Source organism: Ovis canadensis, chromosome 12 (assembly GCF_042477335.2).
Source record: "Ovis canadensis isolate MfBH-ARS-UI-01 breed Bighorn chromosome 12, ARS-UI_OviCan_v2, whole genome shotgun sequence".
Classification (NCBI taxonomy): Eukaryota; Metazoa; Chordata; class Mammalia; order Artiodactyla; family Bovidae; genus Ovis; species Ovis canadensis.
In genome coordinates this window covers 67,271,145-67,415,323 of record NC_091256.1, presented here as the reverse complement: position 1 = coordinate 67,415,323, position 144,179 = coordinate 67,271,145, and the positions used below count along the sequence as shown (strand labels likewise).

The window sequence follows — 144,179 nt, the reverse complement described above, 5'->3', positions numbered from 1 at the left end:
GTCCATTGGATCCCCAGAAAAGAATCCTGGGGTGGGTAACCATTTCCTTCTCCAGGGTGCATGTCAGTACATGGTAGGAACCAGAATAGTAGAAACACATTCCTAAGCATAAACCAAGAAACCAGGATTGGTAAGAGATGAGGCTGGAGACCTAAAGAGAGTCATATCATGAAGCACTTCAAAGCCAAGTTAATAAGCTTGGGACATAGATGACAGGGAGATATTTCAAGGTTATATGCAAAAGGATGATGGTGCTATTCACTCAGGAACTCAATAAAATTCTTTAGAATTAATATAGGCAATGTGCCAACTGTTGGGCAAATGGCTCTGCAGCCACAGTTATGGTCCAGCAGGGAGGTCAGTGGGCAGCTATAGCACAGGAAGGAGTGGAGTACAATCCAAGTCGGATCACCTCCCAGGCAGGATGGAGGATGGGTGGGAGGGAGACACACAGGAAGCAGTGAAAGGTCAGCTGGAGGACTCATATTCCGATTTAGGCATGAGATGATGGATTATTGAGCCCGGGGAAGGAACAGTGTTCCCAGAGATGGCCGACACCCATATGTCGTGATCATAAAAGGTAGAGCTTATCTAGAGTCTTCACTCCTCTTCCAGGGCTTCATCTCACACCTGCTCTCTGGAAATGGATGTGTGCTACCCTTGCAGGCTGCCAGAACCTTCCTGGGCACCCAGCATGTAGATAAATCTTGAAAATTCAATTTGGTTGCATCCTGGGAGTTTCACATGCTGATTCTCTGGGACCACACACTGAGACACTTTGCAAGAAAATTTAACAGAAAACAGATGGCAAATGTCGTGGGGCCTCACACAACAGAGAAGGCAAGGGAGTAAACCAAGAAACAAAGCACTGGAGCCAGAGTTCCTAGAGCAGACGAAGTGGCCACCTCCCCTCTGCTCCATCACTGAGAGCAATGGGGGGGTGCTGGCCTCCTGCAGGAGCAACCCCGGTCTCTGTGGCCCAGTGGATGGGCTGGTACTTAGACTGATGGGTGAACTGTCCCATATCTCTTCCTTCTGTTCCTTCACTCTGAATATTCTTTGAGCTCATTACAACAGCTCAGAATGAACACCCTAAATTTAGATCCAAACTATTTCATGTTTCCAAGGGAACTGTAAATTACTTTGTGAATGTATATACAACACAGCCAGCAAAATCTGCTTGATGAAGCCCTCTCTTACATTCAGTGTCTTATGGCACCTCATAAATTGTTGCCCTGTCCGGGATCTTGGACAGCTGACAGCCTCAGACAGATTGCCTTTGCTTCTCCATGAGGCATTTCTCCAGGACACTCAGCTGTGGGTACAAGGGACTCAAGCCTTCAGCTGCTGCAGCTCCGCACTCCACACTCCTTGAAATCCTACACTGTGCCCATGAAGGGTTTGTTGGATGGAGCACTGAGCCAGGGACGCTCCATTCCCTGTGATGAGTCATCTAACTCAAGAATGACCAGACTGCTCCTCAAAGCCTCCTGTCCTACCTGATAGTGAAGACAGAGGGTCAATGACCCAGGAAGAGATAATGGAGTATGGGAAACAGTTTTTGGTGAGGTTAGTGGATCAGCCATAGGACAGAGACTGGAAATAACACTGGCTTAAACAACTTAAAAATGTATTTCTCCCTCACGTAAAAAGTCCAGAGACATTCAGTCCAAGGCTGGTATAGTAGACACACAGCGCCATCACGAATCCAGACTCCTTCTATCTTTTCTCTATGCTTCTTACAGTGTAGATTCTATCCTCAAGTTCATTGCATGGTCCAAAATGATTCCAGGAGCTCCAGCCATTATGTCCATGCTCCAATCAATGGGGGGAGGAGTGTGAAAGGGCAAGAAGGCTGCAGCTCTCAGTGGGTCAGCTTCCTGTGGGCAACTTTCCCAGAATCCCCCACATAACACTCTGCTTATGTCTCACCACCCTACCTGGTTACCTGGCCACTCTAGCAGGAAAGACTGGGAAATGTAGGCTTTTGGTTGGATGCAATATGGCCCCATGTAATATCATGTTTTTCACTAAAAGACGGTAATGAAAACTGGGTGGAGCCCAGCAGTCTCGGTGGCAGTTAGGTTATAATCATATGAGGAAGAGAGGACCCTAGCTCTTTGTATAATACCGTGGAACCTAAAATCCCATCAGATAGTCAACAGAGAGAACAAATCCTAGAATAATGGAAGGATCGAGAGAAGAGGAAGGAAAGAATGATCAAGGAGAGAAGGAAAAGAAAGGAAGAAGAAAGAATAAGGAAGGAAGGAAGGAGAGAGAGAAACAGGGAGGGAGAGAAGAAAAAAGAAACCTGAAAATAAGAAAAAGGGAGAAGGAGAGAGGGTTAAAGGAAGGAGAGAGAAGGCAAAATGTAACCCAGTTGTTTCATGAGCCTCCATTTGCCACTTTTAGGAATGACTTTTACTACCAGGGAAGTTTTGGCTTCCTATTTCACAATGCTACAGTCTCTTCTATGCCCTCCTAGGAACAGGGCTCCCCACTTCTGCTTGTAACCACAGATGTTACAGCTCCTTTTCCTGCAATGCCTAGAAAATGGGGGCAGACAGGTTCCTCTATTTCTGGGCTGCCCTTGAGTGTGAAGTTCAAGTGTTAGTTACTGAGTCATGTCCAACCATTTGCAATCCTATGGACTGTAGCCCACCAGGCTCCTCTGTCCATGGGATTCTCCAGGCAAAAAATACTGGAGTGGGTAGCCATTCCCTCCTCCAGGTGATCTTTCAGACCCCAGGATGGAATCTTCGGGCAGAGGCAGGCAGGTTCTTTACTACTAGCTCCACCTGGGAAGCCCCACATAGTTGATAATACCTGTTAAATAAATATATGCTGCTGCTGCTAAGTCAGTTCAATCATGTCCAACTCTGTGCAACCCCATAGTCAGAAGCCCACCAGGCTCCCCCGTCCCTGGGATTCTCCAGGCAAGAACACTGGAGTGGGTTGCCATTTCCTTCTCCAGCGCATGAAAGTGAAAAGTGAAAGGGAAGTCACTCAGTCGTGTCCAACTCTTAGCGACCCCATGGACTGCAGCCCACCAGGCTCCTCCATCCATGGGATTTTCCAGGCAAGAGTACTGGAGTGGGGTGCCATTGCCTTCTCCAAATAAATATATGAGAACATGTCTACTTTCTCAGCTCCATGTAGCTGTGACACACACTTTACATTTTTTTCCAAAGAACTAGTTAATATGAAAAACTTTCTTGGAAAGGGTTCAGGTTCCAATTTTTTCTTCCAACTGATTCATTCCTCCCTACATGTCCATTTGGTACAGCCCCCAAGTGAAAAGGCAGTTTTGAGGATGTCCGAGGCTGAATGTCATACAGATGATTATGTAAAAATGCAGGCTGCTCCCCAGGCTCTGTTGGGAGATGTGAAAGATTCCATTCCTGGAATAGGTACTCATATGAGGAAAGGAGGATGATGAGGTCAAATATCTCCGCCAGTTCATTCCTACAAATGAACGTGCAAAACAGGATGCCCACATTGGGCCCAAGAGGGACTCCAAAATACTTGGAGTAGCACCAAAACAAAACTTTCCTTCTCTTCATTGAAAAAAAAAAAAAAATGCTTTTTACTCCAAAGTATGAAAGAACTCTCGCAGTAAAAATTTTCCTTTAAATAATGAGATTTCACTGGGTCCTCTTCTCTGTTGCTTTTGTTGCTGTTTAGTCGCTAAGTTGTGTCCGACCCTTTGGGACCCCATAGGCTGTAGCCTGCCAGGTTCCTCTGCCCATGATATTTCATAGTAGATAAACAACTCTCATGTAAGAGGCTTCCTTGGTGACTCAGATGGTAAAGAATTTGCCTGCAGTGCGGGAGACCCAGGCTCAATCCCTGGTTGGGAAGATCCCCTGGAGGAGGGCATGGCAACCCATTCCAGTATTCTGGCCTGGAGAATCCCCATGGACAGAGGAGCCTGGGGGGCTCGCAGTCCACAGAGTCGCAGAGTCAGACACGACTGAGTGACCAACACTTTCACTTTCATGACTACCATTATTTGGGTTGTTCGTTAACTTCGCAGCCTCTGTTCAGAGCCAGATTTAAACAAAGTTGGCTGAGAAGTTCGTGTCTCAGTAGAATTAGTTGTTTGACCCACACATCAAGGGTTTTAGTAATGTTTGTGTTGCTGAAGTGTTGAAGCTACTTTCCTCATCACCAAATGATGACTGACCCAGGGCTAGAAAGCAGGTTTTATCTCACATGCAGTTTCCACCCTTCTTATAGAGTTGCATGAAGGGCTGAGTCGAGAAGGTTAGCAGGAGAGAGCTTCATGATCATTAGCAATGTCTCCATGAGGGGAAATGGCAGAAGTAATGGCATACATGGCACTTATTTGCTGAACCTGGGTGCCAGGCTCTTGGATGACCAACCTGTGCCTTCATGAAGATGAAACTGCAATGGAGAGGACCCCATTCCTCCAGTGACAACCTCTCTCTCAACCAGCGATATCATACAACAGTCTCATTCCACATTCTACAACATAGCCACATCCTACCAGGTTTCTCCAGTTCCAACCTGTGCTCTAAGTACTTGAGACGTATTTTACAAAGAGTATCCCTGTATATTAATCCCAGAAGATGCTATTAAAAGAAGGGCTTTAGATCTGACATTTGGGAAATGCTGCATGCTAAATATAGCTAACATTTTCATTGAGGAGTTATTGAGCATCCATCATGTCACAAATTTTGCTCTAAGAGCTTTGCATGTATCAGTTAAGTTAATTCTCACAGTGATCTTTTCATGATGCCCATTCTACAGATGAGGAAAACTGAGGCAAGAGAGGTCACACAACCAGAGGAACCAAATTTCCATCTGGCAATCCAAATCTAGAATACATTCATTTAACCATCACATCATGCTGTCTCCAATTTCTATATCTATCTTTATAATGTGTATCTTTACACATGTACTGTAAATCTATGCCTATCTTCATGACTCACAAATCACATTAGCATATTAAAGGCTCTTAAAATTTCTTCTGTAAAGAAATCTATTTAACTGTTTAATTAAGTGATTTCTAAAGTAAGCTGACACAAGAAGCCCCCAACAGATACATTTCCCCCCTCTTTGCTTAGCCTCCCTGAGCCTTGGTTTGCTCATATATCAAGTGAAGCTGATAATAATGATTTCAGTTTCCAGGGTGGCTGTGAAAATTAAATCAGATGGTGTAGTTGTGAGTGTTCATCTTAAAGGCTCATATCAACATCAGCTGGAGATGCTGTCATCATCAACAATAATTAACTTCGTTGGATCTGAAGCCTAGTCTTCCAGCTTACACCAGATCTCTCAGCCAGGTCTCCACCCGAGTCATGCCCAGAGTAGGAGATGCTGGTCAATAGCAGACTTACAGGGAAAAAAAAAAAAAGCCCCCAGTACAGAAAGAGTTCAAAGAAAGGCCACTAGCGACAAAGCAGGGTCAATCCCTAGGCAAATCACCCTCTGGCTCTGAGGAAGACAGCCCCTCACCAAAACCACTTAGATGTTGAGACCTTGGTTTACAGTTGATACACAGTAACTGTTCAATGACAGTTTGGTGAATTCAGCCAACTTCTACATCTTAAGGTTTACTTAGGAGGTAGAATAATGTTCCCCTTACCTTCTCCTTGAATGTTCCCCCAAAGCTACAGAAAAGATAGGCTTTCTAATAGCAAATCCAGACACCAACTCCAAGTCCATTTTGCTATATCTCTTGGTGCTGGAGCAGAGGTGCCAAGAAAATGCAGCTTCAGAAAGATAAACATGTTGCCAGGATCTCACACACCTGTAGAAACACCAGGATAAGCCCTTGATTCTTCCTCCCTGAAGTATCCTCTCAGTTCAGTTCAGTTCAGTTCAGTTGCTCAGTCATGTCCGACTCTTTGTGACCCCATGAATCGCAGCACGCCAGGCCTCCCTGTCCATCACCATCTCCCGGAGTTCACTCAGACTCACCTCCATCGAGTCAGTGATGCCATCCAGCCATCTCATCCTCTGTCGTCCCCTTCTCCTCCTGCCCCCAATCCCTCCCAGCATCAGAGTCTTTTCAAATGAGTCAACTCTTCGCATGAGGCGGTCAAAGTACTGGAGTTTCAGCTTTAGCATCATTCCTTCCAAAGAAATCCCAGGCTTGATCTCCTTCAGAATGGACTGGTTGGATCTCCTTGCAGTCCAAGGGACTCTCAAGAGTCTTCTCCAACACCACAGTTCAAAAGCATCAATTCTTTGGCGCTCAGCCTTCTTCACAGTCCAACTCTCATATCCATACATGACCACAGGAAAAACCATAGCCTTGACTAGACGGACCTTAGTCAGCAAAGTAACGTCTCTGCTTTTGAATATGCTATCTAGGTTGATCATAACTTTTCTTCCAAGGAGTAAGTGCCTTTTAATTTCATGGCTACAGTCACCATCTGCAGTGATTTTGGAGCCCCCCAAAATAAATTCTGACACTGTTTCCACTGTTTCCCTATCTATTTCCCATGAAGTATCCTCTAAACTTGGCCAAAAGGGGAGTCACCGGCCCCATATGACTCCTTATTGAGCACTTGTTGAGATGTGCCTAGTCTAATCTGAGACATGCTGTGAGCATAAAATACCTACTAAGATTTCAAAAGCTTGGTATAAAAAAGGAAAATAGCTCATTCATCATTTTAAATATTGATTACATGTTGAAATCATAATATTTTAGCTATATAAACATATGATTAAAATTAATTTTGCCTGTTTATCTTTACCTTTTTAGTGTGGCTAACTAGAAAATTTTAAATTACATACAACACTTGTACTAGTGACTTGCCTTATACCATTATTGGACAGTGCTGCTCTAAAGCAATAATTTCAAAATTGTGGGTTGTGATGTATTAATAGAGTATGAAACCAGTTTAGTGGGTTACAACCTATTCTTCTTTAATGAAGGAGGATAGCATATATATTCTATAACAGAATGGATGGAAACATAGTCAAAATAGAAGTATTGTTTTGTGAAATTTGATTTCAGTTCTAGGATTTACATATGATATATTGAGTTATAAGGTTAGAAATATTTTCTTTTACTGCCAACAGAGTAAAAAAGTGTTTCAGCACCCCTTTTCTGAATTGCCCATGATGAGACAGTACTTCCTCAGGTCAAAATGTTCCAGTGTAAAAACAAAGGCTATACAATTTGTATCCAACCAGGGAGATTCCGAGATGAGTCAGGTCAGCGCTACAGCTTTCAAGTTCTGCACGTGGAAACCTGGCGGCCTCTCTTGATGCTGTCGTAAAGCTAGAGAAGGGCACCCACACTGTTCTTTAACCATCTCTGTGAGTCATGTAAGTATACAGAGCCCCGAGGAGAAAGCAGCTAAGTGCTGCCCTGCGACTCCAAGGGCTCCTGGGGTCCAGGCAGATGAAGGCAGGAGGCAAACAGCATCCAAGGCCCCCGAGGAGCAGGAAGCAATGCCCACTCAAAGGCGAATTAGACCTCGTGTTACTAATTTATCCAGCGAGGTCTGCTCTTTCCTTCATCCCATCCCTGCATGACGGGGGAGGTTTCCTCTCCAGGCTTGTCAGGGCATCCAAAACACAAAGACCTCTTCCCTCCAGGTAATTAAATCAGAAAATGCAACCCCCTGCACTTTCCATAGGCTGGGCCTCCGTCATCTCAGCCGGCTCCCTAGGCAGCACTCTCTGGGGGGTCAAAGACCAGCACCAGGTTGATTGAAGACCCCACCACAGCTCAGTGATGAGCTGCGGTTGGAACAACCTCACTGGTGGCTGTCCTGACCTCACCCCAGTGCTGCAAAGCCATAGAAACCTTGTAAGCTGTAGCTGCTTGCATCATAACAGCTGCTTGACCCCAACTCTGCTCCAAGAGTCCGAGGGGTCCCGTGCTCCCAGGCCCCAGTCCATGGGGGTGCTGATGAAAAGCTTATCTGCAAATTCACAGGCAGTGGCTGTGGGCAGTGTATAAGGAGAAAAGATGCAGACACATCCAGCTGCCACTGTCTGCTCTTTATCCTGCCCAGTGATTGTCACCAAAGGCTATTCTCACAGCCAATCAGGACCCTGCTTCCAGAACTGACATCACAGGTTCTCTGTTCTTCTGTTCTGTTCTCTGTTCTTCTCCAAAGCTCTCTCTGAGCACACTTCCGTCTTGGCTAGCGGCTTCTGTCTTCCGCTCGAACTTGGCCACTGGCCCTCCCTAGCTCCCTCCGATGGTGGGAGTGGTGCTGGGTGGCACATGGGAGCCCAAGGACTTCATGACTTCATCCCCACCCAATCATGCCTGCTTTGTGCTCCCAGCGTGCCCACCCCTGCTGAAATTTTTCCAGGGCTTCAGGCCCACCTGCCGTGAGCTCTACTGTTCAGATTGGGCAGAAATCAGTGTCGGGAGTGGGCTGACCCTGATCTTTCTCAAGACTCTCAAAGAAACTTGGTTCATCACTCTAATCAGGACCGAAACGCAATGTCCCTCACAACAGCCATGCATTCAGACACACACGTTACTGAGAAGTGTGCAGAGGAAGCTAGTCACCCCATCAACACTTGCCCAGTCTTCCAGTAGACAGAGAAACGTGCTATGTGCCGGGGAGGAGGAAAAAGCACAGTAGTTGCCCCCTGGATGAGATCTGCTCAGTCCCCCCACTGCCTGGCCATGCCTGGCACGTGCCTTACCTGCATGACCCTGCTGCTTGGCAGCTGATATGGACCCTGGTCAGCCTTAGAACTACCTTCTGGGCCTGCCTGAACTGTCACCAGGGGGTGCATCCCTAAAGATAGCAAGCCCAAGACATATTGGCTTAAAGTGTCTATTCAAATAGTATGCAATTTCAATTATATAAATACATGCAGAGAAAAAATTAGGGAAAAATACTCTAAAAATACTAGTGACTTTTACTGGGTGAAGTTATTAAAAATTCAACTTTATTATCTGTTCTGATTAGTTTATAATGAATATGCAATTTTCTTTTAATCAGAAAAAAAAATTTTTTAATAGAGACTCGTTGCTTAGCTTAAGGCCATCAGTGTGGGTATTGTAACTGCCAAGGCTTATGGTGTTTGGCTGGCATATACCCCACTTTAGCCCTGTGACACCTAGAATGTGCAACCTAGTTCTGTTGATGCATCTCCTCTCCTTTAGTTTCTGGTTCTAGTGGCTTTGATCCAACTCTGTGACTTTCAGTTGACCCTGGCTGTGTCCTGGATAGACCACGTTGTCTCCCCAGGCTTGTCCATCTCAAGACAGCCCAATCTTGGCCTCGGTCCCCAAAGTTGGCCTCCCAGGCCTCGTGTCTGGTTGCTGTAACCGAGTGAATAGCTTCTGACCTCTGGCGTCCCTCTGGTTTCTTAAAGTCCAGTTTCAGGGATGAAATTTAGCCCAGGAATAGCCATGGAATCATTCAGGAATCCTTGTAATTCCTAAGCAATTGAGTTCTCTTTTTACATCCTAATTAAGCCCCCTCTGGAGAGCAGACCGTTCCCTGGAGGTTGCTGATCATCTTCATGAAGTGATGGTCCTTCTCTGTACTTGTGGCTCAAGAAGATGCACCATGCATGCTGCCATGGGATTTATCACTCGCTGCCACCTGAGCATCCTCGGTTCCACTCAATCCAACAATGACTAATTGAGCACTTGGTGAGGACCCACCATCCTGCTCATGCCCCTTCTAAATGCTGGGGCTGAGGGACAACTGAGGAGGAAACACAATTCCATGGCTGTAGGTCAATAATGAATCTCTGGTCCATGCAGAAATGGAGACCGTGTGGTTTTTTATTTGTTGTATGTTATTGATGCTAACAGCTTCCCACTGTTTACTTCAGAGTTGATACAATATCCCCTCCAACCCAGAACACAATTTTTTTAAAATTGAAGTATAGTTGAGTTACAATGTTGTGTTAATTTCTGCTGTATAGTAAAGTGAGTCAGATACATTCTTTTGTGATTCACATACATTCTTTTTCATATTCTTTTCCATTATGGTTTATCACAGGATATTGAATATAATTTCCTGTGCTATATAGTAGGACCTGGTTATTTATCCCTTATATATATAATAGTTTGCATCTGCTAATGCCAAACTCCCAATCCATCCCTCCCCCGCTTCTCTTCCCCCTTGGCAGCCACAGGTGTGTTCCCCATGTAGCACACAATCCTTGTGTGTGTGCTAAGTCACTTCAGTTGTGTCTGACTCTTTGCAACCCTATGAACTGTAGCCCACCAGACTCCTCTGTCCATGGGATTTTCCAGGCAAGAATCCTGGAGTGGGTTGCCATTCCCCTCTCCAGGGGATCTTCCTGACCCAGGGACTGAACCCACGTCTCCTGTGGCTCCTGCATTGCAGGTGGATTCTTTACCACTGAGCTACGGGGGAGGCCAGCACACAATTCTTAAACCCCTCTAAAAAGCTCAGCTGCTGCTGCTAAGTTGCTTCAGTCGTGTCCGACTTTCTCCAGGCAAGAACACTGGAGTGGGTTGCCATTCCCTTCTCCAATGCATGAAAGTGAAAAGTGAAAGGGAAGTCACTCAGTGGTGCTCGACTCTTAGCGACCCCATGGACTGCAGCCCACCAGGCTCCTCCATCCATGGGATTTTCCAGGCAAGAGTACTGGAGTGGGGTGCCATTGCCTTCTCCAAGAGCTCTACCTAAAAGAAGATTCATTTGGATGGAGCAGTATTTTCACATTGACTTGATTCTTACTTTAAATAATTCCCACTTTACAGATAAGAACACAGAGACTGAGAGCAATCACATGGCTTGCTCAAGCTCAGAAAGCCAGTAAATGAAAATGCAGGAAAGTCAGAGAGATGTTGTCTTCAAGGCAGCTCCTCCCCCCGACTTAGGCCATGACCCCTCTCTAAAGGTGGCCCTCTGGAGAGGACCGTCTATGATCCGACTCACTGCCAACAACCTTTATCAAGTCCAACGGCAAAGAAGGCCACACAGCACTCCTGCACTTCTGAGAAGAATCAAGTAAATCCATGAGAAGGTGTTAGGGCCTGAGTAATCAGAGAAACCAGCCTTTCAGTGAAGACGGACAAGTGGCAGGTAAAGACAATTAGGGGGTGTGAATGGTCTGACAGGCACCAAGGTCAATAATAAGAAACACTGTGACAGGCAGCAGTAATCAAAATAAGGGGAAGCCCTACAGTCCTGAAGCTATCAGCGAGGGAGCCTGGAAGGGGTGGGCAGCACATTTCTTACCTGAACAATAAACTGCTGATGGCCAGCAGCACAATGTGTCCTTCGGGGTCACCGCACACACTCCCAGGAGCAGTTCTTCTGGCTGACACTGCAGAGAGGAACATTTTAGAAACTTTGGCAGCAGGAAAAACCAGATTGTAGGGACATGCAGACACCTGAGTGGGTAAGGATGGCTGGAACCACATCACGTGTTTGTGTATATAGGCATTTAGAGAGAGAAAGAATCTATTAGACTCCAGGAATCACGCTATATGCTGGGACCAAAGAGAACTAGTTTATAGACCTGCCCTCCAGGGACCCTGTGCTGGCTGGCGGCAGGAAGCAGGGGCAGGGAGGGGAACAACTTTGTGATAAGTATAACAATAAGTTCTGCCTGAGCTCAGAAAGGGAGATTAATTGTCACAAATTCCCTCTCATGCAAAGGCTTCCAGACCCACTGGATACATCCCTCGACAAAAAAAAAAAAAAAATTGAATCTTGGTGCCCTTTTTAAAATGCTTTGTGATTTTTGACAAGTCACTTTAAACTCTCTCTGACTCAGTTTCCTCATCTGTAAAATGCGGACAACCATGGTAGTTTGTATGGTTGTTGTGAGGGTTAAGGGAGTTAATATGTAATGCCCTTGGATGAATACCTGGCATATGTCTGAAATATGTAGGTGGCAGTCAGAGAAAGCCTTCCCTTTCTTTTCATAACAGTCCTGCCCATGTATCACAGTGCAGTTGAAGGCACACATCCTGGGTTGATGTTGTGCATTTTTATGTAAAGGTGAGGGTAGTGAGGATTTTCCCTTCCTAACCAAAAGCAGCTGGTTTGGACAAACCCAGCCACCAGTCCCACATCCTCAGTCTTCAAAGAAAAGTCCAGAAAGGCAATAAATATCCATCATTGATTTGAATACTGTGGACCCATCATGTTGATCAAAAGTTTGGAAAAGTCCAGAAAGACAATACCTATTAATGATTTAAATACTGTGGACTCATAGTGTTGATCAAAAGTTTGGATCATTCTAGACACATTTATGGGTCTAGACTAATGAAGATATAATATTACAGAATGGTAGAAAGGCATGCCAATGCCTACGTCATAATTATCTTCACACACAGGAATGAAGCATAGAAAACCCTCAGAGCTGGCTTAGGAAACACTGCGCCAATGCTGGGCTTCCCATTGAATCAGGCTGGCGTTTGGCTCTGCAGGGGGATCTCTTTCACAATGACTTTCTTGCAGGATGCCTGTGTGATAATGCAAACTAGGATCAAAGGGATACGTTTTTCCCATCACAAACTCCAGAGAATGGATCCATTTTTGAGTTGTCACTAGGGAATCTGAGAGCCTCTCATGGTATAGTCCTCCAGCCCTCAAGTAGGAGAGTGGTTGAGTAAATCCAGAGAGAAACAGGTTTCCTCTGCCCCAACCAGTGTGGGCTCCTTCACTCACTCTCTTCTCACCCTTGGCTGCCAGGCCCACCCTGCCCCCAGCCATGCAGCTAAAAATCAATGGCAACCCACCTCCCACCCCAAGACCCCTACTCAAGGCAGCTGCTCATTAAAGCACCTATAAATGGCCAAAGAGTCAAAAAGGTATAAGGCCGGAACTATTTTTTAATTCAGAGAATATATTCTCTCTAAGGAATAAATAAACCCGTGACTTTATTATTATTATTAATCAGCCTGCCAAAGCAGGAGATGCAGGAGACATGGGTCCTATCCTTGGGTCAGGAAGAACCCCTGGAGGAGGGCATGGCAACCCACTCCAGGGTTCTTGCCTGGAAAATCCCCATGGACAGAGGAGCCTGGCGGGCCACGGTGTCACAGAGAGTCGGACACGACTGAGTGACTGAACACGCATGCGCGCAATATCACTATACGTTTCTAGTTTCCCCATCGGGAAAACAAACCCAAGAAGATGGGAGTCGAATTTCTTTTCACACTGTAAAGTTGTCAGAGATAAATTTGTCAAGTTTTCCTCAGAAAATGAAATTTCTTAATATCAGCCTTATGGCAGGTTATTCATAGGAATAAGCCTTAGTTTTCTCATCTGTAACATGGGACAACATAGCCACCTTACATACTTATAAAATTCATAGAGCGATCAACTGAAAGCATCGTTTGATGCTTATGAAAGCATCTTGAAAACTGTAATGAGCTCCGCAGATGCCAGGTGTTCTATTCTGACTCATTGTATTGCTTTTCAACAGAGGAAAGGTAGAAAGATCAGCGTGAGAAAAAAAATGTTGAAACCTTTTACAGGCAATGAATCTTATTCTCTGCTACAGTATGAAGCCACACTGAACCATGTCCACTGTTAGGTTAGTTGAAGGCTGTTGTTAAAATGAAAATGTCACTGTTATTTATGGTTTAAGGCCTATGTGTTTCCAAATAGCTTTCTAGAAGGTATTAATTTATTGCCAACACTGTATCTTGTGTTACTCTGGCATTTGACTACTGAGGGAATGAGGCGCAGAGGACAGGTAAGTTTTAAGCAGGTTTGGAGCCAGAAGGAAATGCCTGGGGTAAATAGCCCTTCCCAGGAAGGCAGGACTCTGTGGGGACCTAGAGAGATGAGCACTGGATAACCACAGGTCACTCAGTGAGGACCTTATACCCAGACCATCTGGGATTAGTAGAAGCTGAACTGTTAGCCTCCATAAGTCCCCAAAGAGGTGAGTGAACTTGGCAAAGAGGTTACCAGAACCTGGAAAGAGAGTCAGTCCCAGAGAGAAGGTCACCTTGAGAGATACAATGCCCTTCAGCTGAGGGACATGGTCAGCAGGTGACCTCCAGAAACGGCAATCCACTCCAGTATTCTTGCCTGGAGAATCCCATGGACAGAGGAGCCTGGCAGGCTACAGTCCACAGGGTCACAAAGAATCAGACACAACTGAAGTGATTTAGGATGCATGCATGCACACCCTCCCAGGGAGGAAGTCAGGACCACACTCCCTGTACCCTGAGCTGAAGTGAGGGCTCCCTACTGGGGAGCCTCTTTAGCTGAATGGGAAGCCGTCTAGGAAGAAAGATCAGATCCAGGAAGAGAACAGTGGAAAGATGATCTGGAGGGGCAAACGAGAGAATGCCAGAATTATGTATGCAGGAAAGGGAGGCAGGCCTAGGCATGTGCACAGAGGCTGGAGGGAAAGGGGAGTTGAACTGGGGAAGGAGAACTCCCATTAAAGAGAAAAGGAGACCATGCGCAAATTATTTCTATCATCAACCCCACCAGGGGCATTCTGCATCTTCTTATGAGGTTTTTCTGTACCTTAAGTGGATCACACATGGACTTTGTTGCTGTTGTTTAGTCGATAAGTCCTATCTGACTCTTTTGTGACCCTATGGCTGGCAGCCTGCCAGGCTCCTCTGTCCATGGGATTTTCCTGGCAAGAATAACTGGAGTGGGTTGCTGTTTCCTTCTGCAGGGATCTTCCAGACCCAGAGATTGAACCTGTGTCTCCTGTATTGGTAAATGGATTCTTTACCACTGAGCCACCACGGAAGTCCATACACAGACTTTGGGAACCCACAAAACTGTACTTTGCTTACCAAAGCCTGGCTATACTCAGAGCCAACTCCATGCCGTCTGCATTCTTAATTTGTCAGAAAGGCAGCTGCTTGGAGCTAAATGCTCAATTCTTATCTTTATTCAAATTGAAAACATTTTAAAAGTCCAATATCTTGCAATGCATATCCTGGATTTAGCAGTTAATAAAACAACGTGTGAATCCCATTGGCATCCCCTTTTAACCGTAATAAACAAAGATGATGCTAACTTAATGGAGAGCAAAATGCATTTTGTCAAGACAAGAATGAGAGAAAAGGAATTTAAGAAATTATGTACCCTGAAAGAGCACTCTCTAAAGTAATGAGCAAGGCTAATCCGGGCCTCACCAACTAAATAGCTGCAAAATAAGATAAACGACAAGCCAAAAAAAATCTTTTTTGAGTTTTTCAGATTAGAATTCATCTCTGGAGCCAATTGCAACTGAAGAGGTGAAAGGATTTCTTTAATCATGTCATGCACTGCTTAAAAAACACTGAGGCTCAACCAGCCCACAGAATACCGAGGAAATATCTTAAGATGCCAATCCAGGCTCTGTGACATCTTCTTAGTCCCCTCAACTCTGAACATACACAAACACTCCCTATACCACCACCCTACCATGCCCTCTTCTTCTGCCCTTGCCCCTGGCTTATGCTTTCAAAATCTTTCTAATTCTTCAAGACCCAGCTAAAAGGATGCCTTTTCCATTGAGATTTCTCTAGAGTCTTTCAGTTGAAATGGTTCCTTCTGCTGGGCTCCCAGAAGTATTTCTTCATATCTCAGATATGGTGCTTATCATGGTTTGCTATTTATTCTTGTTATATAAATACCTTCATCCTAGTTACACAGGAAATTACCTGAAGTTTCTCTAACTCACCCCTGACGTCTTAGATGAAACCTAGCCCAGTTCCTGGCATGCAATCAGTGTGCAACTGAATTTAATTAAGCAGGTTGTGCTCCATATACTGGTACCCTCAGAGTTTCCTTGAATTTCAGTTAGAAAATGTTATTTCATCCACTAGAAGACAGAATTCACCCGTGTGTAGTCTTTGGGTCAGAATGGTGCTTTTTCATGGTCGAAAATACATAAATTGCACACTAAAAGTAAGTAACTCCTTCAGACCTCTAGAGCTAAACTTTCATAAGCTACCACCTTCAACACACATGTCATCCGGATAAATTAATGGATATCTAACATTTAAGCAATACTCAGTTCCTGATAAAAGGATCAGTTCCAGTGTAGTTCTGTCATATAATTGGAAACAGCATGATTTGATATTTGAATCTGTCATTAGGTATTTTTTGAGGAGATGAATTATCTGGTCTTTTGGATGTGGGTGAGTATAACTTCTCCAGGTAACTACTCCTAAGATCCGCTTGCTTCTAAGTGGTTTCAACGTCCAAGCAATCAAACAAACAACTCTTACATTTATAATTATAATTCTTACAAACAGCTCATGACACTTCAGTTCAGTCGCTCAGTCGTGTCCAACTCCTTGCAACCCTATGGACTGCAGTACACCAGGGTCCCTGTCCATCACCAACTCTCAGAGCTTGCTCAAACTCATGTCCATCGAGTCAGTGATGCCCTCCAACTATCTCATCTTTTGTCGTCCCCTTCTCCTCCTGCCTTCAATCTTTCCTATCATCAGAGTCTTTTCAAATGAGTCAGCTCTTCACGTCAGGTGGCAAGTATTGCAGTTTCAGCTTCAGCATCAGCGCTTCCAATGAATATTCAGGACTTATTTCCTTTAGGATTTACTGGTTGGATCTCCTTGCAGTATTCGTTGGCGCTCAGCTTTCTTTATAGCCCAACTCTCACATCCATACATGACTACTGGAAAAATCATAGCTTTGACCAGATGGACCTTTGTTGGCAAAGTAATGTCTCCGCTTTTGAATATGCTGTCCAGGTTGGTCATAGCTTTTCTTCCAAAGAGCAAGCATCTTTTAATTTCATGGCTTCAGTCACCATCTGCAGTGTTTTTGGAGACCCCAAAAATAAAGTCTGCACTGTTTCCACTGTTTCACTATCTATTTGCCATGAAGTGATGGGACTGGATGCCATGATCTTAGTTTTCTGAATGTTGAGTTTTAAGCCAACTTTTTCACTCTTCTCTTTCACTTTCATCAAGAGGCTCTTTAGTTCTTCTTCACTTTCTGCCATAAGGGTGGTGTCACCTGTGTATCTGAGGTTATGGACATTTCTCCCAGCATTCTTGACACTTAAAAGCATCTAAACAAACAACCCAATCAACAAATGGGCAGAAGACCTAAACAGACATTTCTCCAAAGAAGACATACAAATGGCCAAGAGGTACACGAATAGATGTTCGACATGACTAATTATTGAAGAAATGCAATTCAAAACTACAATGAGATATCACCTCACATCAGCCAGAATGGCTAGTGTCAAAAAATTCACAAACAATAAATGCTGGAGAAGGTGTGAAGAGAAGGGAACCACCCAACACTGTTGGTGGGAATGTGAATTGGTACAGCTACCATGGAGAACAGTACGGAGGTTCCTTAAAAAACTAAACATAGAGTTACCATGTGATCCAGCAATTCCACTGCTGGGCATATATCCAGAGAAAAACACGATCTGAAAGGAAAGGGCATATATCCAGAGAAAAACATGATCTGAAAGGAAACAGGCACCCCAGTGTTCACTGCAGCACTGTTTACAACAGCCAAGACGTGGAAGCAACCTAAATGTCCATCAACAGAGGAGTGGATAAAGAAGATGTGGTATGTATACACAATGGAATATTACTCAGCCATTAAAAAGAAAGAAATAATGCCATTTGCAGCAACATGGTTGGACCTAGAGAGTGTCGTATTGAGTGAAGTAAGTCAGACAGAGAAGAAAAATATTGCATGACATCCCTTATACGTGGGATCTAAAAAGAAAGGATACAAATGAACTTACAAAAGAGACTCATAGACTTAGAGGACGAACTTATGGTTGCCGGGGAGGAAGGTTGGGAAGAAGGGGTAGGGAGGGAGTTTTGGATGGACGTGCACACACTGCTATATTTACAATGGATAACCAATAAGGATCCACAGTATAGCACATGGAACTCTGCTCAATGTTATATGGCAGCCTGGATGGGAGGGGAGTTCAGGGGAGAAAGGATACATGTATATGTGTGGCTGAATCCCCTCACTGTTCACCTGTGAAACTATCACAACATTGTTGATTGGCTATACCCTAATACAAAATAAAAAGTTGAATAGGGAAAAACAAATATTCTGAACCCACATTCGTATATTAGCCTGGCCCTGAATTGACCACCTGAATATCCAGCCCTGGAATCATTGCTGAGACATGGGACATGCACGCTCCCTTATTCTCAGGCACACACAGAACATGGAGGGATTATTGTATACGTTTTCAAAATATAGTTTTAATTGATTTTAAACCTTCATGCAGACTGAAGATAGTCCCTTCAGAGGCAGAACTTCCTTGCATTTAGCCTTGAGACTTCAGTCAACTTGTGCTGTGCCCTTTGCCCCCTTCCCCCTCACTCCCCAGAGCTCTTATCCACCTTTCCACACCACCCTTCTGTGCAGCCTGGGACACTACCTCTCCAGAAAGTCTTTTTCTGGTCACCTCTCCCACACTGTGGGGAGCATATATTAACCTTCAAGTGGCCGACAGTACCAATGAACAGCCTTGCCTTGTCCTTCAGTTTCACATGTATAAGCCTAGTCTCCTCAACTAGATTATAAACCCCATGAGGCCAGAGACTACTTTTCATATTCTAAACCAATTTCTCCATCTGTTTTAAGGGGTGTCGTGGGCAAAAAAAAAAATAGCATCGGTTTGGGCTGCAGTCTGAGTGGTCATCTTTCTTAGATGAGACTTTGCTTTGCAGTTTTATTAAATGGAAAGAAGAGAAAGATGAAAAGCAGGATGATGACTGTTCAAGAAGAATAATTGATCAGCAAATGGTGACATGCTGTTCTCCTAGCTCGAGAAACACAGATGAAAAATAGATATTAATGATAGCAAAAGGTCAGGCTCTTGGAAGAATTTCCAAACCAAAATGGTGGAGATTAAATGGGAATTCATTATTTATATCCTACCTATTTCCAAAGGACAAAGGTGGCTGGGGGAGGGAGGCTGTGGCCTCTATGACAGAACTGAGAGTCTGGAAATGTGACTCAGCATTTAACTCAGCTCTAACTCACTGTGTGTAACTGGGCAAATCACTCCCATACTTTGAGCTGGTCTATAAAACTGGAATAATCCTATTGCTTGTTTTGAGGATTAAATGGGATACTATATTTTACATACACACACACACACACACACACACACACACGCTCAGTTGTGTCTGTCTCTTTGCGACCCCATGGACTGTAGCCCACCAGGGTCCTCTGTCCACGGGATTTTCCAGGTGAGAATACTGTACTGGGTTGCCATTTCCTTCTCCAGGGGATCTTCCTGACCCAGGGATCAAACCCTCGACCCCTGTATCTCCTGCATTGGCAGGTGGATTCTTTATGACTGAGCCACATGGGAAGCCATATATATATGTAGATGTGTGTGTGTGTGTGTGTGTGTGTATACACACATGTACATGCATGCTAAGTCACTTCAGTCATGTCTGACTCCTTGTGATCCTACGGACTGTAGCCCATCAGGCTCCTCTGTCTGTGGAATTTTCCAGGCAAGAATACTGGAGTGGGTTGCCTTGCCCTTCTCCATATATATATATATATATATGTGTGTGTGTATGTGTATGGCAACCCACTCCAGTATTCTTGCCTGGAAAATCCCATGGATGGAGGAGCCTGGTAGGCTACAGTCCATGGGGCTGCAAAGAGTCGGACACGACTGAGTGAATTCAGTCACTTCACTCATATATATAACTATGTATGTCCATGGTTTCATATATATATGTATGTATGTATGTAGTTGAATGTTTTACAGATGCTTAGAATTCTCTGGGATCTATAAAAATTGAATAAATTTTTACCTAAATGGGATCTCTATTTACCAAAAATCATGGGAAAACCTGAAAGGCATACCATCAGCCTTAGCTGCTCCCAAAAGGAAACAGGTGCTCCCCCAGCGGTAAAACTTGCCCAGCCTTGCCCCTTGTATTGTAAAGCAGGGATTCAAATCAGGATGGCCTCACATTCGCTTCCGGTCGGTGGACTTTGTCACTGTCTTGCTGGATATTCAGGACCCCACTTCCCAGATGAAGAAGGAACCACTCTGAGAGGCCAGGTCACTTGGAATGATCACAGATGGTACAAGACAAAGCTGAGGACAAGACCAGAAGCCAAATTTCTCGATCCAGCAGTGCTTTTCTCTATCCCCTAGGGACACACACACACAAATATGCTGGACTGAACACTTGTGCCAGAAAACGAATGTGGCTGTATCAATTCTGAACCAAAGACCCATCCTGCAGACCCCTCGAGGGGGTCCATGAGGGAACGCGGGTCAGGAGCCAGGGTGGGGCGGCCAGTCCTGGTGGGAGACGACACCCAAGCCCTGCCTTGCATCTGTCCTTCCTGACAGCTCCGGGCCAGCCACAGAGTCCTGTCTGCAGGGAGGTTTCTGCCCTCAGGTTCTTTTCAGAAACCTGACAAGCCCAATAAAGGCCCGGTGCTGATGGAGACGAGCGGGCCCCGGTCCTCCCAGCAGCCCTGACGCTTCCTCCACTGACACAATGGGGCCGGCTGTAATCACATTACACCCTCGTCTTTCATAATTACCCTCTTTCTCCAAGTGACAGAGCATCCCAAAGGCAGGCAGGGAACTATTTTTAAACTAATTCTAACTAACTGAAAAAAAAAAAAAGAGCACAAAAAAGACTGTCATTTTTTTCACAGATATGGTTCTGGTTTATAAATCACTCCCAGGGACTAACGTTGGTGGAAGCTAGAAAATCTAGACAGCACTGGCCGCCAATCCCCAGATCACCTCTCCTTACCTGCCCAACAACCTACACGCTCCTATTTTTCCTGAAGTTCCTCAACCTGAGTTTGTCCCTTTTACTCCCTCTGTGGTTCTAGGAGGAAATAAAACTGAAAAAAACTCAAAGGCATAGCTTCCACGTGAGTGACTTGTGGCTTTTTCTCTCCCTCGTCATCACCTCCTCCACCTTCCTCCTACCCCACATCCCACCTTCTTGAGACCAGTTTTCTTTTCCTCTGAACCTGGGTTAAGGTGATGGCTCCCAGAATATTTTTCTATAACAGTAGCAAAGTTCTTCAATGTGAAGAAGTAAAGCTGGGAGACGGCACTGGAGGAGGTCAAGGGAAAGAAAAGCTACTTAAGAAAAATTTTAGCTAGGACAAGAGTTGGCCAAGCCTGGGTGACCCAAGCTCTCCCCACATGCCACCCAGAGAGGAGGGCACACCCCAGTAACATGGTATCCCCTAGGCCTGGAGGCCCATCCAGGACCATGTCGCCTCTTACACATGACCTAGAAACACCTCTGGTGCTCCATGATAATTATACTGATAAGGAGGCTGGAGTGGAGGAAATAAATCAATGGCATCACATGGATTTCTTGGGTATGGGGCTATGGAATAGCTGCAATACTTGCTTGCACTCTCATTTGGAGAGTCATTAGCTACCTGTCTTGCTCACAAGTGTTAGTGCATCTTCGAACCCCAAATGTATTATTTTGTCCCTCAGGTTGACGTTTTCTCCCGCTACCTAACGTAGAACTTTCTCTGCTCCTCTCCAGCCTGGCGCTCTGCTATTTCGTCTTCTCCATCTTCTCTGCTTTCCCCCTCTTCCCCTCCCCCCCACTCCCCCCACTTCATCCTCTGACCGGTTTTGCTTCTATCCTGGAGTCTTACAGCTGTAGTGGGATGACTCACCTGAGAGATAGGAAGAGAGTGAGGGAGCCCCTGAGGGGCTCTGCTGGTCGCCTCCAGTCTCCTCAGCTGCTTGTGGTGACAGAGATTCTTCATCTAGCTTAGAGGTACAGCCACCACCTCACACCAAAACCAGACCACAGGTCTCAGAACAGGCAGGACCCCTCTAAGTGATACCAACACATGGAACGTGGCATTCTTGGATATGCCACAGGATTCGACCAGGCCTTCCTCGTAGGAAGGTAGTTGCAAAAATCTGCCCAGCAGCATCGCTAAGGAGTGCCATGGAAAGAGACCACGTGCAGAACAGTCAACGTTCCTTGTGCTCCAGAGGAAATGGAGAGGAAGGTAGAGAAGGAAGTCAGAAAGGGAAGCTTTCAGGGACACAAGAAAGGAAAGCCACTTTGAAATAATTATTAAGTGAAATGAGCTTAGCAAAACTAAGGGCACATTTATTAAGTAGGCATTATATAAGCATAAGCTTCATTCCCCTCCAGCCTCCAGCAGGCTTCAGATGAAATGAGAAAAAGCGAAGCCTCCCATTCCATCCATCCCACCCCCTCTCTCTGCCTGCCCTCAGAAAGCTTTCTCAGTCAAATGCAAATGGAGACACAAGGTAGAAGCAGAGAGGTCCTCAGGGTAGTTAACAATAGCTTGTGACTGAGCAGGCTGGGGACAAGCCAGAGAGAGCTCAGAGAAGTGAGTAAAGCCGGAAGGGGCCAGGGCAAGCCCTGGGTTTCTGTAACTGCTGGCTGGTGGGAACTGTCCTGGGAAAGGGTAAGTGTAAAAAATGTCTCCCGACCCCCCTAGGATCAGGTTTACTGGCTTAGCTAGCACTGCTCTTGATTCTCTGAGACACTATGGAGGCTGGGCACTTTGAAATAAAGAGCCAGCAGACAAGCTTTCCCTCCAGGGGGAGAAGCTAAAGCAATTTCTGAGGGTAGTAGCCTGGACTGGGTGGAGAAAACATTAAGCGAAAAGTCATCGCTGTCAGTAAGTCCTAAATCTGATCCTGGGAGAAGAGAGTGTTGATTTGTAAGATCTCTCAGTCTTTTCATGAGAGTGCTATGCAGCCGCTAATTAAAGCTGCCTGAAAAAAAACAGCAGCTAAGAGTACAAACCGTGGTCAGCAAGATCTGGGTTCAGCCTTGGCTCCTGTGCTCATTAGCTGTGAAATCTTGGTCACATTCTTTGGCCTTTCCTGAAGCTCATTTTCCTCGTCTCCAATAATGGAACTTGAAAGAGGACCTACCACCATGCTGAAATCAATACAGAGCCCTGCTCTGCAACCTGTTTAAAGCGGGTCTGACGATGGATGCCCCCTTCGGATTGGCTGTTGCCTGAGCCATGGGCTCTGTGCTCAGTTGTGTCTGACTCTCTGCAACCCCTTGCACTGTAGCCTGTCAGGATCCTCTGCCCATGGAATTTTCCAGGCAAGATTGCTGGAGTGTGTTGCTGTTTCCTACTCCAGGGGATCTTCCTGACCCAGGGATCAAACCCTCATCTTTTGCATCTCCTGAATTGGCAGGTGGATTCTTTACCCCTAGCACCACCTGGGAAACCTGAGCCATACCAGTTGCTAAATAACTCCTAAATGTCACTCCTCTCAGCATATAGGGTTGTTGTAAGGAATGAAAGACATAATATAAGGACAATGATTAATCTGGTGCCTGGTAAATGCTCAGTTCATTACTGGTATATATTATGGGTTAAATAAGATAATGTTGCAGTTCTGACCCCGGTATCTCAGAAGGTGACCTTAGTTAGAAATAGGGTCATTGGGGATGTAATTAGTTAGGATGAGGTTATACTGGAGTGATGAGCCCCAGTCCAAGATGAATGATGTCCTTGAAAGAAGATGGCCCCATGGCGACACAGAGATGCAGGCAGAGAGCAAAGTGAAGATGGAGGCAGAGACTGGAATGATGTATCTTCTAGCTGAGGAATGCCAAGCACTGCCTGCCATCACCAGAAGCTAGGAGAGAGGCATGCAAATACAGTATTATCATGGGTAGACTCCTCAAAGGACCAGGAATTCATAAAACATCAGGAAACAGAAGTCTTTAACGTTCATTTTAGTTCAATATCTCATGTGATGCTTGAAAACTCATCTTCAGCATTCTCACTGAGCAGTCTTGGGGCTTGTATTTGAAAACCTCCAGTGACCAGGGACTCACTCTCTCTCCTGACAACCCAATAGCTCCAAGTATTAGAAAAATTGTTCTTTACATGGAGCCAAAATCTGTTTCCTTGTAGATTCTCCCATCTGGGAGAAATTACCTCCCTTGGACCTTTTGCTTTGTAAAAGCCCAATGCTGAAGCATTTAACAGCCCTTCAAATATTTGCGTTCCTTGAATAAGTCATATTTGTGCACTTATCAGTTTCAGCAAATGCAATTTCTTTTGTCTATAATGAATTTCTGTCTTCCCTACCTAAAAAGTCAGCTATTAAATTCCAGTTCCATATTATCATCTGATAGACCAAGTTATGCTGTAGGGAAAAGTCATACCAAAATCTGTGCCTCAAACACCAAAGGTTTATTTCTCTCTTATGCAAGGAACATCCACTGTACCTAGCCAGGACACCCTTTATCATAGTCATTCAGACTGAGAAAGCAGTCACCATCCTGAACATTGCCAGTCACCGTCAATGCAAAGAAAGCTCTAGAGGGTAGTGCTCAATCGCTTAGTCATGTCCGACCCTTTGTGATGATCCCATGGACTATAGCTGACAAGGCTCCTCTGTTCATGTGATTTCCCTGGCAAGAATACTAGAGTGGGTTGTCATTCCCTTCTCTAGGAGATCTTCACGACCCAGGGATTGAACCCAAGCATCTGTGTCTCCTGCACTGATGGTGGATTCTTTACCACCGAGCCACCTGGGAAGCCACCAGTCAGCGATTAATGACCCCCTGCCAAAGAAGTGATCCCCATGAGTTCCTCTCACAACCATTGGCCAGTACTAGTGACATGGCCTCACCTTACCCACTGCTAAGTCACTTCAGTTGTGTCCGACTCTTTGAGACCCCATGGCCTGCAGCCCACCAGGCTCCTCTGCCCATGGGACTTTCCAGGCAACAGTACCGGAGTGGGGTGCCATTGCCTTCTCCCACCTTACCAACAGGGGGCGGGAAAACAGTCCTGGAAGGAGTAGTCCTACCACGTGTCTGGAAAGGCAGGCCAGAAATACTTGGCAACTGTCACTGCCTGTTACCCACCACCCTCGGCTCAGCTTCCCCCTGCGCCCCAGGCAAAGTTGCTGTGTCACCTCCAGCCTTCTCAGGGGCATTTTGTGTGTTTGTTGGTCATGATAACGATCACACTGCCTTGGCATTATATTTTCTTGTCTTTCCATCTCTTTCATGAGGCCGATTGTTTCTCAAAGATAAGGACTAGGTCATCAGAAACACTTGGTATGCGGATGCACTTGAGAACAACGACCATCTATATCCCCACAGTAAGAGGCCAGGTCCTTACGATCGTTCACAAGGCCTTTCTGGTCTGGCCCCCACTCCTTCTCTGACCTCACCCCCCTAGCTGCTCCCTCATTCACTGGCCTCCAGTTTCGCTGTCACTCAGACTCACCAGGCCGGCTCCTGCATCAGAGCCCTCCTCTTTGATGTTCCCTGTGCCTGGAATGCTCTTCCTCAGCCGTCTGCTAAGCTCATTACTCGCTTCCTTCAGGTCTCTGCTGAGCGGTCACCTCCCGGGACAGCCTTCCCTGGCCAGGCGCCATAAGATAGCCATGTGACTCTACTGCCTTGGTGCCTCCTCTGCCCCCTTCTCTCGTCTTTTCCTCCCCTGCAGTTACCACTTGCTGACACAGCACACACAAATGAATGTTACATCATCATGTATTAAAGTATCATATAATATGCACTGTATCATATATTACATATGATATACAATATAACTGTGGGTATTTATGTGTTGTTTGCCCTCCCCCTGCCACTCCTTCCCCTACACACACACTTAAATATAACTTCTATGAATGAAGAACCAGCGCAACAGGAGGTACTCAATAAATATCTGTCAAAGGAATGAATGATAAGAGAACAATATCTCCAGAGCTATCACTTTCCTGGACAATAATGCTAAACTCCTCCCTCTCCTATGTCAGGATTTTAGTACCTTCAGCAACCTCACCACCCAGAAGTTATCAAAAGTGAGTGCAGGACAGAACAAAACATCCCTGTACTTGGCCTCGTCTGGGCTTCTCAGGAGGCTAAGTGGTAAAGACTCTACCTGCCAAGCAGGAGATGCAACTTCGATCCCTGGGTTGGTAAGATCCCCTGGAGAAGGAAATGGCAACCCACTCCAGTGTTCTTACCTGGAAAATCCCGTGAACAAAGGAGCCTGGCGGGCTACAGTCCATAGAATGGCAAAAGAATCAGACAGAACTTAGTGGCTAAACAACAGCAACAGCCTAGTCTATCTGTGCTTAGTCACTGAGTCATGTTGGACTCTTTGCAACCCTTTGGACTGCAGGCTCCCAGGCTCCTCTGTCCTTGGGATTTTTCAGGCAAGAATACCGGAGTGGGTTGCCATCTTCCTCCTCCAGGGGATCTTCCCCACCCAGGGATAGAACCCGGTTCTCGTGTCTCCCGCACTGCAAGCGAATTCTTTACCCACCTAGGTATCAAGGAAGTCCCATAGTCTGTATTGCAATTAATGAAGCCTGACTCTGTAAATCAACTATACCTCAATAAGTAAGTAAATAAATATATACACAAGTAAATAAATAAATAAACAAAGCCTGAGTCTAAATAAGGTTTTGGAAGTAACAAAAAATCACACTGTTGACTAATTCATTGTCAGTTTGGTTATTGACGAAAGCCTCGTGTTTTTCACAGTTAAAGCTATACTTTTCTCTCTACATATAATTTTGTAGTTGTTGCTTTAGACTTAGGTGTGGCACCTAACGTTTTTCCCTTTTAATTTTCCTGTCACAGATCTTCCTTTTCATTTCTTTCACTTACTTATTAAGTGTCTGCTCTGTGCAAAAAGCTATGGTAAGTGCTATGGGTGTTACACGATAATCTTAGAATTCTTAGGAAAAAAAGCTGTTTGGCAATATCAACATGGATCAGACAGTCCAACTCTAGTTTAGCAAATGAGGTAGCTAAAACTCTTAGCCTTAAGTGTATATGTAAGTTAAATGACTTTTATCAGAAGCTTTCAATGATATATGGGCGGATGCCACTCCAAGGATGTAATGCCTAGAGCATCTGAAAATGGGAATCCTAGTCATGCCTCAGATAGAAGGGCTTGGAAAGAGCTTCGAGTCATGAGGGCACTTTGGTTCAGACATGTCACTCCATCTATCCTTAAGGTTAACTCACCTCATCTGATGTAACCAGGGGACAGCCACCTCTCCCATCATTCCAGGAACCTCACACTTCTTTGAACCAGGGCATTGTAAGGTTGAACTTTTTGCTGTCAAATGATGGAGGGGATTTCTCACATGTTCCAGTGATTTCAAGGGAGTCCTTGGATAGGGGAAGAACCAGGCAGTCTGGCTCTAGAGTCTGGAATCATAATAGCTCTACTCTGCTCTGCTTCCTCTTCATATTGGAAATGAAGATTTTAGTCTAATATGTAACATAGAAAATGTAATACTGGAAATGGTTTTCATAATAGTCACTAATACAGATTACTCTGAACAAAATCAACCCTCAGAAATTGTCCAGTTGAACCCAAATTGAAGAGAATAGTGAATAACTTGAGGATAATGCAAAGATATCAAATGAGTTGGAGAATGATTCAGCCTTTTGCTCACCGGGCATTTACTCACTAATTCACCTGTTTATCCATCATTCCACCCACTTATTCATTCAACAACCAGGGCATTAAGCACTCTTGCTGCCCTACACACGTATTAAATACTGTGGATAAAATGTGCGTTGCGTGCTCACTCAGTCATGTGACCCCATGGACTGCAGCCCGCCAGACTCCTCTGTCCATGGGATTCTCCAGGCAAGAGTACTGGAGTGGATTGCCATTTCCTTCTCCAGGAGATCTTTCTGACCCAGGGATCAAACCACGTCTCCTGTGTCTCCTGCATTGGCAGATGGATTGTTTATCCACTGAGTCACCTGGGAAGCCTGTGGATAAGATGTAGTCTGACCTAAACTGACTTAGCAGTTTGGGTCCAGTGGGAGGAGGGAGGAGGTGGGGCTGGCAGGGACAGAAGCAAAGGAAACTCATGGTCTAGTGTGGCAAATGCTCTCAGAGAGGGTTTATAAGGAGTCGGGGATGAACTTAGCCAGTGCTGGGGATGCTCCTTAGCCTCCTAATGGAACAGGAATAAAAAGGTGAAAGCGGAATGCTTCATAGAGGAAGAAACACTGGCTCCAGTCCTAGCAAAACTTTCTAATCTCAATATTGTCGGGAAGATCCCAGAACTAACACAATTTCCATCAGAGACTAGAGAAAACTGAACATTCTTTTCAGGAAAAGCACTAGAGCATAGCCATTAAGAACACAGGTTTTGGAGTCAGATCTGCATTCAAATCTTAAGCTTCCTAGGCAGAACTCACTCCAAACTTCACTCTATCTTGTAATAGATAGAGACAATCATAACATTCGATCATAAGGTTGTTCTGAGGGTCAAGTAAGATCCCATGTGAGGTGAACAGCGCAGTCTGTGTGCAGTACGTATTCAGTTGATGTTAGCTGTCATTCATTGCCTTCTTCCCAAACTCATATATATTTTTTCACTCTGCTCCTTTGTCCTGAATCTTCTTAGCTCTAACGTTACCTTTAGAACCAAAGTCTGTAAGCCTCTTTTCTCTGTTACACAGGGAGTACAAAAGAAATATAATTTCTGTAAAACTGATTTGCATTGTAGTAAATTTATCATGCTTCCTGGTTCTTGGTGACTAGGTAACCAGCAGAGGAGCTAATTCATTATTTTAGCAATTCAAACAGAACCTCGGAAGAAAGGCACCCTGTGGTCACAAAGCACTGGGATTGTACTAATGAGAAGATTAAAAGAAAGTTCAGCTTACACAGTTCCAGATAATCACAAATGTACCCAAGGATTATTAACAACCACAATTACCTGGAACTATATTATCTGCCTGCTTGGTTATTCTAAAGTCAACTTGTATTTGAGTTTATAAGTTATTTTGCAGTGGCTGGTGGGGCCCCACCCTAATACACATCTAGGGAAATATGAGGGTATGCCTAAGTCTTCATGGTACCCAGCATCCTAATTCTCACCCAGGAGTGAAATGAAGCTCTAAGTTCTCCTATCCACAGAGCCCCTGTCCCGAGTCCTTGAGGGTCCTCTTTGTTGGAACCACCTGCCCAGTGAGGGGCCAGACTCATGCATTCTAGATAAACCTTTCGGAAAATTAAAATGCCTTTCTGCAGAAGCAGTGTCCATTCTCAGGGACTTCTCTAGAGGACAAAAAGCCCTGGGTTTCAGGACCCTGGTAGTCACTTCCCAAACATCCCCTTAAAAAGCTTCACTGCTATCCTTTAGTTTTGTAGGACTGTGTACTGCACTGTGCCCAGGTGCAGGTCTCAGAGGCCATCTCGTTCATCCCCTGGTTTCTCTTGCATATTCCATGCTTTCTGCTGCAGGCTAGTCTTGAACCCGGAGCTCTACTGAGAGGATGGGGGCAGACGGGGAGACAGTGGTCTTGAAGAACGTGCTCATTGGCGTCAACCTGATCCTTCTGGGCTCCTTGCTCAAGCCCTCGGAGTGTCAGCTGGAGGTCACCATGGAAAGGGTCCAGAGACCAGCAGTGGAGGAGGAAGGAGGCACTGCCAGCTACAACGCATCCAGCAAGGAGCAGCCGGTGGTCTTCAACCACGTGTACAACATCAATGTGCCCCTGGACAGCCTCTGCTCCTCAGGGCTGGAGGCCTCGGCCGAGCATGAAGTGAGCACCGAAGACGAGGTGCTGACGGAGTACACGGGCCAGACCTCAGACCACGAGAGCCAGGTCACCTTCACGCACAGGATCAACCTCCCCAAGAAGGCCTGCCCGTGTGCCAGCTCGGCCCAGGTGCTACAGGAGCTGCTGAGCCGAATTGAGATGCTGGAGAGGGAGGTGTCAGTGCTGCGGGACCAATGCACCAGCAACTGCTGCCCAGAGAGTGCAGCCACAGGTAGAGTTCTGGAGCTTACAGCCAGTCTCCGCAGGGGAGGGAGGGTGCTGAGCAGACGTGGAGCGGGAATCTGGGTGATTACACCAGTGCCTGAGAAATCCAGCACCTCTTCACACAGAGGAGGAAAAAAAAACAAAAAAAGTGCCCTGGTCTGCAGCTCTCTGTTAATACACCTCTAAGATCTAAGTGTGGTCCTTTCCCAGGGGATTTGGCATAGGGACTCTCTACAGTGCTTAGCCCGTCTGAAATACATTAACCTAATTTGGGGGTGATGAGTCAGGGAATGGTACATCGGTTCAGCACAGCAACTGCTGTGGTGAGCAGGGAATTTGATGTCTGTCTTCATTCAGCTTTGGTTTTCACAGGCTGTTGAATTGATATCTATCCATATTAACCAGAGGGACTAGAGAATACAGGCGTTCTGTTCACTGCGTCTCAGCCTTTCTCCCGCCTGAGAAAATTACAGTCATTAAAACCTCAGAGGACCTGGCCCCATCTTCTCTGGCAAGCTAGAAGTTTCAGCCTCTGCCCCCTCCACCAAAACACGTGGCTGTGCGTGCACGTGTGCGCACACCCACCCACAGAGCTTCTTACAAGCCTCTCCCCAATCAAAGGCTGAGTCTCCGAAACTTGGATATCTAGCCTCACCCACATGCTAACTACTAACACTTATGAATGACTCTTTTGACTTCTCTGGGAGAAGTCAGCTCATCTTCAGGGCCAGACTTCCTAACTTCATGTCCTGTCTCTGCTATTTGCAAGCCTGTGACTTGAACAAGTTGCTTAACCCATGCGTTCCTTTCCCCCTCGACAGACTAGAACAACAAGGAGTTATTAAATATAAAAACCTCCACTCAGATGAAAGCCCGGCCTCTAGTAGGCACTTCATATTCAGTAGCTATTATCAGCAGATCCCCAGTGAACAGAAAGTGTGCCCCCTTTTGTGCCCAGCATCTCTTACCCAAAACAGTACCTTCTACCCATTCGATTCAGTCTGTAATGAGAAAAGGACTGGGTCTTACTACCTTGGGTTCAGGCTCCTACCTCTCTAGGGTCTAATATCTCAAGCCTTGCCCAAGGATGAAAGAGGTGTCAGGAATGGCATTTTAATAGGAAGAAATGGCCCACATGTCCAGAGAGATGTCCAACACATTCATTCTGAGACACCAAGACTGGGTATAGTCTTTGAGAAGAGAAATATTTCTTGGGTTTTCTCATCTCTTCCTCTTTATAACCAAAACTATAAACAATCTGAAACTGAGAGGACAAAGTCAAGGTGTTCAAACTCTCCTTCCTCAGTGAGTTCACCTTTTCAGTCGAGTTGGGGAATATAGGAAAGACACAGGTGTCCATGGACATGGGTCTTCAATGCCTGGGAAGCTGGTAGCTTCTGTAAGTGGACTTTTTTTTTTTTTTTAATCAGCTTCCCACCAGGTTCCCTGGGAAGATGTGAAAAGATCTATAAGGAAGATCTATGTTAATCAATGTCAGTATAGTATCCTTTCGGGCCATGGTGGGAGGGGGTGCATGCAGTGGCAAAATTAAACAAGGACATAACTTACTTGACTTCCTATCCCCAAGGCCAAGTGCTGAGAAGGATGCCAAGCAAGTACTGCTATGGTGTTCATTTAATAAGTTTGTTTGATTCGTGCTGGACAGGTAAATTAACCACTCTAGTTATTGCATGATAAAGCCTAGGGCAGGAGATACGCATAGAATGCTAAAAAGATCACAGCAAACAGTCACCAAATGAGACAAGTTCTGGGAAACCTTTGAAGTGACCCTGGAGCTGAGCTGTGAAGGATGAGCAGTTAGTTAGATGGCAGGGAGGAGAGGAATAGGATGCATCTGCAGCGCATGTGATCTTGACCTGCCTCACAGGCCTGATTCTCAGCCTCCATCCCCTCGGTCCCCTTCAGGCCCCAGCACCAGCACCTGGGCGTGTTGGTCAGGGACTGCCCCCAGGCTCTGAGAACCTCCTTGACCTGTCCAGGGTAGAGAACAGATGAGCCTGAGCATTGACACCCTCCAGGGACAGCCCTTCATCCCAGGTAAGGTGTGGCTTGCTCTGTGGCCAGAAGACTCTGCAGGACTGAACCCAAGTCACCCTCCCTGGGACTTTGCCTGATAATATTCTTGGCTTGAGCTCCTCCCTCCCTGGTCTCCCCTTCTCCCCAACCAGTTTTTTCCTGGGAGCACCTCCCAATTAGTCACTAGGGAATCCAAGCCAAGACACATTGCAGGTGAGCTCCCAAAGGACAAGAGACCCAATCTCACTCGTCCTTACCCTCAACCCTATGCCAGACACACACAACCCACATTAGGTAAAAAGATTCATGAAGCTGTTGACGTGCCAAGCTAGCTTGAGCTTCTCTCTCAGCAACACAAATCTGGTCAGTGAGTCAGCCGAGGTCTTGGCCTGCCCCCCTCCCCATACCCCACTGCCAGGAGGTTCCACAGCTGCCCTTTGACCTTCTCCTTGGCCATTCCAGGACAACTGGACTATATCCCTCACTGCAGTGGCCATGGCAACTTCAGCCTGGAGTCCTGTGGCTGCATCTGCGATCAAGGCTGGTTTGGCAAGAACTGCTCGGAGCCCTACTGCCCCCTGGGCTGCTCCAGTCGGGGCGTGTGTGTGGACGGCCAGTGCATCTGTGACAGCGAGTACAGCGGGGATGACTGCTCGGAGCTCCGGTGCCCGACGGACTGCAGCTCCCGGGGGCTGTGTGTGAATGGGGAGTGTGTCTGCGAAGAGGCCTACACGGGCGAGGACTGCAGTGAGCTGAGGTGCCCCGGGGACTGTTCAGGGAAGGGGACCTGTGCCAACGGTACCTGCCTGTGCCAGGAGGGCTACATCGGTGAGGACTGCAGCCAGCGGCGGTGTCCAAATGCCTGCAGCGGCCGAGGACACTGCCAGGAGGGGCTGTGCCTCTGTGAAGAGGGCTACCAGGGCCCTGACTGCTCAGCAGGTAGGCAGGGGGGCTCTGTGGGGCCATTGGCAAGGGCGGTCCAGCCAGCTAGCTGGAGGCGGGAAGAGAGATAGGAGGGAAAATGAATTTAGGCCAAAGAATTGCCAAATGGGTCGTGCTCCTCTGCTTTCCAAGAGAGGTGATGTCTTAAGTTGATCACAATTGACAACACGGGTTTAAGGGGAGAAGAGTGGAAACCAGAAAAGGTCCAAGCTTGGGATGAAAGTTGAATCTTACCCTGAGGCTGGAACAAAGTCAATGGTAACAATGGAGACAGCATTTCACTGTCCTTGAGATGGAAGAAAGCAGAGTCAAAGGACCCCTTAGCCACGGGACCCCTCTCTAACTCAGCAGACTTCCCAGAGCTCCACCCTCTCTGAAATATTCCCCCTTCCCATTGCCATATTCTGAGGACATTCCTTTCACAACGCTAGTGCATGAGATGGGGCATAGTCTGTGATAATCAGACTCACTGGGCACTCTGGTTATTTTGGGAGCTTCCATATGGCAAAGTGTTATTAATTTATGAAATGATCTAGAATCCACATGGATGAAAGTATTCATAGGCAAGGAATTACATGTAAACAGGAATAAATTACTAAAGACCTCCATTAAGCAAGAACTCACAGTCTAACTAAAATGCTATGATTCAGTTTGTTCCAGAGGACATCAACCCCTCATGTGTCTGCATCATGAAAACCAACACAAGGGTGATGTCCCGAAAGAAGGCCCCAAGTCCATCAGTGAGAACATACCAATATTTCATTGGAGATCCTTTTCTTTTGCCTAAAATCAGATTATTTTCATTATCTCAGTGACTGCTCGTCATCTTCTAAATCAGTGACTGTCGCTGATAAATTTGTATTTTAAACAATACAGATTAAGTGATTGATCTTCAGCCTTCTCATTCATAGTACAATCTGTAACAGTCAGCTCAGAGGGCTCATTGAGAAGATTTAAAATAAAAAATAACAAGAAACAAACATTATTAAATCTTCTGATGAGTTGGTTCTAGGAATTTTTCTGATTAGATTTCTGACCTCAGTTTAAGGGGGAGATTCTGGGAGGCCAGGTCTTTTATTCTTGAGCATCAGGAGTGATTCCCACCTAAGTCCCAGAGCAGTCAGACAAGTCTTCTGCATCTGCAATTTAAATTTCTTTTGAAACATGAATGCAACAAGGTAAAGGAAAAAAAAAAAAAACAATTCACTGCTTAGGAAAAAAATGTTTCTCCATTTTTTCCATAGTCAATGGTTTCACGTAGCCTCCTACTTTTGTTTACTGAATATCTTTCTGAAAATATAGTCATTATACCAATCATTCAGAAGCAAAATTTAAGCAGAAATTAAGCTGCATCATTTACAGACCCAAGGTCACTAAGTAATTGCTGGAAAGGGGAAGTTGAAGCATGATCCCAGTTCTCACTCACAGGACAAGGCTCTATGAGGCCCCATCAGAGGATGCTAAAGGTTATTTTGGGCCCTTCTCTATGTGTGGCTACTGTATAGTTCACATTCTTCTTAATAAAATTGATCTCTGTTGGGTTGTACATACCTGTCATGTTCTTCCTGACCCTCCTTTTCCACAGGGATGGGTTCATTTGCAAATAGAACCTTAATCTGATCCAGAGTACAAACTGAGCTGGAGATGACCCTTCTGGTCATGTGAAGAAGACTCAGCAGCTGCTAGCATAACTACAACTAGGCTGAACTCAATCCATGAGCCACATGTTACCTCCAACTCATTACCTCTGTGCTGTTTGATTGAGGAAGGCTTTTGGACAACCAGATAAATTACTTTATAGGTTCCCAAAGCACGTGAAGAGGGACAGTTGCATAATTTCCCTCTGTTTCTATAGCAACCATGGAGCCACCACTCATTGCTGGAGGTGCCGCTTTCAATGCTTGTCTTTTAAACCAAATGCCATGGGTCTCTTCCAGAGAAGTATCTAGGTCATTATCTAAAGTGCTACTTCGCCTGCTCTTGGTGAGAAGGCTCGAGGAGAGGGGCTGTTTACCGGCTGTTTGACATTTCTGGCCAGATGCACACACTCCAGCATTACTATTTGTCTCACCAACAGCAGGAAGGAGAGGAGAGAGGAGACTGGGGAAGGTGAAACTGGGGAGAGCCACAACACACTCCCTGACTTTCCTTTCTCGCTGGCAAGGGTATGGAGAATGGAGGCCCACTGTGTAGACTTCATTCTGAGGTCCCTTAGGCTGCTAGAGCTTGAATGCAATTGAATAGAGTTGACAAGACCACTCTATTTGACTCCCAGCCTTGATCTTTCTCACAGTGGGCCATGAGACCAGATCTCAACCTTTCCGCCTCTATTCTCTGGCTGGGTAAAGATAATAGAACAACAACCAAAAAAAGAATATGAACACTTAAACCAGGCCTTAGAAAGAAGCTACTCAGGGCTTCTCAATTTACAAACTGAAAAAGCAGCAGCCCTGGGAGACAGGAAGATTTTTCCTGAGCCAGACAGCTAATTAATGGCAGGACAAGAATAAGAACCCTGGTCTCCTACCAACTTCTAGCACTCTTTAATCCTCCCTAGGATGCTAAGTAGAGTGGAATTGGAAAATAAAAATGATAAAAGCCATATGCATAAAGAAGTAGTCTTTTGATATGAAAGCTGAGCTCTGTCAGGTGATAAAAAAAATATTAAGTGTTGGAGACTGGATAGGGGTGCTCGTCCAACCATTTCTCCACATGTGCCCCCAGTGAAGGAGGTTAGTGTGGGAGGTGGCCAGTGAACTGGTCACAAGTCCCTGTGAAGAAGCTCCAGAGTTGGGGCTTGAAACAATCCAGAAAGCCATTCCTTGGACTTTGGTCAGACGTGCAGAGATTCATCACCATCAGCCTCTGCGTTGGCCAGCACTGCTGCCAGTCCGAACTTTGGCACCCAACCTCACTCGCTCCTCTGAGCAAGACACTTCATGGAACTAATTCCAACTGCTCTCACCGCATATATGCAAAATTGATGCCAGATCTAAAAAGTAAACAGCATGGTATCTTTGCAGATAAGCAACTCCAGTTCCTAAAGCTACAGTTAATTCTTTTTAACTGCCTGCTCATCCACAAGTTTCCAAGTTGGAGCCCCAAAGAAAGCAAGACTAAGAATACTTTGTGGTTTCCCTGGTGGTCCAGTGGTTAAGAATCTGCCTGCCAATGCAGGGGATACAGGTGTGATCCCTGCTCTGGGAAGATTTCATATGCCACGGGGCAACAAAGCCAGTGTGCCACAACTACTGAAGTGCCTAGAGCCCAAGCTCTGCAACAAGGGAAGCCACCGCAATGAGAAGCCTGCACACTGCAACAGAGAGTAGCCCCAGTCCACAGCAACTAGAGAAAGCCTTCATGCAGCAAAGAAGACCCAAGGCAGCCAAAAATTATTAAATAAAATACTTTGCATCAGCCCCACTAAATTCCTTGAATCAAGGCATATGACTCTCTTATAGTTTGCTTTCTAGTTCAATATCATTTAATTTTTATAAGAATTATTGACACCCATTGTATACAGCGTCTGCTAAATTATAGGGTGAGCGGTGATGGTCTCTTCTGCTGAGCCACTGCTCTCAAGAATGCTTCTTCCACCATGGACATTACTGCTTCTTTCTCATCAGACGTGAAGGTTGTTTTTCCCACCACCCAGGCTCAGGTCTCAAGATTAAAAATCTGCCAAGCTAAGTTGTCAAGATGAGAAAATCCTTCTGCAGTCTTTTTAACTTTAAAAATCATCAAATGTGCTGCTTGGATCATTCTCTATTGTCATGATTAGCTTTATTTTCTGGAGAAAGGAACAAAAAATGAAATCACCGACTTGTTCTGAATGCCTAAGAATTATTGGTGACGAAATTTGGAATGGCCATTTCTGTCATGACAGGAGGAGTCCCACATTGGAAACTTGGAATTAATGTGTTGAATCACGAAAGGCAGGCACTAGAGACTCCTTCTTAAAAGAGGTTTCTGACCACTAGGATAAGCACCAGTCTGGAATTTCCATCCTAAAAGACAGTCTGAATTATTTGCTGGTGCAGTTTATTTTTGAGGCTCTGTACAAATGAAAGGAAGCATCTGGCACAATCCATAGCCCATCCTACACATCGTAGGGGGAAGAACATCCAGGGTAGAAGAGTGTAGACTGAGGGTGGAAGACCTCCGCTTGATGATCAGTTCAGCTACGACCCAACTCCCTTACTTCTGGCAAGTCCTTTTGCCCGGGTCTGTTTCTCCATTTGTAAACTTGAAATAATTGTATCTTCCCAATCTACCTCATAGAGCTGCTATTAAACAATTTTTTAAAAAAAAAATTCTAGTTAGATGGTGTTTCATAGACCGAGATGCTATGCAAATGTAAGTTGTATTGCACCCTGGCTTAGCATTTCTAAAATCATTGCACCTGGGTTCAAATCCTAGCTTCTGTATTCGTTGATTGGGTGACCTAGTTTTCTTCTCTGTAAAACAGGGGTAAAAATAATACTGATCCCATAGTGTTGGTGAGAGGATGAGATGAGAAAATCCATGTCAGAATGTCTAGCCTAGTGCTTGGTGCATAATAAATAATTAATATAACCATACAAGATACTATTGATTCTATATAACAACTGTTCCTTCTTTGGTCCAAGAGTCATTCGGTATGCATTATACAGGCTAACCCAAAGATCTTAGTGGAATTCAAAGCTCTAATTATGTCAGTTAGAAATGATAAGCTTACAAGTTACTTGAAACTTTATTTAAATTTCATTTACATACATCTCGCTATATAAATTGTTTAAAATAAGATTAATTTTGTTTGTTTGGGTCAATATATGACTTCTTAAATCACAGGAAGTTCTGCTATCTAGACTGTTTCAAATCATGAACAGTTCCTGAAGCAAATGCCTAATACTGCAAATATATGTTCCTAGTGCCCATCATATGAGTCTATTTCTGCCTCTGATGAGGATTTGAGGTTGAGCACCATAAAGAGAGCAGGCCCTTCCCACTCACATGGCCCCGTGACTAGCAGTCCTCAGTCCTTTGCTTGTGTAAAGGGGAAAGAGTGAGAATTCTTAGAAAATTCAACACCAACACTTAAGCTAAACGAAGCCTCCACTACACATAAATTTATAAGTTAATTATGACTATTTAAATACTGGCCTGATCTTTGATTTCATCTACAGACAGGTCCAATTACAGGCACACTGGTATTAACTTCCTAATTGGTCTTAAAGTTTCAATTATTTAATACCCCCACTACCACTGAATCTTCACTTCCCAAGGGAACCATACACGAAAGGCTACTGAATAGTCTTTGAGAAGTAGAACAGGAATGCTCCTTTGTCATCATCCCCTATATCAAGGTTAATAAAAATTTGTGTAACACAAGTTACATTTCCAGAGTAATCTGATATAATCATTTATTATTTGGTTATCTGATAACCAAAAATATTAGCCAATGTATGCTGTTAAATATCTAACAACTAGCTCTCTGAGGGAAAAAGTAACAAGCCCCACTTTGTAGCATTCGCCAGCTCCCATGGTATAAATACTCCCTCCATAGCCAGTTTCAAACTACCAGCGTGAAGTCACTAAACACTGAGTTGGATACAGCTGTGCACTATAACACAATCAAATAGTACTGGGTTGGCCAAAAAATTAATTTGGGTTGTCCACCCAGTGTATGGAAACCCGAACGAACTTTTTGGCCACATATTTCTTCCCCAGTGGCTCAGTGGTAAAGAACCCGCCTGTAATGCAGGAGACATGGGTTCTATCCCTGGGTTAGGACGATCTCCTGGAGGAGGAAACGGCAACCTGTTCCAGTATTGTTGCCTGGAAGTTCCATGGGTAGAGGAGCCTGGTTGGCTACAGTCTATGGGATCGCAAAGAGTCGGACACAACTTAGCAACTGAGCAGGCATGCACTATTTCTACCAAAGAGATACAACACAGGTAAATTGCCTTAAGGGCACAGATAATAGTAAAATGTAGTGAAGTCATTTGCCAGTGATGAGTCTGGAGTATTTATCACTTTTGTTCTTAAGATAATTATCTAATTCTAAGTTTAGACAATTTCATCTTTCACAATGACTATTAAAAAACGTCTTGCAAAATTTGACAACTAACTTTTCCAAGCCAGTAGGAGCAGGCTCCAGCCCACTGCTAACTCAGGGCCCTATAGAGATGAGAGTACTGAGCACAGAAAAGACAAGAACCTGCCTGCCAAGGGACTTCCCGATCACTCCATGTCAGTGGGCTAAGCACACAGACAGGGCATGTGGGGTGAGAGGTGAGGAAGGAAGTTGAGTCCAGCATGGGGAAGGCAGACCTCTGAGCTCATGCTATCTGTGTATTGCCTCCTGGTAGTTGCCCCTCCAGAGGACTTGCGAGTGGCTGGTATCAGCGACAGGTCCATTGAGCTGGAATGGGACGGGCCGATGGCAGTGACGGAATATGTGATCTCTTACCAGCCGACGGCCCTGGGGGGCCTCCAGCTCCAGCAGCGGGTGCCTGGAGATTGGAGTGGCGTCACCATCTCAGAGCTGGAGCCAGGTCTCACCTACAACATCAGCGTCTACGCTGTCATTAGCAACATCCTCAGCCTTCCCATCACTGCCAAGGTGGCCACCCGTACGTACCATTTCCCCCTCCTGCTTCATTTTTCTTTTCTCCTACATAAGATCATGGGCATTCATGATGGTAGTGTCTTTTCTTAATTCTTCAGGGATGCCTGCAGTTATCATTGCTCTCAAAGGGAAGGGCTTCCGACGTGACCCACTTAGGAAAGGGCACATCATTAAAAAGACACTTCCAAAAGAGCAGAGTTTCCAAATCCCAGACAGCCTCTATCTATTATAGAGCCAAAAGGACAAAAAGTACTGTAATGGTTGAGTTTGGACTTGTTATAAGCTTAGTCTGATTAGAAGTCAAGTAAGTATGAGACTTACACAGACTTTGAATCTAGTTAGAGATTCAAAACCAGCAGATATGAAATAGGACATATAATAAGCAAGTGCTAAATGGTATATCACAGATGGCAAGTGTATAGCACAGTGGGAAAAAAAGCTTATTTAAAACCACAACTGAAAACACCCACTTCTCCTCAGAGAGAAGTGGCATTATGTCTTTGTAATCTTTTGTTTAGTAAAATACCCTGATGGTCCATTTCAATTATAAACATTGAATCTCCAAAGCATCATTTAGGAAGAGTCAATGGGCAAAGAGAGACAGAGAGCATGCTAAACCCTTTTTTATGAGAAATGGAAGATTCTCTTTTATTTATAACAGAGAAACTGCTATAGGTATGTATCTATATTTTGCATGCTTATTTAAGAACAGAAACGTTTTAAAAGATTGCATACCAACTATTAACATTAATTACATCAAAGAGCAGAATAAGAAAGAGATGGGAAGGGGCTGTTATTTAGTTTCCTTTATATACCTCGGAATTCTTCAATTGTCTTTCCAACCCCACTTCTCCAGCTCTCAAACGCCAGCTGGGCATTGTACAATTCAATTCAACTCAATATCTATCCACCTGGAGTTAGCATCAGATCCGACAAGCTAAAAATCTGTCTCTCAGGGCTGCTTCCTCATCGGTTTTCAGCCACGAGTCCCAGGTTGTCACAGGTCTTCTGAATAGCCAGCTCTACATTTAAGGGGTTCCCACAACCCCTCCTTAATTTTGGTAATTCCTTAGAACTCACAGAGCTCAAGAAAGCACTTTGCTCTCTATAACCAATTTCTTAGAAAGGATGCAAGTCAAGAACAGCCAAATGGAAGATACACATAGGGCAAAGTATGGTGTGTAGGGTTTCCATGTTCTCTCTGCACAGTAACTCTCATTAACTCCATGTGCTCACCAACCCAGAAGCTCTCGGAACCCCATTGCTTAGGGCCTTTATGGAGGTTTCATTATGCAGGCATGATTGGTAAAACCCCTAGCCATTGGTGATTAACTCAAGTCAGCCCCTTTCCCCTCACTGGAGGTGGGGGGCAGGAGTTCCAACCCTCTCCTTAAATCACTCCTGGGTTTTTCTTCAAACCAGCTATCTAGGAGGCCCAGGCTACCAGTTATCTCATTATCATACAAAAGATACTCTTTTCCCTCTGGGGATTCCTAGGGTTTTAGGAGCTGTTGTGTCAGGACAAAGACTAAAAACTTACTTTTTTTAAATTACATCACACAGAGGTTTTAGTAGTGGCAGGAAACCAGAACAAGATGTGACCATGAAGTATCAGCCCCTGGGTTGGTAAATGAGACTTATCACCAAATATGGGATGAGCGATCCAAGCCCATTTGGTGTAGGTCTCAACTGACAAGATGGTATTTGGGTAACAAATGCCAAGAAAGTTCAGAATAAGAGGTTGAAGTAGGAAGGTGGTGCTGATGGTTAAGAACCCGCCTGTCTATGCAGGAGACATAAGAGATGGGGGCTGGATCCCTGGGTCAGGAAGATCCCCTGGAGGAGCTCATGGCAACTCACTCCAGTATTCTTGCCTGGGAAATCCCATGGGCGAGACTCCTGGAGGGCTACAGTCCACAGGGTCGAAAAGAGTCAGACACGACTGAAGCGACTGAGCACACTCACAAAGGAGGAGGAGTTCGCTTGGAAGGCTTCGTGGAGGCCAGGGTCTTGAGCTGTGCTGCAAGCATAGGCAGGCAGAGGCGAAAGGATTTAAGAAGTCATTTTGTCCCCTTGATTCTCAGGTGACAAAGATCCTGTTAGAATATTGGACTCCCCCCTCTGAATGCTGACTTTTTTTTTAATATGCCTATAATTACCTCTGTTTATATCTGACCTTTTTTTTTTTTTCTTCAATTCCTCTGGTGCCTGAGAACCAGTTTAAAATATCTGCAGTGATCGTGTAGAGAGGCAGGTCACCATCTGCTGCTTTCCCCACCTTGCTCTGGGATGAGTCACCACAGCGAGAGCCTGGCCCGACTCCCAGGCCTCTCTGCTCTGATCCACGTGCACCACGCGCTGTGGTGAGGTTTCCACCTCCCGTGGTGTTTATTCTGCCAATTCAGGGCATCCCCTCGGGCAAGCTCCCAGGTGACAAGGACAGGATCATGTAAACTCACCCGACACACCTTCAAGCGGGTGCAGGAGCCACCCTGCCTCTCACCAAGAAGCCTGAGGAAGCTTCCAAACAGGAAGGATGAGGATCTGTCCGTCTTCCAATGGGAAGGTCCCAGGAGAGGCGCAGCTAAAATGGGATCAGGCTCCCTGGAGAAGTGAGAAAAGCCGTGCTGTCGTATTTCAGGGCTGGTAATTGGAGCTCCATTAGGACCAGTCTACTTCCACCTGTGCGTGCATGTGTGCGTTTCGGGGCGGGAGGGGTGGGAGGGTGTGGGGAGTGGAAAGCCAGGGAATTAGGAGAGGAACTAAAGACAAGATTGAGGTGAAGGTGAGTGAGGGGGAGAGGGAAGAGAGAACCAAGCAACCGCTGGAGAAAGAAACGCAGCAACTCATGGAGCGAAAGCAGAAACTCCAGTATCTGTTACTGTCCCTTATTTACACCTTTGCTTGGCTTGGCTACACATTTTGCTATACAAAATGGAAATTTCAGGCCATCCTAGAGGTGGTGATTTGAGCTAAACAAGATATTCTTAGTGCACATCATGTGATGGAGAAAAGCGTTCCAGTCTCTGTTCTGAAGTTGGCTTGCTCCACGCCTTTCGCTAATTCTCTCTGTGCCCTCTTCTCCTGGGTGTGAGAAGGAACAGTGACATTAACCTTCACACTGCCTCTCGGAAACCCTTAAAGCCTCCAAAGACGGCGTTTGGTTTCTCTGAAAAAGGCATTATGTTAAATGCCAAGACTCAACACCTTAGCAAGGAAAGGGAAGTGTGACTTTTGGATTTTAACATCAACCTATTATGGAATAGAAAGCATAAAAAGTATTTATTAGGTGCTCGCTGGGTTCATTCCTCTGCTCGCTCACACTGAGCGCCAGCACCACAGTGGCCTGGGCCCACCGCTTGCCTGGAACCCAGCGCGTCTGTATTGAGGTTGGGATAGCCCATCACACGCCACGGCATCCATGGCGTGGAGGGAGCCCAGGTAATGCTCTCTGCCCCTGCCAGGGCTCACCATGACACCGTCACCCACATTGCTGTGTTCCAGATCTCTCCACGCCTCAAGGGCTCCGATTCAAGACGATCACAGAGACCACCGTGGAGGTGCAGTGGGAACCCTTCTCATTCTCCTTCGATGGGTGGGAGATCAGCTTCATTCCAAAGGTAACCCCCACCTGTCAGATGGCCACACCCTCGACTTAGGATTGGGGCAGCAAAAAAGCCACCCCCTCCACACACACACACACACAATCTCTGTCTCTCTCTCCATGCCATTAAGGACATAAAGGGGCACTTGGCGGGCTCCAGAGCATTTCTTTCACAAAGGCGTGGTAATGGCTGATTAACAAGAATGGCCCCAAGCCTGGTACCCAGGCCCTGGATGACAGGAGAAAGAGGGAGCAGCCACGGCCCAGCGCTCTGCTCAAACAGCTTTAGGTTTTTAGCAAGCTGCGACTTCAGTGGTCTGAAAACCTAGACTTTCAAAAAGTTGGGGCTTCTCTTTAGGACACAAGGAAAGCTAAAGCCAATCAGTCTCAACCCACAGCTTCATTCTGTGCAGGCAGAGGCCCCAAAAGTCAGCCTACGTGGTTTCAGGCTCTGAAACTCAGAGATGTAGCACAAAAACACCATGCATAGCCTATTCACTGAGAAAAATTTTCGTTAAACATGTTGCGCTGAAAAGGATCTTAAGATTTCTTTCCATTCATCAAAGTGGTATTTTATTTTATTAATCTGAAAATTAACTTTTCTAAGTTGCCAGAGGTGCCTGACTAGTTCTAATGTTCTAGGAGTTATTAATGCCACTGATGTTTTCCCTAACTCTATCACTCATGAGGGCATATATATATATATATATACACACACATACATACATATACATAAAATGTTTAATCGCATTCCTTTCCTTTGTCTTCATCTTTCAATATCAAAGAGCATTTTTTCAAATCATTCATCAGACTTAATGGCAGATGACACATTTTTGGCTAATATGATTTTACCATTCCTTTTACTTCAAAATTCTTAGAGGCATGAATTGTTGAAACTATGAAAGACTTTCAGATTCACAGAGAATGACCCTTCATTTTATATCTAGTTTGTTTAGTTTATAGAGAATAAGACTCAGTGAACTTAAATGATATCAGACAGCTGGTTGGTGGCAGGCTTAAAACAAGAACCTGGTCTCCACGTCTTATTCCAGGGCTCTGTCCCCTGAACTGGACAGGATACCTCCTTCTCTTGTGGGGATATAGTCATGACATGCCAAGCTAACTACATCTAAGCAGATATTCTATATATGTAGTTTCTTATACGTTTTATCTGCATTAAAATGGTCAAAGAGGTATGGTGGGCGATTGGATTCATGACAGAGCAGAAAGAATCACGCCATTCTGCTGCTCAAGCAAGACAAAACAATGCCAGGATTGCCTGTTTTACATCCAATATGTAAATTCCAAATGAGAGTGGGGCTAGCCAGGGCATACCTAGGTCAATATACAGCCACATACAATAACTGTATGATCTGTAGGTTGAGGCTAGTGGGAGGCACTTGTCACATTGATTTATAAGAGTATGGATATAAAATACATATAGGGCACTCCAGGTGACATGAACAGAGACCAAAGATGATAAGAAAAGGACTGTGCCACAAAAATTAGCCCTCTTGTCACCTCCACTTCCAGAGACACAAAGAGAAAATGTATAAGAATAGGCCAACAGACAGACAGGTGGGCAGAGAGACGCTAAGCCCTGGACCCAACGTCATGTTGATCTTTTTCACTTCCTCTTTCTTCTCTCCTTTGTGTTATTCTTTGTTCTACCCTTTTCCTCTTCTTTGTACTCCATGGTTGGGTCACTGGTTCCTAACTCATCTGGGTAAAAGGGAAACAAGACAATGACAGATTTGAAGCCAGGGTAACACTATGAGAAACTCCAGACACAGCAAAATAATAGCTCCAGCTCATTAAAAAACTGGGAACGTCTTCGCATGAAATATGTTGTTGTGTACATAAAGATGTTTACACACACACACACACAACTAGACTCTTCTAAATAGCCAAAGGCATGCTCACCACGATAAATGCCAAAAAGAAACCTGATAGATGGTAAGCATCAAACATTTCATTTTTGGCAAAAATATCTACATCACCTCAAGACTAATTTTTATTGGCAAACTCAGTAGAAGCAGGCGAAGCCAAAGAAATGTTCTTGAAAATTGGTTCTCCCTTTGCCAAATCCTCATAGAGTGGTGGCATTCTTCTTGAGCCTGCTGGGAGCCATTCCTGGCCCCAGACACTCAGCTGTCAGCCTGGAGGGCAGAGAAGTATTCCTCATCTTTAACTCACAATCAGGGTCCCATCCTTTCCCCTCCTATTGATTTCCTCTTCTGGTTTCTCTGCTTCTCCCTTCCTTCCACCCACCAGAACAATGAAGGAGGGGTGATTGCCCAGCTCCCCAGTGATGTCACATCCTTCAACCAGACGGGACTAAAGCCTGGGGAGGAATACATTGTCAATGTGGTGGCTTTGAAAGAGCAAGCCCGGAGCCCCCCTACCTCGGCCAGCGTCTCCACTGGTGAGTGCCTCCAACCTTTCTCCCTCTGACAACCCAAGGTTCACTCAGGAAGAACTGCAGACTCAATCAAGAGAGACAAAGGGATGCTAGGACTTCTCCCACAGCTGAGATTAATTTTGGTGCCTGGAGATGGAGCTTACTCCACCAGATGCTTAGGTGAACATCTTCCTTATTCTTGCAAACCCAGAAACTCAGGAGAGTATTCTATGAGAAATTCTTTGTTCAGATCTCCAGTGTGTCTGTATTCTGATCTTACTCATTAAGATACTTCATTTGTCAGCCCCTATTATCTTGAGCTTTGGAACCAGCAAGAGCTAATACACTCTTGCTTGTTGTGAGGCGTGCAGAAAGTCCTAAGACCCTTCCCAAACCTCGATTCATTTGACAATGAGGAATGATAATACTTTCTTCAAAGAAATGACATGAGGATTAAATCAGATAAAGCACACAAAGTGATTAGCACTGAGTTGATGACAGTGTGTATACATATACTCAGAGAACACCTTTCGAAGTGACAGAGTAGGAGCAAACACATCATTCCAAACCAGTAAGTGTGGGTTGGGTCACTGTTCAAGGTGACAACTTAAGTAGATTATTATTTCATCTCCACAGTTCCTCTCATGCAAGATCATTATATTTCTATGTTTGAGTCATTAACTGTATCACATTTTACTTTATTGTTTCCTTAGCTAACAAAGGATGTTCAACCTCAAAGCTGTAAATTAACAAATATAATGCGTGTGTGTGCCCTCAACCAAGGATTTCTCAAAAGTTATAAATAGCTTCTGGTATCACTTTTGGTTCTCATTCTATTGATAGAGGAGCTGAGACTCAAAGGTTAAGCAACACTCCCTGTAACAGAGACTGCGTTAGGTGAATATTGGGAGAGCTTTATTTTTTTATAAACAGAAACTGACACCTAAGAAAACCAGTCATGAGTCCAGGGTGAAGGCCAGGTTGGCCAGAAAAGGGAACCACAACACTATATAATGAGCCCATGTTTATGGATTAGTGATTCATACTTTGTTAACTGGATCCAAACTAAACAGCCTCAGGTGCTGAGGTTTGTGCTCAGTCAAGAAAACATTGGTTTAAAACTATTGTGGCACCAGATTATGCTTCATTAGAGCCCCAGGGTTCCGTGACAGCTCCTCAAGGCAAGGAGGAAGTAGAGATCCCAGCCTCTTATTACTCCCACTCCCTGTCCCTGCCACCTTCCCACCAAGGCAGTTAGTTCCACTTTCATCTCTTTTATATTTTATACAATCATTTAAGATTTTCTTCTTTTAAAAAGAAGAATATGACCCCCTTCCTCCCCAAAAGGCTTTAAAACCACTGTACTAATCCAAATATCTTTTAGAAGAAACTATAGCCATAAAGTTAAACATGCTCTGTAGGACTCTCTCCAGTGGCCAGAGTTTTCCCCCAGTCTTGCTTCCCAAGGTTACGCTGGACCCTGAAGAGTTGGTTAGGTAATTGTTCATTCTCCTCTTCTGATTTGGAACGTTTCAGGGTCCCTTAATCATTTCTGAGACTTGATACCAAGAAAGTATTAGCAGAAAACAAAAAGCTAGAAGAAGACGGTACATAAGAGCGCAGAGAAGCACATCACAGATGTAGGATGCTTTTCTTCCAAAATACTGACACTTAGAAAAGACAGACTGCTTTAGGCTTCTACTTACACCACATTTTGACAAAATTGGCAGTCTTTTTTTTTAATTTGGAATTTTCTTAATATTAAAATGAAAAGCTCCTGATCTTGTCATCTGTGGTAAAGCCAGGCCAAAATTTTTTTTTTTCAATTAGGAAAATATGTCCTAGTTCATATTTTGGGATTGTGTACAGAATCACAAAGAAATGGAAAGAAAAATATTTATTCCAGTTCACCTTTTGAGGAGAATATGTGTTTGTTTAAAAATTAGGGCCTAAATTGAAAGCAAGCTGATACCTCCTTGACCGGAATGGGACACGGCTACCCAGCGGCCAACTGAAGGGCCGAATCCAAGGGTGGCTGCAGAAAAGATGGTTGGCTCCCAGCCCCGTCTGCTGTTTTTAAGAAACGATTGTTTACTTATTTCCTTCTGCTAAGGTCTGATCCACACCAACCCTCTCCTGCAAAGCTCTGAGTCCTCGTCTGCCACACAAACTGGCTTCTTCCAGTCGGGCCATTTTGGGAATTCAAATTACAAGACCTCCTGCAGCCAGAGGCCTTGGTGCTTCACAATGACACTCTAATATGAGCAATCATTATGACTAGGATTGGGAGATTTAAAGAGCTGATGGAAAAAGCCTGACATGGTCATTAGAGTTTTTGTGACTTTTTTTTTTTTTTTCAAGAAGCTCCAGTTCATTGAAATGCTTCCTTTTCTTTCTTATGACTATTGAGAATCATCTCTTTATTTCATTTACTCAGCACCCATGTACTGAGTGTCTACTATGTTTCAGGTATTATACTTATTCAGCTGCTCAGAGAACATCTCCCCCATCTCATTATTAAATTAAATAAAATAAAAAAGCCCAAGTTATCTAAAACCATGAAATACAGCATGCAAGAAAGAAAACATCTGGATGGGTTCTGTTAGATCTCATCACTACTCCAAATATGAAAAACAGAACATTTTAACTCCAAAACAGGTGGCACCAAAGCCAAATGATCTGGTGATTTTTATTTTGGCTGGTGCCAGACCCCAAATCCCAAGCTGTTTAATAGAGAGCAGGACTAGGCTAGACCCTCAAAGAGGGTGGGGTGCCCAGGGAAAGGTCCAACTCAGAAAGACTGAGAGGCTCAAAGTCAGGCTGAGACAGTCCTGAGGGGGACACTCCATCCTGGAGATAATCGAGATTGTGATCCTGTGTGGATTGTTTAAAAAAAAAACAATCTTAGTCAAGACACACTGGTAATATAGAAGAAAAATGGTCATAAAGTAGCTGAAGAAAAAAGAGAATTTACTGGAAGGACACAGAGTATCTCATGGAACCCCAGGGCCTGAAATGCATCTGAGTCTCACAGAAGACTTGAACCAGGAAATGGAAAGTCAAGAATCAAGTTATTCTCTGTATCTTTCTAGAAGTGCCACATGGTCACTCATTTCTGCTTCTCTCTCTTATTTTGCACCTAAAATTCTGCACCCAGTTCCAGTGTGTGTGTGTTTGAGGGAGGGATCTCCCACACCAAGCAATTCTCTGTTTACCAGCTACGTATCCTACCATTCAACTCAGTTCTGACACCATCTGCCATCTGAGAGCATCAGACTCCACAGGTTGAAGGTTCACTCCTTTAAGACCATCCTCCACTTCAGATGCCAATCACAAACCCAGGTGTTGTCATCTGTCCTTCTGACTGACCGCCTACAGATTAGAGGTTCTACCAACCCTCTCTCTGGGTTTCATCAATTTGCTAGAGCAGCTCACTGAACTCGGGAAACCCATGTTCTCACCAAATTACTGGTTTATCACAAAGGATATTTAAGGACACAAATCAACAGCCATATGAAGAGATACACAGGAGAGGTCCTGAACAAAGGAGCTTCTGCCCCCATGGAACTGGGGTCCTGTCATAGCGGCACATGGAAGCATTCTGGTTCCCTAAACTGGGAGCTCTCCGAACCCAATCCTTTCAGGGTTTTATGGAAGCTTCATTACTTGAGCACGAGTGATGGACTGACCAGATGTCAGGAGTGAGACTGAAAGTTCCAACCCTCTAATCACCTAGTTGGGTCCCTTGACAACAAGCTTCAAACCTTGATTCATTAACATAACAAGAGACAGACAACTTTTTTACAGAGAGGAAAAGGAAATTGGTGTGTGTGTGTTTTTAATAGGGAAAGCTTGATCATGTTTCTTTCTTTCTTTTTTTTAACTGGAGGATAATTGCTTTATAATGTAGTGCTGGTTTCTGCCATACAAAAATGGGAATCAGTCATAACTATATATATATCCCGTCCCTCTTGCACCTCCCTCCTAGCTCCTCTAGGTCATCACAGAGCACCAGCCTGGGCTCCCTGTGCTATCCAGCTGCTTCCCAGGGGCTGTCTGTTTTACACATGGCAGTGTATATATGTCAATGCTACCCTCTCAATTTGCCCCACCCTTTCACCCCTGCTGTGTCCACAAGTCCATTCAACAAGAGACAACTTTACCACTTTGATCACTTAGAAAACAGCAAGGATTTTAGGAGCTCTGTAATAAGGGAAGACCATATATGTATTTACTATAAATCACATTTTCCCCTTTGCCTTCTTCCCTCCCCCTTCCTCTCTGTCTCTCCCTCCCTCTCTTTCCCCCTTTTCTCTCTCTCTCTTTCCCTCTCTCTCCCTCCCTGCTCCATCCAGATCAGATGTTTTCTATTTATGTGTGAGGATGGTAGAGAATGGCCACACTAGTCCTGGCTCACCAACTATTCAGAGAGCCAGAGCCTGTGGTTCCAGTTCCTAATCCTTGAAGAATATTAATATTAACATTAATCAGCCCCAGCTAGAAGGGTGTCATTCGTAATAAATAAAAACATGGAAGCAGAGTCAGCTCTTTCTAGAAGATAATGAGTAATTAAAAGAGGGCATGTTAGCCATGTCGACATGCCATGAGGAACTGAGAACACCATTTTCTACCCTACTCACTAAGGCCTTTCTAGTTCCCTTCTACATTCTCTCACCTTGCCCCACCTCCACCATCATTTAATTCAATACGAACAGGACCCTAAGTGGATATCAGAACCATGGATGGTGGGCCCCCTAGGAAATCAACCAGTTTTTTTGAGATAAGGCCATCGCACAGTGGTTTCCCCTGGCTGCTCGGTGCCGGGGCCAGGACTCGTGAGGGGGCACGTGCTGTATATCCGGAAGCCCAGAAGGACTGGGTGTGACACAGTGCCCTCTGGCTCAGGAATATGCAAGAACCAGTGGGGAAAAAATAGCCCACTAGAGGCTGTTCCAAGATTGATATCTTTTTTTTTTTTTTTAAACAGAAGAGCAAGTTTCCCCAGAAGGCATATTTCATATACACAAATATAAATGTCTGTTGGTTTTTTGAGCATCTTAGCAACTGGTTGACTGAGCTGTTGGTATGGCTGAGCAGGGACATCTTTTGGATATTCATGATGCCCTCACTGGCAACCAAGTTTGAAGTCTCAGATGTTTAGACAGGACTGCTAATTCATAGATCTTTCCTTGGGGCTCAAAGAAGGTGAAGGCTGGACAGCTGGGCACACACCAAGAAGCACAGTTCTCTGTCCTTTGTCTCATAAACTCCTGACAGAGCAGGGCTGGCCCTCTCAAGCCATTAAGTGCCTTTCCTCCACCCAAACTGGGAAGTGCCAGCCCTCAAAAAAATCACAGCCTCAGGGGACCTGAGATCCAGTGTCCTTTCACCCATTGCAAAACCATGTGTCCCCAGGAAAGAGATTCCATCTCATTGTCTCATTATCCCCATCTGTAAAATGGGATAACAATACCCATCCTCTCTCTAACAGACCAGGCTAATGTAAGGAGGAAAGGAAAGGAAAGAGCTTACTAAAGCCAAAGGCTCACTTCTCAAACCTTTTTTTTTCTATCGGCTCTTCCTCATTTAGTCATTGATGGGCCCACGCATATCCTAGTTCGAGATGTCTCTGACACCGTGGCCTTCGTGGAGTGGACCCCACCTCGAGCCAAAGTCGATTTCATTCTCTTGAAGTACGGCCTGGTAGGCGGGGAAGGTGGGAAGACCACCTTCCGGCTGCAGCCTCCCCTGAGCCAGTACTCGGTGCAGGCCCTGCGGCCAGGCTCCCGATACGAGGTGTGGGTCAGCGCAGTGCGCGGAACCAACGAGAGCGAGGCCACCGCCACCCAGTTCACAACAGGTGAGGCTGCGAGTGGGGGCGGGCCTTGGGAGGGGAGAGGGCGCTGCGCCAGCGGTATCGTCGGGGCATGGGCGGGGCATCCAGGGAGAGAGATGATGTGTGTGCCTGCATCCACAAATATCACGTGCACTGCCAGAGGGAAGGGAGAGGTTTCCGGGCGTCCCGGTGAGGTTGCATCACAGGCCGGAGGAGCACCGGCCACATGTGGATGGGAGAGCTGGGTTCCTGTCTTGCTTCTGCTGCCAGCCAGGTCTGTGACATAACTCTTCCCCTCGGGTCTCACATCTCTCCTTTATAAAATGAAACGTTTGTCCTGAAGTCACTGACACATCCCCATTGCTAACCAAAAGGGAAAATTTGTGAGAGTTCAGTGACCCTTCCTGGTGACACTTTATGCTATTTGCTGGAAACAGTGGTAATGATTCCATAGATCCAGCACCATGGTGCACCTTGGAGTTGTGCAAAGCCCATCCGTGTCGAAGCAGGCCTGCCTGAGAATGCTTTACTCATCCTTGTGAGCACTTGCAAGAAGGCTAACATAGACCTGGCTCCCACAGAGGGCAGGCTAAATGAAGCCCATGTCAGTGCCTCCTGCCCAGCTGGGATGACCGGCCACCCACTTCCCAAGGCTGTCAGGACTTTTAAAGAGCCTTAGGAAAGGCCAGACCTCATGACCTGCTTGCTCCCTGGCTCTCTTGGAGCCCATCCGGCTGGCCAGCTAGTGGACAAGTAGGTCAGGCACATGCAGATGCAGGCTCGCCAGTGCTCTTCCTGGATCAGCGGGGGCTGAGATCCAAGAGTGAGTCTCTATCTAATCCAGACTCTGTGTCTCAGCCTATCTGCCCTCTGGAGGTCACAGGTCAAGGAATGTCTCTTCCAGCTTCCAAGGTGGCACAGCGATCAAAGGGAACCGCAGGCATCTGTAAGATCTAAAACCAGCATCTTCCATCAGAATGAAGTAGGAGAATCACTAATTCAAGCATCCCACATTAAGTGGTGGCCTAAGAGCCTGTTACAGGATGGGGCAAGTCAGCCAAGGGGCTCCCGGGAGGCTCCATTACCCTCTGCTTGTGTTTAAAATCAGCTGATAAATACAGCCAAGAGTAAGACAGATGGAGGCCAAAATATCCCCTAGATTAAAACAGGTAGCTTAGTGTTACGGTCGAATGGGCTTGCCAACTGATAGCCCCTGTGAGTCTGAGCAAGACCCCCGCGTGGTAGAAGTTGGGGGCTACTGAGGTTAGGGCTTATAGCACAGAGGAACAAGCAGAGGCTGATCCCCACGGGCAGAGGGCTCCCTTGAGAGGGGAAACAGAAGGGTCATGCCCAGTCTCACTACAAAACTCACCATTGAGGCGAGTCCATCTTCCCCATGGAAGAAAAAGGCTGGGAATCTTGTAAGAGCTTTCCCTCCACCTCAAAGGAAACATTGGGTTAGGGAGAAGATTTCCCTATTGAAGAGACCAAGTGTGAACACTGAGGAAACGGAGAAGACAGTTGATTCTGAAAGAGACCCTCTCATGCTTTCTCTCCTGCCCCTGTGCTAGACTCCACCCCAGCAGGGGTCCCTGGTCTGATTTTCTACTGAACACATGTTGGGTTCCCCAGTGACTGTGTATTTTTAGAACAAAAGAACTACATTCTGCCCATTTCTCTTGCCTTCTTTTCCCTCACTCAGCCAAAGCTGCTCGGAGCCTCACACAAGGTCCCTTCCTGGTGAATTCAAGGTCAGTCCTGCCCACCCCCAACCTTAGCACCCCCACAGCAAGGCCTGCTCAGGTGGTGGGACCTCCTGAGAGCCACAAGTCCTGCATTCTTTTTCAATTTCGAGATAGTTTTTGTGTGAAAAGTGGTTTCTTTGTGGCTGTGCTCAGATAAGGAGTTTGAAGAGGCTGAAAAGGAGACGAGAGCTTTCAGGCGGAAGCACGAAAAGGGAATTCTTGATGTTTAGGTTGACGAGATAGAAGCGGGACTGGCTGGTGGCCCAGGAAAATTTCAATCAAGACAATTACATCCTGCCTTCTAGAGGCCCCGACTCCCCACCATGCGTTTCCGTTCTTGGCGTGATTCTGTTTCTGGTTGCTTGGTGCATGGGCAGCTGTTAGATGCCTGCTTTCTGCACGCAGCAGCAGCCTGTACCTGCAACCTGCCCTGCCCTGCTCGAGGGGGTGGGGGGTGAGGGGGCCATGGGGGCGGGGAGCTGTGGACAGATTTGCTCACCAGCTCTCAGGGCCCAGAGTTGACAGGTGCTGTGCTGAATGATGAGATGGTGCCTGGACCCTCACAGCAGGGCCCTCAGTCATTTTAGAACTCCGCTTAAATTCAAATTAGCCAAAGTGCTTTTCCAGGTGATGGCTTCGACACTAGGAGCGCACTAATTGCACAGGCAATTAAAACAGAGATTTGCTTCCCGAGTGGTGAGCAGGGTATCTGCCTGGGTCTTATTGCCGCTCGGAAAAAGGAAGGGATTGATGGAAGCCCACCAAAGCCAATGGTTAGAGAGAAGGGGTCCAGGGAGACCCGGAGGCCAGTCTCATGAACTTCCCCACTCTCCATACGTAGCTCTGGTTGCAATTACCCTCATAGGGGAATTCCTAGGACTCTCCTGGTGATTTTTTTTTTTTATGTGAACCATTTTAAAATTTTTATTAAATTCCCAGATGGCTCAGCAGATAAAGGATCTGCCTGCAACACAAGAGACACAGGTTTGATCCCTGAGCCAGGAAGATCCCCTGGAGAAGGAAATGGCAACCCACTCCAGTGCTCTTGCCTGGGAAATCCCATGGACAGAGGAGGCTGGCAAGCTACAGTCCATGGGGTCGCTAAGAGTCAGACATGTCTAAGTAAGAAGGCACATTACAATATTGCTTCTGTTTTATGTTTTGGTGTTTTGGCTACAAGACATGTACTTGGCTTCCAGATCAGGGATCGAACCCCATCCCCCCTGTATTGGAAGGGGAAGTCTTAAACTCTGGACCACCAGGGAAGCTCCTCTTCTGGTGGATTCTTCCTCACAGCCCTCAGATTCTCCCTCACAGCCCTCAGAAGGGAGCCAACACCTTGATCTCAGACTTCCAGTGTGTGAGACAATATGTTTCTATTGTGTAAGCCCAACCAGACTGTGGCCCTTGGTTGCAGCAGTTCTGGAAACTCATTCAAAGGCCCCACAACAGTTGGAGCTCCCACCTGCTGGGCAGGGAGAATGCTCTGGGATTCCCCAGGAAATGCCTCCGAGAGTTCAACCCTGATGGTGCTTGTCAGCCAGCCAGGACCAGCTGCCCTCAGTCAAAGCTGTTGCTCTTCCTGCACGCCCTCACCCTGAGCATCCTCACAGTCCCCAGCCAGAATATTTAACAAGACTTTCTCGATGGTTTTGAAGGAATAGACAAGACAGAGAATGGACAGTATTTGTTTCACTTGTGTTTAAAGAACACCTAGAGGTGCCAAGCACTGTCCTAGGCAGGAAGGCTGTAGAATAAACAAGACAGACAAGATCCCAGTTCATGTGAGTTATATTCCAGCGAGGGGAACTGGACAAGGGGAAAAAAAGGAATATATGGGACCGTCTCAATTATGAGGACCATGCTAAAAAATGAAATTAATGATACAGAGGGAGTAGTCAGAAAAGTCTCTCTGAGGGGCTGAGGTTTGAATCAAGACCTAAGTGACCTCATATGGGCTTCCCAGGTGGCTCGGTGGTAAAGAATCTGCCTGACAGACTCAGGTTCAATCCCCTGGAGAAGGAAATGGCAACCCACTCCAGTATTCTTGCCTGGGAAATCCCATAGACAGAGGAGCCTGGTGGGTTACAGTCCACGGGGTTGCCAAAGAGTCAGACACAACTTAGTGACTAAACACCAACGGCAAAGTGACCTCAGCCGTGTGAGGGTCTGGGAAGAGCATTCTCGGCAAAAGAAGCAGTCAGTGCAGAGCCCAGAGGTGAGAATACGCTTGAATGAGTCAGGAGTAGGAAAAAGGCAGTTCAGCTGGAGCACAATGAATAAGGGAAGAATGCTCCAAGGTGCCGCCTGAGAAGCAGGCAGGGCCTGACCATGCCGAGCCCTGTGGGCCACCTTGAAGTTCAGTTCAGTCACTCAGTCGTGTCCAACTCTTTGCGACCCCATGGACTGCAGCATGCCAGGCTTTCCTGTCCATCACCAACTAATGGTGTGCTACCATTAGGAACTTGTAGTAGGAAACAATGGAAAATTTTCAGCCGAAGTGCTTGATCTAATTTATGTTTCAAGTTGAGAGTCCACAGTCCCAGCCCCTCCCCAGGGCCTCCACTGGGCATCTGATTTTGCCTTGCCCCTGGCTTGCTGGAGTGTTGCAGAGGCCAGCCCAGCTCCCACTTGCCAGGGGGCCCTTCAGCTGGCCCTCCTGGAGGTCAGGCTCCAAGACCTAGGGGAGCAAACCATTTCACTCCACCCTAGTCCTAAGACACCCCCCTTCTCCAGTTCTCATTCCCAGGACTGATCTCTTTGGGGATCACTGACATTGGAAATGTCCAGTCCCTTCAGAAGAAACACCGCTGCCTGCCCACAGGGCATAGACCCTAAGGCCCCAAAAAATGCAGCAAAGAAAACCACAGTTTACCGTTTCCAAAAAACTACAGTCTACCATTTCCAAGGTCTTTAGTTGTGAAGAGCAGTAGGTAAATAGGAGACTCAACATGGAACCTAAGTGATTTTTTTTTTTTTTTTTTGCTCCAGTTCCATTCAGACCACACCCCTAAGCCCCACCCAGTCGTTTGCCAGCCTCTCTTCCCCCACACTCCTCCCCATCCCCAGAAAGATTGAGGGATGTGAGATTTAGGGACCTGCAGTCCAGAGTATTCCTCCCACATGCCCCTCTACTCAAGCTCCTCTCTCCACACAATTTCTGGAGAAATTACACACACAGCACGTGCAGAATGCACGGTTTCCCACATGCTAAACCCACACTGAGTAAGGAAACATTTCTCAGAAAAATAAGCTGCAGAGGCATAAATCTGCTAAGAGATTCACCCAATTTACATCCCTAAACAGAACACTTCTCACTCTGCAGCAGCTGCGCTCAGACCGATTCACAACGTCCCATCTTCCAAAAGAACAATCGGTGGAGACTTGCCTGGCATTTACAAAGTAAAACAGTCCACTTGAGGTTTTCCCAGAACAAATGGCTGGTCCACTCCAAAGTTAAATTCAAGTCTCAAAGTCAAGACCTATTTAGAACTTTTCAAGTGACAGTTTGTCAAGACAGCACCTTCTTACCCTGTAAGTTGTTTTATGCTGTTTCTGCTCAAATAAGCCTGCCAGAATGACCAGTCCTGGGAGAGAGAACCAGCCCCCCACAGTTGAGGGAGAGACACCAACGCCAGAGGTCTTTTCATTACTGTGGAGTTCTTGGAACTCCAGGGAGCAGGCATGGGGGTGCCAGATTGTTAGATCTCAGGGAGAATTGTGCAAGCACCATTAAGTCAACCCAGGGCGTGGACACCTAATTTTGTACCAGTCCCCAAACTGTACACTTCCACATGCATTGTCCCATCTTTACAACTAGAAAAGCAGTATTGTTAGCCCATCTTACAGATGTGACCATCAAGGCCTAGCCAGATGAAGACTTGCCTATGGTCCCATTACATTTAGAATTAGAAGTGGGGATCAAACTGAGACCTGACTCCAAAGCTGACTGATTTCCACTATATCACATCCCCTCTCGCTGTGCAAACCTTTCAGCATGTCTATGCAAGTAAATCCAAGGGAAGACATCTTATACTTCAAAATCTTGCAACCAGTCCTCTGATTTGTTGCTTGGTGATCAACTATGAAATTACACTCCTTCATCTCAATCGGGTGCCATCTCTGATTTCCTCCTTCCAGGAATTCCCTTAATCTCAGGCTTATGATACTAACTAGTTCATTTTTGAATTTCTAGAACACCACTAGAACTCCTGAATGGGATTGGGGGACGTGTAAAGTGTATTGATGTCTAACTACCAAATAAAACTCTCCAGCCTGCCCATGGAATCTGTCATGGCCAACCTGGCAGACCAAAAGCTAAGGGGCATCGCCTGGGGTTCGCGCAAACAAAAGGCAGAGGGTGAGATGTGGGCTGTCACTGCAGAGCCTATTCGAGTTCAAGGTGCACGGCAAGTACACATTATCCTGTGTGATATCGGTGATGTCTTTTTTTTTTTAAGAGATTGATGCCCCCAAGAACCTGCGGGTTGGTTCCCGCACAGCAACCAGCCTTGACCTCGAGTGGGACAACAGTGAAGCAGAGGTTCAAGAGTACAAGGTTGAGTACAGCACTTTGGCGGGCGAGCAGTACCATGAGCTGCTGGTCCCTAAAAGCATCGGACCAACCAGCAGAGCCACACTCACCGGTGAGTAAGCCCTGGCTCCCGGGAGCACGGCAGTTCCTGAGCTCCTCCCAGCACTCTCCCCAGCCCTGCAAGCCCACATCCAACCACTGCCAAATCCCTCTGATTTAACCCACCAAGTACCTATGGCATGTATTTACTGTTCTCCATTGCACTGCCATCCCCTGGTCTAAGCTACTATCACTTCTTGTCTCCACCACTGCAATAACCCCCCATTCTCTCCTGGCCCCTCCACTGTCCTCTTCACTCCATCAGTGATCTTTTCAAAGTACATTTCTAACTATGCCATCCTATTGTGCATCCATCTCAAGGACTTCAGTTGCTTTTGTGATAAACTCCAAACCCTCCCATGGCCTTAGTTCCCCACCGTCTTCTCCAGTCTCCTCCATCTCCCATACCTCCTGGTGCTCCCAGTGTTCCAGGCCCACAGGCCTACTTGTTTTAGTTCCTCAAACACCCTCCTGCCCCAGGGCTTGGCACATGCCATTCCCTCTGCTTATCAGGCTCTCTCCCCCCACAACTCTCTTCACCTCATGATGGCAGCTTCCCTTCCAGCTCTCAGTTCACCTGTCACTTCTCTGGAACCCTGGCTGGTTCCCAGGTGAGGTCAGGTCATCCTGCCTGGCCTGGTAACCCCTCACCTCACAGCACTTCTCAAGGTATCCTTGTGCGCTTGTGGGTATGATTATTGGGTTGTTAATCTCCAGCTTAGACTGAAGCTCTGTGAAAGGGGGCTCACGTCTGGTTTTGATCACCATGATTCCCCAGCATCTAGACAACATCTAGCACTTACTAGGTCCTGGATAAGTGGAGAATGAATGGATAAATCTGGATAAGTGGAGAATGAATGGATAAATCTGGATAAGTGGAGAATGAATGGATAAATCTGGATAAGTGGAGAATGAATGGATAAATGCGTGCATGCATGAATGAGAGCAACTGCTCACAGGCTACAAGAAGCCAGTGATAAGCTGACAAATTAAGAGCCTGGTCATGCCTTCTGCATCCTGTAAAGAGTGTGAGTGAGGAGTTGTTGAAAGGTCTTACATAGGTGATGCAGTGCAGATCTGTACAGCTACAGTGGAAATCAGACAGGAGGAGGGCAAGGTCAGAGGCAGACAGTGGTCAGGAGGCTGTTTGGAGTCAAAGGGAGCGATAACAGTGGTGTGAACTAACACGATGCCCCAGGTCACCGTGATGCTTAGCTGAGGAGCATTCTGTGTCCCCATGTGGTTGTGGAGCCCAACTAGTGCTCTTCCTGGGCCTTAGACACACCCATCCAGGAAAACCTACCTGCTAGGCATTGCTGAAAGGTAGATGGCTGGAAATGGGGGTACAGTTTTTAGATGGAGACTGTGCAAAACAGCCATGGACCAGAGGCTGGTGGGGTGCTGACAGAGACTTTGTTTATCCTGTGTCTTGGCTTCTCGCAAAAGCATTTGTCATCTCGGTAGACCAGGGATCCACAGCAAAGAGTGCATAGAGTAAACAAGGGCAGGATAATCAAAGCTGTTTTCCTCCTGAACTGAAATCCCAGACCGCCTTGCCAAATGAGGCTAGTTAAAGTAAACATAATAAATGCTTTTTCCAGACAGACGCACTCCTGAAAACACAGAAAAGAGATGGAAAGATATGCTGACCAAGCAGGTTAATGGGGGTGAATTAAACATAGCAGGAACAGACCAGCTGGCATAGGGCCTTTCCAGAGAGCTGGAGACATGCACAAAAATTCAGCTAAACAAAAAAACCTGCAATGATACAAGAGGGAACTGGTTCTAGGCATAGCATATCCCTGCCCAGAGCCACAGGCTGCTTTGGCAATTAGCAGCTTTACCAAGATGATGGCTTGATGTTCGGCTGGAGGATACACTATAAAATCACGGGATATAGACAAGAACTCACTCACATCCTAGCTATTATTTCCCATTAGTGGAAAAAAAGAAGATCCTACATTCATTGGTCATCTGTTATTCCAGGGACCTTCACATAGTTTTAGCTTATTTCATCTTCACAACAACAAGACTCATGAGGGACATGGGAACAAAAATATTGCCTGCCATATCAGTCAACTAAGGTGCCACAGCTGTCAGCCATCACATTACAGCCGCCCCAGTCATCATCCCCATTTTACAGATAAGGAAACTGAGGCTCAGAGAGTTTGGAAGCTTGCCCGTGTCCCCAAAACTAGCAAGGCAGCCATGAAAGGCAGTTGTGACGCCTAGTCAAAAGCTCCCATCCATTTTCACAGCTGCTCTTACTAAAGAAGCAACAGTGAAGGAAGGGTCAAAATTTAAATGTTGCAGACTTCCAAGGAATGGGAAGATTATTATCAAGGAGTGAGCTCAGAGATGTTGGTTTTTTTATTTGAGTTGGGCTTATGAAATAAAACTATAAATATATATTACATATAATTATCCCAGGGAGCTCACTGCTGGGAAGATTTATAAAGGCAAATAGCCTTATGTGATTTAAAAAGGGATTATAGGCATGTAAGGAAATCAAGTATGTCTGTACTTGCTGAGATACCGATTATAAGGATCACTGGCGCTCTTACTGTGGTGTCTAGGGAAAGAGAAGGAAGGACCCTGCTGGAGGCAAGGCAAAAAGAGGGAGAAGTTTGATCCCAGCTCTTAATAGTTCTGTTTTCTCCCTCATTGTGCTACCTGGATGCTAAAAAGGAGAGTTTTTCAGCTCCCAAGACTTGTTTTGGGATTTTTGTTGTTGTTGTTGTTCAATTTGTTTGTTTTTGGTTCCCAGCAAGTTATTTGCTTGTATATATAAAACAGGACTCTGGGCTCAGTGGGAAGGACAATTCCAGGCTCATCTGAAACAATTCCTCCCTGGCCAGAAAGCACAGGAAGGACTAGAAACTTCAGCGCTGCTATCCCTACCCTCCCTATCCCTTAGTAAAAAATAACTGCAACCATAACAGAAGGTACCATCTCTCCTGCCCCATTTTATTTGAATGCTCAGTTGCATGGGATACATTAAGAGCCGAGACTCTAAACTGTGTGTGTGTGTGTGTGTGTTAGTTGCACAGTCACATCCAGCTCTTTGCAATTCCATGGACTGTAGCCCACCAGGCTCCTCTGTCCATGGGATTCTCCAGCCAAGAATATTGGAGTGGGTAGCCATTCCCTTCTCCAGGGGATCTTCCCAATCCAGGGACTGAACCCAGGTCTCCTACATTGCAGGCAAATTCTTTCCCATCTCAGCCACCAGGGAGGTCCTAAGACTCTATATCTAGGCTCAACTACATCCTGTGTGGTTTGGAGCCATTGACATGACCTTTCTAAGCCTCTGTTTCATCATATGTAAAAAGGGACTGTTGCCACCTGCCTCATAGCATTTGATGGGGCTTTAGTGAGATCATGAACTTAATAAATTTAAGGCCATTCTTCTAACATAGCAAAGTATTCAATACTCAGATGATGACAATGATGATGATGAATAAAGAGGCAGAGGAGGAGGTCTATGAGCTAAGAGATGGTTTGGAATGACACCCTGTATAAGTATGGCACAGAGCAGATGCCCAGCTTCTTAAAGTGGGGTGTGTGGGGGGACCTGTGGCAATGGGCAGAGCCCTCTCCCCCTAGACCTATAGAATCAGAGTCTGCATTTTAAAAGCTCCTTGGGGACCTGTGTGCACATTAATGGGCAAGAAGCACCCAGTTTGAGCATGGCTTCTTTTTTAGATTACCAGGTTTTCATCACTGCCTTTTTATGTTTTATTCATTTTTATTGGAGTATAGTTGCTTTACAATGTTGTGTTACTTTCTACTGCATAGCAAAGTGAACCAGCTTTATGTAAAGGAATGGAAAGAATATGTGGTGCATATAACAATGGACTATTACTCAGCCATAAAAAGGAATACCTAGAGCGTGGCTTTTGAAATCGCCCACTTAGGCTTGAGACCAACTTCATTGATGTGTGTCTTTGGCAAATTGCTTCAATTTCTGTGTTTCTGCTTCCGGGCCCGAAGGACATCAGCTCTACCTCACAGGTTGTTTTGAGGATTCAATGAAATCATATTTATTTATGTATCTCAACACTGGCACATAACAAACATTCAGTAGCCATTTAACCTTTTATCATTTTTAATCCCTACAAAGCTCAGCCTGGGTCCCTGGCAACCTGGCCTCTCCCAGGCACAAACTCACATGCCCTTTATTCTCAGAGTTAGATGACTCCAAGCCCCTCAGGTTCTATGGCACCTGTATTGGATATTCTTTGAAGAAGCCCTTGTCTCTGCAGTCACCTCTTACCCCTTTACTGTGGAACACAGGCCTTTCCTGACTCCAGGGCTCAGAGTCACACTGAGAGCTCACAGCACCTCCCCACCCCACCTCCCCCATCATATAACCCACCCTACCCTTTGCAATGCAGAGGCCAGGCTGGGGCACAGAATACCAAACCTTTCTTCTCCAATGGTCTCTCTAGGCAATACCCAGCAAATTCCCTCTGGAGTATGGATTTGTTTCTCAACAACAGACTCCATGTCTCCAGTGATTTTCCTCTCTGCTCTGGTAGCTTCTATGTCTTTAATGATAAGTCTTTTTTTGTAGGCTCAGCCTCTCAGCCTGTGGGGCTTCCCAGGTGGCACTAGTGATAAAGAACTCTCCTGCCAATGCAGGAGACATAAGAAATGGGGGTTCAATCCCTGGGTTGGGAAGACCCCCTGAAGGACGGCATGGCAACCCACTCTAGTATTCTTGCCTAGAGAATCCCATGGACAGAGGAGCCAGGCTACAGTCTGTAGGGTCGCAGAGTTGAACACAACTGAGGCTACTTAGCACTCACGCACTCAGCCTGGACTGTGTCTGCTTGGCCTGTGTTCCATACCTGGAGTCCCAAAGGGGTCCCCGAGTGTTATATACCATTACAGGCTCACCACTCACTGACTTCCCTCTAGGTTAGAACTGGCAGCTGGTGCCAGGGACTGGCACCACCACTGTTTCCTGAAAAGCAGTGACAAACCATAAACCATGCAGAAAACTCCTAGTGGAGGGAGAGTGGCAGGAAGTGAGGAAGTGGAGGTGGGGGAAGGAAGGAGATCCTCATTGTTTGACTGGACTTTGGTTAAAAAAACAAAACAACAACAATAAAACCCTGCCTGAGATTGATGCAGGTTATAAACACTGCTCTGGCCTGTGTCTGAAGGGACTCTACTACCCTGCCCTCTGAAAATCCTGTGGCTGCAGTGTTCTGTGGACAGGGGAACCGGGTGTCTTCAGCCATGAAGAGTCTTGCCTGGTCCCCCTCAGGAACACGGAGCCCACATTTGAGGACCCCTGTGGTCAAGAGAAGGGCAAAAGGAGCTGGCCCCTAGGGCCATGTGAGCCCTAGGCTGTAACCCAGCTCCAGGGACCTGGCTATCACCTCTTCTCCATGGGGCAGCCCCTGAACATCTCTTGATGACACCTCCTCACCAGCTGCCTCTGCATGGCAACCACCTGGAACTCCAGTCCACAAACTGCTAATCAGAAAAATCATCCACAGGGTTAGGAAATCCAGGGGCGTGGAGATTCCTACAGATCTCATGGTGTAACACGGGACCGCAAGAAAACAAAGACCTGCAGCCAGCCACACACGACGTCCACACACACGCACACTAGCACAAGGCTGATGTCTACAAGCATGCCCCGGTCAGGCCCTGCGAGTTGCCACCCTCCAGGCTTCTGGTAGCTGGGGAAAGGAAAGCGAGGCCTCGACCAGAGCCCACTTTGTTCCCTTGGGGCCCCAGTGGAGGTCTCGTGGTGAGAAGAGGGGCTCCTAGAGGTGCTTGTCCACAGGAGGACTTTCCATGGAGAAACCCGAGACCCCCTTAAAGGAGTCCAGCTGGCAAATCAGTGCTGATGGAGGCACTTGATGTTCACTTCATCCTGCCTGCACTCCCTGACATGCCAGGCCACAAGCCCCAGACCCAGTGCCAGACCTTCAACACCCTGCAGGCTCTTCTAGGGAGGAGGAGCTGGGCAATGGGCCTGGGGCCGGGGCCAGATGGTGCTCAACCTGCTTTGGGCGAAGTCACAGTGACCCCAAGTGGTCACTTTGGTAAGGCACCCTCTGAGCATAGCACCACCTGCCAGGGCCTGCAGAGACCCAAACAGAAGAAAGGACAGAAAGAGTGGAGGCTTCCACACCATCCTCACAGCTGTTGCCTGCAGGCCTCTGCTCCCTATTTGCACTAAAGGGCTGATACAAGGGGACCAGGAGTCGAGCCAGCTGGGAATTTTTCTGTTTCTGCTTTGACTTCTTCAGCAGGGAATGCTTGTTTACAATAAAGACCCACAGGTGGGATGTTCCTATAGGACAGAGGGTGATGACCCATGTTCCTCATTAATCCCACTGGCAACAAAAAAGCTGTATATGAGAACAGTCCTTGGTGATGATTTTCTGTTTTAAACATAAGCTTGTAGGACCAGTCCCTTCCTTGAAGTCAGCATGGAGTCTTCTCTTGATGCTTGAACATCATCCACAGCCTCAAATCAGGGAGGTGTCCTCCAAAGCCTCTCTCATTCAGGGAACCCTGGAGAAGCATCTGCCATTCCCCTCAACAAGATCAGAAGGGGGAAGCCTGAGAGGTTAGACCCAGAACAGCAAAAAGTAGATTGTTGCCTACCTGGCATGATTTCAGGGGTTCCCAGAAGATCCTCTGTCTCCAAATATCCCCCCATCCATGAAACCATCTATGAAATTCCCTGCTGGAGATTTCCCTGTGAGAAGTCCCAAACTGGGTCCCTGGTTTTCATGAATTCTTTTACCAGATACACGTTTGCCTATGTTACTCCCTCAGCCGCAATGCCCTTTCCCCAACCAAATATCCCCTGATCATTCAAACTCAGCTCAGATATTCTCTCATAGAAGTCTTCCCAACATCACTGTTGGCCCTGCCATGCTGCTTCTCCGCATTATACATTTTTTTTCACTATACTACACACTGATTTAAAATATTTAAAAAATCAAGTCGCTTGACCCAGAGACCTAAGAGTATAGTGAGGAGACTAACGAGAAAACTAACAACATAATAGCATGGTTGTTGGAGAAGGCAGTGGCACCCCACTCCAGTACTCTTGCCTGGAAAATCCCGTGGATGGAGGAGCCTGGTAGGCTGCAGTCTGTGGGGTCACTAAGAGTCGGATACGACTGAGCGACTTCACTTTCACTTTTCACTTTCATGCGTTGGAGAAGGAAATGGCAACCCACTCCAGTGTTCTTGCCTGGAGAATCCCAGGGACGGGGGAGTCTGGTGGGCTGCCGTCTATGGGGTCGCACAGAGTCGGACACCACTGAAGCGACTTGGCAGCAGCAGCATGGTTGTTAGGAACACTAAGAGAGGAGCTGCAAACTCCCTGGGGACAGGGTCCTTGGTTTGCCCCTCCCTTAAAGGCAGGTGTCATTCTTTTCCTTTAAAGGTTTTGGTTTCACCATCTATGCATTTTTGGCTGTGCTGGGTCTTTGTTGCTGTGTGCGGGCGTTCTCCCATGCAGTGAGTGGGGCTGCTCCCTAGTAGCAGCACGCAGGCTTCCCCCTGCGGCGGCTTCTCTTGTTGTGGAGCACTGGCTCTGGGTGCGTGGGCTTCGGTAGTTGCGGTGCACAGGCTTAGCTGTGCTGTCTCAGTAGTTGTGGTACCTGGGACATGTTGGATCTTCCCGGGTCAGGGATCAAACCCACATCCCCTGTATTGGCAGGCGGATTCCTAACCACTGGACCACCAGGGAATTCCAAAGGCAGGCATCTTTTAAGTGCACTCAGTTCAGTCCAGTCCCTCAGGCATGTCAGACTCTTTGCGACCTCATGGACTGCAGCATACCAGGCTTCCCTGTCCATCACCAACTCCCAGAGCTTATGTCCATAGAGTTAGTGATGCCATCCAACCATCTCATCCTTTGTCATCCCCTTCTCCTCCTGCCTTCAGTCTTTCCCAGCATCAGGGTCTTTTCAAATGAGTCAGCTCTTTGCATCAGGTGGCCAAAATATTGGAGTTTCAAGTTCAGCATCAGTCCTGCCAATGAATTTTCTGGCCTGATTTCCTTTAAGATGGACTGGTTGGATCTCCTTGCAGTGCAAGGGACTCTCAAGAGTCTTCTCCAACACCACAGTCCAAAAGCATCAATTCTTCAGCACTCAGCTTTCTTTATAGTCCAACTCTCACATCCATACCTGACTACTGGAAAAACCATAGCTTTGACTAGACAGACCTTTGTTGGAAAAGTAATGTCTCTGCTTTTGAATATGCTGTCTAGGTTGGTGATAGCTTTTCCTCCGAGGAGCAAGCGTCTTTTAATTTCATGGCTGCAGTCACCATCTACAGTGATTTTGGAGCCCCCCAAAATAAAGTCTCTCACTGTTTCCATTGTTTCCCAGTCTATTTGCCATGAACTGATGGGACCAGATGCCATGATCTTAGTTTTCTGAATGTTGAGTTTTAAGCCAACTTTTTCACTCTTCTCTTTCATCAAGAGGCTTTTTAGTTCTTCTTCACTTTCTGCCATAGGGTGGTGTCATCTGTATATCTGAGGTTATTGATATTTCTCCTGGCAATCTTGATTCCAGCTTGTGCTTTATCCAGCCCAGCATTTCTCATGATGTATTCTGCATATAAATTAAATAAGCAGAGTGACAATATACAGCCTTGACATACTCCTTTCCTGATTTGGAACCAGTCTGTTGTACCATTTTCACTTCTAACTGTGGCTTCTTGATCTACATACAGATTTCTCAGGAGGCAGGTCAGGTGGTCTGGTATTCCCACCTCTTTAAGAATTTTCCATAGTTTGTTGTGACCCACACAGTCAAAGGCTTTGGCGTAGTCAATAAAGCAGAAATAGATGTTTTTCTGGTATTCTCTTGCTTTTTTTATGATCTAACTGAAGTTGGCAATTTGATCTCTGGTTCCTCTGCCTTTTCTAAATCCAGTTTAAACATCTAGAAGTTCACAGTTCACGTACTGTTGAAGCCTGGCTTGGAGAATTTTGAGAATTACTTTGCTAGTGTGTGAGATAAGTGCAATTGTGAGGTAGTTTGAACATTCTTTGGTATCGCCTTTCTTTGGGATTAAAATGAAAACTGACCTTTTCCAGTCCTGTGGCCACTGCTGAGTTTTCCAAATTTGCTGGCATGTTGAGTGCAGCATTTTCACAGCATCATCTTTCAGGATTTGAAATAGCTCAACTGGAATTCCATCACCTCCACCAGCTTTGTTCGTAGTGATGCTTCAGCAAACTAAATCCCCAACCCATTTGGTAGGCTTGAACTTCACAGATACTCTGGAGATGAACACAGGGATTTAGAGATGGAAAGGTTCCATATTTCTGAATGCCCATGTGAACCTAACCAAGCCTGCAGACCCCAGGTGTCTTATTCATGCTTTTGCTGGAAAGACACAGCAATCTCAGTTTCTTAGGCCTCCTTCTCCCACTACTTTCCTGCCAGCAGCAGGAAGCATGAAGAACAGGTCTCCTAGACAGAGGGAAGTGAGTCATCCTGCCTTTATCACCCACCCACAGTCCTTGCAGTGCAGGTGAGAATCTGCTCATTGAGCTAGTTGGGCTCATTGAGCTCATAATTCGAGTTGCTGCTCTCTAGCTCTAATCTCTTCCTGTTCACCATGCCCCATCCTGCCCACTGGAGAATTCCATATCTGCGCCCCTCAACCTTTCCTAATCTTGGCTAGCTTTCAAGATTCAATTCAAGTCCCTTCTCTAGAAAGTCTTCTCTTGCTACTCCAGCCCAGCCCATGCTGATTTCATCCCCACTCTGAAACTGTTTTCTTAGCTTCCCATGGAGTGGTACCAAATCACCTTCAAATTCCAATTTGCTTACTCCATTTCCCTCTCCTAGCCTGTAAGACTCATAGGGACCATGCTATGATGTATCAGAAAGAACAGTGAACCTGGATTCCAAACCCTATTTCATTGTGTATTAGCATTGTGACCTTGGTTTGAGAAATGGACTTCTCCAGTCCTCTGTTTACCCATAAGCAATGCCCTCCCGGCAGAGTGGAAAACAAGATAACATGTATGAATCTCTAAGAAACTAGTCAATCAATAATGGACCTCTTGGCCACCAGGCACTCAAAGTTCTCGTTTGATTTTTATCCCTCCTTTATTCCCTCTCTTTCTTTTTTATTATTCTTGTATTACCCATCGCCTGCAGCTCACTGCTTGGCATATTCTTGTTATTCAGTCACTAAATCATATCCGGCTCTTTGAGACCCCCATGGACTGCAGCGCACCAGGCTTCTCTTTCCTTTACTATCTCCTGGAGTTTGCTTAAACTCATTGAGTTAAACTCTGTTGAGCCCATGATGCCAATCAACCATCTCATCCTCTGTCCTCCCCTTCTCCTCTCCTTCAGTCTTTCCCAGCATCAGGGCCTTTTCCAATGAGTCAGCTCTTTGCATCAGGTGACCAAAGTATTGAAGCTTCAGCTTTGGCATCAGTCCTTCCAATGAATATTCAAGGCATATATGGGTGGTCAACAAGTAATGAATTTCCTTTTCAGTACAAATTTCTTTTTATATCTTTAAGGACAAGGGTGATTCCATTCCCCTCACCCTTGTATCAAGTACACAACCCTGTGCCCAGTGCAAAGGAGACCTTCAGTCATGTTTGTTGAGTGCATGAACTGTGTGCTTTGCATGTTCAAAGAACAATGGATATGCAGGGAAAGAGTTGAGAGAAGTGTCATCCTCTGAGTTGAACCAATGAAGTTCTATAAGGGATGGAGAGTGGTGGTTTCCCACGGGATGAATTTTCTGAGCTATTGTTAAAAAGGGAGCAGAGCCATTCATATGCTGCTACTTGCAGGAGTTGGACAGAAAGATAAAGGGAGCATTGACAGAGAGCAATGGAGTCTTTAAAAAGTGAGAAATCCCTAGGAGTCTTCCAAGTGCTGATATATAAGTGTACCCTCTATGCCTTGGGTACGCATTTCCTTTTCCAGCAGAAAGTGTATTTTACCTGCTGGCAAAGAGCAACAATTCACTTGTAGCACAGGAAGAAAGCTGCTGAAAATCAAAGAAAAGCAGCAGGCAGGAGCCTATAAGCAAGTCCCACTTCCCCATCCCCTAGACAGAAAGCTAGGAAAGAGAGCACTTTAAATTCTACTCTGCACTTTTCTGGGAGAAGATGATTCCGTTGTAAATTATTGAACATTTCATTTAAGCTTCATAAATAAGAAACTCAGATGAAATCGGTACATGCTGGATCCGTTTGGCAACATATAATTTCTGTCTTCCTTCCTCAATCTGTCACCCTCCATCTACGTTGGAAAATTTCTACTTCGTTATAGGCAATTGAAGGTCTCAATCAGTTGTCTGAGAGTAGTTTATGTCCCAAAGGTAATCTAATTTCTCCAGCCAAGTATGTACCTGGGACTTGCCGAACATACTGGTGGAGATAAATATGTGCTTTGAACGGATCTGGGGGTGTTGCAATAGCCCAACTCAATCCAGTGCCAGGTACCAGCCCAGCCAGGGGCCAGCTCCTTGCTGACACCTGAACTCCCTAAATCCCTGGTTTCATCAGAGTCAGTGGGCTAAGCTTCAGCAAACTGACAACAGGTGCGCTGAGGACCAACCTGTACCTGTCTGGGGCTCACCAAAAAATGACTCAAAATTCTAGAATAGTTCCCTGAGCAAGGTAATAATGCTACAGGCTACTCTTACAATGCAGCATGTACTATACTTTCTCTACATTGGCTCATTTAATCCCCAGGACCCTCTGAGATAGACACTATTACTCTTACCATTCTACAGACAATAAAGCTCAAAGACATGAAGGAATCAAAGTTACACAAGTATGTTCAGTTGGTGCAAAAGTATTGAGTTTTTGCATTGTTGGAATTTGCCATTGAATATTGGAATACATTCTTAAATAAATGTGGTTATATTATACATCATTTTAATGCATATTTCTCACTTTAGGTTTCTTGCTAATGACATTACTTGCTGTGTATTTTATATGTATTTTACACTATGGAAGTGATATTAGACAAAAATCAAATTTGAGTGATTTTCTTATTTGAGTTCAAAACGGGTTGTAAAGCAGCAGAGATAAATTCCAATATCAACAATCCATTTGGCTCAGGAACTGCTAATGCACGTACAGTGCAGTGGTGGTTCAAGAAGTTTTGCAAAGAAGATGAGAGCTTTGAAGATGAGGAGCATAGTGGCTGGCCATCAGAAGTTGACAACAGTTGAGAGCAATCATCAAAGCTGACCCTCTTACAACTACTTGAGGAGTTGCCGGAGAACTCAACGTCGACCACTCTATGGTCGTTCAGCATTTGAAACAAATTGAAAAGGTGAAAAAGTTCAATAAGTGGATGCCTCCTGAGCTGACCAAAAGTTTAAAAAAAAATGTCATTTGGAAGTGTCATCTTCTCTTATTCTGTGCAACAAGGAACCATTACTTGATCGGATTGTGATATGTGATGAAAAGTGGATTTTATATGACAACTGACAATGACTAGCTCAGTGGTTGGACTAAGCAGTTCTAAAGCACTTTCCAGAGCAAAACTTGCGCCAGTGAAAGGTCATGGGCACTGTTTGGTAGTCTACTGCCCGTCCGATCCACTACAGCTTTCTGAATCCCAGTGAGACCATTACATCTGAGAAGTATGCTCAGCAAATTGATGAGATGCACCGAAAACTGCAATGCCTGCAGCTGGCACTGGTCAACAGAAAGGGCCCAGTTCTTCTCCACAACAATGCCAGCCACAGGTCACACAACCAGCACTTCAAAAGTTGAACGAATTGGGCTACAAAGTTTTGCCTCATCCACCGTATTCACGTCACTGCTCGCCAACCAACTACCACTTCTTCAAGCATCTGGACAACTTTTCTCAGGGAAAACACTTCCACAACCACCAGGAGACAGAAGATGCTTCCCAAGAGTTTGTTAAATCCTGAAGCATGGATTTTAACACTGTAGAAATAAGCAAGCTTATTTCTCATTGGAAAAATTGTGTTAATTGTAATGGTTCCTATTTTAATTAATAAAAATGTGTTTGAAATGAGTTACAATGATTTAAAATTCACAGTGCAAAACTACCACAATTACATTTGAACCAACCTAATAGAAAGTGGCAGAACCTGAATATTAATGTCCAGCAGACCTCAAAGTTCACCTCCACCAGTGTTGACACTTTATTTTTTTTAACTATTTATTTTTTCTGTTTGACTGAGCCAGGTCTTAGCTGTGGCATGCAGGATCTCTGCTGCTTCACGTGGGATCTTCTGTTGGCAATGCGCAGGCTTCTGTCTAGTTGTGGTGTGTGGGCTCTGGAGTGCGTGGGCTCAGTAGTTGTGACTCACAGGCTCAGTTCCCAATTGGCATGTGGGATCATAGTTCCCCAACCAGGGATCGAACCCACATCCCCTGCATTGGAAGGCAATTCTTAACCAATGGAACACTAATGTTGACACTTTAGAGAAAGAAAGAACTAAAGGTAAGGAACTGACTGGAGCTGGTTTGAGAAGAGGGAAAAAGGGGCTGATTCTAACACATTCTGACCTGAGAGCCTGGTCAGTAAGGCCTGGTAGGTTCTGCCTTACCCGGGCATGGAGGGGCTCACTGCCCAGGCTGTACTAAAATCACACTGAGGAGGGAGTGCAGAACCCTCTGGCTCCCACACAGCATTCGCCTTCCTGAAACCAAGCCCTTGTTAAGGAAGGGTTGCTCAATGCATTTCCTGTCGAAATCGTCCCTCTTCCTTCAAGGCTCCTGGGAGGTCACAACTGCTCTGGGGAGGGGAGGAACTGAAGGGAAGAGTCAGGCATTCAGTCCTGAAAGCCCTGACCCCTGAGGCCAGAAGCCAAGGGTCATCTCCAGCTGGTCACAGACTTACTCTTTGCCTTGTGTGTGTGCTTAGTTGCTCAGTCATGTCCGACTCATTTGTGACCCTTTGGACTGAAGCCCGCCAGGCTCCTCTGACCTTGGGGATTCTCCAGGCAAGAAGACTGCAGTGGGTTGCCATGGCCTCCTCCAGGAGATCTTCCCAACCCATGGATTGACCCCAGGTCTCCCACATTGCAGGCAGATTCTTTACCACCTGAGCCACCAGGGAGGTCTGAAATGTTTGTGTTCCCCCCACAATTCGTCTATTGTAATCCTCATTCCAGTGTGATGGTATTAGAAGATGGAGCCTTTGAGAGATGGCTAGGTCATGAGGGTAGAGTCCTCATGAATGGGACTAGTGATCTTGTAAAAGAGACTTCAGAGAGTTGTCTTGCTTTTTTTTGCTGTATGAGAACACAGTGAGAAGATGGTCTATGAACCAGGAAGCAGGAGCTCACCAGACATCAAATCTGCTGGTGGCTTGATCTTGAACTTCTTAGCCTCCAGAACTGTGAGAAACACATGTTTATTGTTTGAGTCACCAGCCCATCGCAGCCTAAGCAGACAAAGACACCGTGGGCCAGCAGAGGTGGAGACTGGGGTGATGCAGCTGGTAAGCCAAGCCGCACCACCAAGGAGTCCCAGCAGCTCCTGGGAGCTAGGAAGAGCTGAGAATATTCCCCGTTTAAAGCCTTTGCAAGGAGCATGGGTCTCCCAACACCTTGATTTGGCCCTCTAGACACCAGAACTGGGAGATGATACATTTCTGTTGTTTTAAGCCAAGTCTGTGATCCTTTGTCATGGCGGCCACCCAGGTCTCCCGCATTGCAGGAGGATTCTTTACTGACTGAGCCACGAGGGAAGCCCAAAATGTTTGTGTCCCCCCAAATTTCATCTACTGCAATCCTCATTCCAGTGTGGTGATAGTAGGAGATGGAGCCTTTGGGAGATGACTAGTCATGAGGGAAACTAATGCAGATGGGGAAAAGACTCCCCGTCTCACATTCCTCATAAGGTTGTGGTAACGATCAAAACACAGATCACCAGAGCACTGAGGAACCTAAATGGGAAGAAATCCAGAAAAGATGGAATATATGTATATGTATACATACAGCTGACTCACTTTGCTGTGCACAGAAACTAACACACAGTGTAAAGCAACTGTATTCCTACAAAATATTTTTTTTCAAAAAACAGGTAGCTTGAAAAGAACAAATGTTATTATACAAATGCAGAACAGCATGATCATCAATCTTGGTTCTAGTTGAGCCTACACAAAGAGAGACCCAAAAGGCTTCAGACTGACAGCAAGGGACCCACAGATGATGATTTGATCTTGTTGTATTTTTTTTTTTACAATTTCAGTCTTAATAAATGAGGGTGAGTTTGATGCTAGTTTGGTGCTAGAATAAAGGCCCCCAAAGATGTCCACATTGTAATCCCTGGAATGTGTGACTATGTCATCTTACACTGACAAAAGGAAGTATAGATGTAATTAGGTTAAGGGTCTTAAGATGGGGAGACTATCCCATGCTAATCAAGACCAGTGTAATCTCAAGGATCCTTCTTAAAAGGATGCAAAGAGATCAGAGTAGAAGATGGAATCATGGAAGAAGAGCTCAGAGAAAAAACCGATTTGAAAAAATGTTATACCTCTGACTTTCAAGATGGATTATGAGACCACAAGCCAAGGGATGCAGGCAACCTGTAGAAGCTAGAAATAGTAAAGAAATAAATTCTTTCCCAGAAAGAACACTGCCCTGCCAAACTCCTGAACTGTAAAATAATAGATGTATTGTTTTGAACCACTAGCCTGTGGTAATTTGTTGCAACATAAATAGGAAATTAATAGATCCATCAAACTGGTTGAACGGAAAATGAATGTAGGTAAGAGGATAGGGAGACACCCCAGACAATTCTAGATATTCTGGGAAATCCCCAGTGATCCTTTGTATCGAATCCTAAAGAATTTCCCTCTGTAGTTGGGAAGTTTTTTTCTATTTTCTCCAGCTCCCTAGGTCCCCCAGAAGTCATTCTCACATTGAAGTGCCCTTGGTAGCTACTACAGGGCACTACATGCCCTTATATTAAAGACCCAACAGCCTTGTGCTCAGTGAGACAGTCCATCTACAGTTGCTCCCCAGAAAGGAGGCAGACATCCTCATATGGCCTTAGTCCCTGTCTATAACAGGTACAGCTTGTTCTTCATCCACAACATTCAACAAATGCTTTACAAACTTATATCCATATAGTCCTCAATTACACACTCCCCCAATTCAGTGTAAACAAGAAATCCCCTCACCAGTTGTAGCCAACCTGAGACTCTAAGTGCCTCAAGAAGACTTCCACAGCAGAGCACAGTTCTGAAGGTCATGACCAGGACAGCCCCACTGCCCTCCCAAGGAGACTGGCAGCAAAAAGGAAGCTGTGCACTGACCAGTTCATCCTCTTGACTTGGTGTGGATTTCCTACTTGGTGAAATTAGGATTTCCTAATAGGTAAAATGAGGAAATGGTAACCCACTCCAGTATTCTTGCCTGGAAAATCGCATGGACAGAGGATCCAGGCAAGCTAAGTCCATGGGGTCACAAGGAGTCAGACATGACTGTGTGCACATGCAATGCAAATGGATAAAATTAGGAGGGAATTAAATGCAATATCTGAACAGGAGCCTAAGGTCATTTGTTCCACCCCATCCCAATTCAGCCTTCCCCATCCCTGACATACATGGGATAACATTTGTTTCCGCATCTACCAACAGATCTGGTGCCTGGCACTGAGTATGGAATTGGAATATCCGCCGTCATGAACTCACAGCAAAGTGTACCAGCCACCATGAATGCCAGGACTGGTGAGTAGGAAGACTGGTGTGGAAAGAGCCCAGGACACTCTGTGACCTGAGGGACACCAAGGACTGGTCAGATGGCAATTCCCCCTAGCGAACAGGTCCCTGGGTGAGGATTATTGGCCTAACAACACCATCTACTTGTAGCTCTCTGATTCCCTGTGCCTACCCTCTGACATCTGACATGCAGGATGGAGTCCCACCCTCCTCTCACACTTGGCACCCAATGGTCTGAAGGGTTGCCCACTGTTGTGCAGAGCAGAGGTGTAAAGCCCCATAAAAGCCAGTGTTGTAGCAAGTCATAGTTCCTTCTAGATCGTCTCACAGCATGCAGAATGTGATACTTCTCACCCCATAGGACAGAACCTTCAGAAAGACCACAGGCTGAAGGTCTAGACTTGGAAACAACCCATTTGAGCTTGGAGAAAGAAGTCCACTGAGACTGTTGCTATTCTGGATTCAACAATTTTGGTTTCAAATCCCAGGCAAATTCCAAAGTCATTTTAGTAACTGGTAGCAGGCTGGGCTGGGCTGGGAATTCTGAACCAATCCCTGTCCCAAGGTTGTCGAGCACAGACAACCTCTCTAGAGAACCTCAAGACATGGGTCCCCAGGAGTCCTCAGATCTTGTTGCCTACACACCTGTGGCCAGGTCAGTCAGAATGTCACCAGGAACAGAGGTAGTTATGGTTGCCAGGAGCAGCATATCTGTACTTGATGGTAGCACCTGTTTTGCCCTGGTTCGCTTACTGAGAAAGGCTGGGAGAAAATGGAGAGCTTAAAAATCAGCAGCCAGCTTTGTCCCACAGGTGGGTGTCTTGAGTTACTAATGCCTTCCTGCAGATTATTCATCTATATGCCAAGCCCCTGGCCATCTTTCAAAGGGAAGGTGCTTAACAAAGTGTGAGATTAGTATCAGTAATGACAAGCCAATCTTCATGGTCAGCAGACCCGCTGATAGCTTAGAAATCCACTGGGGGCCTAATTCCAATAAATACTGGCCCTCGTGTGGAACTTACGTAAAATAGGCTGCTTATTTTGATCTACAGAACTCGACAGTCCTCGAGACCTCATGGTGACAGCCTCCTCGGAAACCTCCATCTCCCTCATCTGGACCAAGGCCAGTGGCCCCATTGACCACTACCGAATTACCTTTACGCCATCCTCTGGGATCGCCTCTGAAGTCACCGTGCCCAAGGACAGGACCTCGTATACATTGACAGATCTAGAGCCCGGGGCAGAGTACATCATTTCAATCACAGCCGAGAGGGGCCGGCAGCAGAGCCTGGAGTCCACCGTGGATGCCTTCACAGGTACCTGGGCAGCAGAAATCTCAGCTGGGTTCAGGGATCAGTGGGTCTTAGGATGAGAAGATCATCTAGGCAACCCACTCTTCCAACACCCCATTGCCTCTAAAGAAAGGAAGAATTCTAGAGAAAGGGAGAAAAAGAAGGGACAGAGAAGACATTAATAAGTACCTCGAGAAAGAATGTGCATGTGTGTGGTCAGTCACTCAGTTGTGTCTGACTCTTTACAACCCCATGAACTGTAGCCCAACAGGCTCCTCTGTTCATGAAATTTTACAGGCAAGAATACTGGAGTTGGTTGCCGTTTCCTACCCCAGGGGATCTTTCCAACCCAGGGACTGAACCTGTATCTCCTGTGTGTCTCCTGCATTGGCAGGCAGACTCTTTACCACTGAGTCATCTGGGAAGCCTAAGAGAGAATGGCTGGAGGTGAAGGGGAGAGATGAACAAGGCTACCTGGGTGCCTGAAATTATGTCTGGTTTCCTATAGGCTGGTCAGAATAGTTAATTCTGTTCATTTTCTGCCTGCACTAAGTCAGTGGGCATTCAGAGGGTCCATGGGATCATGTTCAATTCCTTCCAGGATAGAAGTTTTAAATCCTCCATCAGTATTATGAATAATTCACAGAGGTGATGCTGTTTTTATACTGCTGAGGGCATTCAGTTTTCAGTATCTGGCTTGGAGAAAGGAGAGTGGATGAGATAGCAGAGTGAGGATGTGGGCACTCTGGTTAACAAGTACAGGTGTAGTCCTTACTAACAGGGAAAGCAGATTTCTTTGGTTAGATATCTCCTCTACCCCAGGGGCGCCACCAGTTTATGTGGATTTCAGAACCATTCATTTCCTCTGTTTTCAGGCTTCCGCCCCATCTCCCATTTGCACTTTTCTCACGTGACCTCCTCCAGTGTGAACATCACCTGGAGTGACCCATCCCCTCCAGCAGACAGACTCATTCTCAACTACAGCCCCCGGGATGAAGAGGAAGAAATGATGGAGGTCTCCCTGGATGCCACCAAGAGGCATGCTGTCCTGATGGGCCTGCAGCCAGCTACCGAGTACATTGTGAATCTGGTGGCAGTCCATGGCACAGTGACCTCTGAGCCCATCGTGGGCTCCATCACCACAGGTGGGGCTGGAGGATTTGGCAGCAGGTGATAATGGGGATTCCCACGGTGACCTTTATGAAATTTACAAAGAGAAACACCCAAGGAGTAGAGGACCACCTTGTTTATTCAGAGAGGGTCTATGTATGAGTTGTTCTTAAACAGTCACCTCTTCCAGGGCTGCACAAAATGTATAAGACAGGAAGCTTCCACTTAGAAGATAGGATGGACTTGATGTCTTAAGGAGGCCAGGGCTTTAATGCATTGATCCAGAGGTCCTCCTTCTATCAACTTAGAAGAAAATTCTGGAGAGAGCTAGCATCCAAGAGGACACCCTTCTACAGTGAGGAGACATCTGTTCCTCTTCTGGAGAACCATCTCTTGACTGCCCAGTCAGTTCAATTTGTGAATGATGTTTCCCCAGAATCATATGAGACTGGCATGCAACTATATAGGGACCTGGTACTCTGAGAATGGGGTTGATCTGCATGTTGTCTGAAAAACACAGGCACTCTGAGATGCACTGAATCACTTGCATCTCATCCTTCTTACATACAGTCACAAATACGAGTGTGATGTGGGTGAGAACATGTGTGTTTGAGTGATTTCTTATATACAAAAATTGAACAAGTGGATTAAACACTCGGCTGGTTTTGGCCCTGTAACCTGCCAGTAGTAAAAAAAAAAAAAAAAAATAGAGCATACAGTATAAATAAAAAAACAGTTTAGGAAAGTGGATTTGTTCTAGACTTGTACTCTGAAATCCCTGTACAGTCAATAGCAATTTTTCCAAATTGACCAAAGGTGGTTGATACAAAAAAGAGAAAGAGAGAGTTGGGTTTGTTCAAAAGAAGCTGCCCCAAAGAAAATGACCATTACTCCTAGTTCAAAACAAAACAACAAACTTGAAGGATATTTTCCAGTTGGCCTTCAGACAGGTAAGAGTCGCTACAGAGGCATAGACCTTGACAGCTTGATTTCATGTTGTTAAAATACTCTCTAGGTGCATGGCTCCGGCCATATCTATGAGCTTTCAAGTGATACTTGAGCCTGATCACGGTTTTAAGGTTGCCTTAGTATAAAGTAAGGTCTTGATTGCCTCTGAGACACCAATAGCTCTTGGTCCACATAAAACCAAAACTGGGAAATTGTTTCTCATATTATGCTTTCTGTCTTTTCCCCACGACCACCTGGATCCTTGTAGGAATTGATCCTCCCAAAGACATCACAATTAGCAATGTGACCAAGGACTCAGTTATGGTCTCCTGGAGCCCTCCCGTTGCATCTTTTGATTACTACCGAGTATCCTATCGGCCAACACAAGGTAATACAGTTACTTGATTTCTCAAAGATGAATAGAATTTGGAACTGGATGAAGACTATTATGGCAGAACTAGCATATCCCAGGGGATATCACCCCCCTGCCTGCAATTTCCTCCTCTATAGCACCCTCCATCAGAATGAGAGTGGGTAATGAGAAGTAGCCGAGGAACCCAGAACATACCAGCTCCTCTCACAAAAGGCTTGATTATATTCACACAGGAAGCAGGCCCTTTACAGGTAGAGTGAACCTGGTAATCAGTCACCACTATCCAGACAGTGTAGTGAGAAACAAAGAACTCTAAAAGAATCTGCCAAGAGCCAGGGTCACATGCACTTTTCCGAGAGAATTAAAGTGAAAGTGAAGTTGCTCAGTTGTGTCCGACTCTTTGCGACCCCCGTGGACTGTAGCCTACCAAGCTCCTCCGTCCATGGGATTCTCCAGGCAAGGATACTGGAGTGGGGTGCCATTTCCTTCTCCAGGGATCTTCCCAACTCTACCGACTAAGCCACGAGAGAAGTTGCAAAAAGTAGGACACTACTGAGAGAATTCAAGTCCAAGACTAAACCCCCTGGGGGTGTCTGAAGATACCACAGTCATATGGAGGGAACTACTGTGATGGTGGTCCTGTTACTGCTGCTCCATCCAAGTTATGAGTCAGAAGAAATAGGGCCAGACCTCACTTGCCTCCTGTCAGCTCTTGCTGCTGCATGTGGAATTATTAAGGAAGTAGAGGGTATGCTTACTTCCAGTGAGTTGGGGGCATAACTTTCCAGATCTCTGGGCTGCATGGGCCAGTCTGCAGCCATGCTTTCTATACTACTTGAAGACCAGCTTGTTAGAAAATCACCTAATAGATTTTTCCCCCTTTGTTCTTAGGATCCTATACATTATGGGGGTGGGCTCAGCATGCAAGGTATCTTCAAATTCCAACATTCCCAGCCCCCTCTCTCCCAACTGGGTGCTGACCCTTGTGCTCATCTGTTGGGCCTGCATGACAAAGTGCCCCTGGGAGAGCCTGTATCATGAGCTGCATTGATGTGAGATCCATGGAACTTGACCTGTGGCTTCTGCTCTTACTTAGTGGGACGACTGGACAGCTCAGTGGTGCCCAACACAGTGACAGAATTCACCATCACCAAGCTATACCCAGCTACGGAATATGAAATCAGCCTCAACAGTGTGCGGGGAAGGGAGGAGAGTGAGCGGATCTGCACTCTTGTGCACACAGGTGGGCACATCTCCCCGTGGAGGGCCAGTGTGGGACCCCAGCTGAGGACCTGGGACCAACAGCAGTTATCCTGGCTAGCTCAGAGGACACTGGTTCTCGGTTGGGGATGGGAGGTTGCCCTCCAGGGTGTTCCTTGGACTCACAATTTGAAGCAATTTGCAAAGTTCCTCCCTTGGAGCTCCTCTGTAATACTAGGAGTTAAGAGAGTCACCCTCCAAGAGTCTTAACGGTTTAGGTCAGACATTTTCATGGCATTTCCAATATGAAAAGTAACCCTCCAAAGACTTGTGACAGAAGTAAATTGAACAGACATGTGATTCATCCCATCTAATTTTTAAAAGACTCTGACAGGGAAACTTTACCTTAGAGAAAAAACAAAAGGAGTCTGTTATTCCAGTAACAACCCTTGGAATCATGAAACCCCTTGTTCTACATGACCAGAACCACCAAGTAGCTGCACTTGCTTTTGCTTTATCATCCAGGGAGGAGGAAGGAGGTGCTTTTCTCTGGAAAAAATGATGGGCTTGAGAACAGGGCTCCGACAGCCCCTACGCTGCCCTTCTTTTCCAACTCCTCAGCCAGCTCATCACGCAGAACTAGGACAGGTTTTCCACAGAAAACATAAGAGGGAGCAGTGAAAGTTTTTGGTTCCAACCCCAGACGCAAGGCTCAGTGACGATATAGTTCCTGTATATTGAAGCATATACTCAGTAGGGCACTGACCCAGCACACAGGAGGGCATCCAGCTTGCCTCGTTAAGAGAACACCTGGATTTCCTGAGGCTGTTTACTTCCCTCGGGGAATGAACAATACTTCGTGAATGAGAGCAACTTGGAATTCCTGGCTGCTCTTATAGATACGCTCACTAGCCCAGAAGGAGCATCTCTAAGACCATGGCCAAAGAAATATTCCTTCAGAAACTCAAAAAGTTATTCATCTGAAGACATCACAGGATGTTCCCATCTTCCCTACCATCCTTCCTTGCCTGTGACTACATATAGCACAGCCATGTTTTGGGTTCAGTCTTACCCCTCAAATCAAGATATCTATGACCATAAAAGTATCAATACATGTTGACCTGAAGGGATGCCCAGTTCAGTCAGTTAGTCAGTTCAGTCGCTCAGTCATGTCCGACTCTTTGCAACCCCATGAATCGCAGCACGCCAGGCCTCCCTGTTCATCACCATCTCCCGGAGTTCACTCAGACTCACGTGCATCGAGTCCGTGATGCCATCCAGCCATCTCATCCTCGGTCGTCCCCTTCTCCTCCTGCCCCCAATCCCTCCCAGCATCTGAGTTTTTTCCAATGAGTCAACACTTCTCATGAGGTGGCCAAAGTACTGGAGTTTCAGCTTTAGCATCATTCCTTCCAAAGAAATCCCAGGGCTGATCTCCTTCAGAATGGACTGGTTGGATCTCCTTGCAGTCCAAGGGACTCGCAAGAGTCTTCTCCAACACTACAGTTCAAAAGCATCAATTCTTCAGCGCTCAGCCTTCTTCACAGTCCAACTCTCACATCTGATACATGACACAGCAAAAACCATAGCCTTGACTAGACGGACCTTAGTCAGCAAAGTAATGTCTCTGCTTTTGAATATGCTATCTAGGTTGGTCATAACTTTCCTTCCAAGGAGTAAGTGTCTTTTAATTTCATGGCTGCAGTCACCATCTGCGGTGATTTTGGAGCCCCCCAAAATAAACTCTGACACTGTTTCCGCTGTTTCCACATCTATTTCCCATGAAGTGATGGGACCGGATGCCATGATCTTCGTTTTCTGAATGTTGAGCTTTAGGCCAAATTTTTCCCTCTCCTCTTTCACTTTCTTCAAGAGCCCTTTTAGCCTCTCTTCACTTTCTGCCATAAGGGTGGTGTCATCTGCATATCTGAGGTTATTGATATTTCTCCCGGCAATCTTGATTCCAGCTTGTGTTTCTTCCAGTCCAGCGTTTCTCATGATGTGCTCTGCACATAAGTTCAATAAGCAGAGTGACAATATACAGCCTTGACGTACTCCTTTTCCTATTTGGAACCAGTCTGTTGTTCCATGTCCAGTTCTAACTATTGCTTCCTGACCTGCATACAGATTTCTCAAGAGGCAGGTCAGGTGTTCTGGTATTCCCATCTCTTTCAGAATTTTCCACAGTTTATTGTGATCCACACAGTCAAAGGCTTTGGCATAATCAATAAAGCATAAATAGATGTTTTTCTGGAACTCTCTTGCTTTTTCCATGATCCAGCAGATGTTGGCAATTTGATCTCTGGTTCCTCTGCCTTTTCTAAAACCAGCTTGAACATCAGGGAGTTCACGGTTCACGTATTGCTGAAGTCTGGCTTGGAGAATTTTGAGCATTACTTTACTAGCGTGTGAGATGAGTGCAACTGTGCATTAGTTTGAGCATTCTTTGGCATTGCCTTTCTTTGGAATTAGAATGAAAACTGACCCTTTCCAGTCCTGTGGCCACTGCTGAGTTTTCCAAACTTGCTGGCATATTGAGTGCAGCACTTTCACAGCATCATCTTTCAGGATTTGAAACAGCTCAACTGGAATTCCATCAACTCCACTAGCTTTATTCATAGTGATGCTTTCTAAGGCCCACTTGACTTCACATTCCAAGATGTCTGGCTCTAGATTAGTGATCACATCATCATGACTATCTGGGTCGTGAAGATCTTTTTGTACAGTTCTTCTGTGTATTCTTGCCACCTCTTCTTAATATCTTCTGCTTCTGTTAGGTCCAGACCATTTCTGTCCTTTATCGAGCCCATCTTTGCATGAAATGTTCCCTTGGTATCTCTAATTTTCTTGAAGAGATCTCTAGTCTTTCCCATTCTGTTGTTTTCCTCTATTTCTTTGCATTGATTGCTGAGGAAGGCTTTCTTATCTCTCCCTGCTATTCTTTGGAATTCTGCATTTAGATGCCTGTATCTTTCCTTTTCTCCTTTTCTTTTCACCTCTCTTCTCTTCACAGCTATTTGTAAGGCCTCCCCAGACAGCCATTTTGCTTTTTTGCATTTCTTTTCCATGGGGATGGTCTTGATCCCTGTCTCCTGTACAATGTCACGAACCTCATTCCATAGTTCATCAGGCACTCTATCTGTCAGATCTAGGCCCTTAAATCTATTTCTTACTTCCACTGTATAATCATAAGGGATTTGATTTAGGTCATACCTGAATGGTCTAGTGGTTTTCCCTACTTTCTTCAATTTAAGTCTGAATTTGGCAATAAGGAGTTCATGATCTGAGCCACAGTCCACTCCTGGTCTTGTTTTTGTTGACGGTATAGAGCTTCTCCATCTTTGGCTGCAAAGAATAGAATCAATCTGATTTTGGTGTTGACCATCTGGTGATGTCCATGTGTAGAGTCTTCTCTTGTGTTGTTGGAAGAGGGTGTTTGCTATGACCAGTGCATTTTCTTGGCAAAACTCTGTTAGTCTTTGTCCTGCTTCATTCTGCATTCCAAGGCCAAATTTGCCTGTTACTCCAGGTGTTTCTTGACTTCCTACTTTTGCATTCCAGTCCCCTATAATGAAAAGCACATCTTTTTCGAGTGTTAGTTCTAAAAGATCTTGTAGGTCTTCATAAAACCGTTCAACTTCAGTTTCTTCAGCATTACTGGTTGGGGCATAGACTTGGATAACTGTGATGTTGAATGGTTTGCCTTGGAGATGAACAGAGATCATTCTGTCATTTTTGAGATTGCATCCGAGTATTGCATTTCAGACTCTTTTGTTGACCATGATGGCTACTCCCTTTCTTCTGAGGGATTCCTGCCTGCGGTAGTAGATATAATGGTCATCTGAGTTAAAATCACCCATTCCAGTCCATTTTATTTTGTTCCCAGTGAGTGTAAAGAAACCCTCCTCGTCCATTCCTCTACGTCTTAGAAAGTCACATTAAAGAAATTAGGGTTTTTCTCAGTGAGGACAATAAAATGGACTTCACGAGGCTCCAAACCCAAAAGTATAAGAGAACAACTTAGGTCAAACACTCATTCCTTGAGTTCTTGGTCATAAGCAAGTATTTCTAAATCATATATTCAATAGTGCACTGACCCAGCTTCCCTCCTTCAAGTTCAGGCAGAGCTATTTTGGCAACTCCCAACATCTAGATTACTCACAGAAATGTTTTATTTTGTTCTTTTGCTGTTGCTGTTGCTTTAGAGTGAGGTCTATGATTTTGTAACTTTTGACAATGATTACTCCTCACGGTCTCATGTTAGGTCTCAGAGAGGTCAAGCTAAATGTAGTCTCTTAAGATTTTTCTTCTTTGTTTCTTTTTGGAAGGTTGCATTTGAAGACCTTGTTCAAGGCATAGATTATGGACACAATTCAGATGTTAAAATTGTAAATGGTTGTTTCTTTGAAATAAATGACATAGACAAGCAATAAGAGCCTCCAGTTAGAGAAGAGGGAGAGATTAATAGTATATCTGGGTCCCCAAAATTAAAATACATGACACATAGGTTGAGCTGATACCTAAACTACTGTAATAACCTGAATTTCTAAGATGAATCCCAACTTTATGAAAGAGAGGTGCAGTAAGGAAATGAGGCAGGGAACAGGAGCAGTAAAGAATCCACCTGCAATGTAAGAGATGAGGGTTCGATCCCTGGGTCGGAAAGGTCCCTTGGAGAAGGAAATGGCCACCCACTCCAGTATTCTTGCCTGGAGAATCCCATGGACAGAGGAGTCTGGTTGGCTACAGTCCATAGTGTCGCAAAGAGTCAGACATGACTGAAGCAAGTAAACCCCATGTGCAAGTGCGAATAAGAATATGGTGCTATGATGAACAAACTCGGTTCCTCAACAGGCACTCCTGGCTTTAAGCCTGGACCAAGTCCCTTGACTCTCTATGCCAAAAAAAGAGCCCAGGACTCAGTACAGAGTCAGCCTTGTGAGTAGCAAAGCAAGAGTTCAATGAACAGATATGACTTTAAAGGCAACCTGAGTCCCATTCTTCATTCCACAAGTATTTACTGAGCAATGTCTAAGTTCTAGGTGCTGGGGTTACTCCCTGACTTCATGGAACTCCTACCACACTTCCTGCAGTTCATCAACAGAGACTGTTTCACATGGCATGCCCCTTCTATCAACATTTATGCAAGTAAAAAGAGCCTGGAAAACATATTAGCTCATCAGCTACAAGAATATAACAGTTTTGATGTGTTCTTAGTTTCTCTATCTAGGTTTAAATGTCTAAAGCACAAGAGTCATACCTTGGACTCCCCCATAACACCCGACTGCTCTGCACATAAGAAGTTAATGAATCAATTAAAAAAAAAGATCTGAGAATAATTAAGGGAGTGCTGGGTGCTTGAAAGGAAGGAGAAATGGGAGAAGGGGAAGGGGCTGATGGAATCAGAAGGGGAGAAAGAAAAGAGGTCTTCATTCACTTCATTATTTTGTGTCACACAGCAGCAGACATGCATTCTAGGTGAAACTACAGGAGATAGTTCTCTCCTCTTCCACACTGCAGTTCCTCTTACCTCTACCTGGTATTTTCCTATGTTGTTTCAGCCATGGACAATCCTGCGGATCTGACTGCTACCAACATCACCCCAACCGAAGCCCTGCTGCAGTGGAAGGCGCCTGTGAGCGAAGTGGAGAACTACGTCATTGTTCTCACCCACTTTGCAGGTGGGTGTCTGCAGGTCAATGCATTAGGCAGGTGGGAATGGTGGGGATTGGGGCTGAAGACCAGGATGAAAATTTTTTTTAAATCTTTTTAATCTGAAAGAAAATTTAAAAATTTTCCCTGCTTTAATTTCAGCATAAAGCCCTCAAGATAGCCCCCAAACTCTGTGAACTGTATCAACTATGGGAGTTGCGAAGTTAAATCTAAAAAGTACAAAAAGGGCATGTAACCAATACAGAAACAGAAGTGGCATTTGAAAGACAAAACTCAGAATTTGCCCCAGAATGCTATGGGCAGGAAAGATGACTTTTCTAGATATTTTACAAAGTGAGGAAAATGCTAAAGGACCATCCATGATAACAAGTGACAGAGGATTCAGAACTACTAAATTTTTCTGTCGCTTTGATCTTCTCTACCCATATCCAACCCCAAAGGTTGAGCCAACATGAGATCTTGAGTTTTAATGTCTTCTTTGCAGTACTTACTCACCTTAATGCTATTTGAAGTTGAACAGAGAAGCCCAAAGCAGAATGCTATTGAGTAGTTCAAGTGTCTAGGCCTAGGAAATTATTTCTCTGTCTAAATTATACATGTGCTCACAGAATATTGTGGGTTATAGGCAGGAATCCAGAGAACAAAGATACCAGAAGACAGAAGGCAGGCAGATGTCTTGATTTTCAAAAATGACAGATTAAGTCAATTCTGTAAGCTGCAAAGTAAACTGATTGTCAAAGCTTGGGAAAGTAGAAACCAAAACAGACTATTAAATAAATTGGAAAGGAATTAATGATTACTACATACCAGCACAGGTTTGCAAAGTATGAGTTTTGCCCAAACCACTTTTTGCCCCCTTTTTCTCACTGGGAAATCTGCTAGCACATCAGTACCTCAGCAAGGCATTAGAATGCCCACCTCCCATTTAGACGGAAAACTGCATGGTGGATCACATTTGGAGTTACAGCTGATCGAATGACTGACCCTCCCCAGAGAATGAACATCATTACTGTGGATACATCCTAGCCCTGCTGTGTGCATGTGCAAGCCACATCAACCCTACCACCCCTCCCTACACATTACGACCCTGCATTTCTAAATTCTCACCTGCCTTCTCAAGCCAACATGCATTTGCACATGTTCTTTCCTGTACCAGGAAACTCTTTCCCCACTTATCTACCTACTAAACTCATCCTTTAAGTCTCAGTTCCAACACAATCTCCTAGATCAAAGCTCTCATTATTCCCTTAAGGCAGTCAGATGCACCTGCTCACAGATATGAAGCACAGAGTTCCAGCATAGCAATTTCCATTCATTCAACAACTACTTTTGCTTTTCCTCCAAAGCGCCATGCACTCTCTGAGACTACAATGATTCAAAGCAAAACACGAGTTCTTATCTTCGAAAAATTCACTTCTAGTAAGGATGCAGACAAGTAACGAGTTACAACCCAATGTGGGCAGCGTCATGATGTGGGCAAGTACAAAATACCAGTCTGCCACACCTGATGGGCCACTATGATTTGGAGTGAGGGTGTGGAAGGGAAGAAAGAAGGCAGATCTTAGATCTGAGAAAAAGAGAAAAAGAAAAAGATGTGAACTCCAAGAAAAAGAGCAGCCTGTGGTGCATTTAGAGAGAAAGCTTGGAGAGTCTCAGGAACTGCCATAGTTGATGAGGCTGGAGCACTGACTATTGGCACCATGTTGCAAAGGAGATTAAAAAGATAGAGCCATTATATGAGCTCTTTCAAAGGGCTAGTTTAGATTTTAACTTGTTTGCATGCTTTTCTATGTCATTAGACGACAAAAAAATGAAACTTCAGCCCTGCCATTGTTTGGAGAAGTGCCCAGTAAACTCTATTAAATGCTGAATGACTCAGAAGTATTCTCAAGACGCAATAAGAGGCTTGGCCTTGATCTAATGAACAGTTTTATCAACAGCTTGAATGAATATAGAAAAGATATGAACACAAAATTTATGTTTCAAACAAAACTGTGATTGTTAGAATCCAAATTCAGATATATTTTAGTAAACTGCAGTGGTAGCCCCACACTCAGTCAACAAGGAAAAATGCAGTAGAAATGAATGCAAATCCCTTCCCATGGGTGCAAAAAATCAACTACACAAGGTAAGCTTGGGAGGGGTTTTAAACATGATCTTTGATGATTTTTAATCTCAGCCTATGATAACAATATCCTAGGACCAGGATTAATATACATACTTGGCACAAATAAAAGCAGAGTCTTAACCTGTTTCTTTCGTTGTCAGCTCATCTCAATTATTGTTCTCTGTCCTCTTCTGAGTTTTGCATTTCAGCAGGGACACTGATAAACAGTTCCTTGTTTAGAGAAAAGTGGCCAGGAATGTGACAGTTTTAGAATCATCTCATAAGGTCCTCTGGAGATGGAAATGGCAGCCCACTCCAGTATTCTTGCCTGGAAAATCCCATGGACGGAAGAGCCTGGCAGGCTATAGTCTATGGGGTTGCAAAGAGTCAGACATGACTAAGCGACTTCACTTTCACTTTCTTTCACTTTCATACATGTAATGGGGGTTGGGCTGAATGCTCTTAGTCTAGAGGAGAGAAAACCTGATTAGGAATAGTGAAAAGCAAGAAGTGGTCATGAAACAAGAGATTTGGTTTATTCTAACTCCAGAGACCCAAGTAGATGTTATATGAAAGACTATCTGGCCTCCAAATAATTTCTCAATTATGATGAAAAACAAGAAGAGAGGGGAGCTTTGTATGGAATATAATGCCAAATTAAATAACCTCTAAAGGATTTTTTCCAAAATACTCTAACAGTGCGTTTGAATAGTCTTGTTGAATCCTTATCCATATCCATCTGATTTTAGTTGCTGGAGAGACCATCCTGGTTGATGGGGACAGTGAGGAATTCCAGCTTGTTGACCTGCTTCCTAGGACCCACTACACTGTCACCATGTACGCCACCAGCGGGCCTCTCACCAGTGGTACCGTCAGTACCAACTTCTCTACCCGTGAGTACTCGAGTGGTCAGCTCCATGTCAATATCCCGGGAGGCCTTTATGGATCCTGAAAATGATCAGTTTCCAAGGGCTAGACTAGATTAGAGTCTATAGGTTTTGGACAATGCAGTTATGAGGTATTCTTATTTTAGTTAACTGCAGCCCAAACGCCAGTGAAAGTGGGCTGCAACTCTCTTCCTGAGTCTGGCTGAGAGCAGTAGAACCAGGTCAAGAGAGGCCAGTACTGGCAATGCATCTGGCCCATTAAAGTCTAATGGATACTAAAGGGCTTAATATCTGGGAGAGAATTGCCAGGTGCAGTCATGGCCAGGAGGACAGTAGACAAAATTATACATGTGGGAATGATGTAAATTCAAGAGTGAACTCACAGACATAAAAGTTTAACAAGGTCATGATTTCAGACTGGACGATGCCACATCCAGGCCCAGGGGACCAGGTGAGGGAAGAGGGGATAGCTTCAGGAATGATCATGACGCTGAAGGATTACCTTCTGCCCAGGAGTGTCCTTTATGCTCCTGTCCAAACGAGAACTGGGGTCACCATGTGAGCAGCCCAGAGATCACATAGATAGACAAATTGGTCCACATGCCTGGCATCAAAGAGGGAGGAGCTGGAGGGGTGCCCACTCCTCACATTTTCTCTTCTTTGCAGTCCTGGATGCTCCTGCAAATCTGACAGCTAGTGAAGTCACCAGACAAAGTGCCCTGATCTCCTGGCAGCCTCCCAGAGCAGAGATTGAAAACTACATCTTGACCTACAAATCCACTGATGGAAGCCGCAAGGTGAGATTCTTCTGGAAGCAACCCACAGGGAGTAAACCAAGTTTGCCATTACAGATACATAGCAGGCTGTTGAGGAAAGAGCACTCATCTGCAAGCCAGACATTTGAGTGTTAGTCTCTGTGCAAGTTTACGCAAAACACTCAACCTCTCGGAGCCTCAGTTTCTGCTCTAGGTAACAGGGGCATCTACCCTGCAACTTCACTCGGTTGTGGTTGATGCTGCCAATACCAGCTTCCAAGCCAATTAATACGTACATAGTGTTGGAATGAATTTTCAGTAACAGGGCCATGCAAACATGAGCGGGATACCAAATTCAACAGTCTCATGTGCCTCTCGAAAAGCACGATAAAGGCTCCATCTATACAGCCCAAAGTAAAGAGATCACAAATTTCTGTTTTAGGTGGTAGTTGAAACAGGCCACCTATAGCACTGGTTGTCAGATGTTTGTTAATGGTGGAATCATTTTTTTTTTGTAAAGTGAAATCATATTCAGAAACCAAATAAACAGAATAGGTTTCAATAGAGCTAGTCTGCGGGTGTGGAAGAGGGAGGCCTAGGTTCCTCCTTCATCACACCTCCAGGAGACCCCGTGTGATCTGAAAACCACAGAGCTCAATAACCCACGGCTAAACTTGTCCAGCACGCATCCATGGGAGGGGAGCTGGCGTCAGTCCCACATAGGACATGTTCTCTCTGCTTATTGGAACATCTTCTCCTTACGTGATGTAGAATAAAAATGGTCACAGTAATAGTGACCACGGGGTCAGGACTTCCCTTCCCTGATCCCCTCCATCCTTCACCTCCCTCCCCTGGTTCATCCTGCAGGAGCTGATTGTGGACGCGGAGGACACGTGGATCCGACTTGAGGGCCTGTTGGAGAGCACAGACTACACGGTGCTCCTGCAGGCGGCCCAGGACATGGAGCGGAGCAGCATCACCTCCACTGCCTTTGCCACAGGTGAGAGGGGTACCTCCACCCTGCCGTCTCCTCCTCCCCTACATAGCGCTGGGCTCCTCAGCAGCCTCTGCTGAGACTTGGCCAGGGAGGAGCCCATCAGAGAAACTCAATTGCCTCTTCTTGCAAAGGAAAATAATTATTTTCCCCTACTCCTGCCTTCCCCCCTTTGCATTGATCGCTGAAGAAGGCTTTCTTATCTCTACTTGGTATTCTTTGGAACTCTGCATTCAGATGCCTATATCTTTCCTTTTCTCCTTTGCTTTTCACCTCTCTTCTCTTCACAGCTATTTGTAAGGCCTCCCAAGATAGCCATTTTGCTTTTTTGCATTTCTTTTCCATGGGGATGGTCTTGATCCCTGTCTCCTGTACAATGTCACGAACCTCATTCCATAGTTCATCAGGCACTCTGTCTATCAGATCTAGGCCCTTAAATCTATTTCTCAGTTCCACTGTATAATCATAAGGGATTTGATTTAGATCATACCTGAATGGTCTAGCAGTTTTCCCTACTTTCTTCAATTTAAGTCTGAATTTGGCAATAAGGAGTTCATGATCTGAGCCACAGTCAGCTCCCGGTCTTGTTTTTGTTGACTGTATAGAGCTTCTCCATCTTTGGCTGCAAAGAATAGAATCAATCTGATTTTGGTGTTGACCATCTGGTGATGTCCATGTGTAGAGTCTTCTCTTGTGTTGTTGGAAGAGGGTGTTTGCTATGACCAGTGCATTTTCTTGGCAAAACTCTATTAGTCTTTGCCCGGCTTCATTCCACATTCCAAGGCCAAATTTGCCTGTTACTCCAGGTGTTTCTTGACTTCCTACTTTTGCATTCCAGTCCCCTATAATGAAAAGCACATCTTTTTCGAGTGTTAGTTCTAAAAGATCTTGTAGGTCTTCATAAAACCGTTCAACTTCAGTTTCTTCAGCATTACTGGTTGGGGCATAGACTTGGATAACTATGATATTGAATGGTTTGCCTTGGAGATGAACAGAGATCATTGTGTCATTTTTGAGATTGCATCCAAGTACTGCATTTTGGACTCTTGTTGACCATGATGGCTACTCCATTATTCTGAGGGATTCCTGCCCGCAGTAGTAGATGTAGCTGTGAAAAGAAGAGAGGTGAAAAGCAAAGGAGAAAAGGAAAGATACAAGCATCTGAATTCAGAGTTCCAAAGAACAGTGAGAAGAGATAAGAAAGCCTTCTTCAGCGATCAATGCAAAGAAATAGAGGAAAACAACAGAATGGGAAAGACTAGAGATCTCTTCAAGAAAATTAGAGATACCAAGGGAACATTTCATGCAAAGATGGGCTCGATAAAGGACACAAATGGTATGGACCTAACAGAAGCAGAAGATATTAAGAAGAGGTGGCAAGAATACACAGAAGAACTGTACAAAAAAGATCTTCATGACCCAGATAATCATGATGATGTGATCACTAATCTAGAGCCAGACATCTTGGAATGTGAAGTCAAGTGGGCCTTAGAAAGCATCACTATGAATAAAGCTAGTGGAGGTGATGGAATTCCAGTTGAGCTGTTTCAAATCCTGAAAGATGATGCTGTGAAAGTGCTGCACTCAATATGCCAGCAAGTTTGGAAAACTCAGCAGTGGCCACAGAACTGGAAAGGGTCAGTTTTCATTCTAATTCCAAAGAAAGGCAATGCCAAAGAATGCTCAAACTAACGCACAATTGCACTCATCTCACATGCTAGTAAAGTAATGCTCAAAATTCTCCAAGCCAGACTTCAGCAATACGTGAACCGTGAACTCCCTGATGTTCAAGCTGGTTTTAGAAAAGGCAGAGGAACCAGAGATCAAATTGCCAACATCTGCTGGATCATGGAAAAAGCAAGAGAGTTCCAGAAAAAACATCTATTTCTGCTTTATTGACTATGCCAAAGCCTTTGACTGTGTGGATCACAAGAAACTGTGGACAATTCTGAAAGAGATGGGAATACCAGACCACCTGACCTGCCTCTTGAGAAACCTGTATGCAGGTCAGGAAGCAACAGTTAGAACTGGACATGGAACAACAGACTGGTTCCAAATAGGAAAAGGAGTATGTCAAGGATGTATATTGTCACCCTGCTTATTTAACTTATATGCAGAGTACATCATGAGAAACGCTGGGCTGGAAGAAACACAAGCTGGAATCAAGACTGCCGGGAGAAATATCAATAACTTCAGATGTGCAAATGACACCACCCTTATGGCAGAAAGTGAAGAGAAGCTAAAAAGCCTGTTGATGAAAGTGAAAGAGGAGAGCGAAAAAGTTGGCTTAAAGCTCAACATTCAGAAAACGAAGATCATGGCATCCAGTCCCATCACTTCATGGGAAATAGATGGGGAAACAGTAGAAGCAGTGTCAGAGTTTATTTTGGGGGTCTCCAAAATCACTGCAGATGGTGACTGCAGCCATGAAATTAAAAGACGCTTACTCCTTGGAAGAAAAGTTATGACCAACCTAGATAGCATATTCAACAGCAGAGACATTACTTTGCCGACTGAGGTCCGTCTAGTCAAGGCTATGGTTTTTCCTGTGATCATGTATGGATGTGAAAGTTGGACTGTGAAGAAGGCTGAGCGCCGAAGAATTGATGCTTTTGAACTGTGGTGTTGGAGAAGACTCTTGAGAGTCCCTTGGACTGCAAGGAGATCCAACCAGTCCATTCTGAAGATCAAGCCTTGGATTTCTTTGGAAGGAATGATGCTAAAGCTGAAGCTCCAGTACTTTGGACACCTCATGCGAAGAGTTGACTCATTTGAAAAGACTCTGAATCTGGGAGGGATTGGGGGCAAGAGGAGAAGGGGACGACCCAGGATGAGATGGCTGGATGGCATCACAGACTCGATGGACGTGAGTCTGAGTGAACTCCGAGAGTTGGTGATGGACAGGGAGGCCTGGCGTGCTGCGATTCATGGGGTCGCAAAGAGTCAGACGTGACTGAGCAACTGAACTGAACTGAACTCCTGCCTTCCCCCACTGCCATAGCCCTGCCAGAAACCTCTTGCTACCGAGGCAACCATAGGAACCAGCAGCACAAATTCCTGGTCCTCCTGCAGCAACTAAATGCACCAAGTAAGAGAGCAGGCTCGTGTGCTGATTTTCTGCAAAGGTTTTTCCAGCACAGCTTGTCCTTCCCTCCTTCCTGCCTCTGCTGCCTGTAAAACCCACACAAATAAAGCCCCAGTATGAAGTGTATGGTTCTCCATCCACAAAGCACTTCTGCATTTCTATGGTAGCAACCCATTCTTTTACAACAACTGGTAAGAAAGGTCTTATTATCCCCATTCACCTCAGATGATGAAACTTAGGTGCCTGGAAATCAAATGACTTACATGGTAGTAAGTGCTGGGTCAGAACTTAAACCAAGGTCTTCCACCTCTAAATCCAGCATCCCTTCTGCCTTCCTTCATCTAAGTATTGGGTTGGTCATAAAGTTTCTTCAGGTTTTTCCATCTCATTGTCCAGAAAAACCTAAATGAACTTTTTGGCTAACCCAATATCAGCAGAAGATACTGGAAATACCCTTAAAGGATGAAAAGTGAAGTGAAATTGTTAGTCACTCAGTCATGTCTGACTCTTTGCAACCCCATGGACTGCAGTCTACACACTCCTCTGTCCATGGAATTCTCCAGGCAGGAAGACTGGAGTGGGTTGCCATTCCCTTCTCCAGGGGGTGTTCCTAATCCAGGGATAGAACCCAAGTCTCCTGCATCGCAGGCAGAATCGTTACTGAGTCACCAGGGAACCCCACCGTAAGGGGTAAGGTTGATCTAATGTGTAAGATAGGAAATAAACTAACACCTGATATTTGAGGGCTGTTTGACAGGCACTGTTATAACAGTATTATGTATTCTAACTTAATCCTCATGGCAGTCTATGAGGTATGTTCTAGTATCCTTATTTACAGATATGGAAACTGGGCCAAAGAGAGATAAGGTAACTCACCCAAGATCCCATAGCTCTCAGGTAGGACAGCTGGGATTGACCCCAGGTGTGCTAGCTCTGTGGTCTGTGTTGTTAACAACCCTTCCTGCCACTTTCCAGGGTGCCTCTCTGCAGTCTGTTATGCGGTGCTGCCCTGTCCAGACTGTACCCTCCCTCTCCCCATATTTAGAGGAGGGTGGCTGTACACCATGTGGGGCAAGCGTACTGTTAGTTGCTCAGTCGTGTCCAATTCTTTGCAAACCCATGGACGGTAGCCAGGCTCCTCTGTCCATGGGATTCTCCAGGCAAGAATACTGGAGTGGGTCGCCATTTCCTTCTCCAGGGGATCTTGCTGACCCAGGGATCAAATCCACAGTTCTTGCAGCTCCTGCATCGGCAGACTGATTCTTTACCATCTAGCCAGCAGGGGCAAGTGAAGGCATGTTCATTATCCGTAGACACACTTCTGCTGTCATCTCAGAGCACCAGGGCGACTGGATTCCTGTCCACCCCCAGAGCCCATCCTCCCATCACTGGAGAGAGGTGACAGAAAGTCGCCCATCTACCCAGGTGTCTCCCCCACTGCTGCTGCTGCTGCTAAGTCGCTTCAGTCGTGTCCGACTCTGTGCGACCCCATAGACAGTAGCCCATCAGGCTCCCCCATCCCTGGGATTCTCCAGGCAAGAACACTGGAGTGGGTTGCCATTTCCTTCTCCAACGCATGAAAGTGAAAAGTAAAAGTGAAGTCGCTCAGTCGTGTCCAACTTCTAGCGACCCCATGGACTGCACCCCACCAGGCTCCTTCCATGGGATTTTCCAAGCAAGAGTACTGGAGTGGGGTGCCGTTGCCTTCTCCACCTCCCCAACTAGACTTGATCTGAAAGACAAAGCCGGGCACTGGCTCAAATACACCCAAATATCACTAATGATTCCATAGGGTGGTGAAATTATGACTGAGTCTCCCTTTTCCTTCCTTTTAATGCTTTTCAATATCTTTCAAAGTGTTGACAATGAGCATGATAATCAGAAAAACGATTTTTAATTAAAACATGAAAATAAACCTTGGTGACTCAATGAAGACATGTATCCAACATGGGTCTTTGACAAGCAGAATTTGGAGGACACTTGATCTCTTTCATGGGGAAGCGGTCAAGTAAGCTCAAGCTCCATGACTTTCTAGAGGTGTCTTACCTCAGAACCAAGGTGTCACCATCTTGCTCAAGCCCTTTGCTGCACATTCACAGGTTAATTAAAGGGTCCTCCAGGGTTTCCCTTCTCAAGCCACCACCCCCAAGACCCAGGGATTGGAGCTTTTCACTGAATTAAAATTTTCCTTCTGCTAAAAAGGACACAGATGACAGAAACATAAACAAAGCCCCGATCTGCATATTTATTAGGTCTAAACTACTCATTTCATTCCCCAAATGCATGGGTTTCACTGCTTGCTCAGTGTAGTATGAGCTTTCAATTCCCATCCTAGTAACACCACAGCTAGTGGTGCTGGGCAGGATGACAATACGCCTGGGGTTTCTGCAGTATCTTGCAGCTGTGCCTTGCTCCGTATCCGCCTGGATTGTAAGAGCATGCCAGATTCCGTGCCCTCCGCTAGCCTCTGTTAGATGAAGTCACCGCCAAAGGGTGTGCAATAGTTTGAGTCTAGAATCCCAAATCCAGCTGGGGGCCCAGTAAGGTCCAGTAAACAGAGGGTTGACAATTTGTGGAAATCTGGGACAGAGCCCAGGGTGGTGGCTTTGTTCCGGGGACAGCACAGAGGGACCATCACAGTGTATTTAGGTGTTTGTTCTTTTTGTGAGACTTCAGTTGACACTGAGCCCCCACAGGATGACCAATAACCCTCCTGGAAAGGAGAGCACTGAAGAGCCCACTTGCCTGTAACATCAGTGTAATTACTCCCCAAGTTGTTCCATGCAGTTTGGGGAACCAGAGACGGACTTACCACTACAACCACAGTGGTACATGGCAAAGAGGGGTCTATGTCTAGAAGTTTTCACAGAGTTTCCCTGGAACGCTCAAATTAAATCTCAATCACTGATGCATCCCAAACCCACTGAAATGACCAGTGGCATAGTGACAATCCAGGGACAGAAGCAATGCACAAGACATCACCTCGCACAAAGCTGGGCACATAGCTGACTTAATAAATGGTGGTTGAGAGGAACAGATAAATCCCAGGTGCAGAGCCTGGGAAGGGGGGGTTCTGATGAAAAAGCTGCAGGAGGAGACTTTCAGTACCCCTTGCAGGGACAGCCCATGCGAAGAGGGACTGCATATGGAGTATGATGCACGTGTCTCTCTGATTGCAGGCTCCTTCTGCCACCTCACATGCAGATTTCCTCAAATGAATTACACAGAGCTTACAGAGTCATTTGCATGTCAGTACTTTCTTTAAGATTCAAAGCAACTGACACAGTACACTTTATAGTGTACATGATGACAGGCTCTGGACAAAATGAAGACACAGTGGACACAGTGACCATAAAGTTTTTATAATATTTTTAATTAACTTTTATTGGAGTGCAATTGATTTACAATGTTGTGTTAGTTTCTGCTATGCAGCAAAGCAAATCATTTATACATATACGTATATCCACTCTTAGATTCTTTTCCCATAGAGGTCATTACAGAATATTGAGTAGAGTTCCCTGTGCTATTATTATTAGTTCTTATTAGTTATCAAATGGCAACCCACTCCAGTATTCTAACCCACTCCAGCATTCTTGCCTGGGAAATCCCATGGACAGAGGAGCCTGGTGGGCTACAGTCCATAGGTTTGCAAAGAGTCAGACACAACTGAGTGACTAACACACATAGTGTGTATACGTCAATCCCAATCTCCAAATTCATCCCTCTCCTCTCCCCCTTGTTAACCATAAGTTTGTTTTCTATATCTGAGACTCTCTTTCTGTTTTGTAAATATGTTCATTGATACTATTTTTTTGGATTCCACATATAAGCGATATCATATGTTATTTGTCCTTGTCTGACTTACTTCACTCAACATGACAATCTCTAGCCCATCCATGTCACTGCAAATGGCATTATTTTGTCCTTTTTTATGGCTTAATAATATTCCATTCGAGGTAGATATATGTCTCCCATACCTTCTTTCTCCATTCCTCCATTGATGGACATTTAGGTTGCTTCCATGCCTGGCTATTGTAAACAGTGCTGCAGTTGACATTGGGGTACATGAAATGGGACCTAATTAAACTTAAAGGCTTTTGCACAGAAAAAGAAACCATAAATAAAATGAAAAGACAATCCACAGAATGGGAGAAAATATTTGCAAATGAAGCGACCAACAGGGGATTAATCTCCAAAATATACAAACAGCTTATGCAGCTTATTATATTAAAAAATTCCAATCAAGAAATGGGCAGAAGATCTAAATAGACATTTCTCCAAAGAAGATATACAGATGGCCAAAAAGCACATAAAAAGATGCTCAACATCACTACTTACCAGAGAAATGCAAATCAAACCAAAACTACACTGAGGTACCACCTCACTGGTCAGCTTGGCAATCATCAAAAAATACAAGCAATAAATGCTGAAGAGGGTGTCGGGGAAAGGGAATCTTTCCTCCTGGAGAAAACTATAATATGAAAATATGCATGTCAGTATTAACGAGTGCTCATTGCCTGTGCCATGCCCTCCCCCTTCTCCTAAATCCCTCACCAAAAAAGCAAATTTTCTTAGAGATGAAGAGAATACAAGTGTATGACCTTTCTAAGTGTAGGAGTGGAGATGTTACCAAGAAGAAAAGGACTGGGGTTTACTTGACAGGTGACATGAGCTAGACTCCTTGAGGAAGAGTCTGGGAGTGGGGTGGGGGGAAAGAGGCCTCCAAAGATCCCCTGGAGAAGGAAACAGCTAACCACTCCAGTATTCTGGCCTGGAGAATTCCATGGACTGTATAGTCCATGGGGTTGGAAAGAGCTGGACATGACTGAATGACTTTCACTTTCACTGGGCACCTGGGCATCCAGGTGTTTCTCATCCCAGAAGTCCCCTGTCTGCCCTGGATATCTCCTGACATCCCCTGAGAGTGGACTTCCTCTGGGAAAAGTGGTTGGAGCAGCAGTGCCTCAGCCCTGATTGTGCAATTCCGAGTTCCCCACCCTCTGCTGACACTAAGCACATTCTAACCCATCCTTTCCCTGCCCCTCCAGCAGGACCAGAGCATACTCCCCGCACACCCTTGAAGCCACATGCAGCACCCTGCAAGCTCCATCTGCAGCATCCTTTAAAAAGAGAGAGAGAAAGAGAGAGGAGAGAAAGAAACAAAAACAAAGGGCAGAGTTATCTTCACTTACTCGAAAGATTGAAGGGCCGCCTTCCTGAACCCCATGAATCACTCTTGCTGAGCAAGAGATCTGAGGAACACCAGGGATGATGGGTTTATAGGCTAATTTCATTCTAGTAACTGACACCCTTTCTGACTTCACTAATAGTACCTGAACTTCCACTTAGCAGTATCCTGTTCCTAGACTGATCTCAGCTGATTGTTCTAAGTGTTTTTTATGTCGTGTTTAGGGAACAAAAGAGTCTAAGGCTGGACCCCAAAGTGGCCTCCCTCCACTGACAAACCCACATCTTATCCTGGGTGGGCCAAGCAAAGAGAACTCATTGCATGCAGATGCCAATTTAATGGTTTAGAAAAAAAAAAAGTTGAGATGTTAAAAAATTAATAAATAAATAATATAAGAGAGGAAAAAAGAAAAGAACTGGCTCCCACAAAACCTCAAAAAATTCCTTTGATCAAGATGTCTCTTCTCATTGCCTTTCTGCCATATAATATAAGCCCGTTTCATTGTTTCCATCATGTTAATAGCTTCCTGTCCTCTTGTCTCTGGTGTTTGCACAAGACTCTGGGGGGAATTAAATACAAGTAGTATAGAAGAGAAAAAAAAATATGGATACATTATTTATAATTTACTGTCGCCTGAAATTTCATCCAAGGCCTACTTGTCTTTTAGAGACATGAATATAAATGAGGAAACAAATATTCCCCACAGAGCAACAGGGACTTGGTGAAATGATCTTCCGAGAAGCAGATTTCATTGTCTATTTTAATACTATGAGAAGCAAACAAGGCGCTCACTAAAGCTTGTCCTCAGAGACAGTGAACACTATAAAATAGGTTGTCTTGACCTTGAGGTTAAGCGAAGACAATCATTTTCGGAGGCACCCAGAGATGGGTAATGAGAAGTTTTCTTTATTGCCTTCACTCTGTCCCTGGCTCTCCCAGCAGCCAGACTGAGCTGCTCTCTGGGGCTTTTCAGGAAAACTCCTAGAGTGTGATCTAACATGAGCTTCATTTTCTGAGGTTGTGAAAATTAATGAAGATGGGCAAACCCTGGGTTCTGGGACAACAGACGGCGGGTCATGCAAGTCCACATCATTATCAGTGGGGAAGGAGAGCATGATGACCACTATTCATTGCAATCTATTCCCATCTATGCCATATTTCCCCACATCTAAGTAGGACACTGGAGAGGCTTCTTTCCTCTCCACTACTTAGAAACAGCTTGACTTCTTGCTGTTGAAACGAGCAGACGCCTAAAAGGAGAGGCCCACATTCTCCTTTCTTTGGGACCTGGATTTGAAGAAGGTTGGTAGGTCTCTAAACATCCCATCTGAACACACCATTCCCATGCATGCCCACCATGGGTAGAGAGATGGGTGTCAGATGAGAGGTCTGAATTAATCATACCACACAGTTTATCACATATGACCAGCGTCAGTCTCCAGCAAGGTCCCTCTCTGTTTATTCATTTATTTCTGTTTACCTCCCATCTTTTCTTTCACCTTTCATATGGAGCCATTTTGATGTGCTAAATTTGTACACTTCTGTTGTGTTTTCTCAAATGTATTTTTGAGATGTTGCCTTAAGTATATTTTAAATGTATGTCAATGTTATTAGATTGCATAACTCATTCTCTATTCTATTTTTTTGCTCAGCACCATTTTTAAGATCCATCTATGTTGTTATAATGGCTTCCCTGGTGGCTCAGACATCTGGTAAAGAATCTGCCTGCAATGCAGGAAACCCAGGTTCAATCTCTGGGTCAGGAAGATCCCCTGTAGAAGGAAATGGCAACCCAGTAGTATTGCCTGGAGAATTCCATGGACAGAGGAGCCTGCCGGGCTACAGTCCATGGCATCACAGAGAGCTGGACATGACTAACCCTGGTCTTGCACACAGTGTTATACATGTATAAAATCATTTGCTTCCAACCATTGCAAAATATTGCATGGTGTGCACACATTACATTTTACCTCTTCATTTTCCTGAAGATGAACATCACATTGTCTCTAGTCTCCCTCCACCATAAATGGTACTATAGTAAATACCTCATCAGTTCAGTTCAGTTCAGTCGCTCAGTCATGTCCAACTCTTTGCGACCCCATGAACCATAGCACGCCAGGCCTTCCTGTCCATCACCAACTCCCAGAGTTTACCCAAACTCATGTCCATTGAGTTGGTGATGCCATCCAACCATCTCATCCTCTGTCATCCCCTTCTCCTCCTGCCCTCAATCTTTCCCAGCATCAGGGTCTTTTCAAATGAGTCAGCTCTTTGCATGAGGTGGCCAAAGTACTGGAGCTTCAGCTTCAACATCAGTCCTTCCAATGAACATCCAGGACTGATCTCCTTTAAGATGGACTGGTTGGATCTCCTTGCAGTCCAAGGGACTCTCAAGAGTCTTCTCCAACACCACAGTTCAAAAGCATCAATTCTTCGGTGCTCAGCTTTCTTTATAGTCCAATTCTCACATCCATACATGACTACTGGAAAAACCATAGCCTTGACTAGACAGACCTTTGTTGACAAAGTAATGTCTCTGCTTTTTAATATACTGTCTAGGTTGGTCATAACTTCCTTTCCAAGGAGTAAGCGTCTTTTAATTTCATGGCTGCAGTTACCATCTGCAGTGATTTTGAAGCCCCCCAAAGTAAAGTCTGACACTGTTTCCACTGTTTCGCCGTCTATTTGCCATGAAGTTATGGGACCAGATGCCATGATCTTTGTTTTCTGAATGTTGAGCTTTAAGCCAACTTTTTCACTCTCCTCTTTCACTTTCATCAAGAGGCTCTTTAGTTCTTCACTTTCTGCCATAAGGGTGGTGTCATCTGCATATCTGAGGTTATTGATATTTCTCCCAGCAATCTTGATTCTAGCTTGTGCTTCATCCAGCCCAGCGTTTCTCATGATGTACTCTGCATGTAAGTTAAATAAGCAGGGTGACAATATACAGCCTTGATGTACTCCTTTCCCTATTTTAATCCAGTCAGTTGTTCCATATCCAGTTCTAACTGTTGCTTCCTGACCTGCATACGGGTTTCTCAAGAGGCAAGTCAGGTGGTCTGGGATTCCCATTTCTTTCAGAATTTTCCACAGTTTCTTGTGATCCACACAGTCAAAGGCTTTGGCATAGTCAATAAAGCAGAAGCAAATGTTTTACATGTCCACATATAAATCACTGAGGCAATACCTTTGGGATATATGATTCCAGAAGAGAACTGTTGGGTCTTAGGGTATGTGTTTATATGGCTTAACTAAGTACTGCTCTCCTGAATGGTTGTACTGGTCTACACTGCCTCCAACAGTGCACAAAAGATCCTGTTTTCTAATGATATACATCATTCCTGATGACTTGACACGATCCAGCTTTGTAATTCTTGACAGTCTAATAGGCGTGATTGATATCTCACTGTTTTAGTTGAATTTCATTAAATAATGTTTTTTTAAAAAACATCTCTTCAAATCCTTGTTAGACTTTTGAGTTTCCTTTTTTGTAAATTACCTGTTCATATAGTTTGTCCATCTTTCCATCAGGGTTCCTGTGCTAGTTAAGTATTAGCTATAATTGTCTGAACTTTTGAAGTCTTTCTTTAAAAAATCTCACCCTGCCTGTAGGACACAAATATTTTCTACATGTTCTTCTATTAACTTTCTGGCTGTATTGTTATATCTAATCTTAATTTTATTTACAGTATAAGTTCGGGATGGGTTTCCCAGGTGGCTCAGTGGTAAAGAATCTACCTGCCAGTGTAGAAGATGCAGGTTCAATCCCTGTGTTGGGAAGATTTCCTGGAGAAGGAAATGCCAACCCACTCCAGTATTCTAGCTGGGAAATCCTATAGACAGAGGAGCCTGGAGAGCTACAGTCCATGCGGTTGCAAAAAAAGTCGGACACAACTGAGCAACTAAACAATAACAACAAATTTGGTAGGGACACAGTGAGCCAATTCCCCCAGTACTGAATAACCCCTCTTTTACTGAATAACCAATTGATTCGTGGTGCTATATTGTATATTAAGTCCCATATATACATGGATTTATCTCTGAACTCTGAACTCCCTATTCTATTCCATGCTCTCTTGATCTGTTCTTTCGCAAACACTACATTGTGTTTTTTTTAACCATGCCCGCCACCATATTTAATGTTTTTGACATCATATTTTACATCTTTCTGCTTTGCGTATCCCTTAACTACTTATTGTGGATATGGGTGATTTAACTGCTATTGTCTTTTAAACTCCCTACTAGCTTTATAATTGGTGGATCTGTTATCTTTACTGCACATTTGCCTTTACCAATGAGACTTTTCCTTTTGCAATTTTCATGTTTTTAATAATAGTCTTTTCTTTTCTGCTTGAAGAAGTCTCTTTAACATTTCCTGTAATGCCAGTTTAGTGGTGCTGAACTCTTTTAGCTTTTTTTGTCTGTAAAATTCTTTATCTCTCCTTCAAATTGGAAAGGTAGGCTTGCTGGGTAGAGTATGGTCGTAGGTTCTTTCGTTTTATCACTTTGAATATATCATGCTATTCCCTCTGGCCTGCAAAGCTTCTGCTGAAAAGTCTTATGGGAGTCCCCTTGTATGAAACTAGTTGCTTTTTTCTTGCTGCTTTTAAGATTCTTTTTTAATTAATTAATTTATTTAATTTTGGCTGTGCTGGGTCTTTGTTGCTGTGTGCAGGCTTTCTCTGGTTGCAGTGGGCAGGGGCTACTTTATGTTACACTGTGAGGGGCTTCTCATAGCAGTGGCTTCTCTTGTTATGGAGCTTGGGTTCTAGGCACTCAGACTTCAGCATGGGCTTGGTTGCCCCTCAGTTCAGTTCAGTCACTCAGTCGTGTCCGAATCTTTGTGACCCTATGGACTGCAGTATGCCAGACCTCCCTGTCCATCACCAACTCCCAGAGCTTGCTCAAACTCAGGTCCATCAAGTCAGTGATGCCACCCAACCATCTTATCCTCTGTCATATTCTTCTCCTGCCTTCAATCTTTCCCAGCATCAGGGTCTTTTCAAATGAGTCAGTTCTTTGCATCTGGTGGGCAAAGTACTGGAGCTTCAGCTTCAGCATCAGTCCTTCCAATGAATATTTAGGACTGATACCCTTTAGGATGGACTGGTTTGATCTCCTTGCTATCCAAGGGACTCTCAAGAGTCTTATCCACCTATTATACAGAGCAAAGTAAGTCAGAAAGGAAAATACCAATACAGTATATTAACACATATATATGGAATTTAGAAAGATGGTAATGATGATCCTATACTCAAGACAGCAAAAGAGACACAGATGTAAAGAACAGACTTTTGGACTCTGTGGGAGAAGGCAAGAGTGGGATGATTTGAGAGAATAACATTGAAACATGTATATTATCATATGTGAAATAGATCACCAGTCCAGGTTCAATGCATGAGACAGGGTGCTCAGGGCTGGTGCACTGGAATGACCCTGAGGGATGGGATGGGGAAGGAGGTGGAAGAGAGGGTCAGGAAGGGGAACACATATACACCCATGGCTGATTCATGTGAATGTATGGCAAAAACCACTACAATATTGTAAAGTAATTAGCCTCCAAATTAAATTTAAAAAAAGAAAAAAGTCTTCTCCAACACCATGATTCAAAAGCATCCATTCTTTGATACTGAGCTTTCTTTATCTTCCTGTACCAGGGACTGAACCCATGTCCCCTGCAATGGCAGGTGGATTCTTAACCACTGGACCACCAAGGAAGTCTTTTAAGACTCTTTACCTTTAATTTTTGCCATTTTAATCATAAAGCATCTTGATGTGGACCTCTGGATGCATCTTGTTTGGGACTCTGCTTCCTGGACTTGGATGTCTGTTTCCTTTCCCAGGTTATGGAAGTTTTCAGCTATTATTTCTTCAAACGAGTTCTTTGCCCTCTTTTCTCTCTCTTCTCCTTCTGGGACCCCAATAATGAGAATGCTAGTACACTTGATGTTGTTCAAGAGGTCTCTTAAACTATCCTCAAGTTTTAAGTCTTTTGTTTTCTTTTTTCTCTTCAGTTTGGGTAATTTCCAGTCTGTCTTCCAGTTCTCTGATCTATCTATCTGTATCTCTGATCTATCTCCTCTGTATCATCTAATCCACTGTTGACTTCTCTTAGTGTTGGTTTTTTTTTTTTTAATTAAGTTATTGTTTTCTTTAGCTGTGTTTGGTTTTTCTTTGTATCTTCTAGCTCTTTGTTAAACTCCTCTCTGTGTTCATTCATTCTTCTGAGTTCATCAAGCATCCCTATGACTGTTACCTTGAGTTCTATTGGAGAGATTGCTTATCTCCACTTTGTTTAGTTCTTTTGAAGTTTTGTCTTATTCCTTCATTGGAACATATTCCTACGTCTTCTCATTCTGTCTCATTCTCTGTTTTTATTTCTGTGTATTAAGCAGGTCAGTTATGTTTCCTGACCTCAGATTAGTAGCCTTATGTAGGAACATCCTAGGGAGCCCAGCAGCACACTTGCTCTGGTCACAGAGTTATATATGCTAGGAGTGTTCCCTGTGTGGACTCTGTGGGTCCTTCTGTTGTAGGGGGACTGACTCTTGTGGGTATTCTGGCAGGTGGCACTGGCCCCTGGCCTGGTTGGCTGCCAGGCTCTGAGCCAAGTGGCAGCTGCTGGCCCATGGTGGGCAGTGCTGGATTCTGGCAAGGCTAGCTGTGTGGTCCAGGGGGTCCAAGGCTGATGCTGGATAAGTGGGTAAACCCTTTGTGCTAACAGAATAGAGAAAGGATTTCAAAGTAGCACTTGCCAGTACCAGTGTCCTTGTGGTAGGACAGACTCCCCAAAATCACTGTCACCAGCATCTATGTCCCCAGGGGGCATCCCAGTTGCCTTCTGCCTCTTTGAGGGGCTCTCCAAGATAAGCAAGTGGGTCTGACCCAGGCTTCTTTCAAATTATCTCCTCTGCACTGGAATTCACTTGCCACTATTTCCCACATCCCAGACTCTGGCCTCAACAAGAATGGTCAGGAAAGACCTCTCTTTGAGCTGAGCCATTTGAGCCAGGACTTGAATGATGAGAATGAATCACACAGAAGAGCATTCCAAGCCTAGAGAAGAGTAATTACTACACCTCAAGGGAGGAATAAGTTTGGCATATTCAACAGATTAAAAGAAAGCCAAGGGAAAGAGGGAGGGGTACAAGGCAGAGGCAGAGCATGCAGGAATTTATAGGATGTGCTAAGGATTTTAGATTTTATTCTAATTGCAAAAAGCCATTACAATCAGAGCCACTGATTGGAGAAGCTTTTGGAAGGTCTCAGCAAGTGAGAGAAAGGATGAGATAGCACCACTTTTACATTATAAAAATATTACCCTGGTTAAAATACAGAGAATAGATGCAAGTGGGGCCAGCATGGCAGGAAGAGACGAGGTAGGAGGCATGACAATGACCCCACCCTTTCCTTGCGATATTAAATCAAGAGCCACAGAGAAGGGCCAGGCTGGAAGCTGCCAGCCCATGATCAATTAATCTGCCATAGAATTGGATCTCCTTGTATTAGTAAATCTAAGGAATAGTAAATTACGTCAGAACATTTCTTTGCTGTTAGGGTGCTTTTAGTTGATCTTCAGAGGGAAGATTTAGAGGCCTGTTATGTTAGCCCTTGGTAGGTAGAAGGCAAGTGGTCTTCAGAGCTTAAAGACCTTCCTCAGAAATTCTGCTTAAGATAAAGCCATCCAAGCTGTTGACTGCACAGTTAATTCTATGTTCCCATTGGCTCCTTGAAGGCTATTGTTACCTCTCGACCTTGATTCCTACTGCCGCCTCCTGAATGAGGTCTCACCTCCACTCTCACCCCCATCTAATTCATTCTCCACACTACAGGGAAAATGCTATTTTAAAAATTTAAGCTTAAAGTCCATTAGTGAGCTCTTCATCTTATTTCCTTCAGGAGAAGGTCCAATTCCTTAAATGTCATGGTCCAGTCCCTCTTATTTCCCCAAGGCTTTCTTTCACCCACTCAATCCACCTCTTTCTCTTGTTTCCTGGCTGAAACCTGTAGTTTCCCAGATAGACCACATTTTGCACAGACCTAGAATATCCCTCTTCCATCAATTTGTGACTAATTTCTACTTTGGTTCCTAAAATAAGAAGCATTTTCTGATTAGCACTTGCTAACCCCTGCCCCATACTCCACCACTCACCCTACCCTCACCAGCCACAGAATTCACTACATGTGCACTTCCATATTTTGATAGCTCCTTGTTCAGTTCAGTTCAGTCATTCAGTCGTGTTCAACTCTTTGTGACCCCCATGTACTGCAGAATGCCAGGCGTCTCTGTCCATCACCAACTCCCAGAGCCTACTCAAACTCATGTCCATTGAGTTGGTGATGCCATCCAACCATCTCATCCTCTGTTGTCCCCTTCTCCTCCTGCCTTCAATCTTTCCCAGTGTCAGGGTCTTTTCAAATGAGTCAGTTCTTCACATCAGGTGGCCAAAGTACTGGAGCTTCAGCTTCAGCATCAGTCCTTCCAATGAATATTCAGGACTGATCTCCTTTAGGATGGACTGGTTTGATCTCCTTGCAGTGCAAGGGACTCTCAAGAGTCTTCTCCAACACCACAGTTCAAAAGCATCAATTCTTCAGTGCCCAGCTTTCTTTATGGTCCAACTCTCACACCCATACATGACTACTGAAAAAACCATAGCTTTGACTAGATGGACCTTTGTCAGCAAAGTAATGTCTCTGCTTTTTAATATGCTGTCTAGGTCGGTCATAGCTTTTCTTCCAAGGAGCAAGCATCTTTTAATTTCATGGCTATAGTCATCATCTGCAGTGATTTTGGAGCCCAAAACAATAAAGTCACTCAATGTTTCCACTGTTTCCCCATCTATTTGCCATGAAATGATGGGACCATATGCTATGATCTTAGTTTTCTGGATGTTGATTTTTAAGCCAGCTTTTTCACTCTCCTCTTTCATTTTCATCACTTTCCGCTTCACTTTCTGCCATAAGGGCGGTGTCATCTGCATATCTGAGGTTGTTATTTCTCCTGGTAATCTTGATTCCAGCTTGTGCTTCATGTAGTCCAGCATTTTGCATGATGTACTTTGCATATAGCTTAGATAAACAAGGTGACAATATACAGCCGTAACATACTCCTGTTTATCTCTTCTCCAGAGTACTCAGAACTTGGGGTTTTATTTGTTTTTTTTCTCCCACCAGAGTGTGAGCAACCTGAAAAATAAGACTGTGTCTTATGCTTCCCTATATTTCAATCTCTTATCCCAATATTTAAAACCCAATAGACACTTCCTATATGTTTGCTGAATAAATACACAAAAGAATAAACACACAAATCAACTGGAAGATACTGTGAAGGAGGCCAAGGTGGTAGGTTTGACAGCCCATGTGGGCTAAACAGATAACTTTTCCCTGTCCACAGCCTCAGACTTGTTCCCCAAACTTTGCTACCCACAAACCCACTTCTGAGAAAAAAGTGTAAGGGTGGGTGGCCAGAGGTGGTCTCACCTGTGCTAATATGAAACGGCACCTTTTGTCTGCAGTTGCAGAGTCTTTCTGAGATTGTTCTCAGAGATAAATACTGGTATCATAGTTCAGTTCTGATGCTAAGGCCAATAGATTGGGCAGACACTCTCCAAAGCTGTTAACTCTGACCATTTTAAAGACCACATTCAACAACACAAAGCAGGTAAGGGACAGAGCAGGGACAGGGTCTCTCCCCTCTCTCCCAGCCCACTGGGGGCGCTCTGTTTGCACTGTTTATCACAGAGCTCACTTCCCTCTACTCAGCATTCAGCCTCCAGATGCCCAACAGAAACCAATTTCTAAGCCATTCTTCCAGTGAATGCCCCGACCCTGTGGATCTCCCAATTACATCTAGAAACACTTAGCTGTAAGACATTTCAGTGTACCGATCGCTTGGCATTGCTTTCCTCTTAACTTGGTAATCACCACAGCCTGTGCTTTAGAAAAAAAAAGAAAGAAAGAAAGAAAAAGAAAAAAGCCTCTTTGTCAGGCCAGGTCCTAGTAATTGTATCGAAGGGGAAGAGAAGGAAAGCCTTCCAGTTTTGGTCTTCATCCTAAAATTTCTGTCTTGGAAAAACTACTGGGATGACCTATGTTAGGGTTAAAGGTGAGTCTTTGGTATTTTAGATGTATAACGTCCAGGGAGCTAAGGATGCCCCCCAAAATGCCCTGATCATCTCCTAAAAACATATGAAGCCACAGTGTATATGCAATGAACAAAGCACATTGGGAACCAGTGTGTTATGTATTATTAACTAAACCAGGGCCCAATAACCCCACAGGAGAATTTAATGGTAAAAACTGGGACACAAGGCTTAAACTCAAGGATAATTAGAGTCTCTTATCCCCTCTTGCTCAATCTACACATCTTGGGACCAGCCTACTCAAGACGTGCCCACTGGGAAAGGGAGAGAGAAGGAAAGGGAAAATGGGAAAGAAAAGAAGGAAAGAGGGGAGGTAGGGTGAGAGAGAGACAGTCTGTTTATCCACTCCGCCATGTGGATGTCAGCAGAGAAAGCGGATCATTGCACCCCTTAGAGCACAGTCTAGCTAACCAATTCCACCTCTGGACTCTTTAAGAAGAGGAAAACATACTAGAGGAACTGTGGAGTTCAAATCCAGCTGGTCTTCAGGCTCATCTGAAGAGCTTCAGTTAAATACTGATTCCTGACACCCAGCCCCCGCCCGCCACCCCTCCCCCCGCCACCCCTCCCCCCGCCACCCCTCCCCCCGCCACCCCTCCCCCTGCCACTGCCCCACAGCATTCTGATTGAGCAGATCTGCTGCAAAACCCAGGGAACTCAGTTTTAATAGTTTCTGGTTTAGGAACAATTAATGAGTCTGCTTCCTCTCAAGAGCTGAAAAGGAATTATTTGATCATGGACTGGTGGTGAGAGGTGAAACTTTGACAGTCTTGAAAGCTGGAGTAGGATGGAGAGCAGTGGTTTCATAGTAAACGTCTCCTTCAAGCTCCCAAGATGTGAATATTGCTGCCCCAGATAGTCTATACAAGCAAAATGCTTTTGATTCTTTCCATTAATGCAACAGACTAAATTATAGTAAGGGGAACTCTAAGCTACAAGGTGGACCTGCCATTTGTCAAAGGTAAGGCAAGTACATCTAGCAACCATGCATCAACCCTGCACACGTTTGGTGAGCTCCTCCACTAACCAGTCCAGTGGGGGGTCCCAGAAGGAAGAGAACATGCCCCTTCCTCTCCCAGGGTGCAGTCTGGAACCTTCATCCTATCCAAACTTATACACTCCTTGAAAGTAAAAGTGAAAGTCACTCAGTCGTGTCTGATTCTTTGTGTCTGTATAGTCCATGGAATTTTCCAGGCCAGAATACTGGAGTGGGTAGCCTTTCCTTTCTCCAGGGGATCTTCCCGACTCAGGGATTGAACCCAGGTCTCCCGCATTACAGGCAGATTCTTTACCAGCTGAGCCACAAGGGAAGCCCAAGAATATTGGAGTGGGTAGCCTATCCCTTCTCCAGGGGATCTTCCTGACCCAGGACACTCCTTAGGTCCACTTTTTTCTTAATTTGATTTTATCCCTGTTTTCTGACTTTATCAAAATGCATCCCTTTTTTATATGACAGCCATTTAGATATGTAAAAGCTTCTCTCCCCCAGAACGAGTTATCTCATTGTCCTATATTTGTTGTTGGCAGTTCTACCTTTAAAACAACTAATATCTTTGAGCCTTTTGAAAGGATCTAAGCAGAAATATTAAATAATCAACATTATCAATGTGAAGGAGCCTATATAGGATCATTTGTTTGTCTGTTCTAAAGTTTGGCCTGGTGTTATATGTGTATTGGGAAGAAATGTGGGGTTCTGGCCCCTTTAAGGAACTGAGGCGGATTCAGAGGAAAGGGCTATCAGTGCATGAGGCAGAAGTGAGCTGAAGACAAGCATGTTTTATGTTGATCTAAAATGAGAAACTCAAGCAGTGAGAAAATAAAGGAAAAAGGAAGGCAGACAAGCCAGTTGCTCTAAAGACCAGCTAGAGAATATCCTGGAAGCCAGGAAATAATCACTGTGCTCCCAAGGTGGCAAGGGGGGCAGGGGGAGGTGCTCACTCACACCTGTCCCTGAAATGTAGCTGGACCCTCTAGGAACAGGTGGGATCAGGTACTCTAACGAGCTCTTGGACAGGCTGGAGATGCAAGTTGAGAGCTTTTCTATAGCTATTAAGGAAATACATTTTGGAGGGTTACGATATTTCATGTGAACAAAGAACGTTGAGCTAACTTTAATCTTTGGGGCCTTATATGCTTATAAGATAAATATTTGTTGTTGTTTAGTTTCTAAGTCATGTACGACTCTTGCGACCCCATGGACTGTAGCCCACCAGGTTCTTCTGTCCATGGGATTTCCCAGATAAGGATACTGGAGTGGGTTGCCATTCCGTTTCTCCAAGGGATCTTCCCCGCCCAGGGATTGAACCTGAGTCTCCTGCTTGGCAGGCAGATTCTTATGATGATCCATACGATGTTTGTTAATCATTTGCTGTCTGTATAGCTGTAGATCCAGCTAACTGTATCATAGGGTATAGTCCCCATTTTAGTAGTGTAAGGAGCACTTGACCTGGAGTCTGAAAACCTAAGTTCAAGTGAACAGAGGAAGTCATGTGATCTTTCTGAGCTAGTTTCCTTCTCTGTAAAATAAGTCTTCAATCTATAACAATGTCTTCCTCTCATGTTTCTTGCAAGAATTGCATGGAAATAAATGCACACTTGGTAAAGTACTAGTTCTATAGGACTATTTTGTATTCCCTGGTGGGACATGCCTGAAGCAGGTGGTGGCTTGTTCTACACTACCTTAAATGGAAGGGAACCTAATCCATGGTGTGGCAGCACGCTGGACAGTCCTTATGCAAGAGGAGTTAACACATCTCCAATAGGGGTCTTGCATAAAGCCTACCAAACCGCCAGAAGCTCTTACTAACACAGATGTTTTATTGAGGTTGCTGTCATCTCCCTTGTTCCGCATTGAGCTGCTGCTTGCTCCGGCCCACTGGATGACTCTCCAAGTGGCCCTCTGTTATACCTGCAGTGCACCGGTTCTCCACGAGGGGCCGCTATAGGGTCCCATGAGGTCCCTACCCCACCTCTCTTCAGGATTCCGCTACAGTTCTCAAGATGCAGAACCGCAGCAGTGCACCACCATTTCCACTGACCCAGAGATCTTATGTTTACAGGGCACCCAAGGCATTTTTCCTCCCGTGGCAAGCTCTGCCTTTAACTAGCTCCCATCAGCTCCTGCAGTCCAGTAAAGTTCCTCCCATGGGACCTCTGCTTTCTGGCTTGCCTGTTGAGCATTAAAATCTGCCCTGAAGCCAAGCTCTTCAAGACACATGATTTAAGCTTCTCTTTCAGCTAATTAGATATTGTTCTACAAATTGGGCTGTTCTCTCTGAAAGATGAGCAGCAATTTATTTCCTCTGCCCTCTCCTTAAACTTAAACTGAACTGTAAAACATGGCCATTTGATTGTTTAGTCCAATCAGGAGATTATTTTGCATGAGAAACAGATATCCATCTTCTTGCTAATACTAAGCCTGTTTGGGGCATTCCTTATGGGCAGCTGTGAAGATGGTGGACGGCTGTGCTTAAATCCCTCTCATTCTTTTGAGATGTGGGCTCTGCGGTGATTTATTGTGGCCCATGTATCTGTAATCATCACCTAAGTAACCCATCACTCTCTGTATTAATATACTTTCACCCTTGCTGGAGGAATATTTTTATTATCCTCATCTTTCTGATGAGAAGACAGATGCCAGGAAGTCAGGCTATTTGCCTAAGCTAAACAAGTGGGGGAGTGGAGGAGTCACACAGTGAACCCAGCTCTTTGGTCTTCAGATCCCATAAAGCTATATACTGTCTGATAAACCCAACATCAGTTGAAGATTCAGTGAAGATTCCTTACAGCTCTTGATGAAGCACTGTCAGATTCTCTAAAATGTTTTACAGTCCAAGGGGCTCTCATGCATAGTGGGAGGTCCCTACACCACTATGGAAACTGCCTCTTTTCTTGTGCAGGGGGCCGGGTCTTCCCTCATCCTCAAGACTGTGCCCAGCATTTGATGAACGGAGACACTCTGAGTGGGGTTTACACCATCTTCCTCAACGGAGAGCTAAGCCAGAAGTTACAGGTGTACTGCGACATGACCACCGATGGGGGTGGTTGGATTGTAAGTACCTATGGCTGTTCTCCGGGCATGCCAGCAATCTTGGTGCCTCCATCCACCTGGCTCAGCACCCATCCATCCACACTTCACCATTCTTTGGCCATTGTTTTCATCCACTCTCCTCCACCCCCACCCTACAGGTCCACTCTGGAACTCTGCATCGTCCTCAGGGCCCTCGTTCAGCAGCCCTATCACAGGTTTGACCAGGCAGAAGAAGGAATAAGAATATGAGGCTGCAGGGGCCCAGCCAGGAAAGGGGGACCCAGGGAAACGGCTCCTTGTGGGGAGATAGTTCATGCAGGAGGATGCCAAGGAAAGGGAGAAGTAGCTCAGAGAGTCCCAGGGTCTCGCCTGCTGAAAACTGCAGCTATGATAAGGAGTAGAGGAGGTGAGTCCCTCGCAGGAGGAGGGAAGTCTCTATGGGGAGGTGATCAGTATCTTTCTGTTGGAGAATCACATATGGCGGAGCAGTTAAGGGGCAGAAAGTGGAGGACCACCTCTATTTACAAAGGCCGTCTCCATCCTTTCCTGGCCTCTCTGGTTCTTCCCCATAGTCTTTAGGGAGCAGCAGTGGAGGGGAAAAGAGAAACTCCATTTCCTATCACGCTCCTCCCATGTCCAATAGGGCAGTACAGAGAGAAGAGAATGAGCAGCCTGGCGAACAGCCTCACACATCACTGCAGGCCACTATGCAGGTGGGGGAGGTCTGGCAGCCTGGCTGGAAAGCAGCCCAGCATTAGCTAAGTCAGTGCAGATGGAAACCCAACCCCCTCACCCCCTTCCTCCTGAGGATCCCGCCTCCAGCACCAACACACCATGCTGGATTTTTCACAGTGCCAAATGGATGGTTGTTGAATGGAGTCAAATGGTGGCTGGGCTCCAAACAGTCACTCTTGGGAGACGTCTTCTTTTATGTTTCTGACATATTTGTGCCTTCTTCTTAAAGCGTAATCAGAAGTTGAAGTCGAGGCTGATGTATTGGAGGTTAAATGAAATTAGCACTTAAACGGCTCAGAAAGTGAATGATACACACTCGCTTTGCCTGGAACAAGATGATGACATTACTAGCTGATCTGAAATGGGTCCCGTTCTTTTGGTGAAAAATGCTTCCTGCTGCATGGCACGGTGTGAAAAGATGAATTTGAGAGCCTCGCCTATTTCCCCTGACTATCGGGAGTTTGATGTGTATCCTGAATCCTTTCTACATTGCAGGGGTGCAAATTAGTGTCAACATCACACCCCAGCCTATTCATCAAGGGCCCCTGTGCTTCAGAGAAGGGCTCTGAGCGTCTCCTGCCACGACTGCTGTGCAAATCCCGAACTCTCTACTGCAGTGGTCCTTACCTGTCTCTGTCACTGCAGATATAAAACTCAGTTACAGCAGCTTTACTCATTAAAGTTTATTTTCCTTAGCATTTTTTTTTATGTGTCCCCCTTTCTCTTCACAGGTGTTCCAGAGGCGGCAGAATGGCCAAACTGATTTTTTCCGGAAATGGGCTGAGTACCGTGTTGGCTTTGGGAACCTGGAGGATGAGTTTTGGCTGGGTATCACCTCCTTTTTTGTTTCCCTTGGAATGCTACTCCGGCTTTTTGTCCATCTCTCTCCTTTCTGTGTCCATCTGGGATTATCAGAAACCCTGGGTCTGTTGAGAAGTTGACAGCTCGTGAATTGCTTTCAGTGCCTCTTGCTCTGTTTGGCTCCACTATTGATCTGTTTTTATCTTGTGGTGGTGTTTTCCTCTTTGCTCTGTCTCTTCCCATCCTCATTAATAATAGTCTCTTATGCTGATGGGTCTTGATGTGAGGCAACTTTTACAAAGGGAGTGAGCTGCCTGATGGGGGAGGGGGGGCGGGGGAGCAATAGGCTGGCGGGTCATCTCTCAGAAGCCAGGCATCAGCCAGCCAGCCTACAGGCCAGGAGGAAAATGAGACAGTCACTCAGACCTTGTTCCTTGGAGGAATATTATTACCTGACTTGGGATGGAAAAGGAAAAAATGAAAATGACATTAGAGGTGACTGGCAATTTCCTAGAGGTCTGACACAAGCGGGAGGTGTAGATTGAGAACCGAACTGGTGTGAGAAGGTAAACACACACCCGACCCAGGCAGATGGCAGAGGATCCAGTTCCAGAAAGCAGTACATTTATTAGTGCCTGCATCCCCCTGTTAGATTTTCACAGTGATCATGAAGGGAGGCCAAGGAAAGGCCATAACTGTCTTCTGTGTCTGTGGCCTCCTCTCTATCTCCTGCTCAGCCTCACCATCTTTCTCTTGGATGCTCCTATAAGAACTCCATAACTGGCCTTCCTGCCTCCTGGATCAACCATTGTCTACATGCCCACTAGAACCATCTCCCTCATGCCAAAATCTGAGCAATGGCTAGTCCCATTTGTAGAACTTCTAAGTGAGTCCTCATCACCAGCACCTTAGCTACGGTACAAGGCCCTCCTCTTGGGCCTGCTCCCCACCACCAAGAGCCTCATTCCCCTTCCCTGCACCAAACTCCAAACATTTTCTTATTGAAGTATAGTTGATTGGCAGTGTTTCAAGTATACAGCAAAATGTGCAGTTATACATACACACATAAATATATATATCTATTCATTTCCAGATTCTTTTCCATTATCAGTTATTAGAAGATATTGACTATAGTTCCCTGTGCTATATATAGTAGGTCCTATTGTTTATCTATTGGGTTCGTCAAAAAGTTTGTTCGGATTTTTCTGCAAGGTAGTATGGAAAAACCCAAACAAACTTTTTAGCCAATACAATATTTGTATATAGTAATGTGTATCTGTTAACTCCCAATTCCCAATTCATCCCTCCCTTTCCCCAGACTCCAAAGCCTTAGAATCACTAATGTTTTCTTTGCAAGGAACCTCTGTCTATCAACTCTCCTCCACCCCCATACACCTTGCTGTGCTTCTCTGCATATTCAAAGCCTCAGCTCACCTCCTCTTCCCCAGTAGGACCTGTCCTATCCATTTTTCTCTAACTTTGCCTGCAGGAGCGGTCTCTCTCCTTTGGGGCCCAAATCAGAGTCTGTTTTCCTTTCTGTCTCTCTTGACTGTACTATGTAAACTTCTTTCAGGCCTAGGACCTAACCATATTCATTTTCAACCTCATTACCTGTCACAGTGGCTGAGGATAGTAGGTGCCTAAAGTATAGACTTTATTTTGGGGGGCTCCAAAATCACTGCCGATGGTGATTGCAGCCATGAAATTAAAAGACACTTACTCCTTGGAAGGAAAGTTATGACCAACCTAGATAGCATATTCAAAAGCAGAGACATTACTTTGCCAACAAAGGTCCATCTAGTCAAGGCTATGGTTTTTCCAGTGCTCATGTATGGATGTGAGAGTTGGACTGGGAAGAAAGCTGAGTGCAGAAGAATTGATGCTTTTGAACTGTGGTGTTGGAGAAGACTCTTGAGAGTCCCTTGGACTGCAAGGAGATCCAACCAGTCCATTCTAACGGAGATCAGTCCTGGGTGTTCTTGGAAGGAATGATGCTAAAGCTGAAACTCCAGTACTTTGGCCACCTCATGCGAAGAGTTGACTCTTTGGAAAAGACTCTGATGTGGGGAGGGATTGGGGGCAGGAGGAGAAGGAGCCGACAGAGGATGAGATGGCTGGATGGCATCACCGACTCGATGGACATGAGTTTGGGTGAACTCCAGGAGTTGGTGATGGACAGGGAGGCCTGGCGTGCTGCGATTCATGGGGTCGCAAAGAGTCAGACACGACTGAGTGACTGAACTGAACTGAAAGTGTAGATACCAGTCACTCAATTGATAAGAATTTATTGAGTGCCTATTAGATGCCTGGATCTGTATTTGCTGATGAATGTAATAAAAATAGAAGGTAAAAAAGGAAAGAGAAGTGAATAGAAAGTATCCTTGCCTTCTAAGAGTTTGCAAACAGCTTGGGAGGTAAGTGTAAAGCACAGAAATCGATGTGCCCACAGCGGACAGTGCTCATGCTTCCCCAACCTCAGTCACTTCTGGGAAACATCTGAACTATTGCACACTTGAATTTTCTATATATCACTTTTTAAAAAATTATTTATTTGGCTGTGCTGGGTCCCAGGTGTGGCACATGGGATCCTCAGTTTTAGCACGTGGGATCCAGTTTCCTGACCAGGGACTGAACCCTGGCCCCTTGCATTGGAAGCTTGGGGTCTGGACCACTGGACCACCAGGAAAGTCCCTATGTATCACTTTTTTAAAATGAAATCTATTCTTTTGTGAAAGAAACATCACAGCATTGCCAAAAACAGAAAGCGAGTCATCATGTGCCATAAATAAAAGGGAATCTTAAAAATAAATGCAATGAAAACGGCAAAAATATTAAATGCCAATTGTTGCTGGTGCTGGTGGTGTTAAAAATGGAGATTAGAAAGTGCTGAGTGTTAAACCACAAAGCTTTTGTTGTTGCTGCTGTTCAGTCGCTAAGTCATGTTTGACTGTTTGCAACTTCATGACCTGCAGCACGCCAGGCTCCCCTGTCCTTCACTATCTCCTGGAGTCTGCTCAGATTCATGTCCATTGAGTTGATGAAACCATCCCAGCCTCTGTCGTCCCCTTCTCCTCCTGCCTTCAATCTTTTCCAGCATCAGGGTCTTTTCCAATGAGTCAGCTCTTCGCATCAGGTGGCCAAAGTATTGGAGCTTCAGCTTCAATGTCAGTCCTTCCAATGAATATGCACAAAGTACTAGATCCAGACTTAGAGGAAACAGTTAGAATCAGGCTTAAGGCTTCCCCTCCATCTACAGAGAAAGAGACAGAATTTGGAAATACCTTTCTCCCTACACATTTAAAGTTATTTAGTCCTTACTCTAAAAATGGCTTCCTGGGTGGTTCAGTGGTAAAGAATCCACCTGCCAGTGCAGGAGGTTCAGGAGAAATGGATTCGATCCCTAGATCAGGCAAATCCCTGGGAGGAGGAAATGGCAACCCACCCCAGTATTCTTGCCAGGAATATCCCATGGACAGAGGAACCTGGTGGCCTATACTCCATGGGGTCACAAAGAGTCAGACATGACTAAGCACATTCCCCAATTACTTCTCATATCATCAGAGATGCCCTCTCACACTCAGAAACACTGTACTCATCTATGAGCTAGGCCACAGATATTCAGAGAAGGAAGAGTCAGCTTCCTGCAGAAGGCATTGAGAGGTGAGTAAAAAGGATGAAGGAGGGAGGGGGATAAGAGAAGAGGGAAGGCAGGGATCCTGTTGACATGAGCACATGGGAAAATGAAAAACCATCCAATCAGAGCAAAGATGCAGCTCAGGGAAAGAAGAAAATGAGGTGAGGTGGGTTGAACGAAGACATGTTACAGTCCCTCAAGTGAGGAAGGGAAGTTTTGACTTAATGCCATACGTAATAGGGAGCCAGGGAGGGCTCTTAAGTAGAAGCACAGTCTGGTGACGTATAGTGTGGTGGCAGAACTCAGGTGAGGGGTAATACTCTGACCACAGTTTATGTTGTAAGCTGGGTTCCCTAGAAGCAAAGTCTGACACTGGGATTCTTGTTCAAGCCATTTATCAGGCAAGTGCTCTCAGAAGTGGGTGGGGGAAACAGGATAGAGCAGGGAGGAGTTTAACAATGTGATCTTGGAGGGAGATTAGCATCGGTCTGATCTCCAGGGAAGCTCTGGAGCGAGAACTGCTCCTCAGAGTTGGTCCCCAGTGGAGCAAAGGGGCTGGGATTTGGGACTACCTCCCCCCCACCAACATCAGGCATTGATGGGGCTCTGCCCCAAGGCATGGGGGAGGGAGAGGGTAACTTCCAGAGAGAAGCAACTCCTGTTTGGGCAATAAAGCTGTGAGTTGTTAGCAGCTGAGGTTATGTCCACTGACCAGTTAAAGGGCATCTGGGTAGGGCACCACCAAGATCCACCACATCACAAGCCAAGTGTAGGGTACCAGTAACCCAGCAAACAGCAAATAGCAAACAGTTATATAACATATAATATATAATTAACATAAGGCTTTAGCTCTCAAACAGGACAGGGAAGCAGAAAGATCCAGGTGACCCTCCATCAGCCATGTCACCTCTCTGGACTTCAGCCACGTTTTCAACAAAACAAAGAGACTAGCCTAAGTCATCTCTAAATTCCCTTCCACCTGCAATATTTTCACTTCTATGTCATGGTGTATTCTGATAGATATCAAATGTCACAGCAAAGCAAGAGGACCCCAGTTCAGCAAGCAGGCAGAAATCAGGAGGGTTCCAAGATCACCAGCAATTTGGGGATCGGTTCAAAGTCTGGGCAGGGAGGTCAGAATCAGAAAGATCCAGAGCACAGCCAGCCAGAGCAAAGAGACAAGAAGATGCATATGGGAAAATATCACCAAGAAGGATCTGGGCTCTGCCTAACTCTGGACTTCTGGGGTTTGCACCTATTAGATCAAAGGCTAGAAAGCTTAGAGGCCAAGGAGACAGTGGTGGAAGGCCAAGGGGGTGAGCTGGCGGGGTGGGGGTACGTGACTGACCAAATAGATGAGTGCAGAGGTGGCAGTGCAAAGATATAACAGATAGATCCTAGAGACAGGAACTGGCGTCAGGAGACAGGGGACAATATTCTCTGACCCAGTTATGGGAGCCTCAGGAGGGCTGAAGCAGAAAACAGGAAAGACAGTGTAATTAAAGGTGGACAGAACCCCCTCCCAGGCTATTGGGTAGGATGTCCAGATCCTCTGGACCCTCAGGGTCCACTCTGAGTTCCCCTGATCAATGCTCCTACCTCCCGCTTCCTATCACTCACACCAAAGGAGTCACACCCCCATAATGCTGCTCATCATTTTCAACCCAAACTCTGGTTTGGAGTGGGAGGTGGAGGAGGGGCAGAGGGCAGGCCTAGGCCAGGAATCCTATGGCTCAGAGCTTGTCAGTTACTGGGTCAGTACTTGATGGCAGGACCCCTGAGCTGACCTGCAGTGGGAACTCACCAGCAGAACTGGGTGGCTTTTTTGCAGGAGGAAATTTGGGGTCTGGTAAGGTCTGATTAGGCTTCCCTGGTGGTTCAGTGGTAAGGAATCTGCCTGCCAGTGCAGGAGAGATGCAGGTTCAATCTTGGGGTCGGGAAGATCCCCTGGAGTAGGAAATGGCAACCCATTCCAGTATTCTTGCCTGGGAAATCCCATGGACAGAAGAGCCTACAGTCCATGGGGTCACAGAGTCAGACATGACCTAGGAACTCAACAACAACAACAAGGGTCTGTTTGATAACCAGCTGGGAAGGGCTAAAAGCGAAAGCAATTGCAGTAATCCTCCTCTTTCCCAGAACATCTGTTTTGAGGCCACAGTTGCATTCTGCCACCCATATCCAAAGCCACTGCGGCCAGGCTCACTGCGATCTTGACTCTTCTCCACAGGGCTGGACAACATACACAGGATCACGTCCCAGGGCCGCTACGAGCTGCGCGTGGACATGCGTGACGGGCAGGAGGCCGCCTTCGCTTCCTACGACAGGTTCTCCGTTGAGGACAGCAGAAGCCTGTACAAACTCCGCCTAGGAGGTTATAACGGCACCGCAGGTACCCTGGCCCCCGAGCAGCCCCCGATGGTAGTGGACATGCAGTAGGGCCCCACACTCCAGGCCAAGCTGCTCTGGGCAGTAACAGCAGCGCCCACAGTGCTGGTGAAGTCCCTGCTGGCCAAGGAGGAGGGTGGAGGGCTAGAAGTGCTGGCTCTGGTCAGGCTGCCCCCGACCTGGGTTGAAACAATCCCCTGGAGGAGGGCATGACAACGCACTCCAGTATTCATGCATGGAGAATCCCATGGACAGAGGAACCTGGGGGGTTACAGTCCATAAGGATGCTAAGAGTCAGACACGACTGAAGGGACTTTGCACGCATGCAAGCTCCTCACCACTCAGGTGACCTGCAATCAATTTCTCACGGACTTCAGTTTCCTCATCTGGAAAATCTTAATAATGATGCCTGCCCTAGTTCACAGAGCGGACAGAAAAAATAATGTGATAAATAGAGTGAAAGTGCTTTTTGAAGTTAAAAAAAAGTACCATGTAACGGTGAAGGATTATTTTTCTTGTCTAGATTAGTCAATATGGGCTCTCATCCAGTGAAAGCATAATCATCTATTGTCTGGATAGAATCTCCCCTGCAATGACAGCTAGGAAAATCATCTCTGAACTAATGAAAATAAGACAGATGCCCTCATTCTGAGCTGTCCCCTCCTCTATCAGCAGTCTTCATCACACCTCCATCAGGGGACAAACAACAGCTCTACATGTCCCCCCACAGGCCACATGTCTTTTCAGTCCTCCACAAGAACCCATAGAGGGTCACGTTTTCTGTAGATTTTATGACACTTCCACTAAGTACAACAACCATCTCTATAAGCTCTGTCGCATTAAGAGTTTTATCAGGACATCATATCCCAGTCTGATTCTTAGGCTCTGCCTATCTATTTCCTAGGTTCCCTTCCAGTACATATCCTAAAACCTGTTTTGCCAAATATTCCAGTATTTGGTACATGGAGTTATTGGTCCTTTCATTAACTCCAGTTATATGGCTAAATGCTAGGGTATAAATTTAGCAACATGTTCAAGACTCTTGGAGTTAAGACCATCAAAGTGTTGCCTCTGCAATGACTGCATCTGCTCAGCCAGATGTCTTTTCTCCCAAGAGAAGACATGCTTTCCCTTGTTGTTGTTCACATGAGAGATCATGCCCCATGGCAATCAGACCTGCCCGAAGTGCCCCAATAAAAGATCCAATTTACCCACACTTCGGATGTAAAATAGTCATTTGAAATGGAGTGTATTACGCAAAATGTCAGACCAAACCATTTCAGAAATAACCTGATACCAACCACTCCCTAAGATTAGAATCGTGCCTGCAGAAATCCATTCTTATTTCTCCCACAGAAAGACAAGCAAGCCGTCCCACTTCCTCACATGGCCAAGCCCCCTCCCTCCTCCTCAGCAGCCCCAGGCTGTGCTCTTACCTGGCGAACTTGGGCCCAACCTCTGCAGTCTCTGGGTAGCTCTGTCTCACTGCTGGACCCCGCGAAGGTCGCAGCTGTTGGACTGTGCCCTACTCTCACGTTTCAGAGGCAAGTCCCACCAACAGTTTGGCCAATCATCAAAAATGAATTGCAGTCTGACCTCGTAGGTCAAATATTCAGTTCATCTTCTTCAAACCATGAGAAGCTAGGCTTATGTAGGCCCCTTCTCTGGACAACTTCACACAATGGTGGTTCTTTCCAGACTGGAAGGTCTCCAGGGAGGAGGAGCCATCCTCTCTCTGGCACTTACTATTGCCCAAGTCCCCTGGCCTTTGTCTTGCATGTTGCTCATCTTTATTGGCCCCACTAGAACAGTGGCCTCCATGGCCTTCAATGCCAAGTTCAGTCCCTTCTCCCATCTCCATTGTTCTCAAGTCTGCAAAAATCCAAGTCTCTAACCAGGACTCTTAATTGAATTGGAGCTGAACATTACAAGTCAAATTATGGCTAAAAGATTGTTGAGCAACCTCTAAAAGTTCATCATGCGAATTGTGAGGACTCATAAGGAGCATAAGGCATGGCCTCTGCAAGAACTAAACTTTTATCTGAAAAAGGAACAGTTTGGAAGCAACTCACCACAAAATGAATGGTACTCACTTCCAGTTTAACAGAGAAGGGGGGTCCTGGAGGTTGAAGAAGGCTTCATGAAAGCAGCAGCATTTGGCTGGGATCCCAAGGGGAAAGGGAACATTCCAGGGAAAGAAAATCCTGGGGGAGAAGTCACAGAAGAAGCAGTTAGTGTGGAGGGAGGGCAAGCGCAGAGGACCTGGCTGCCCAGGACAAGGTGTGCGTTCAGAAAGAATAGAAAGGAAGCAGGTGGAGTAGGGTGGAGTCAGACCCTGAAGGGCCTTAAAGCCAAGGGGACAGAGGAGTTCTGTCTTAATACGGTGGGCAGTGGGGAGCCATGGTGGGTCCTGAGTGACATAGCGGACGTGGAGTTTTAGGGAGATCCAAGTGTCAGCCGTAAACAGGATAAAGCAAACCTGAGTGAAGAACAGAGACCAGCTGGAGCTGCTGCATTAATCTTGGTAGGAGATCACAAGAGCCTTGACTGATCTTAGGAGTTAAGAGAAAAGCATCAATCTGAACAGCAGTTTGAGAGAGAAAAACTAAGACTTAGATAATAGATGAACTGAACATTTGAGGTGGATTTATGAAGTAGGAATGGGAAGGGGGCCAGATCTGGGGAGGAGACAAAGACCAACATCAGGATCATATCTGAGACAGCAGCAGGCAACATCCAAAGGGGAAGCAGGAGGGAACAGTTCCCAGGGAGTGAGGAGGGAATAGTTCCCAGGGAGGGCAGCTCCTAGGTTAGAGAGATAAACAGGAGATGCGAATATAGAAACGTGGGCAGAGACAAAATAGGGGACTGATGGTAAAGAAAGAATCTCTAGAAAGTAGGATTAAGCCAGGATTTTTTAAGACACAGGGATTGAGTATGAGTTAGGGTGAGAAGAAATGAAAATGCCAAAATATCAATATATATCTATCTCTATCTGTATCTATACGAAAAAGAAAAAAGGAAAAAAGTAAGAACTCTTTTCTGCCTTCTCCAGGACCTGGAAGAGATGAGAAAGAATGAGTTGTAGGTCAGTGGGATTAGCTCTGGGTAGAGTAAAGCCTGGTTTGTTTAGAGACTGAGAGAGGGAGATAAAAACGATGGGATAGAAATAATAACATATGGACTTAGGGACCAAGCTGGCCTGAATGGACCAGGCTTCCGTATAAAAGAAAGACCATCCTCCTAAGAATTAAATTGTGACCAGAAGCACCTGGAGGCATTGAGTGGCCACTGTGAGGGTAGGCTCAGGAAGCCACAGGACCAGAGCCATGAGTTCTCCTGGCTTAAAGTGACCTCGGAAGCATCTTAGACAACACTCATTCAATAGCATGAGCCCCTTCACAACATATCTAACCGCGAGTTCTGCCAGAGGTTTGGCCAATAGTTATAAATTAATTACAGCTTGATACCTTACTTAAATACTCAGTTCATATGCGTGGCCTGCACAACATCCCAACAAGAAAACCCCCAGCTTCTAAAAATAGAGATATCCCCATATTTCCAAGTAGTCTATCCCATTTATCAACAGCTCTAACTTCACAGTCTCTACCTACTGATCCTCATACTTCTCCAAAGAGTGTTTGTTTGGTGGAGTTCTGCTTGTTTGCTAAATAGCCCATCAAATATCTGGAGTCGGTGATCTAGAACCTTGTCTCCCCTTACAAGTCTGCTTTTCCCCAAGATACAGCCCTGGTTTTCCCAATCACTTCTCCTCTAATATGGTTAGGATTTTCTTATCATCTTGCTTCCTACGGACAGAAACTCTAGTTAGCTAATGTCCCTCTTCACATGTGGACCCAAGTTCTGAACGAGCAGATATTGGACATGACCAAGGCCTGGGGAAAGCCAGGCTGCACAGTGGTGACCCGGATTATCCAGGGCGGCATGACTCATCACTGTCTCCTCTGAGAAACAAGGAGCCATCCACGCCTGTGTCCCAGTGCCGGCCTGGAGGAAACAGGCAGGGATGGCGAGGCGGAGCTGAGTGAACACAGTTCTGAGCAGAAGGCCAGGGGAATGAGGAACTGAGCTGGAGAGAGCAGCACAGATGTAGTGGATCCCAGGAGTACATGGAGAAACAGCTCAGTATAGCCAGGCTGAAGCTGAATAGACACAGAGAGGTAAGTGGAAGGTCTCTGAAGCAGAAGCCAGGTTTGCTGGGGCCTGGGCCAAATGTCCAGAACGTTGTGACAAAAGAATGACAGGCTCCAGGACAGCTTCAAGCATGTGTTTTTTTTCCCAGGGGACTCTCTCAGCTACCATCAGGGCCGCCCATTCTCCACGGAGGACAGAGACAATGACATAGCAGTTACCAACTGTGCCATGTCATACAAGGGCGCTTGGTGGTATAAGAACTGCCACCGGACCAACCTCAATGGGAAATACGGCGAGTCCAGGCACAGTCAGGTGGGTGAAACTCTGCTGCTGCATAGATGAGCCAGCACCATGTAGCCCACGTGCCTGAACTCCATGTCCTAAGTGCACAGGTGGGCCTTGCATTTCCTTTTAAAAAAGATACACTCAGAGTGTTGAGAACGGACTGTTATAGAGAGGAAAATAATGCAGACACTGAGATAAGAACAGGACAGAGTCAAAGCCAGAGGAAGAAAAGGGGAACACACCCGGACCCGGGAGCTAGAACTCACCCAGAGAAACCTTGATGACCAGTCAAGTCCCACTTCATTTCCTCCTCTAGGATATCCCGTGAAGAGCTTATCAAGTTCAGGGATAGCTTCATCCAAAGAAGGTTCGGCTCGGCTTCACCCAAAGAAGTATCCTAGGAAGGGAGAGAGCAGAAATAGCAGTGTAAAAGAGACCATGTCTCCCCATTGGAGACTACGCATCCATCGGCTGGGCTGGGTGATAGGGTGACCAACTGGGACCTCTCTGGTTTTAGCACAGGAAAGGCCAGCAGCCAGGGGCACCCGTTAGTCCTGCGCAAACCAAGATGGTTGGTCACCTGATAGATGGAAACCACTTAACACTCCCATCAAGAGTGAGCAGTCAAACACAGTTATGCTCTTCAAAATGCTTCTATACTGTTGGGAATCTGAAATTCAAATTTACTGGTGCATGCAAATCCTGAAAGCCCAAACCAGAAAGCCAGTGATAAGGAAAGACCTGCTACACGTTCCTATTATAGGCCCAGACCACAAGCATGCCTAAAGAGAAAAGCTAGGAAAAAAAAAAAATCTGTTTTTTGGCCCCTTTTGTGGGGGGAGGGAACTCAGGCACAAAGCTTCAAGTTAATGGAAAAGGGCTAAATGTTCATCTTGGATTCCCCACTCTCAGCACCCTCTTTCTTTTCAGGCTGGGAGTTTGCTTGAGTGGGGAAAGGTGATCTGACATGCTCATCTTTCTCCTTCCCAGGGGATCAACTGGTACCACTGGAAAGGCCACGAGTTCTCCATCCCCTTCGTGGAGATGAAGATGCGCCCATACAGCCACCGTCTCATAGCAGGGAGAAAACGGCGGTCCTTGCAGTTCTAAGCAGTGGATGGCTACGCGCCAACTGACCTATTCTGTCATTTGTTTGTACTTTATAATATGAAACAAGGGGTGGGGGCATAGTAATGTGCTTTGCAACATGTTAAGAGTGTTTGAAGGAAGCGGGATGTAGCAGGAATCAGTTGAGAATCAGCAGCTCATGGTTTCTGCTGCCCCCGGGCCTGCCCCTCAGTCTCCATGCTCCCTCCTACCCAGCCATCCCTAACCATCCCCCCTTTTTCCAGCAAGGAGGAACAGTGAGACATTTTCTTAAAAGACCAACTCAAAGCCAGATCGTGGAGTCAGATCGGTGACAGGCACGTGCCTTCTTTTCTGCCCTCCTTCTGAGATACCCTTAACTTCCAGGAACCGAGCTCTGGTCACTGCCTTCGGTGGCCGGGTTCTCACACCAGCCCCGAGAAGAGAGAGAGAAGCCCCAGCAAGAGAGCTTTGCCAACAAGTCCCCTTAAAAGGAAACAGATTAACCTCATCCTGTCCCAGCAACCCAAGTCCTTTGTAATGGGCCAAAGATTCTCATCAAACATTCTTAGTCTTACCAGCCAAGTGTCCTCTGTCACCTTCCAAGTGGAGGGGCCTATTTTCTAGCCAACCCATCCTTTGCCCACTTCCATCCTACCTTAAGATCCCCTGTGGCCTCACAAACCCAGCCACTGTTTTGGATTCTAGTTCCCAAGGTGCTGCTTGCACCTGGCTTGGGCTGCACAGCGGCCATGTGCCTGAGGGTCATAAGTCCCTGCCCTCTCCCTCAGGTCAACTGTCTTTGAAGCTGGGAGGGGGAGAGAGCTATGGTTCATAGCACTTTGGGGCAGGCACTGAGGGAAAGACAGAAGAAGCAGATCTGGGTTCCCCTATGAACCTGCCATCGAGATCACAGGTGCCATGGGGAACATAGATTCCACCTAGCTCCATTTTCTCTATTTCTGGTCCTATTTATCATGGATTCTTTTTCCCTGAATTGCAAACTAAAGCCTCAGTTCTGAGGCTCTCATTTCAGCCAGGCTCTCCTTAGGGCAAGTGGCTTAATACGAGTCAGGAGAAGTCATATGACCAGCCAGCCATTCCCCTGACTGATAATCTCTGGGAAGAGGTGGAATTTCAGGGTTTGGGTTTCAGTTTTCTCCTCTTTCTTTTGGTCCAGTGAGAAACAGGAATGACCTCCTTAATGAGGTGAGCTCACGAGAAGCCTTTCTCCATCTTCTTTTTTTATTCTGCCTTTGAGAGGAAAAATGAAAAGTGCCAGAGGAAATTACATCTAGAAATCCAAAGGTGAATAGGGGAGAAGTATGGGCCTACCTCCCGTTTTATGAGATGTGCTCTCTTTGCTAGCATGATTTGATTTTTATACCCAAGAGAGCTGGAGGCTCTAAAGCCATGACCGTTCAACTTCTCCAACCAAATGTCAGCTACAAGCATTCCTGTGGTGTCTGCCAAAATTCATGCCCAGTCTCCCTAGACTCTTGTTTCCTCCTCTCTTTTTCCTTAAGGCCTCAGGTTTGGTTTTGTTGTTGTTGTTGTTTGTAATATCCACCTTTAGTCAAACTGAGACATCCTGGGCCTTTCCTAGCCAATCACTGGATGAGCCTGAGACCTGACAATTTTCTAACGGAAACATGCCCAATGTAACTGAGCTCTATTAAGCAGGGGAGGACAGTCCCTCAGGCTGGCCACCACGTTTCTGATGTAACGAGGATGGAGTCAGCTGCCCCTTGCCCTCTGCCTTTAGTAGATCTTCACGGTCTTGTTCACTGCCCACTGCCACGGTGTGGGTGTGACTGTCAGACCAGTGGCGGAAATGGAGGAGACATTCCCATTTCTCAGTTCACCATGGGCTTCAGAAAACTAGGGGGAAGGAAGAAGAAACAGAAACAATCCTTTCAAGAAACCTGTTAATTAAGATTTAGTTAGAGAGTGGGAGCCCAGGGAACAGCAGGAAGCTTGTCGGACGAGGAACCTGGGGTCTCAGGGGTGGGCCCAGCTCTGCCGTGTTTTGGCGCTATGACTTCGGGAAGGTTGTTTCACCTCTTGGGGCTTCAGTTTCCTCATCTGGTAGGATGAGACTAGAATGGCTTCTAACTTCCCTTTCAGTTCTGACGGTCAGTAAGGCTAGTCTCTGAGCTGAACATGGAAATTGGCACTGGTGAGCAAGCACAACTAAGCAATGAAAATTCACTAGAAGCCCTGCTTTATGAAAGAGAGAGAAAAAGAACGGCTGATTCAGAAGTCATCAGTAAAACATATACACATGGACATATAGACACACACAACACACACACACACACACACACACACACACACACACACACACACGAAAACATTGCATAGAAGACTGTGCCAAGAAAGTGGCTGGACTCATTTCATCCATAAAAGCAGAACCTGGGGTTCTGGGTGGTACGAACACAGCCCACCTCATTGAGGGAACTGAGACGGGAAAAGATGATGGGTCCTCATGTTGTCAATTCAGGTGAAAGCCAAGAAACATCAATGGGAACCAAAATCTGTCTTCTACTGGAACCATTTTATCCTATGGAACATTTTTATAAATAGTATCAGCAGCATTGCCTAGATTCCTGTTAAAGAATTTCAAAGCAAAGAAAGGAACTTCAAAGACCAGCTCACCTAACTTCCTATAAAAAGGATTTATAGATTCCTTTTATTAGGTAGAGTGATTTTCTCACAAGTTTTCACCAATGTTAAGAGACACTGTACGTAAATATCTCCCCAAGGCCCATGGTCAACTGGGCTCAAAGCTTCATAGCATGACTCATGGATTTCTGCTTATCCTGTTTCTCCAAGCACCAGTTCTCTTCCCAAAGATGGATCCAGAACACAATAGTCACAAAGAGCTCACCCTCACACACCACAGTTTCATTCGAGGGACTCAGAAGGAATAGTGGTGGACTTTGCTCAGAAGCAGTTTAACAGCAAACACATCAGAATATGTGCTTATAAAAAAGAAAAGAAAACACCCTACCAATGACCTCAATAGGCTCACCACCTAGACCCAAGACCCAAACAGTTTCTTCTTGCATCTCCCGATCAGATAATTTCGAATGCAGTAAACACTTTCTCCAGGTTTATTTCTAGAAGGTGAAGGGGCAGAGGTAGGGAAGAGATGACAAATTTGTGGAAAACTCCTGCCAGCCTTTAGACTCCCTTGTTGCTCGGTTGGTAAAGAATCTACCTGCAATGCAGGAGACCTGGGTTCGATCCCTGGGTTGGGAAGATCCCCTGAAGAAGGAACAGGCTCCCCACTCCAGTTTTCTGGCCTTGAGAATTCCATGGACTGTATAGTAAGTACTGCTGCTGCTGCTGCTGCTGTTAAGTTACTTCAGTCGTGTCCAACTCTGTGCGACCCCATAGACGGCAGCCCACCAGGCTCCCCCATCCCTGGGATTCTCCAGGCAAGAACACTGGAGTGGGTTGCCACTTCCTTCTCCAGTGCATGAAAGTGAAGTCTCTCAGTCGTGTCCGACTCTTAGCTACCCCATGGACTGCAGCCCACCAGGCTCCTCCATCCATGGGATTTTCCAGGCAAGAGTACATGGGGTAGCAAAAAGTCAGACAGGAGTGAACAACTTTCACTTCAACTGGAGGAGGGAAACTTGCTAGGCATGACCACAAGGTGGCGTTGACATCTCCCAGTCACCTTCTGATGATGGGATTGAGGACACAGTGCCTCCAGATTTTCAGAACTCATACCAGACCAGGACCCAGGAAAACTAGCTGACTGATCTGTAAAAGAAACAACAAAAATGGTAGCAAGAAAATGCAAAGCAAAATTCCAGAAATAGTTTAATCCACCCTACCCTTCATCTACCAGATCTCCACCCCACTACTCATGGAGTATGTAAGACACCCAACACCTATGCCCTCCCACCTGGGAAGCCAGCAGCCCTCTGCACAGTGAAGCTCTTATTTCAAAGACAAATGTGAAGAACCAAGGTTGCCAATGAGTTCAGTGCCAAACCAAGCAATCTTTAATCACATTTATACTTTCAAAATCCAGTCCCAGAACCAAGCCATAGATTAAGGGACAACAGGTCATTATGGAATCTTCTCAAAGAGCCCTTTTAAAAGCATCATTTGAGAGTGGACTTATGACTTCCTCTTTGTCCTGTCTTCTGGAAGATAAATGGGATCTGTGACAACAGTGGGTGCAACAAGCAGAGGGGGTTGAAATAGACTAGCTAGTGGCCCGGATTTGCAAATATTCCTGGGGCATGCAAACATTTTTCTTTTTCTTTTTTACCCTCCACTCAGATTTTCAGGAAAGGTGGAACCACTTACTTAGGATATGTGCTTTTCTATGGTTTGCTTTCTTATCACCAGACTCCCATTCAATCTAATCCCTTACTTCCATTTCTTTCCCTCCAAGTGGGACACTAGGGCATCCCAAGTGGCTCAGTGGTGAGGAGTCTGCCTGCCAGAGCAGGAGACGTGGGTTTGATCCCTGGGTTGGGAAGATCCACTAGAGGAGGAAATGACAACCCACTCCAGTATTCTTGCCTGGGAAATTCCATGGACAGAGAAGCCTAGTGGGCTTCTGGGAAGAGCCAACTCATTGGAAAAGACCCTGATGCTGGGAAAGATTGAGGGCAGGAGGAGATGGGGGTGACAGAGGATGAGCTGGTTGGATGGCATCATTGACTCAATGGACACGAGTTTGAGCAAACTCTGGGAGATAGTGAAGGACAGGGAAGCCTGGCTTGCTGCAGTCCATGGAGTTGCAAAGAGTCAGATATGGCTGAGTGACTGAACAACAAAAGGGGGAACTATGTTTGCATCTCACTGTCCATTCTTGAAACTTTGATAAGGAACCTCAGAAGGATTCACACTTCAGTTTCAATAATCCCAAGAGGGTGGGGTAACCTACTTTCACTTGTCTCAAACTTGCCACAGCTGCAAGAAGGACCTTGGGACCCCAGAGGCCTGTAAAGAATCTGGGAAGTTTAGGAGTGTTGCTTCTTGCACATATCTCCAGATACCAAGAGCTGCTGATTCAGCCTCCCTGGGTGGTGTGTTTTCCTCTCAGTAACGATGACAGAGAGGTTCTTTGCTCTAAGGACGAGTCATGGGGCTAGCTGCTGCACTGCCTATAGCCTTTCTCTGGTTCTACCTCAGGGTCCCTTGGCTAAGACCCTGAAGATCTTTGACTAAATGCATCCCTAAGCTTTTGTTGCTTCTACCACTCAACCCCACACAGATGGGACAAAGTTTTCCTCAGCAATTCTGGAACATTCTGTCACTACCAGGCCAAATGAGCACCCACAGGCTAAAGGAAAACTCTTAAAAACAAATAAGGAAAAAACTCCAGGAAAATGGGTGTGTTGGTATAGGTCCAATATGAAAGAATGGCTCGAGTTCATCCTAACTGTATCCAGGCTGGATTTATGGTCTATTCTGGGCTCGTCAAGCTTTGAGAAACAACTGGGAAGGAAAAATTAAATGCAAAACACAAAATAACATAAAAAAAGAAGCTGATGGGTCATTGGAGACTAAAAGCAAGCTCTTTAGAGATGGCCCCACAGTAAAAATAGCAAATAAACAAACAAAACAGAGACCAGGCGTGAGGAGCCCTGGAAAAGGGACCAGCATTAGTCCTTTGAGTTCTGGCCCCCCACACGAGGAGGAGCAAAGGCACCAGCAGAGGTCTTCACACCACAGAAATGAGAAGCAAGCGGCTTTCTTTGCTTGCTCCACCTGTCTGCCTGGACCTCGCTTTTCCTTCACAGCAGCCACAAACCCAATTTACCATCTCCAGCATTTCTGATTAATTTTTCAAGGTCACCCCTTGCCTGAAGCATGACTTCATTGCACCTGCAGCACTTCATTGTCCAAATGTCCTTGGCAAACCTCGCTGTCTTTGGACAGAGTTGCACTTCCTCCCCACAGGAAATTCTCGCTCCTTCCCTAAGCTTAATAAGGCTACTGCAGAGCATCCAAAGAACACAGATCCTGTTCCTCAGAAAAACCCCTGTCTGCTGTTAATTTCCTAAAACAGCTCCTCATTGTCGGCAGTGAGGCTGGACTGGTGCTAAATTTCCAATTCATTTAACCCTTCTGGTCTCACGGTTCCACTCTCCCAGGTACTCGCATTGGCTCATAGGCACCAGGGGTTCATGGGCGGCAGTGCAGATATCCCAGGAGGCCTGGAACACCGAAGCCTTGAGAGAGGGTTTGGGTCCAGATGAGTGGCCAGGAGGTGAATGCATGGATGATCACATTGTTTTCTATTGTTTTCTTCCCCTCACTGGTTTGGCAGCCCCCCAGGAAGACGCTGTGTTGTTCAGTAATATGCTCAACACAGCTTCCAAACAGCAAGTGTTGGGAACCTTCAGAGCTAGAAAGGCCTCTGAAGCTCATCTAAGCCATCCCTCTCATTTCATTCTCCAGGAAACTGAGGCCCAGAGAGGTTAGGCAACTTGCCCAAGTTCACACAGCTAATTAGTAACAGAGGTGAGATTAGATCTGCCGTAGGCTCTTAAACTTTTCTCTCCCCAAATGAAGACTAAGAGAAACGGTATTGATTATATACCTTTTATTTTCCAGATACTGTGTTAGAAGCCTGACATCTATTACTTTGTTAAATCTTCACCACATCTTGACCCAAGTTTAATCATCTTACAGATGAGTGAATAGAAGAACAGGAAGATTAAGTAACACGCCCAAAGTCACATAGCTGCTAAGTAGAACCATAACGGGAAGCTCTCTAATTCTAAAGTCCGTGTTTTTGCGGCTTCATGAGGCTGCTGCCCTTTATATTTATTTAGCCACGTGGCCACCAACTTGGATTTGCTAATGTCCTCACAAAGGGGCCACTTCCTCTCTCCTCTCTGTCTTTTAAGAAAAGGGAATTCTTACATCGTTTTTGCCACATACTCCAGGGGACCTTCAACCTCACCATCAGAAGTAAGAAACATCCTGGCAACGTTTTCATTTTTTTTTTTTAATTTGGGAAATGAAAGAGAGGGTCACCGTGGGTTGGGAGGAGAAGATAAGGACCAGAATACAAACAGTTTCCCCCACCCCACTTCTTGGAGAACATGAAGCCTCTGTCTCAGCCAACGTTAGAAGAGTGGGCAATTCCAGGGTCATTCTTCTCAAACTGAGGCAGGAGGCGTGGCCAGGATTGAGAAGGGGGACACCCCAGAATAAGCATGGCACGTGCTCCTATGGTGTCAGTTTTACTCTTGAATTTGGGAGAGGGAGGATTCTATTATTCATGTATTCAAACCAATGCAGTTGGTATCAAATGCAGAAATGCCGAAAATGTTTAGGCTAAAGCCTGTAAGTTAAAGACTGATTTGGGCTCCCTCCTTCCAAACTCTCAGGGTTACTAGGACCTTCACGGTTCCTTGCAGGGACAAATCAGTGGAAATTTTTGAGGAATGAGGCTAGAAAAAGGCAGGAGACAAATTACTTTTGTTCAGTCCCTGATTTCTTTACCTGTCTCCCTACCTGCTTTCCCCTCCCAGTGGGCAGAGGGGCTCAGAGGACTGTAGCTATAATCTCAGCTCTCTTGGCTACTTTGGGGGATTTACAGGGAAATCAGTACTTGGCAACTTGTATTTTTCACTGCCTGGCCCGAACTCCAGACATGAGCCCCTTTCTCTTATTTGAACAACATTTATATGTAAGGAATAGATGTCCTGGGAGAGATCTCTGCATCCGGGTCCTCTCCCATGTTGGGGCTGCTTGGGCAGCAGTGACATCTCTGTGTTAGACGCAGCAGACGTCATGGCTTACAAAAAATGTCAGCCAGGGAAGCGCTTCCCTGCCAACCCTCTGTCTCCACCCGTGCCCTCTCCGCTGCTGAACTCACACCACGGCCACACAGAGCAAGGTTCAGAATCCACACGAGCTACTGTTAACACACAGACTCCCCCTTCCTATCATTCCATCCTCAAAGCCACTCCAGGCCCTAGGAATTCCCAGCTACCCTAAGCAAGTCACCGTGACCTTGAAGGAGCTGTTACCTGGGGCTCGGCAGCTGGAACCCACCCCAGTGGTCTCTAGACTGTTGTTCTGAGAAATCACAACACCAAATCCTCCAGTCCCTCCAAATTTGAGTTTGTTGTTTTAACCTTTAACAGCCTTTTCAGGTAAAAAATAACAAAGATCGATTTACTCACTTTGTAGCTACACTGTGCCTGGAAAAGCATTTACTTAAAGACTAGAAAGACTAGATGGAAGAAAGGAAAAAAACAAGAACACATGGAGTACATACTCCTCAGGCGTTAAGTGAGCTAAAATAAAAATAAAAACAGAGGAAGGGAGAGGACAAACCAACTTCCCCCCATCCTTCCACGGCACTGTAGCTCAAAGACTGGAATCTCCGCTTGTTAACCATTGTTAACTAGTATTTTTAGTCCTGGTTGCTTTTAGCCTCTGTATAGTTCCTTTTTTAAAAACACATTTTCTATACGTTAATAAAAGATCCTGAAGGAATGATGTGCTTTTGTGGAGTCCTGTGGGGAATCCTGGAGACGCACCTTTCTTCCCAGGAAGCTGGCTTTGCCTCTGCCCAGGCGCCCTCCCCCAGCCCTCAGGTTCACCCATCACTTTCACCAAAGCATCTTCCCAGAATCACCATTTTGGGTGGTGGAAGGGTTGGTAGACCCAATTCCATGGTGTGTGGGTTGGGGGAGGGGGGATTCCCCCACACCAACAAATGGTTCTCGAACACTGTGAGTGCAGGTGCCTTCCCTGGTGGGCCAGTGGTTAGGATGTCAGACTTCCACTGCCAGGCTCCGAGGTTCGATTCCTGGTCAGGGAACTAGATCCTGCAAATCACTTGGTGTGGAAAAAAAGAGAATCAGGTAAAGGGCTCAGTCTTACAGGACCACCCTGCACTTCAGACCCCAGTCACAAGCCCAGATTGCTACCCGTGCTTCTGACCAATGGGCTACAAACTGGAGGTTCCGGTGACTAATTTGCCAGCGTAGCTCACAGAGTTCAGAGGAACATTTTCCTCAGTGCATCATTGGTCTGTTATAACAGGATATTTCTCAAGAACAGCTCCACCTGTTCATCAAACTGGAAGCTCTCTGAACCCTGTCCTTTTAGGTTTTTATTAGGTATTATGTGATTGAGTAAATCATTGGCCCTTTGGTGACTGTTCCAACCGCCAGTCTCTCTCTCTTCCCTCCCTGGAGGTCAGGGGGTGGGGCTGAAAGTTTTAACTGTCTAATCAGGTGGTTGGTTCTCCTGGCAACTAGCCCCCATCCTTGCTGCTGCTGCTGCTAAGTCACTTCAGTTGTGTCTAACTCTGTGCGACCCCAGAGACATCAGTCCACCAGGCTCCCCCATCCCTGGGATTCTCCAGGCAAGAACACTGGAGTGGGTTGCCATTTCCTTCTCCAATGCATGAAAGTGAAAAATGGAGGTGAAGTCACTTAGTTGTGTCCAACTCTTCGTGACCCCATGGACTGCAGCCTACTAGGCTCCCCCGTCCATGGGATTTTCCAGGCAAGAGTAATGGAGTGGGGTGCCATTGCCTCCTCCGAGCCCCCATCCTTAGGTGTTTCCAAAAATCACCTCATTCACCTAACCAGACAACTTTATCACTTCTCAGCTTTTAGGAAATCCCAAGGGTTTGGGGAATGGTGACCAGGAAAGATGGATGAAGACAAGTATACATTTATTATAAATCACAGTAACTTAGCCAGGCTGATCTCACGCTCAGTGTCTTGCTACTCCATCTGTGTCCCTTGCCTCCTGTTTTCCCATTCTCTCATCACATCCTCACTATTTCTATCCTCTCCTTCTTCTCTCCATCACCTTCTCCTCCTCATTTCTTTCTTCATCTTTCTCTCTCTTCCATCTGCATCTCCCACCCTCTCTGAATTCTCCATCTCACCTTTTGTGTTTCCCATCAGGAAAGGTCACAGCTGGGTGACAGCCTCTGCTGGATGCCCCAGCATCACCCAGACTGGTCCTGTCTATGATTTTGAGTTCTTGATCAGCCACAAAGACTGACTCATTGTCCAGTTCCTTCAAGCCTGGGGTGCCCAGTGGTAGCTAGATCTCCAAGGCTCTAGTGCCGTCTATGGGCACCAATGGAGAATGTCTAACAGGCACAGACTGCTGAGCTCCCTACCTGAGGCTCAGTCAGTTTCCAGCTCCTGCTTCCCAGACTTGTCACCTAGGATAACATTTTCCCTTTCTCTCCCTTGAGAACAGACCCAGTGCCCAGGGTCAGATCAACTCTAATCTCCAGGTAACATTAGGTGAGACCCAGCCAAGTAACAGGGCTTTCCCTGGTGGCTCAGTGGTAAAGAATCCTCCTGCCAATGCGGGAGATGTGGGTCTGATCCCTGGGTGGGGAAGATCCCCTGGAGGAGGAAATGGCAACCCACTCCAGTATTCTTGCCTGGGAAATCACATAGACGGACTGGCTGGCTACAGTCCATGGGATCGCAAAAGAGCTGGACTCGACTTAGCAACTAAACCACAGCAAGACAGGTAACAGCCCCAGCAGTAGGGTCATGAGGAAAACTTGCCTCCGGTTCAGTTCTGTAGGCACACAGAGCCAGGAAATACAGAGAGGACTGTGACAGCACGTGAGGTGCCATAAACCCAGATAGGTTCCTCCCCAGCTGGACAGGGAAAGGGCAGGGAGGGAACTGCCCCAGGGAGGTCTACCTGGAGGGCTGGGTCTCAGGACAACAGGAATTCGCCAAAGGAAAGACAAGGAAGGAGCAGTTAGAAGGAGAGTCCAAGGGCATGAAACAGCGTAACCTGTGTGAACAGGACTAAGAGTGGTGAGTATTCATGTTGGCCTGGCTCCCTGAAGCTCTGGGCAGGGGTGTGGCGACAGAGTGGCTCACGGGGACAGACAGAGCACTGTGAGATTCCAAGGCCAACAGGCAGAGGCTTTTCTCCACATCTCCATGTTAACAGGGGGACAGATTCCCAGCCTTGGAAGCAATAATAATTTTTTTTTAATGTTTATTTCTCCTAGCCTTTTCCAGGTACCAGCAGGCCTGTCCTCAACCCTTGGGCCATGTGAGAAACAGGGACAAAATCCCAGCTTCCAGTCACATGACAATTTCCCCTGGATGGTGGCAACCCACTCCAGTATTCTTGCCTGGGAAACTCCATTGGCAGAAGAGTCTGGTGGGTTACCATCCAAGGGGTCCCAAAGAGGTGGGCATGACTGAGCACAGATGCAGGAAGGCAGACGCCCTACACAGAGAGGGCAGAGCACTTTTCTTAGCCTTTCCCTGTGCCTCATTTCCTAAAAATTAGATTTCTATAATATCAGACAAGAGAGGCCCCTTTTTAAAGAAGCCACATTTCTGGGTCCTATTTTAAATAAGCCACTCCCAAAATCCATATGTCAGAATTATGTTACCAGAGGAGGGATCTTTATAGTATTCGGATAAAACCCATCCCTGAAATCTCGTTCTGAATGTTACCTGGGAAAAGGAGACTAAAGAGACATAGGGATAAAGGGATACAGTGGAACTCAAAGGCATCTCAAGAATTTGTATTTATACCTGAAGAGGCTGAATGCAAAGCTATGTTCTAGCTTAAATGAGCATAATTCACTCATTGCTTAAGACCTTAGGGTACATTGACAACCATCTGAACACAGATTTAATCACTGCTGTGTTCTGGGAATGAAGAACTGCCACGGGTGAAATTTAAAAGTGGGTTATTAAGCAAGAGAAATGTTGGCAACATTAGTAATTGGTGCAATTACCAAAAACATGACCTAAACCCAGTAGCATCTTCTCCCTGCTAATGATCCCAGCAGTGATCTCTTTGCCAGGTAGCAATAAGGCACATCAGGGTGGAGTAAGAGCCCAAGGGGTCCGTATCTCACCTCCCGTGTGAAATGTACAAGAGTCTCCATTGCCCAGGATTTCAGCTGAGTTTAGTTCTGTTCAATTCAGTTCACTCAGTCATGTCCTACTCTTTGCAACCCCATTAACTGCAGTACGCCAGGCCTCCCTGTCCATTACCAACTCTCAGAGTTTACCCAAACTTGTGTCCATTGAGTTGCTGAAGCCATCTAACCATCTCATCCTCTGTTGTTCCCTTCTCCTCCTGCCTTCAATCTTTCCCAACATCAGGGTCTTTTCCAATGAGTCAGCTCTTCACATCAGGTGGCCAAAGTATTGCAGTTTCAACTTCAGCATCAGTCCTTCCAATGAACACACAGGACTGATTTCCTTTAGGATGGGCTGGTTGGATCTCCTTGCAGTCCAAGGGACTCTCAAGAGTCTTCTCCAACACCACAGTTCAAAAGCATCAGTTCTTCTGTGTTCAGCTTTCTTTATAGTCCAACTCTCACATCCATAGATGACTACTGGAAAAACCATAGCCTTGACTACACAGACCTTTGTTGACAAAGTAATATTTCTGCTTTTTAATGTCTAGGTTGGTCACAACTTTCCTTTCAAGGAGTAAATGTCTTTTAATTTCATGGCTCCGCAGTGATTTTGAAGCCCAAAAAAATAAAGTCTGACACTATTTCCACTGTTTCCCCATCTATTTCCCATGAAGTGATGGGACCAGATGCCATGATCTTCGTTTTCTGAATGTTGAGCTTTAAGCCAACTCTTTCACTTTCATCAAGAGGCTTTTTAGTTCCTCTTCACTTTCTGCCACAAGGGTGGTGTCATCTGCATATCTGAGGTTATTGATATTTCTCCCGGCAGTCTTGATTCCAGCTTGTGCTTCTTCCAGCCCAGCGTTCCTCATGATGTACTCTGCATATAAGTTAAATAAGCAGGGTGACAATATACAGCCTTGACGTACTCCTTTTCCTATTTGAAACCAGTCTGTCGTTCCATGCCCAGTTCTAACTGTTGCTTCCTCACCTGCATACAGGTTTCTCGAGAGGCAGGTCAAGTGGTCTGGTATTCCTATCTCTTTCAGAATTTTCCACAGTTTATTGTGATCCACACAGTCAAAGGCTTTGGCATAGTCAATAAGGCAGAAATAGATGTTTTTCTGGAACTCTCTTGTTGTTGTTTTTTTTGATGATCCAGCAAATATTGGCAATTTGATCTCTGGTTCCTCTGTCTTTTCTAAAACCAGCTTGAATATCTGGAAGTTCATGGTTCATGTATTGCTGAAGCCTGGCTTGGAGAATTTTGAGGATTATTTTGCTAGTGTGTGAGATGAGTGCAATTGTGCGGTAGTTTGAGCATTCTTTGGCATTGCCTTTCTTTGGGATTGGAATGAAAACTGTGACCACTGCTGAGTTTTCCAAATTTGCTGACATATTAATCCAGGATTTCAAGCAACATGCAGCAGGCTCGTAAGTCCACATGTAACTGCATCTCATACTCCTCTCCCGTCATCTCACTATCTGCGTGCAGTGAGCACCTGCTATGGACCAGACCCAGGGGCGTTGGCCCTGGACATGCAGAGATTAAAGGGAAGAACTTTAGCTTCTTTTTGCCTCTTTCTATTTCCGTCCACTGATACCAAACTCCCTATTCCCCAATTAATATTCCATACATATGTGAGTAAAGAGCCTCGCTTCAAAACTTTTAAAATTAAATAGAGCAAGTTTTCCAAATTTGTGTTTATGTGTTCACAAGCACCTGGAAAGAGATGTACAGTAAAAGAATTCAATCAGCTAGGATGAGGGTTGTTCTTTCAATATCGGCAATTGGTTTTTTTGGTCTGCTTTTTTAACTCAGACACATTTCAAACACTTCAAGCACTAAGAAATGTGGCAGTCAGGGAAATACTTGAATCCAAAAAGCTAACAGAACCTTCTCAAATGACTGATTCCTATACAATCTTTCTTGGGAGGCAGGGGGTGGTGGGGAATGGCATCAGAAGATGTTGTTCTGGTACTTTGGGGTGTGGATGGCCTTTAATGCCTTGCGTAAGAATCACTATGCTCAGAGATGACCACTAAGCACACATTCATAGCTTGTGTAAAAGCTTTGAGTCTGCTCTTCCTGACAAACAATAAGCCCTTTAGAGGTTTCTGGGAAATGAGTATAAATTACAAGAAATGCAGTGGCAATTATGAAAGTTCAATATGCTAGCTGTACAGGAAATTTAGAGATCCAAGGAAAACAGAGAGAACTCTGAGGGAATGCGTAAATTACGCCTGCGTGCAAGCAATACCTGGTGTGATTTGTGACCCACACTCACTTTTTATGACTTTTCCGCTCCACAAAAATAAAACCCACAGAGTAATAACCAAAACTCATATTTACAACCAAAGCTACCCTGAAACAATGAGCAGCAATGACAGCCTGGATTGCTTTTAAAGGCAACCAGCTGACTTACTGACTTAAATGAGAGAGAGATCACCAAGGAGGTCAAGGTGCAACCACCTGCCCTCCCCCTCCCCCAGACCCACCTTGTACCCTTTAGAGACTCTGAGAGACATTTATGTAAATCTGCTTTTCACCATTTTTGTCCCCCACCCAAGAAATGATTGAATTTTAACTGAGTTTGAATTACCATGCTTGCTAGAGGGCAGGGTTTCAATACTGCAGTACGATGGACATTTTGGTAAGACAATTCTTTGTTATAGGAAACTGTCTTACACATTGTAGAATATTTAGCAGTGTCACTGGTTTCTACTCACTAAACTCCAGTTGGATCACCCCACCCCCCTCCACTGGCCAAAAATACCAGCAGACATTGCCAAATGCCCCGTTGGGAGCAAGATAACAACTGCTGTCTAAGGAGACTTATCACAAAAGAAGACAACTTCAATACCAGCATCACTGAAGCAACCTTTTCAGAAGCTTCAGCCAGTCCCCGTCAGTCCAAAAGACAAAAGAGTCGCCCAAACTGAACACTGCTGTAGCTTTTCTATTGAATTTCTTTTTATATAGTTTATAAAAGTTTGAAAAGCATATATCTGTGCTTTTTTTAGTTTCATTTTGTTGGAATTACTCTGGGTACTTTTGCGATATAAGATTAGATTCCAAGGCAGAAAGTAGAATTTATCAGATGGTGCTTACTGAAAATGAGAGTTTGCCTTACAAATGGTTCCATTTGTCATAGCTCTCCAGGAATCAATTAAGTTTCAAATCTAGGGTCACTGGGAAATTAGACCTTTGGCTCTGTTGCTTCATCTGATGGACAATAATAAATGGTATCGATTGCCTAACATCCCTAGATACTGCCCAATTTCATATGTCCTGAAGGTTGCTTAAGAAAAGAGAAATCAAGGGAGAGTTGGGTAACAAAGACAGGAGCCAGAAAACTCTACTTAGGTCCAGGATTCTGATCCAATAAGCAAGGAGGGCCAACATCAGTGCCTCTGTTCCCCAGGAGATTGTGTACATCCAAGTTACTTGCCTAAGAGGGTCCTCTGTGATGCTGGGGAAAGCAACAAGCTAACCAGACCCCCAACCAGGGAGAACTTTTTAATTGGGTCACAAAAATAGAAATGGAGCAAAACGGGGAAATAGATAGTTGTCCATGAAAGAAATCTACTACAACACATGACAGACGCACAGCTACCATTAAACCCCTTTCCCCAGCTCACCCTCCCAAACAAGCTCTTCCACAACAGGAAGGGGGACGCAGGGAGAGATGCCATTTTTCAGAGGAGTCACCAGGCTGAGTTTTCTTTCCTAGTGTCCCAGCCATGCCTGTGGGGCCACTTGGCCTAGTTTTGTGCTTAGAAAAAACTGTTACCATAGTAGATCATCTGTAAAGTTATGTTTCCTGCAAAGGTCATTTGGGATCAGGAGAGGATCCACATGGCAGTGTGACTGACAGCTCTCTTGCTCAGACGGGACAGGTCTGGTTCAGCCTCTCAAAAACTTCTGATGAGATCCCTTTCTTGTAGGGATGCACACAGCCACAGAGCTCACAGCAAGGGAGGAAAATGTGGGATTCACAACTTGGTGCCGTAAGAGATGCGCTGCTTTCCATCACGGTCTCTTCCACCACAGAATTTTCTTCCAGATCAATGAGCGCAGACCCTCTCTGATTGGGGTCTGGCTTTATCAGATTTCTAGATCATTTGTTTCTCTTCCAAGACCAAACCCTTCGGAAGAGTCAGTCCTCCAGTTTGGTGCAGTAGAGAGCATATTTTCTTTCCAAAGGCTTGGAGAGGGGCGGATTGGAAAAGTACCAGAGAGAAGAGTATTCCCCTCATCTGCAAGCTCCTTGGGGGACAAGGCTAAGTTTTCTATTTCTTTTCCTAAAATTCAACCCAGCCCTCTGTATGGACTCAATACAGAATTGATGTAAACTGAATCAAATTAATCCTATTTCACGTCTACAAAAGAGATTGAGTGAACAACTTTAATTATGCTAAAGTTCAAATAGAGCTCTAAATAGCACACTCTGAGACTTATTTGAGGAACAGAGGAAAGAATCCTGGATATTAGGTCAGTGGTATATGTGATGGAACCATTTCTACCACTTACTGGTAACACTTCCCAGGGTAAGTCCTTCTGCCTCTCTGAAGCTTAACATCTTCATCTCTAAAATGGGAACAAGAATAGCCATACTTCTTACTTCTCAGACTACCGTGAGAGGCAGACATTAAAATGCACAGGAAAAGCTTGCAAGTAAGTGTTCTCACTACTGGAAATGTGCTAACTTGGTGAAGGTATAAAAATGTTGAAAATCATGCTTAAACCGCAATTACCTTCCCGGCAGTGTTATGAGCTAAAATTTCACCAACCTAGTTCCCTAAAGCAACTTATTGCCTTAAAAACTGCCCTGGGCAAAGTAAGAGCCTCAGCTTGCTATCATGGGTCAGCCGATGGCTACCTGAGAACAGGAGGGGGCAAAAAGATGAGAAGCCAGAGAAGAAGGAACAGAGGACACAAGAGTGGAACAAAGCAGGCCCAGCAGAGGTCTGCCCTCCAGTGATTCTTTCGGTGAAGAGAGGTGAAGAGGAACAGGCAGTGTTGAAAGCCAGCCCAATATGGTCCAGAGCTACTGTCTAAGGACAGCCCGGTTCCAGCTCATCCCCCAACCAGACCCTTCCCTGGGACACCGAATCAGGACCAGAGAGCCTAGCAGGCACCAGAGACTCTTAACAGCACTCTTTCAGATTCATGGGTGAGATCCTCCCTTAGATCTGTATTTATCAAAACTCCTCACAGGAGACCACACCTGATTGTGGTTGAAGTCTGCTGGGCTCAGGCGTTAGGCCCCCAAAGGGCATGCTTCACCAGCGCAGATGACAACTTCTTCTGTGAGGGCTCCCATCTGGCTTCTGGGGAACTATGGGCTTCCATTTCGTTAAGTGTGGCAACTGGGGCTACAACCTGGATGCTCAAGGGACAGGGAGCCCAAACACTGCCATCAGCCCTCTTATATTCTCCTGATACGAGACTCAGATCCTTACCCTCACTTCTACATGAATATGAAACACGTCTGTAGAATATTCGTATGAAAGGGCCATTGTTCTGGATGCCCATGTCTCAGTCCAGGCTTGCCCTCCAACTTTGCTAAGCCCCACGCAAGAAAGAGTGTCTTGTTCTGCTCCTCAGTGAGTATGTGCTCAGTCGCTCAGTTGTGTCTGACTGCGACTCCATGGATTGTAGCCTGCCAGGCTCCTTTGTGCACAGGATTCTCCAGGGAAGAATGCTGGAGTGGTTGCCATTCCCTTCTCCAGGGGATTTTCCCAACCCAGCAATGGAATCTGTGTCTCTTGCATTGGCAGGCAGATTCTTTACCACTGAGCCACCTGGGAAGTCCTTCTGCTCCTCAGAATGGACCCCAAACTTCCTACTGACAGAAGCTTGGTTTCTCAGAGAAGGTCCTGTCCCCACTCCAGAGGTGAGCACTCATCTGTCCCCCTCCAGCTATAACATTGGGACCATAGCTTGTCACAACCCAGCTCTGATTCTGCCTGGTGCTACAGGGGGCAAAAGGCTCATAGCCACCTTCAGAGCCATTCGTCTGTCCCAGGTCCTGACCTAAGAAAAGAAGAGGAACAGAAATTACCACCTTCACATGAGTCCTCAACTCCTACTTACACCCAGGGGCATAGACAAATTTGCGGTTCATCAACCAGTGTTTTCACTCTGGTGGTGTCACATGGACTGGACAGATGTGCTGAGCACTAGAGCCCCTCTGCTGCCATTTCCCCCATCAAGGCATGGTGAAAGTGTGACAGGAAAGTGTTAGTCATTCAGTCATGTCCAGCTCTTCGCAACCCCATGGACTGCAGCCTGCCAGGCTCTTCTGTCCATGGGATTCTCCAGTCAAGAATACTGGAGTGGATTGCCTTTCCCTTCTCCAGGGGATCTTCCTGACCCAGGGATCGAACCCAGGTTTCCAACATTGCAGGCAGATGCTTTACCATCTGAGCCAGCAGGGAAGCCTCATCAAGGCACAGCGCTGCATAACGAAAGCAAGAGCGTTTCTCCCCACACAGAGAGCCTGCTGCCAAAAAGGCCCCACAGGACAGACAGGAAGACATGTCCTTCAATATAGCTTCTCATCTGAGCCCCCCAAGTATTCCTGACCTAGAGAATCCATTCACTCATTTTTCATTTGTGTGTACCTTCATTCATTCATTTACTCACTCAACAAAGAGTCACTGAATACCCCCTCTGTCCTCACTGTGCAAAGAACTGACAGAAAGCTAGGGCCACTAGAGCGCAGAGGGATGGTGAGTGGGTAATACAGAAGCACCCATGAAGGAGGGCAGGACCTCATCAGACAGGGCCTTGCTAGACACACGTGAATTCTGATCCATTTTAAGAGTAGTGGGAAGCCACGAGATGAGTGAGCAGATCCTAAAAGGGAGAGAGATGATCATACATGCATTTAAAAGAGTTGACTCTGGCTCTCCTACAAATGACTAGGGGATGCACAAGATGTGGCGGGGGGTGGGGGGGCAAGTCAGGAGTGGTTCCAATGAGAAATCAAGATAGCCTGGGCTCAAGTGGTTTTAGCAGAGTTGGGGAGATAGGCATAGTCAAGAGATGTTTAGGGTGTAAATTGACAGAACTCAAACACGTAGATGAGCAACACTGAGGTCACAAGATGGCCTGTAAGATTCTGACTGGATGGACAGTGGCAATGCATGAAGTTGAAGGCACTAGGTAAGAACCGAAGGCAGGAAACTCCATTTCACATGTCAGATAGAGGCACTCTGAGATATCCAAGTAAG

At 45.6% G+C, this 144,179-nt stretch overlaps 1 protein-coding gene across 2 annotated transcripts; it reads left to right on the top strand.

Moving 5' to 3' along the window:
- Positions 1-29,188: 29,188 nt before the first annotated feature.
- On the top strand, positions 29,189-125,104 carry TNR (tenascin R). Of its 2 annotated transcripts, XM_069546122.1 has the most exons (21): positions 29,189-29,687; positions 32,180-32,656; positions 39,010-39,273; positions 42,774-42,889; positions 45,148-45,298; positions 50,865-51,134; positions 57,316-57,501; positions 74,105-74,194; positions 75,238-75,501; positions 76,353-76,622; positions 77,804-77,923; positions 79,005-79,151; positions 84,670-84,789; positions 87,638-87,781; positions 88,442-88,572; positions 89,398-89,530; positions 111,842-111,993; positions 113,439-113,535; positions 119,373-119,534; positions 123,834-123,997; positions 124,961-125,104. In XM_069546122.1, the coding sequence occupies exons 1-21, from the start codon at positions 29,189-29,191 to the stop codon at positions 125,078-125,080; spliced, it is 4,077 nt and encodes a 1,358-aa protein (XP_069402223.1). In that variant the 3' UTR covers positions 125,081-125,104. The 2 variants fall into 2 exon arrangements, with proteins under 2 accessions (XP_069402223.1, XP_069402224.1); XM_069546123.1 differs by lacking the exon at positions 29,189-29,687 and having other exon boundaries at positions 32,576-32,656; positions 39,114-39,273.
- Positions 125,105-144,179: the final 19,075 nt, after the last annotated feature.

Coding starts and splice junctions, on each gene's coding strand:
- TNR (XM_069546122.1), top strand. CDS start 29,189: ATGGGGGCAGACGGGGAGACAGTGGTCTTGAAGAACGTGCTCATTGGC. Junction 79,152..84,669: donor CTGCACTCTTGTGCACACAG/GTGGGCACATCT, acceptor ATGTTGTTTCAG/CCATGGACAATCCTGCGGAT. Junction 88,573..89,397: donor CCACTGATGGAAGCCGCAAG/GTGAGATTCTTC, acceptor TTCATCCTGCAG/GAGCTGATTGTGGACGCGGA.